Source organism: Myripristis murdjan, chromosome 8 (genome assembly GCF_902150065.1).
Source record: "Myripristis murdjan chromosome 8, fMyrMur1.1, whole genome shotgun sequence".
Lineage (NCBI taxonomy): Eukaryota > Metazoa > Chordata > Actinopteri > Holocentriformes > Holocentridae > Myripristis > Myripristis murdjan.
Window position 1 is genome coordinate 24,951,987 of NC_043987.1, and position 129,466 is coordinate 25,081,452.

Sequence of the window (129,466 nt, forward strand, 5' to 3'; positions counted from 1 at the left end):
CATGTCTTCATATAGAGTGTTTCCATGTTTGTGTTCTGAGGCGGGATGCTTTCATCTCTAAGACACTGGTATCACAGTAAAAGTGTGTTGAGGCAGGTGATTATGGAGCTGATCTGGCAGACAATTTGAGCGTTAGGGGATTTTCAACCCAATTACTCTTCACCTCTCCTCAGAGTCACTTCCAGCTCTGGGGGAATGAGACAGGGAGCATTTGGTTTCGGATGTCAGTACACACTGATTGTAGAGTGACAACATGAATTAAAAATAGCATCAGCACATCTATAAAAGTCTGGACAGACCAAAGCCCAGACACATACAGCAGAGAGCGAGACAGAAACAGAGGAGTCTGCTGAAGCATCTCTGTTTCCCTGGGCAAACTTCCCCGCCGCCACAGACACGACTGACAGGCCAGCCGAGCCGGGCATCAAGCCTGATCTCAGAGGAGACAAGATCGACCGACGAGTCGCAGAGACCCAGAGGAGGTGATAAATCTGACACATCGACACAGAGATCTGCCCACAGCAGCGGAAAAGATGCCCGTCTGTACCGTCCTGGAGAAGCATAACGGCGTTGTGGTGGCCGCTGAGCTGGCCTGCAGCGTACGGGAGGAGAACAAAGCTCAGAGGGAGAGCTACAGCGCCGACTGGCAGAGTGTCAACCTCAAGACTCAACCTCAGGACAGGTGAGAGCTTTCAGACCTGCAGCAAAACACCCCAAAGATCCTCAGTGTTGTATGACCCACCACTGAACGGTAGAAGAATCTCTTTTTTATCAGATAAAGTAATACTAGATACCAATGACACCTTGGCTTTGGTATAGGTGTAATTTATAACATCATAAAAAATATGGATTGAACTTGGTAGGAATTATTTAATTCTTGGTAGACGTCTTCTCACACTCAAAGGCAATTGCAGCCTCATTAAGCGAGTAAATCACCACGAGTGCTCCCACCGTTTCTAACCTCATTTTCTGTGCAATTCCTGCAGGCAGACAATGAACATGAATGACGACTCTCGCAGGGAGACTCTGTCCCGGCAGTGGCAGGCCCGCTCCCTGGTCCAGACCTGCCCCTCTGGCGTCTACAGAGTGGGCACCGTCGAGAGGGGGGTGAGGGAGCACCAGCTGCTGCCGAAAAGGAACACACTCCCCCTGCCCATCTTCACCCCCGCAGAGCTGGGTGTTCGGCTGGGACGGGGCGCCCCGCACACCGAGGAAGACCTGCGGCCCTTCCCCACCCCGGACGGAGCCTGTCCCGCCAAGAGGACCGTGGACGAGATCACGAAAGACCTCCCCCCCGTCAAACCGACTCGCATGGAGTTCGCCAAAGCGCCGAGAACCCTGGGCCGCTCCATGTCGCAGGAGGCCCAGAGAGGGTGAAACCCCAATCAGAGAAAAAGCGAGAGAGAGAGAGTGGGGATGTTAGGGAGAGACGAGAGAGGGTGAAAGCTGGTAAAGGATAGTCAAAAGCATGAAAAGATGTATATAGATTTATCCTGAATGACATTCATCATAAACACTACGTAGATCATTAGCACCGTCTGTGTATCTGTCCCATTTTGGCAGGTAAATGTCACGCTTTGTCACTGTCGGCATTCGGTGGTCAGTGGTATTAGGACGGGTGAAATGATGGAGAGGCAGACATGTTGCAGGGTGTGTGCGTTCAGCTGTGCCACGGGCTAATCTCTCTGCTGCCTGGAAAAGAGCAGCGGGGCCTTTGCCATGTCGGCTGCTCGCTCACTGGGCTCCCGTGACCCTTTTTCCAGTTACTGGTATGCAGGCCAAATGGCATTTACTGCGGAATGGCTGTCATAGCATGCAGTGGTGCACTTCCACCCAGTTGTATGCAATTTCTTTTTTTTTTTTTATGTTTCCATGGGGTAAATGAAAGTGTTCTTGAGATTTGTGCATAAGTATTTCATGGTTTATACCTGAAATATGTGGTATTGGAATCTAACGGTACAGCAAGTGACAAAAAGAAAACAAGGCAGAAAAGTGTAAAGAGGAATTTAAGGTGGTGGGGGGTGGAGGGGGGCTGAGGTAGGGGGTGACGAACATGACTTGGACTCAGTGCTCCGGTTTTATAACAACAGATAGACGCTGGTCAGCCTCCAGGCCTTGGAAAGCCCCCGACGATCTCTGATCCCTGTAAAGGGCACAGAATGCTCCAGCGTGATCACACCTGCAGCCAGCGCCAGGAAGCTGTATATATTTATGTTGGTGTGTGTGTGTGTGTGTGCGTATGTATGTGTGCATGTGTGTGTGTCTGTGCCTGTGCTGACACCTCTAATCAGGAGGACTTAGGAAAACAGGATATAATAATGTGTCCCATAAGACTCACTGCATTAACGGGTCCGCCCTGATAGTTGAGTGGCAGCTTATATATATTTATATAGATGCTAGCTGAGTTCCTTGAACTTTCCCTGGTGTAACAGAGTTTGAAAAATGTAGTGTGTTCTGTTGTAACGTTGAGATATTTTGCCTAGAGAATTATTTTTATTATTTTTACTAATAAAAATTGAATTGCTCTTCATTCCTCTGTTACTGTGTTTTCTTTCTGGAGTACAACATAATCACATCCTGCTTTGATTACATTTAATAATGGATGATGGGGGGTCAAGTACAGCGAAGGTAATGACTGATGAAAGGATGGTGGCACAGAGACAGAAGTGATGAGAGTTTAATATAAACGGACAAATTACCGCAATCAAGGCTTACTTGTAATCCGCTTGATCGCGGCTTCTGACCGGGCAGCAACAGCTGAGCCGTTTCTAAATGTTGTGAGGATGTCACACGCCTGCCGCCTCGGGGCAGCTTCTTAGAAATATAGACACTGTGGGAGAATAGATTTCATCACATTAGATGACACAGCAAAAAATAACAGGATAGACACCACCAAAAAACATAACCATGTGAAAAAAAAAAATTGAAGCTGCACTGACAGGCTTTATTACCGCTTCAAGGATTGTTCTCCGCCGCCACTGACAGAGCCAGACAAAACCAGGGCTTGCTGAATGGTTGAAACTGATGACAGACATCTTGATCTTTTGAAGCTCCAATCACAATTACCAAGGAATGTTTTACGACATTTGGTCAAAGTTTCTGGTGTATATACAGGAAAGGAATCAAACAGGAGGTTAGTATGCCTATTAAGGAAAATATGCCCGCCCAGTTATCATGAAAAAAAAAAATGATAATGCAGGAATAAAATCGAGTAAACACACTCTTTCTCCCTAATTTCTCTGAGGAGGAATGTACCAGACAGGCTGAGGTGAATAGGTGGGTGTGTGTCCTGGATCCCTGTCTCTGATTATTTGGGTACATGGTGTCACACTGTCCTCCCTCTGAACAAACCCCGCTTCACCACTTCATGTCCCTCGTTTATCTCTCATGTTCCACCTCCATGTCTGTCATTCTGCCCAGAACACACTGTTCCCCGCCGCCTGATAGCGTGTAGGGATCTGATGGAGGCATCGTGTCCCTCCGCTGATCCATTCATTCTACATCATTTACCTTATCTAAACTTTAAATTAAAAGTCCGTCTTTAGCTTGCCTTCTCTGACAAATTCCCACTCCGTTTCTTTGTTCATACATTTCTCTCTTAAACTCTTTTCCCAGTCACTTTGTCTCTCTCTCCGTCGTCATTCTCGCCCCCTGTGACAGGCCGAGTTTAGTGGTTTGATGGTATTAATAGCTGGGTAAACATTGGCATTGCCCTGGAGACAGTGGAGACAGCCGTATCAGCACGTTCCTCTCATTTGAGCTCTTAATCCTGCTGTTTTATCAGAGCTTTTGGTGTGCTGCCTTCACTCCCTATCTTTAAAATTACCCTCCTGCACAAGCCCTCAAATGCTGTGCGCCCCACCCCACATAGTCACGGCGACAATCTGCAGCAATTGTTTCCAAACTCCAGATCGACCCTCGGCGCTGGAACTATTTTCAGGAGGAGAACGGAGGAATTCAGACGGGAAATGAGATCGGTAAATTTTTACATCAGGCCTGGACCAAAGAGAGGTTTTTAAAATTTTAGTATCTTTGTTTACGTGCTTTCAGTGGGTATGCTTCAATACCAAGACAGTAAAGACGATGCATGGTATGTTCACAGAAAAGCACTTTCCTACGGTCAGCTGCATTCATGGGCACTGCCAGGAATTTTGGGCCCCATGAAAACAAAAATACATATATTTACTCAATGATGGTTTAATAATTTTATATTAGTTTTTACCTATCACTGCAAAAACTCAAAATCTTACCAAGATTATTTGTCTTATTTCAAGTCAAAAATGTCTTATTACCAGTCAAAATATCTCATTACACTTAAAATAAGACATGATCACCTCAGAAGTAACTTGTTTTTAGACAATTGTCTCTCGTTTCAAGTGAAAATTTGCTTGAAACAAGTGAAAATTTGCTTCTTGTTTCTAGCTAATTTTCACTTATTTCAAGTGAATTTTCACTTTTTCCACTGGCAAATTTTGCAAATGAAACAAGCAAATTTTCACTTGTTTCAAATGAATTTTTACTTGAAACAAGTGCAAATTGTCTAAAAACAATTTACTTCTGAGCTGATCATGTCTTATTTTAAGTGTAATGAGATATTTTGACTAGAAATAAGACATATTGACTTGAAATAAGACAAATAATCTTGGTAAGATCTTGCGTTTTTAACTTTTCCCCTATATACGGTGCCCCTGACTGCATTGTCCTCACTGTTTTATCCCATGTGACAGACCTGCAACCCAAAACCAGCAAGAACAATCCTTAAGGGTCACATCCACTGACTCATCAACTCTGTTAAGAGCAAAACACACGGCTCCTGTGTACTGTTTTACTCCAAGACCTCATCTTTCTGAGTCATTTCCACACACACACCTTTTGTGAGTACTTGGCACACTGTTCTGTCAGTATCGAACACTAATATGAAAATGCTTACTGCAAAGTAAAAGGACAGAGGTTTGAAATCCAGTCCTCATATCCGCCACAAAATCCACATATTGCCTTTAACTGTTCAGCTACTCAGCAAGACCTTGACTAACCGAATGAGATGTGAAAGCCAAAGAATTGAGCAGATGTGTGTAATCCATGACTAAACTGGCACGTTATGAGCTGCATTTGCAAAAGCAACAGTGAAGTTTTGTATCCTTCCCCACTTTCAGGAGTAGAGCAATAATAGCCATCTTGAGCTGTCACTGAGCTAAAATGTAAACTTAAAAAAAAAACAAGCCAAATATTGACATTGGATCAGATCTCTAAATGACTAAAAATATTCTAGGGGAGGACCGCAGGAGCCCCCACCCCCCATCCCACACAGTCATGCACCTCTTACATCATGGCTACACCCCTGACCTCGCTTCTTAGTGAAGTAAATCCTATATAATCCTTTTTATTTGTTGAATTACGCTGTATTTTCATGCGCTCTCCCTCTTTTTAGGGTAACCTTGGATTTCAGAGTTGCTCGTCATCACTCGCAGACTTCATTCTTCCTTCTTCCCCTAATCCCTCGGAGTACTCAACAAGATGTATTTAAAGAGTGTCACGCAGTGTGAGACGTGCGGTGTCACTCTCTTGTTACGTTGCCCACGGTGGTGTGTAATGGCATCAATCAGCGTGCAGAGGGAATGCTTGTCATTGCCGGGATATTAGTTTCTTGTGGTCTGTGTCACAGCAGGACGAAATCACAAAATGGAAATAAGACACACACACAAACACAGTAGAAATATACTCCTAAAGGCAAAGAGTTATTTGAAATGTATCTACATGTGTAAGCTGTGGATTCAGGCTACAGGGTACTGAAGGAAGACCAAAGCCGGTACTCGCCAAAGATAGACATTTAAGACTATCACTTTTAAATTCAATAATGACAGATTGTTGCTGCTCCCCACTGGATAAGTTGGGTAATGCATGCTGGAAAAAGTAAAAGTCTGAATTGCCATGAATATAGTATACATTATTGTAAGCCGTTTCCGTTTATTGTACATTAAGATGGAACAGAGTGTGAGATGAGGGGACAATTAACCTTAAGCAGAAGTGTCAAATCCTCCTGAAAAAGAGGAACAAATTCAGGATAGGCAGTCCCATCATCGTTGGAGGCCGGTGGACGCACAAAGGGGTAAAATAACGGCGAGGGAAGCAGGAGACCTAATCATGATCTCTTCTGTGCTGCTGCTGTCTTTCCTCTGCAGCGCCGAGCGGCTCTGCGAAGAAAGCGAGAGAGAAATAAAAAAGCATCTGATGAACGCCCTCCTGCAACCATTCACAATCATCAGAGGCATTATCACTAACAGCACCCCAATCAGCACCCGTCTCATCACTACTACTGTGAGGCTCGCTGTTGTCACCTCTATTATTATACCCAGCCTCAAAGGCCCCGTTTGACATCACAGGAGCAGAGTATGCTAATTGTGTTGCTGTGTAATGGTGTACCTGCTGCAGGAGGGATGTCGGCTCCTGCGGCTCTGGTGGCACCGGGTGGGGGAGGCGGAGGGACAGCGAGCCTGAATCACACATTGCATACACATCACACAAACACACACATGAACACACATGCATCAGTGTAATGTCCTGGCTATTTTTATCCACCTAGTTCTAATGATGTCAACTAATATGTCTATAGGCCCGCACCGTGCTTTATGTGTGTTGTAACCTCAGGATGTGATGTGGCGGGGTGTGTGTGGGGTTTGGGGTGTGTGTTGGGATGGGATGCCAGTTCACTGACCACTACCTTCAGGTACACACAGTCCCTGCATCTGAGATTATTTGCCAGCAAAACTTGCAAACCTGCTTTTATTGACTAAATTTCTAGGGGCAGGTGGAATAAGATGAGATACTCAAAGATGCAGAAATTATTAGAAGTAAATCACCGTGAGCATAGATATCGATTTCTCCCTTGTTGTGTTTTTTTTTTTTTTTTTTTTTTTTTAATAGAAATAGATTTCTGACACTTTGCTTGATTGTTTCCCATTATGATAATAAAAACAAATCTACAAGATCACATTTGCACTCACTTGGTGGTAAAGCATGATAAGTGCCACAACCAGCCATACCAAAGTGATCTCATCCATGATATTTAGCTCTGGTTTCTTAGTTTGGTTGACCCAGAGACAAAAGTTAGTGCTGCAGGAGGCAAGAGTTTTATGTACAGTAAGAATCCATAAAGTCAATGTCCCAATAAAACACATAAACCATTAGATTAAATGACTATTTCGCAGTTTGTGCTGGCTTCTCAGTGATTTCAATGAATGATTCTGAAATTTGTAATTTACTTCAGCACTTTAGTGGAAGCAGAACACATTTAGGGTATATGTTTCCACTTTTCACTTAGATTTTATGCCTTTTTTTGCCTAAGAAAGAAGAAATCCCTTTTTTTTTTATCATCTTCAAGCACAAAGTAACAGAGAAGAGCATCCCATTCCCAATGACTGAAATGCTGTAGATTTACTGGTTTTGTCCAGATGAAGTTCTGGTGTTTGTGCAGCTTTTTCTTCTGCCCACAAGAAGCCATGAATCAACACGCTGCAGTGAAATACAAACTTCTCAAATAACCTCTCTGTGTGACAACAAGAAGAGCAAACACAAACCACAGGAAACACAAGACACAGTTAACAACATCACAATACATTACAACACCAGATTGGGAGGATAAAGGGCTTGGGGTTAAAGGGTTAGTCCAGGTGATTTTGTATAATGTCACAGTAATACCCTCGGCTTATGTCAGAGTCCTTAAGGAAACTGGCTGCTCTCTGCTGTTCTCCATATTAAGTAGGTCTATAAAGTCCTTAACCCAGCGCTCCCTCAAGAGGCAGTCTGATGTATGCGACTAAGGAGAATGAGTCTCTTAACTGCTAGGCAACCAAATGTAGATAAATGGCTGATGGAGCTTTGATACTCTGCAGTTTTACCCTCAGGCATATGAGTCAGCCTAAGGTTAACCTGACCCGCGAAAATGTCTGAGATCACAGCAATTGCATGGCACCACACTGTCTTAATCACTGGACAGTCTCGGCGCATATTAAATCAAGTATTATTACTATTTTTTTAATCAGTCTTGGGGCACCCTGGTGGCTCACCGGATGAGAGCGCACACCACATGTCAAGGCTGAGTCTTGATCGTAGCGTCCTGGGTTCAGGTCCCACCTCGGGCCATTTGCTGCATGTGTAACGTATACCTTATCCTGAATGGACTAACACATGACATATTTAGATGTTTTGATGCATGCCCTCTAGATATCATCCCATACAGAATGTGAAAACTGAGTCATTACGTTCAGGCCATTTGTACCAGTAGTAGGGGATTGGGGCCATTATTCAGTAACACTGCAGTACATTTCTTACAAACTATATTCCTAAAAGTAACACCAAGTTGTGGATGAGTTCAGTGGCCTCACTTCACCTTTAGACTGCTAGTTAGTTTTGCATACATTAACAATGATGACTCACAACACCATATTCTTTAACAATTTGCCAGACGAGCCAAATGCCCTATTTGATTTAACGTTTTAATACCTTGATGTTGTCAATGCTTACTCCAAAGAGTGTTTTTACCAGTATTAAAGAGGAAGATGATCCCACACAGGACAAAATGGAAGGGATACATCTTCTATGACATTTCCCTTGTGTAGCATTACAAGAAAACCTAATGTTATTGTCTAAAAAATTTTTTTGAGGGGGGGCTTATGTATCCCAGGTTGAGGATGCATCTTTGTAACTTGATAATGTAGACTCCTCCAGTCAACGCCAGCTGCCCCATACAGGCTCTGGTTTATAAACCCACTCTGCAGGGAACTGTGAGCTAACAGCAGGGGCATAGTGAACACATTTATTTTTTTTAGGGCTGTGTTCTGATGCCTGTCACAAGCTATTTAACCTTTGAAAGCTGAGCAAATTGATTTGATTTCTATCAAAAGCATGGGGAGAAGGTGACAAGCAAATTAACAAGAAGTGACTCGAAATCAGCAAGAAATTTGTAAAAAAAAAAAAAAAAAAAAAAAAAAACAAGAAAATGACCTAAAAATTGCCAAAAAAAAGAGCAAAATATTACTGTAAAATTACAAGAAGACTATTTACAATTATTGTAAATATACAGCATATTTCAAATTACATTAGATAATTAATTACACAAAGATAAAGATAATTTTAATAAAACAAACAACAAAACCCAGACATGAAAAACAAAAAGAAAGTTATTTTTGTTAAGAGGGTGAACTAAAACCTTTCAAACAAAAAAAAAAAAAAGAAGCCTCCTGGGTTTCAAAGGGTTTGTATGCACACACAAAAAATGTGACACAAATCTGTTGATTTATTTTTATGTAACAAAAAAAAAAAAAAAAAAAAAAATCAGAACATTCACTCCCCTCATGTTTGAAGTGATGGCTCTGCCCCTGGTTGAGGCAGTAATGGTGGATGTCTGGGACACAAACACACACAAACATGTTCTGCATATTCCAGGAATTCATGATTTCCTACATTTTCCCAAAACAGCTTGAGCTTGTTCCATCCAGCTGGGCGTTTCTTGAGGTTACACAGAGTAACAGCAACAGTGACAGTGAAACAGCATATTAAGAACAAGAGAGAAAGTTTTTCACATTGAGAAAAGGCAAGATTTGCGCCCCTCAGTCAAAATGCAAGACGTCTTCTGGCCGCATGGCCGTCTGGTCCAAGAAGGCATCTAACTGTTAGTAGCGCTCTGCTTCTTCTATGACGGATTTCCCGCTGTGATCGCTGAATGTTAGTGCAAAACGGTGAGTCTAGAAAGAAGCCGTTTCTCTTTGATTCTGAGCAACTGACACCGAAACCTGGCAATTACAGCGGATGTTTCAGACAGACAAGCTCCATTGTAGCTGCAGTGAAAATGTCTCTACATGACAAGATATTGTACCTTTGGACAGTTATCTTGGAGATAAGAAAAGAAGAGTCTTAAGATCAATTCCACACTGAAACACTTTTTTGAGTGGTTGAGGTGTTATGAAATACAACCACACCGGTCATGTTGTCAGCATTTGAGCGCTAATGTTCCGGTTCTGTAGTTATCACACCAAACCTTAAAATGAGGTACAGCTGAAGCCGTCCCAGAGCCGTCCCACTTTTCAAACGTACTGTCCTGCATTTGTAAACAAGCATGCCCCCCCCCCCCGCCACAGGTGTCCCCACTGGATGGTACACGTTGAGGGAAGCAGTGGGAGAAGAGGGTTTGTACATGTTGGACTATGAGTCATGCTGGAGCCACGGACATGAGATCATGGGTTCATGGGACATGGGTAGCATGAATGTGCTTTACAACTTTCATGGCAATCTGCCCAGTTGCTTTTAAGATATCAAATTTGACATTATGGCATAAGGGTGGCTTGCACTGAAAGGGCGTAAGGTCACCAAATTGGACAGGGTGCATTCTCTGGGGAGCATGAATGTGCTCATCAAATGCTATGGCAGTTTGCTTAATAGCTTTGATCAGAGCTTCCCAAAGTCCAGACCTTGGTCCACATCCAGACTGAACAGCAAATCAAAGTGGACTTAACACATACCCTGTGTTATGAATACAATACACTCCTGATCAAAATTTTAAGACCAGTTGAAAAATTGCAAGAATTTACATTTTGCACTGTTGGATCTTAAGAAGGCCATGACAGTGTGGGTACCTGACAGAAAATGACACTGAATCCACATTTTTGCGAAGATTTGGGCTTTTAAAGGCAGTGGTCTTAAACTTTTGATCAGCTGATGAACAGCCTATTTCAGTTTAATGGTTGTTTGCAATAAATTGCTTACTCATTTTTTTTTTTTTTTTTTTTTTTTGGTCTCACTCCCATTTCTTCTTTTTGCATTTTGAAGCTATACTTAGAACCTTCTTAAGATCCAACAGTGCAAAATGTAAATTCTTGCAATTTTTCAACTGGTCTTAAAATTTTGATCAGGAGTGTATGTTACAAGGTGTAGCATTTCCTGTTTTATTGGTTGTTGCTGCCGAGTTCACACATGAACCAGATAATTTCCTTAGGGGTAGGTGCAAAGCTTTTATTGCACTTACAGTAATGTGAGGAGCGCAGTTGTCGTCAACCTGAGCAACATTATCTTTACTATCTTCACTTGGTTCACTGTCTGTTAAAGTTATAAGTGGGCTGATCAAATGTTAGTTTGGTTATCTCCAATCGTTCCAGTCCTCTGATCTTGAATAAAAATCAGATGTGGATCTCTGAGTAATAAGTTTGAGAAGCCCTGGTCCAGATGTTGAGATATTGGTATATGCCAAAGTTTTGCCTGATGGTGGTGATACAGAGAAGAGACATGAAGTCATCAAAACTAATGGGGTTCATTTTCTGGGGAGCATGAATGTGCTCGCCAAATGTTATGGCAACCCGCCCGGTATATTCTGATGTTGCCTCAAGGACGGGCAGACCACCAGCTCTCTTAATGCCCCAGCTGCCAGCGGGGCAAAAACATGAAGCTCCAACTGGGTGCAGAATTACTCTTTGAGTCATTTAGAGTTTTGCCTATTTGGATTTTGTTTTTCGATATATTTGTTGTAAATAACAGTGCTTTTATTTTTTTTTACTGGCTCATTCTTTGGAAGGTTGAGAGAATAAATACAGGACAAACACATAAAGACCGCCTCCGACTTCACTCCCTGAGGGCTGTTTGATTCCACTTTAGGTAGATACAGTATCAGCAGTGGGTCCAAATTTCATTACACATCTCATAATCTCATAATGATTATCGTGTCTTCTGATAAATTAAACCAAATACACTCCTCCAGGGCATTGGGATATCTAATATGTTCCTCCAGCTGTACTGGATTTTTACAGGCTGTGTAATTCCTCAAATGAAAGTGATACACTGACTTTTTTCTCTTTCAGCTATATTTTATCTCTTGTGTGAAGAAAGCAAACTAACTGTTAATTAATGGATTCTTGCAACTTTCCCCCCATTTCTTTGCTGTTGTAATAATGAGTTGATTAAATGTAGTGAATATATTGAGCATATGGTACTGTATATTTTCTCACAGACCTAGTATCTCATTAATTTACGGATCTGCAAGCATAACTATTTTAGACATCGAGTCTTATCTGTAAGCATTTCATTTTTTTTTCCCCATAAATGAGTGTGCATACAGTGGGCATGTTTGAGAGATAATAGTAACCTGCATCTTTTTTTTTTTTTTTTTTTTTTGTTATATAGCAGCTTGTCATGGAAAGATGCAGAGAACAGTTATAAAGATATTCTGTCTAAGGCTTTTTCTAAAATCTGCTTTGAAAACAATACAATGGAATGATCTTTATTGTCATTATACTCTGGTACAATGAATTTTCGCATGGCTTCTGTCACTGTAGCTGAAAAGAATCAATAAAAGATAGATTAACTAAGAGAACTAAGAGGTGGAACCAAAGAGAAAGGAGAGAGAGAGAGAGCTGAGTCGCTGCGTCTTCACACGCCACCATTTTAACACTCGGTTCAATCATCGCATGACTCATCCACTCATTTTTTTGGCATTTTTCTATATGAATTATTTGACTGTGATGTCTCGCATGACTCATTAAGGATTTTTATGTGATTTGATACAGAAATGGGCTAGATTTGATGATGGTGTGGGCGCTTGGACAGGGGCTGTGCATCACCTGTCTCTGTGTGACAGAAGGGAGGCTGGCTCCAAGGCTTCAGCAGGGTCTTGATAACCCAGTGTGGGTTGAGGCAGGGGTGGGGGGAACCACGCCGGGTAGGACAAGTATGTGGCAGCCTGGTAATAGTGATGGTACACTCCTGGGTCCTCTTCTTCCTCGTGAATTATTGCTACACTTTCGGTGGCCTGACAAAGCAAAGGAGAAAGACAGCCAGACAGAGATGAAAATCATTATAATATATCACTGCAAAACTCACCATTTTAACCAGCTGTTTTGTCTCACATTCCGTTTTACAATTTTGTTCACCTTGAAAGAAGGAATGAGAAAGTTTAACTTTTGTTTTTTTTCCCCCCAAAATAATTACACAAATTTTATGAATTTTCTAGTTGTAGGGCAGAAAAAGGTGGATCGTTCTATCAGCATCCAGATAATATTTCTTGGGTAAATTTTCAGGGAAATTTTGTTGTTTGGAATGGACAATCATTTTGCTCCAATGCCATGTTGGTCTACAAATTTTAGTTTAAGTGGTTGGATTTGAATTTGCAATGAAGCTAAGTGAAGAGAAGGGATTCAGTTCAAGTGAGAGACATGCAAGACAATGCACACAACCACGTTTTCCTGTGTCGATGTGGCACAATGATATCATCTGGAACCTACCACAGGGAGAGGTGGAGGGCCAGAGTCGCCGAATGAGCCGAGGGCTGACATGGTCATGTTGTTCAGGATGACCTGGTGCATCTGGGCATTCTGGATCATCATCATCTCTACAAGGTCTGCACACACACACACACACACACACATTTTAAATTTGATGATCATCAGATGGCCTATGTGTTTTATCAACCTGCTATTCTTTTCTCTTGCGTCTGGGTGACTATTAAACGACACTGTGTCAAACTGAGCGACTAAGTTTGATGTAACTCAATTTCAAACGTCGTCCTCACTCAATATTTGTTCGGCAGTGACTCAACCCACTAAATTATTTAATTTGTTCTCAGTGCTATGCAAAAGCCCTCTAGCCAAAGGTTCAGACAGGAAATTCAGGAACCTCTGTCGAGCCTGCTTTAATTCCACTGTTACTGATAAATGATTTTTAAATGCAGCTGACTATAATTTTGGTCTACACACAGCACCCCTCAGTTGTAAGTCACGTCTCATATGGCTTTTAATGGTGTTACTTTTATTGTGTACTGTGAACGCATTGTCTATTGTTTTGCTGTCTGTATGATTTGGTGGCAGATGAGTTTCGCCTTTGGCAATTAATAAAGCCATCTAATCTAATCTAATCTGATTTTAGTAATATTCTCCACCATGTTAAATTATTTAATGCCTCCCAAGCAATATGATTGAGGTCTCTGACCATCACTTGTTTGTTAGCATCTGCCAGTGATGGAGTGATGCAACATTCAGCAACATGACACTTACCTTAGTACGCTTCTCCATCTTGACGGGGTAAAGTCAATTCCATAAATAATGCAGCAAATTAATGTCAGCTAATGGGAGTCTCTGAGGAATATTCACATTGAGTGAAATGACAGAGGAGCAGAGAGCTCATCTAAGATGTGAGATTATGGTCTGGTCTTTACTTTGATGATGAAAAGTAAATATAAAATCCAGTTATTGCATTTCCTGTGATGAAATAATTTTGTTGCTCTTGTCATAATGTAGATTTGAAGTTCTAGTAACATCATCCAGCAGGTTTTGATCTGAAGTTTCTTTTTATCACTTGTCTTTTAGTTGATGGTCAGGTCTACAGTATCTAAACCAGTGTTTTGCCTGTACTATCAGTGCTTGCTTTGGAAAACCTTAATTAACTGTGCTGTTGACGTGCAACACACATCCAGAATCGATGATCCATAAAAACCCAGAATTATAACTGGAAAAAAATGAAGTAAATGCAGAAAAAAACATGCTGACACTTTTCAGAGAAGCTGCTGAATTGGTGTAACAATACAGTAAGATCATTAAATGTTAAAGCTGCACTAAGCAAGATTTTTATGCAAAACCACAAAGTGAGGCTGTAGTGTCCCATCTATTTATCCATCCATTCGTGTCGCATTCGTTCGATGCCAAGGAGGGCATGCCAAACTACTTTTCCTAGGCCACATCCACTAGCGTCTCCTGGGGCGTCCTGAGGCATATACATCGCCCTCAGCATGCCGCAGGGTCTCCCAGTCGGAAATTCCCAGAACACATGTCTAGAAGGCATCCTAATTAAATGTCCAAACCCCCTCAACTGGCTCTTTTCAACGTGGAGGAGCAGCAGCTCTAATCCAAGGTCCTCCCATTTCAGAGCTCTTCATCCTGTCCCCAAGGGTGAGCCCAGCGAAGGATGCTCACTTCAGTTTCCTGTGACTGCGGCCACTGCACCAGTCTGTCTGTAAATGACTTAACTGTCACCTGTGATCCAAAGATACGTGAACTCCTCCACTTGGGGAAGTAAGTCACTCCCATTTGGATGGGGCAACCCACCTTTTTCATATAGAATACCAGTGCCTCAAATTTGGAGGTGCAGATCCTCATCCCGGTAGCTTCACAATTGGCTGCAAACTCTACCAATGCATACCGGATACAGTCTACTGAAGCCAACAGGACCACATCATCTGCAAAAAGCAGAGATGCAACCCTGAGGTCACCACACTGGACAGTTTCCAAACCTCTCCTGTCGTTTAAAATCCTGTCCATGAAAGTCATGAATAGAACTGGTGACAAAGGACAAGATTGGCCACCACCTACTGGGATTGAGTGGACACAGCTCTCATTACACTTTTCCAGCAACCGGATGGTTTACAATGGCCTCAGCATCCCATACTCCCACATGCATGTCCTCTGTGCACTGACAGTCTGCCATACCTTGGTTGAGACAGTAAAAAGTCTTCTTGAGGTCTACAAAGCACATGTAGACAGAATGGGTAAACTCCCATGGCCCTCTAATATCCTTTCTAAGGTCAAATGTTTGGTCTGTTGTTCCATGGTCAAAATAAAACCTGCATGGTTCCTCCTGAATTCAGAGAAGAGTGTCTAGTGGCTTTGCCCAGGTTTATCTCAGGGGTCAGTATGATCAATGCCAGTAAAACATTTCAGTGGACATGAAGTGAAAAATCAAAAGAGCAAAATATACAAAACTCTGTCCCAAACAGCCACAAGCAAGGACTCTATTGAGGGACGCAAAGCTGGACTTGTGAATAACTTAAGTTCAAGGTGTGCTCCATTCACTGACATCACATTAAGTTAACAAAGTCCTTCAAACCTCTGAAAATTCAAAGTTACTTCTCACGCAGGAAAAGCTTTTCAAGTAAAAATTCCAACATTAACAAATACTCCTGAGCTATTTACTGTATCCTGGAGGCCATTCTTTTTATTGGATTATACCTTTAAAAGTACTTGACTACATGTAGATGATGGCTAAGCAAGGCCAGCTCGTACGTGCTGCTGCACTTAGACAAAAAGTGAACCCACACACACACACACCCACTTGATGGACTTGTCCACACAAGCTAAGAGTAGACCATAAATAATATATCTGAGTGCATGTATTCAAGACGGTGACAGACAGGCAAGAATAACTGTGAGTGTGAAATCCTGAGATTTAGAATATGTGTGTGTGTGTGCGCTGACAGTCTGCCATACCTTCCTTGACGTGACCACAAGGCCTAATGGAGGGAGCGGCGCCGGGAGGCATCATGGTTGCTGGGAGCAGCTGTAGGATAGTGGTGGGCTGCTGGGGTGCCTGGGGAGGAGAGATATAGGACAGTAATGAGGCTCTCTGCCTGGAAGCACAGTAGCACAGAATCAGCTGCCGCTTCTACCTATGCAGGTGGTGAACCTCCACTCCACAGGAGGGGAAGAAATGATTATCTTCCAAGCGCCAATCAGGATTAAAAACATCACCCCAACTGATATTATCTTCTGACATATTCTGACTTTTATCTTCATAATGTAAAATTAGAGTGCGATGTGGAGCTGTGTGTTAAAACAGCACAGGAAACATTAACTAAAATATTGCCTTTGAATATTGATTGATATGAGATCTTTGATATTGTCACCATAGCGGACAGTCTAACAACCTGCCATAACAGAGGCTGAACCAGGAGAGCGAACACTTACTGGAAAAATCTTCAAAGGGTGCGGATCATATGGCTGCACATGTTGATAAGTATCCTCTGTCCATGCCATTATATATTTATATCTGTATAAAAATAGCAATGAGGATAACCTGGTATTTATTACCAGATATTCAGTCACCTGTGTATTTCTAATTTGCTTGATGAAGTGTTGAGGCCAGCAGCAGCAGGTTGCCGAGGTGCCAAAGCACAACAGTTTTCTCTTTCTGCCTCTCTCTCTCTCTCTCTCTCTCTCTCTCTCTCTCTCTCTCTGTGTGTGTGTCTCACACATAAACACACTCTTTCTCTCTCTGTCTGTTGTTCTAGTCTGTTGTGATCACTGTGGGAAACACAGGATGATTGTGTGATTGTTCTCACACTGGACAAAAAAACAAAACAGAACTATAGGAAACCGTTAATGCACATTAGAGCCATGATGGAAAGCGCAGTAGGATGTCCTCCTCAAGTAGAAGCGTTCGTGGCTGATATTTAACTTAAGTAAGACTAGAAGTGCTGGCATGAAAATCTTAAGGAAAAGGATAAAACCAGCGTGTTAAAACTCCATTCTTTAAACTGGAGAATTTGGAAATTAGAAAATAAAGTGCATAAAGTAAAGATTACTGTTCTCTTCTTCCCTGACTGTGTCTGTCTCAGCTTACTGGCACATTTAATGTCCATCGATCATTATTACTAATGATTATTGACAGCTGCCAAAATCCTACTGTGATGAATGCAATTTTAAATTTATAGCTAAGTGCAATACTTAAAGTAAAAATGTACTCAATTAAAACACAACATACATACATCATACATTGGCCCCCGATTGTGGAACAGCCTGCCGGAGGACCTGAGGGCCGCAGAGAACGTTGAGATTTTTAAAAATAGGCTCAAGACCCACCTATTTAATTTGGCTTTTAACTCATGCCCTTAATATACTCTTTCTTTTAACCTGACTTTTATTTAATGCTATTTTTATACCCTATACCTTTTGTTTGACTTTTAACTAAATGTTCTTATATGTTTATACATGCTTATTTTAAGTTTTATTAATGTTCTTATATATTTTTATTATATATGTTTTTATTTCTCTATATACTTTTATACTCTTATCGTATATGTTTACATACTTTTATCCCATATATCCAGTGTTTCCTCAGTGGGGGCCCTCTGCGCTGGGGGCTGTTATCGGCTGCGGCTGGGATGTCTCTTCTCGTGGGGATCACCGGCTGGGGTGGGTGGGGGCTCTGTGTGTGTGTGTGTGTGTGTGTGTGTGTGTGTGTGTGTGTGTGTGTGCGTATTTGTGTGTGTGTGTGAGAGAGAATCGTGGGGTGGGGGTCTAGAGGTTGGGGTGGGGGTGGGGGTCAGGGGGTGTTTTTAACATGTAAAGCACTTTGTGCTACATCTCATGTATGAAAAGTGCTCTACAAATAAAGTTTTGATTTGATTTTGATACACAACTAAATTTACACCTCATCTTATTTTAATATTATTGATGCTATTATTTGAAAAGAAAATCAGCAGCTTTAGAGTAGATGCAGCTTTCAAATTGTTTGCTAAGTGTATTTACAGTTACAGATTTCAATTTACAGTAAAGTATTATGCTAATTTAACTCTACAGGCAGGCCATTTGCCCCCAGTTAACACAGTGAAAGAAATAAAGGCAGGAAAGATTTAATGATATTAAAACACTCGTTCCATGATGATAAAAGCTTAATGTTGACAGATGATTGTTTAAAGATACTTTGGCCTAATTAGGTGTCCTAAAGGCATTGTGGACGCACTATGTGGGACTTCATTCTCCAGCCACTTTCAGCACAGTTAATAATAACAACAAATTTTTATTCATCTGTACGGCTGCATACTGTATCTCTTGAACAGCTAAGAGACTGGTTGCTATGGAGTGGTTGCTCTTGGTTTTGAAATCTGTGCACATTCTCTGTACTCTCAAGTTAATAATTTGTGCACTCAAAAATGTAATCTATTCCTTTAATAAATCCATTGCTCATCCTCGACTTAGAAATTCCTGCCGAGTCAAACGTTTAATGCAGGGATGGAAATGAAGCGAGTTAAAAAATGTTCTTAATCAGGTCTGCTTTAACAATCTGTATATTTCCATGCCTGAATCAAATCGCTGACCTGGATGTGTTTGTAAAAGAAGGTCATGGATCAATTAAAGATACTGATGATCAATCAGAGGATAAGGAGTTAGTAATTTGACTAATTAATTCTAAGGCACAATTTCAGGGCACAAAATAATAAATATATATATGGATTAACTGTGCACAATGTACAAACCTGAAACTGCAAGATTCAATATGATTTTCTTCTACTACTACTACTACTACTACTTCTTCTTCTTCTTCTTCTTCTTCTTCTTCTTCTTCTTCTTCTAGTACCACTACTTCTTCCTCTTCTTCTTCTACCTCTACCAAGTGGCCACTGGCACAACAGGTTGCTAAGCGATGCATGGAGAGTTTGACTATTAATATTTAAAGTTACTGTGATGCGGTCACAGGTGTACATTTATGGGGATGTTACCACGGCTTTGGACGTGACTGAGCCAATCAGAACGGAGGAGCAGAAACTATAATAAATGGTTACATGCAGCTACCACCTCAGCATGGTGGGGTACACTAATTAGCACACAGTTTACATTTGCTGTAGTCCCCTGTCTTCCAACTCTCTTTCCCAACACGTTCCCCAACCCACTCCAGCACTGTCCCTGTCAGAGAAAAAGGCCTTTCCGCCCCCATCGCATCCCAACACTGTAATTAAAACGCTGTAATCTGGGAGGATCGTCTCTATTTTTAAAAGCCCCCTGTCATGAGTGGGAAATGTGACACAAAGGGAAGCATCAAGCAGGGAGGAGGAGGAGGAGGACGAAGGAGGGGATATAAGAACAACTGCAGCAGCAGGTGATGACCAACTCTATGAGAGAGGAGGAAATTAATAAACAATGTATTACTGGCAGAGTGGCCTAAAGATAGTGTTGGCATATGGTTATCTTATCCAGCCTTTGCACCTCGCATCAACACTTCTTGAATAATCACAGTTTTACTATAGCAGCAGAAAGAAAAGACGGAAATGCTTTATGAAAAGGAAATGAGAAAAAAACTCTTTTAGAAGGACATGGTACAACTTCATGAGAATATTATAATGACACTATAAAAACACCATAATATACTACAAACGTAATGCAAGTCTCCAAAGGAATATTATTAGAATATTACGTCAGGCATACATGATATGCGTATCCAAATGGATGAGAAATTTCCAAAGGGCCTCACAGGGAACTTCAAGACCTAAAGACCTCTCCATAGGGACTGGGCTTCTAAGATATGATTAAATTATTAGCACTTGTCAGTAATATTTAATTACAATCCTGCACACAGACACACACGCCACCAGCACGCCGTCGTCAGCATTGGTTTAAGGGTGAGCTCACTGCATTAGGGATCATTTATTCATACCCTAGGGGTCCTGTGGGAAGGCCATGCTTGGGGACACCCAGCAGTTCTCTTCATCAGAGCCAACATCATTAACCACATTAGGCGAATCTTGTGGTGGATGCACTAAAAAGCAAATCGCATGGCATTATTGTTGCCTGGAACGAACAGCATTACTTTGAATGTTGTCCTATTAAGAGCAATGGTGTTTTCTGGGATTGTCTCCACCGCCAGTCGGCTGCTTGGCTGGATGGTGACAGTAAGATGGCAGATTTGAACATAGCAGTCATCATTAGTCCATAAGTCTGACTCACTTTCGTCCCCCCCCCGACCACCCCCTTTTTTTTTTTGCCCCGCACCCCCTGCGGCATGAGCTCAAGAACATGGCCATTACCTTTCCCCGTTCCTATGGCAACACCACCCTGCAGCCCCTACATGGTGGTAGCAGTGGATCTGTGTGTGTGTGTGTGTGTGTGTGTGTGTGTGTGCATTCTCGTGCATGTGCATTGCACACTGAGTTCTGTTTGAATAATGACAGCAAAGAGCATCATCAATTTATTTAAGGTTTGCTTTAGTCGTTTCCCTCCCTCTCTCGCCGCTTGTGTCTGTCATTGACAAACCGGCATTGCCCAAGTATGAAGCGTGTGCCCGGGTGTGATTGGACTCTTCCTGAATGATCAGCAAGTCTCTGATTAGGATGACTGGACAACTGAGAAAGTTTAGCACTTTCACCACAAGGAGCGTCCAGTGTTAGCTCGGCCCCTCTGGGAAAACAGACGGCTTTTTGCTTGTTTGTTGGAATCTGTCCACCGGCCGTGTGTTTCATGAGAAAAAGAGACAAAGGGAGTTAATATCTCGAGATGGTGAGGGCACGAAAGAGGAGATATAGAGTGAAGGACAGGCCGGAGAAGCTGAGAGGGAACGTTATTCTCTCTTTGGCGGTCCACTGTCTGAAATGAGATGAAGGAGGGGAGGGGAGACGAGAAGAGAAGCAGTGCAAGATAAGGCTTTCAGTATAGCTCCTCTCACTTCTCCTCTTCTCCCTAAGGAGAAGGGCTGACTGGCAGACGCTCCCCACCACCACCCACCTCCCCTGGCTGTGGGCAAGCTGGGTGTAGCACCCACCGCCAGCTCATGCCAATTAACACATCTCTGCACACACGCTGAGTTCATTAATACAGAACTAACTAGTCAGCTGCAGACACCGGTTATGATGGTCATTTGAGGAGAGGGAACAGGTGGGTGGTGGCTGGGAGGAGGAGGAGGAGAGGATGGAGTGGAGTGGTTTTATCATAAGCATGTCACTGCGCATTGTTGCACCGGTGCATGCTCATTATAGGTGATTTTCTGAGGAAATTAATGGGATGAAACACCCACCATCCTCCTGAGATGCGGTCGTTAGAGAGAGGCATTTTAATGCCAGTCACCTAGCAAAGACCGAATGAGCTCCCATTCTGTTGCTGTTTGCGTTCTGTTTATCGTGGGCTTGATTAGTCCCATGATAATAGTCTCTATCTCAGGCAGCCAAGCCAGTGTCACTGTGTCTCTAATCTCGCTTTCCAACTCTCTTTTTGAACAGTGATTTAATCAGAGACAACCTGTGCCAAGTTGTCTCCTTCTGTTTTGAACTGACATCTCCTGTGCCAAGCTGTCTCCGCCCTCTGAGTGGATCTGTGCGCATCGAGAGGCACAATTGACCTGGACTTGATCCTTGGCTAAATACAGAAACAGAGATGAAAGATGGTTTAGCGCGACGTACGGCCTCCCATCCCTCAGGAGAATTTGATTTAACCTCACTGCCAAAAGCCTGCACAGACAATGAGCCTTAGCCGTATTATGCTCAATATTAAACTTTCCTTTGGCTGGAGACTCATTAGGTAATTTAATTTGGAATACATTATGATTTCCCCAAAGAGAGGTTGGACACAGGGGAAGGAAGATGTCAGCACCAGTGACAGTGAGTCACAAACTCATTCACCTGCTCTGTCTTCTCTCTCGGCCTAAAAGAATCAGACTGTTGGGTCACCTGTGCTGCACAGATCAGCCCGCCACTGCCGTCTTCCTGCTTGCTCCAGTTTACTGCAGACATCCATTCACTCTGAATAAATAATTAAGCTCATTACACAACAACAACACATGTGAGCGCTAAACCTGTGAATAGTAAGAGTTCATTTGCATGCATTTGTTTGTAATAATGTATTCAAAATGCGCCACGGTTTTGATTTACATGTCCCATCCCTCATGAATATGCTTGTATGTAACCACTAAATTATACTACTACTACAACAATAACAACTACTACTACAACTAGTAGTACTACTAATAATAATTACTACTGCTACTACAAATAAGAATAAGAATGAGAATAGAATTTTATTGATATGGAAATTTTCTAAAAAGGGCTTCAAAGTGCTTGAAAAATGAACGCATCAGTGAATTAATTGATAAATCAAGCAAAAACAAGAAACAAGCAATAAAAGGCAAAATGTGAGGTAGAGGTAGAAAAAAACGCAATTTAAAGGGGACAGACAGAGATGAGTAAATGAATAAATGAATAAACAAACAAACACTCAAAATAATTTTCCACAAGCTGCAAGAAATGAATAAATATTTTTTTTTCTTAAAAAAAAAAACAAACAAACGTCAGGAGTATTTATCTTGCAGGCTGTTTTATCACTCCTCAGCATCTCCCAATCTCAGCCATTATTTAACCTCATCTTTTGACGTGTTTGTGTGTATACTGTGAATTTAAGGGCGCTGGTGGCTACTGGTGTCTGGGAAAGAGGAATTATTGGGAGTGCAGACAGATGAAGGGATCAGGAGGGGGAGGGAAACACACTGCTGCAATAAGAACACACTGACACACTGACAGCTGAAGTTCAGGACCGGGCAGGTAAAAGCACAGTGACACATCCCATCACCCGAAAGCTGAAAAATGCCTTCGGGTTATCGCTGACAGCACAGTGGGCTATTATTATGAAATCAACAACAGTCACTCTGGCAAATGATCCTCACACTCACACTGAGAATATGCGCTGCACAAAAACACATTTGTGAGTGTGAAATAGGCTAGTGTAGGTGCATCATTTTGTGGACCGCTTGCAATGTGTTAATTGAGTTAAGTGTGTCTTTGTGTGTGTGTGTGTGTGTGTGTGTGTGTGTGTGTGTGCGCTTATGGGCACAGGCGTACGTGCGTCTGTGTAATCACCAACTTCTCAACTTCATGGTGTTGTGCATACAGGAAAGAATGAGGCAATTTTGCTGTTTGTTGTTCATTTGCCCGCACATAATAGATTTATTTAAAATTTCATGAGTTTGAGTGAAAGGACTATCTACTCCACGGCTCCCTGCTGAATTGGATGCGGCACAATTTGCCTGGGGAAATGTGGAGAAAAGGTGTGTGTGTGTGTGTGTGTGTGTGTGTGTGTGCCTGTGCATCCATTCTTGTGTGTGTACAGTGCCACATTAAGGGAAGGTCCAACAATTTCAAATGTAATAGGAACCATCCAGCAGAGGGCCCCATAATAACTACACACACACACACACACACACACACACAAAAGATTGTACTCATTGTCATTAAGGAAATAATTTATTTCTGCTAAAACAAAAATTATGATAGACACAGTTATGCATCAGTAGCAGTATAAAAACAACAGTTTTTATAGGTTTTGTTCAAATCACATCAGTAAAACTGAGTGTAAATGCCAAGTTGGGTGTCTGATGATACCTTTTGAAATGAAATGCCAAGTCATGGCACTTTCTTGTATGTGAGAGTGTGTGTGTTTGTGTGTGTGTGTGTGTGTGTACTGTATGTGTGTGCCAGAGACAGATGCATGTGTGCACTCACCTGTGTGGTACGATATGAGATCTTTTCTTTTTCCATTCCTCCACCCGTTGCATGTATTGTTATTGCTTTCTCCTTTGAAAACGACACATCCCATTTGAAGCAGACTGACTGAAAGGGCCTGAGAAAAGGCCACTTGATCCTGGTGGGACCTGCGTCGCCACAGAAAACAGATCTTTTGTGTATCTCGCCCTCTAATCAAAATAAGGAGAAAACTGAATAAATAGCTTTTGTCTATTGTGTCACCTGCACTAAAAAGAGAAGCACAGGAGACCTTCACAATGATATATTTACACTCAAAGCAAAGTTTCTTGGGAAGAGCTATCTTTGTTACAGTTAAGTGCTAAATGCCACTGCTGGTTTAATCACCATTATTTCTGTCATGTTTCCGTGGCTACTGCACAGTTCATTATTTTCTGTGTGGTCTCTGCTGTAAAAGGTCACTGGTGACGCTGCTTGACAAGCAAATATAGCTCTATGGAGTGAGCTCCCCAACACGGCACGGCTGCACAACTGGGCACGTGCTGACTGCGGTGAAGGGTTAGCGTGTTGGTGAGAAAAGCCAGCTAACACTCCTCCTCCTCATCATCATCATCGGCCACGCGCACTTATTCTATCATTCATAACCTTTGGTGGACCAATTTTCCTCTTCTCATTTGATGAATAATTTCCACAACACAGTCAATCAGCACTCACAGTTCAAGATGCATTCCCATGCATTTTGGGGAGGTTGACTCTGATAAGATACGATATGTTAAGATAAGATAAGATAATCCTTTATTAGCCCCCCAAAGGGGAAATTTAGTATATTAGTAAATTTAGTAATAAAAATAACAAGATATATTAAATCAATACGTAGAAAAAAAGAGTAAGTAAACGTTACAGTTTATTCAAAATCCCAGTAAAACAAACTACATATAAATGGGCTAACTGGTTAATTTGCACATTAAGGTAAAGGCATTAAAATCCTCCATATGTTAATGACAGCTTGTTTGCTGCGCGGCTCTATGCTAGCACTTAAGCACACCGTATATTAAGTGATAGAAGGTGACCAGTGTTGCCTCAAAAGTGAGAAACTGAGATCCTGTAGTAGCTCTAAAGCCAAAGCCAACTCTGGCAGTTTTGCGTAGGTGTTTGATAAACTGTACTCAAAATATAAAGTTGGCTGTGCTGATTTTTACAAACCTACCAGCCATATGGTTAAAAAAAAAAAAAAAAAAAAAAAAAACATTATTACACAACTCTGTTGAATACACAGTTCTGATTGGCTAGTGAACATACTCTGAGAGGGCTGTTGTTTCTGAGTGGTCGACTGCTGTTTCACATCTAATCAGATCACTCCACAGTCAACAAGTCTTTTTTTTTTTTTTTTAAGTTACACTGTATTAAAGCTAACAATAACAATAATGATGATGATAATAGTAATAATATAAAGATTACAAAATATACAGTCCAGCAGTCCTAATCATGATAATTACTAAAGATTTTAGGCAACAGTCAATAGCACAGTCATCAAGTCTGATCTGTTAATTGTTGTTGTTAATTGCTAATCAAATTAACCAGCCACAAATACATGTTTGCCTTGATTATTGTGGAAAATAATATTTCTAATATTATTTTTTATTCACTCAGAGAGCATGAAACTTTTGATTACTGGTTAGAAGTTCGGGTAGGTAGCCGGGTAATATGTAGGATCATTTACAGGGAGGCAGTCAATATGTTGTCAAAGTGCTTCTGCTAACAAAAATAAATCATTCTGTGGCCGTGCCGTCATATTTATCTTAAGTCATCGTCGCTCATGTAACCCCTCATGCCCTTTAATTGCAGAACACAGGTCACTGTACTATCCAAACTATTAAGAAAGCACGTTGGTGCCCTGCTGACTTAGTGCCCAGTGAGTTATGCGCATTTTGGCTTGAGGGTGGTGCTAGAGGAAGGAAAGGTCATGAGGTCGCCAAAGTTGAAAGGGTTCATCTTCAGGGTAGCATGAATGCTCTTTCCAAAATTCGTGGTAATTCGCCTGATAGTTTGTGAGGTATCAGATTTGACATTTTGGATTAAGGGTGGCTTTACAGAAAAACGTGATGGTGACATCACAATTGATAGGATTCATTCCCCTGGATGCATGAGTAAACATAAAGTATAGCATAGCATAACATGTAGTACAGAACAAGTATAACTGCTTGCCAATCGATCCATTACATTTAGAGATATGGTGTGTATTAGTCAAATGTCTGGCCTGAGGACGGCACCAGAGCAAAGGTTATAGGGTCGCTACAACCGAGAGGAATCATCCTTTGGGGAGTAATGGACGCTCTTACCAAATATTATGACAACCAGTATCACCAATTACATTTTGTGATGTCTTGCGTGCACGCTTGACTTTGTGTCCTGAGGGTGATGCTGGGAGAAAGGTCATGATTTGGAGGAAAGAGTTGATTGGACGCACAGACGGTCCAACACCGACCAGCTTCTGCTTGCGATTGAGAAAGCCCTTTGAAAATCTCTAAATTCAGACTCAAAATCTGTCTTTCCTCACTGTCACACACCCGACCCTTTCCCTGTCTCGTGTGGGACTGGCATAATCTTCGGTTTAGTCAGCGTTAATAGCCGGGCCGTTGGAAACTCCGACTGCTTCTTGCTCTGTCGGCATCATTACACTCACTCTCTTTCTGCTGTCTGTATTAATGTGTAAATGGATCAGTATCAGTCTGCTCCGAGTGTCTCTCCTTCACACACCTGTTGCATGCTGTCGTTTTACCTGACAGTGCATGTGAAGTCCCTATCTTTTCACCCCATCGTGCTCCTCAGATTGCATATGTTCCTTACTCGTTTTATTGTTTTGTCGTGGCACTTGTTGCACGCTCAGTCATCCTGGTGGTCGCCATTTGAATTTGCCTGCCCAAAGTCTCTGTCCTCTGTTTTCCTATTAAAGGTGCACTTTGCAAAATTGCCAAGAGTTGATTTAAGTGAGAACTTTTAGACTCAGCTGACAAAAATGCGAAATAATGATAAATAGTAGCATCTGTCAGTGAGTCAGGCCAATGATGAGAAATGTATAGATTTAACCATCAGATTATGTGCTTTCTCCACATTTTCTGTCAGTTGAGTCTAAAATGTCCTCACTTAAATTAGGAGATTTAAATGAGGATGTTGAGAGATCATCGTAAGGATTCTGCAGTTTTGCATAATGCATCTTTAATGTTTTTCTTGGGAGTTTTTCCTTGTATCCACTGAGGGTTTATTGTCTCTGCTACAGTGCACACAGAGTATAGTATATGCCAGGGATGATTTTGGTGTCTGGTGACTAAGGTGACCAACAGGTGAATCTCCAGAACAACTGATTGTATTCTTTTCATTTTCAATAGGACTTGAAAAATGGCAAATCTTATCAGTGCCTTTGTATTAAGCAACTGAGCTGTGTTAACCGCTCTAAAATATGTTTTTGTACTGACTGCTGTCAACTTAGTGAGATCCATCTAACATCACATTGGCTGGTATCTCCTTCTCTCTCCTCTCCTCTCTTCTCTTCCTTCCTCCCAATCAAACTGAGTTTTTGTGTAACCAGTTAAGAACTGAACAGCTTACAATTTCTCTCGTTCTAAAAATAGCATGTGCGCTTGCTTTCTCCTAACCAGCATTCACCTCAACGTGAGAACAATGCCAGAACAATTTTTCAGTCTAAGAGATTGGGTAAAGCTTCAGGAGGAAAAAGCAAGACTCACAAAGCATCGATGTCTGTTTTTTTTTTTTTTTTTTTTTTTTCTGTTCTCAGTCTCACTGCCAACCTTAACCTCTTGTCTCCTTTTTTTGCAACAGCTGGAGAAATGGCACGCAGTTTTTAAGTGTAACTTTCCAAAGAGGGCACTGCTCCAATTTTTTTTGTTTGTTTGTTTACATAGATATGTAGAAATGTTTTCTGTATGTTTTCTTCAGTGTCGAAGCAAATTCATTGTTCTATTCGTGTCAGATGTGAGCCCATATAGCATGTGAGAATTATACAACGAACGTCAAAAAACAAAGGCAATGTGTACAGGCTTTGCAAGGATTTTTGGTGGTTACCATATGGACACATTCAAATAACATCCTCCATAGCCATGTAATGTGCTCTCATAGCTGCTCTTGGCCATGTCAGAGATGCAATATGCCAGATTTATCAGATTTGTTAGAATGTAAAATAAAAAATGTGTCCATGAACTCATGGGCACATTTATTTTTTGGCTGATGAAGGAGGCTGGAAGGGTGTGCATTAGACTACATGTGCATAGTGAATGAGCACATGTGTGAATGCATGGGTGTGTTTGCATGGATGGATCCATATACCCCAGCTCTCCTAACAAGTACTGAAATAATAATGAGAACAGTAGTTGCTTCTGAGTGGGGCATATGAGAGAGAGAGAGAGAGAGAGAGAGAGAGAGAGAGAGACAGAGAGAAGGGGTGGGGCTGGAGAGGAGAGAGTTGAGAAGAAAAAGAAGAGAAATTGAACCAAACTGCTTAGCTAGATACACTGGAAACCTAATGTCTGACACCTAGATTGAACCTTGGTATGGGTTTTTTTTCTGTCTGAAATAAGAATTCTTTGGAGACGTTTTTGAGGAAGAAAAAGACACCAAGGTGTGGGTCTGAAAGCACAGTGACAATGCCGTTGGATGTCCACTTTGTGTGAAATCCAACAAAAGCCTGTTGCGCTGAGCTTCTTTCTTTCTCTGGCTGCTCTCATATCCATAATCACACACATACACACATACACTCTCTCTTTTCACTTTTGTATTCTTGCTCATTCTCTCTGGCTCACAGACTTTCTGATGGGACAAAGGTGGTACACCAACACGGCTCTTCAGGGCTGCTGGGACGTCAAGTGGGCAAGATGAGTCTGAAGGGTTCTTGATTGTAGTCGGCCAGTCGTCAGAGGGATCAGATTAAATGCTCTGAACCCAATATGAGCCCAGCCCGTTGCCATAAAGATGAATAACACAGCCTGGCCTCTCATCTGCTCTCAATATACAAAGCTAGAACAAATGGCACACTGCTTAAATTTCGGGAGTTTTACTGTTGAATGTGATTGTGAAGTCTGATATTACTGTTACATTCATATTAAACAGGAAATATATAGTATTATTATTTCCTCTATAAATCCATTAATGTTGATGCATCTCATTGTCCTGTAAGGTACAAAAGTGAATATCATCTTGATTGGATCCAAAAGAGGAGATGAGTTTGAATGAAGCAAAATTTGAATTAGAATGTAGTAAAAAACAAATAAAAACATCCTCTTAAAATCTGATCTGCTTTTAAACAGTAAACACTTCCGTGGAGACTACCATCGCTCTGATTCAATGGGAATTCAAGTTAAAAGATTCAAAAATGACACTGAGAGAAGCGGTTACATGTCTTACAGAAACGTGATATCCTGAAATCTCTGGAAAAAGATTCAAAGGCTGCAATTTTACTGTGATATGATACTGATGTGATTTCCATTATGTTAATTAATTGATGACAACAGGTTAATATGACCAGTTTAATGTTTCAATAGCATGCTGCACTTTTTTCAAGTTCTCTTGGTACAAAAAAAGTCATGCAGCATTAGTGGTTTCAAAAGTGCAAAGCAGGTCCAAAGATCACCTCACAGATAGCAAGCATGCTAAACAGGACCAGAGTCACTCCATGAAGCAGTGATGGAGTGAGTCGAAAAACGTGCAAGATCCCAACACTTTGCGTGTTATCTGCCCTACATGCCACCATGAACTAGATCAAGAAAAACACAGTTTGTATAGAGAATACCCACAAGTCCATCATGTCCATAGAGCACACTGGCAGATGTGGAACTGGAACAAATCATAATCATGCGTTTTGACGGTTTCAAACTTTAAAACATTCATTTACAACAATTTCAAATTTACAAAAAGGGAGGGGAAAAAACTACTACTCATAATAATTTGAGGTAACAGCTTGTAAACATTATCTTCACTTTGTTCAAGTTGGCAATAACAACTTCATTCAAAAGATTCAACAGATCGGCCCACGTGTAAACAATTGCTGGTCTTTTACGCACAAACATTGGTCGTCGGACTACTTTGTTGTAGTCATTTTTCGGAAGGAAATGTTAAGTTTTTGCATATTTTCTTTCCTCTCCGAGACACAAAGGGGCGTCTTTGACAGGTACATGCAGATAGAGATCTCGTCCTGCGGTTGGAAAGGTGTGCACCAGATCTCCACGCTGGATCTCCACTCCAGATCTCCATAGTCCAGTATCCCTCCACTGTCTAGCTGAGTCCGATCATGACTGCCTCCACGTCTTTGGAGGGTCTCCGGTCCTTCACCAGGAAGTTAATCATACTCTCCGACTTGATCATCAGGTTGCACCCGAGGAAAAATATGCCAAACATGACGGTAAGCGACAACACGCACAGCACCGCAATCTGCACAACTCGCATTATGAAGAGCTTGCGCTCATCCTGCATCACCAGAGAGCCACCGCCGTCGCCGGTCACCACGTCGTCGGTGCCGTTACCGGAGTACGTCGCCAGGGTACCGGCGAGGGTCTGACTCCCGTTAAAGAGCGCGCCCTGGGTCACGTCGAAGAAAGAGACGTTCATGCTTCCTTGCGGTTTATCGGCAACAAGACGAGCAATTCCAGCGGGCAGGCACGCACACCCACCACAAAACCTGAGTCCAGGCAAAACTTTGCGTCATGTGACTGTTGAGACCAAAAACAGTTGAAGAAAATGGAAACTGATACGCTTTTTAAAAAAAGATCAGATTAGACAGAATCGTGGTTTGCCACTGTGTTGCTGTGCGTAAAGCCTAAAACCACACCGCCTCCACCTCGGATTTGATGCAAGAAAAAAAGTAAGTTTGTTCCAGTCAAAGTCCACGTTGTTCTAGCTTTTAGCGAGTCTCCTTAGACAGTGCAGAAGGTGCAAAACGTTTCTCCATCCGGTGTAATAAGAGCCAGTCCCCGTGCGCCCGTGCTCGCCTATGTGCGCTTCTTTTGTGCCAAGTCTCTGGTGCGTTTTAAAGTGATGATGAGTTCCCAGCGGACCACACCACCGCTCCTTGCCACGGGAGGTAGTCAGGTGGCCTCAGATAATGCCTATTTGCTCTTAATAAACTCTGTCTTAGGCTTCCGACTCCTCATCTGGTGTCTCGTAATGTCAAAATCTTATTTTTCTTAAACTAAATGCCAGTGGTTGAGGTCACCGAAGTTGTTTCCAGCGCAAACAAAGAATTGACTTGATTCAAGATGTAACTTCTCCCCTTAAATTTTGATATCAGTCAAGGTATTTCATTCATTCTCACTTGTTGACATATTGACACAACATGTTGTGTCAATATGTTGTCAGAAAAAGTGATTCCTCAAACAAGTGAATCTGCACCAGGAGCATAGGTGGGATTTAACATTTGAGCAAAACAAAACAAAGCAAGCAAACAAAAAAACATGATACCATAGAAACCATCCCAGCTTTATGTCTCTGATGCCCCAACCCAGACTCACTGCAGTTTGTGCAATAATCACAAAATTCAATCTACAGATTCATGTCCATGGACACAAACTGTCCATTCTTTGCTGCATATGGATACAAATTGTAATCATGTCCATGAACACAAATTTTCATTTTTTTTTTTTTTTTTTTTTTTTTTTTTTTTTTTTTGGTGCATATTCCTTTAAATTCCAGTGGCTTTAGCCAACAAAACAACTTGGTTAAAGTTAGGAAGAGGTCATGGGTTAGATAAGCATTATGTTAGGAAAACAAAAGCTATTTTCACTCTGAACATGGACTTTGACATTTTTTTATACTACTCATGGTACATGGCAAAGGCACAAAACATACATGATTGAAACACATTACTTTTGAAATACACTGAATTTAAAGTGAACTGAATGCAATTACTGGTCATCCTGTGGACACATTCAAATAGCGTCTTCTGTAGCCATGAATTGATTTGAAATACATTAATTTGAAAGTCATGCTGACTGTCACAAATCAAAGACAGTTTGTGTCTATGTACATGACTCTACAGATTACATTTCATTACTATATCACAATCTGCCATGAGACCAGGCTGGGTTCCCAAACAGCTTGCTAGATTTACATTTAGATTTAGACCCACTTGATCGATATAGACTGCTGTTTATTTCCACAGAAATAGTATATTTTGGGTTTTGCTCAGATTTTGCTGAGCAAGCCTGCTTCATTAGGCTGGCAATATGCAAAAGAGTTGGTTGCCATGGCTTTTACTTGGAAAATTTGTTGAAATAAACAGCTGATGAAGTGGGTCTAAAGTTTTGTTGGTGTGTGGCAAAATCTTTTGACAGCTGCATTCAGTTTCAGTCAACTAACTGTTGAGAGTAATTGTGTGTTACTCCCAAAACGTTTCACCTGCAGACGGGATGCTTGAAAACATAATTTAGACTTACCTAAGGCAGATGGATCCAAAGCTTTTTCCGAATACTGTAATGCTAAATCTCCGTTATTAATGTCACTTACTTCCTAAATGTACACAGAGCAGGAGCGGGAAACTGCACCAGTGCGAGTCTGGTAGTCTAGCTAACAGGAAGCGCTTAGGCAAATAAGAAATATGCCAAAACTAAATAAATGAATGAATAAATAAGCTGGCCCATCTATTATTCAACAATATTTTTTAAATGTGTAAATAAAACAAATAATAAATGAATAAATTATTTTAGTAGTTTCCTACAAGGTCAAATGCAGTTTCAAGTCAGGCCTTTAGGCGGGGCTGTGCCCGTCTCTGCCCCCCCAGATTCTGCATATGAAGGGGAGAAAATGAAACTACTGTTATCCCAGGTATGAGTGCATCTTTCAAATGCTTCAGGAGGCTGAATTACAAGATTTTTGCCACCGTGTTAAGTTGAAATCCAATATCTCTTATTTCTACACATCAGTCATGCCTTAAAGCCTCATCAGCAGTGATTTGGCTTTATAGTTTTCACACACTCACAGAGAAAGTTCATAGATTGCCATGATATCTTTTTGTATTCTCAGGTGTATATTAGCCAGCTCAATGAAACCAACCAAAGCATATATTTAAACACATTCTCCCAGGGGAAAATCAGTTTGAAATCTGTTTAAAATCTAAACAGTAGAACAGAATCAGCACGGGTATAAACTGATATCTGAATACAAACTGAAAAAAAAAAAAAAACAATAAACAAAGTATGAGAAGGTATTTATAGTTAGGCTCGTTGCTCGGGAGACTGTCACAGTAATTTTGAAGTCTTGAGAGAGAGACAAATATCAGTGCAGAGAGCTATAACTTAGAAATGAAGACATGAATTAATAAACTGTGATTGAATCATGGCAAACATCAGACGTATTGGCTCCCCTGCTTTCGCTGCGGCAGGTGTTTCCTCACCTAGACGAGGGTTGAAATTAAGCCCCTGAACAGCAGCCTGGTCTCTGTTTTATTGGAATGCGTTATTCAAATACCTGTCTATCTCTCGAGTGTGGTCCATAGCTACTGGAGCTGCTTTTGACATCGTGCTGAGGTTGAGATGACATCACTGCAAAACGATCTATGAGGATGCAGACGCAGCTTTATTGCACGTTTTAATGGAAATGCATCAGCATGAACTTTAAAACAACTCAGGGCTGATGAGTTCACTATTGATTGATTGATTCATTTATTTAGATTTTTTTTTATTTATTTATTTGAGTTGGCTACACAAGCTCTTTCTCATACCTGTGACTCTGATTCCCATAGTGATCAACAGTATCCTTCTTTTTCCAGGCAGCTAATCCCTTACGAAAATGTCAAATGTGGAACACGCCTTTTCACATGTGAAAATTTATATTTCACATGTGAATTTACCGTTTGCACATGTGATCAGCAATATTCATATAACATTTTAACACGTGACAAGAAGTTAATGTCACATATGAACTTGAACTTTTTGCACATGATTTGTTTGTCACATGTGATTTAGTTTTCCACATGTGAAAAGAAAACAATGTTGCGCATGAACCGGATATTTTCAAATGCAATTTGTTGTTTTCACATGATTAAAATTCCCCACATGCGAAAAGGAAATTGTTCACTCAAAGTCATGCGGAAGTAGCATTTTCACATGTGACTGGCTTCTGAATTAGAATTTCCACATGTGAAAACAACATGAAGTCACATGTGAAATAAAGCACATGTGATTTTGGGACATGTGTTTTTCAGCCATCACAAGTGGCTGTAGATCACACGTGTTCCAAAACCACGTCTGATTTATATCACTTGTGATTTCACATGTGACTTTTTTTGTGGTATGAGATGTTAGATTAGATTTCACATCACGTCACATCACCCATCTCGCTCTTCATGCAAAATGTAAGGTTTCATTCCGATGTCTTATTAACAAATGGAAATGGAAAGCTTAATCGTGTATAAAGCTTCAACTGAGGCACGGTACCTTATTTGAAAAGTATATTATGTCGGCAGGAACGTGCTTATCACTTCAAATATAACCTCCATCACTACAGGACATAGGCATCCCCATGTGTACGTATCAACCAGTAGTTTTGTTAACATTAAATAAACAAAGATCAGCTGACCTGTCAAAAGTTGTAGTGAAATATGACAGTAATCTGCTGGTTATTTATTACTTTGGTCCCTGAGTTCTGGAGGGGAGTAAACATTTCACCTCAGCTCCAGCCACATGCCAAACATCCTTTTTGCAAATCCTGCTTTGTCATGTTTAGTTATGTTGGTTTGTCGGTTCTGTGGCGCACAACTGGCCAGTGGTGGTTGTTGACAGAAATTTCTAGCATTCAGGAGAAAGACATAATAGCTGCACCACTGTGCTCTTTTTTTAAGACTCCAGGAAGACGCCCAATAGGCTAAGAGATATCCAGGAGAAAGGATTTCCAAAGTATAGACCGATGCCCAGCGGAGAGATAACTGCTCAATGCTGGCTCGAAAGGCCACACTGTGCTGGAGGACAATTATCTGACGGGGCTTGCAGGTGTGCTTTTTCAAATCCATTTTTTTCCACATTCACGTTTTCTGAATACGTCTGAAAAAATATAGTCGTGTGAAGTTAAACGGAAATCCCTGAAAATATAATTCTTGGTACTATTCTTGGCTGGCAGGCAGTGATTTAATATTTATAATATAATTTCAACCAAGGATTAATAATTATACTATCACTTTCCAAAAGTGGTAATATAATTATTCTTTAATATACTATGAAATAATACACCATCATGTGTGCTTTTAAAAATAAACCATGCAAATTGTATCTACAGGGATACTGTGTGTGATTTTTGATAAAACAACCACATTACTAAATCATTAGTCATGATCAGCAAACAACCAAACAAAAAAGAGAACACTTGAATCATATCATATTATCATAGATGTTAAAATATCTAGTCTTACATCGCAGTCTGTTATATTTGTTGTATTTTTATAGATGAGAAAAGGGATCGCTGCAGTGATGAACGTCAACAGGTTTCTACAAAACTGCGTTAAATATTTTCAAAACATTCCCCAAGTCTTGTCAGCAAAGCCTGTCAGCTTAATCTGTTGTTTGTCTAAAAACAAAGGCCATGAAATTCAATTTGGGATGCTCCTGATGTGTGTGTAAGCGGCTTGCAGCCACCAGCTGACAAGCATGTGTGCAAACAATGATTAGCTCTATACACAAATACCTTTCATAAGCCCGGGAAGTGGTTTATTTCAGATCATTTATTAATGGCGGATAACAGAGGAGCAAGAAGTCTTTCATGTCCAATAAGACCAAATAATCCTATTTGCGTTTGGATTTTATATAGCAGCAAATTAATAGGCGGTATGTAAATCAATTCTGTGCAATTTTAGCCTGTTCTTCCATTTTTCAGTCCAGCGTGATTATGGAAAGTAGCATGTGCTTAAACCTCATCCTTTTGTCAATACATAAATCCTCCACATAGAAACAGTTAAAAAGATAACATGTTTTGGAGGCTTTAAACTACAGAAATTCAAAGACAACACAAACCAGGAGACATCTTTGTTCAAGCTATACGAGTCTTGTATGAACACAAAACTCCTTTGAAGTTGTGTCCAGAAAAAATCCTCTTTATTTAAATATTTCACATGCTAAATGTTTGTGGGGTCAAAACCTGTTGATTTATTACCTCTACTCTCTTTGGGAGCATCTCATGCACAGTCTCCATGTGCAATGAATGTGCCACATGTCACTGATGCCCGGTGAAATAGCACTGCGCTGGGGCAAAGAGAGGTTTCTAACCGTCGCCTCAGTCCAACTGTGTATGAAGATGTATTCATATGAGGATACAGACAGACATGAACGTGTGTCTCTGACTTGTTCCTAAGCAACAGTAGACCTGTGAGCCTAGTGGCAGATGGTTGGTGAAGTTATTTTGGTTTAGAGGAGAAGGAAGGAGGGAGGGAGTGATAAGGTGCCTGGACGGAGGAGAGGGGGGGAAACGTTTCCACTTAACATGAGGGAATTGGCAGCCTAGCAACACAAACTAAGTGAAGACATCCCTAGCAACAAGGAGGTGGTGTTTGGCCCGAGCCACCCCGGATCCACCATCCCTCATCCCTATATCCACTTTATTCAAGGGACTTCGACGGGGCCAGACATCACTTAGGACATAAAGTGGACACACCCTTTCAACCCGCTAAATCCCGGTGGGAAAAGACTTCCTCAGAACTTTCTCCTTTTCAATTAATCTAACAGATTGCTCCTAAGATGCGGCTTTATTAGTTGATCAAAGCGCATGAAAGAGTGCATGGAAAAGGGTGTGCTCTTGTGAGTGTGTGCACAAATTTCCTGGCCAAACAGAGGGGTGGGTGGGGAGGGGTGGATACCAGGGACACTAAGGAATAGTATCCAAAAACGGAGAGCGTGGGTGCTTAATGCAGACAAAGTCAGCATCCTGAGATGGAGAGAAACAGTTGGAGGCCATGTTTTGATCTTAAGGGGTTTGCCACCTATGGGACTCTTAATCACGCACAGGTAAATACAGTCATTAATTACACACTGATACAGATTGCAGGGACGCAGAGCAACAGCAGAGTGGTGCCCCACATCAACCCCACACTAAGCAACCATCAGTCACTAAAGTTATTTCAAGGAGATAATAACCTCATTGCCTTGATTTGCAGGGGGATATTGGACTCTGTGAGTGTTTTTTGTGTGTGTGTGTGTGTGTGAGAGTGCCCATACACACCCTCTGTAGCCTATCTGTTTGAATGACTGCAGAAACCCTGTTTGTCTGAGATGCACATCATGGATTTCATGCATCTAATCGAAGAAATCCCAGCGTCTCACACATCCCAGCGCTCGCTAAACTCCTTGACATTTACATTCATCCACACATCTCAATAATATAGATCTACCATGATCTCCTTTTCCTCTTCTCTCTTTGTTTATTTCCTACATCCAGCCTGTTTGTGGCATTAGCCTTCTTCCTCTCTTTTCCCATCCTTTTTTTTTTTTTTTGGTGTTCGTTTGTTTGTTTCACGGCAGGCTACATGAGCAAGCCGAAGTCTTCATGTACTTTATAACAAGAAGAAAACAGCGAGAACAAAAATGCCCTCTTGCACCCTTTCTATTCCTGCGCTCCTCTTGTCTCCCCAGCTGTAAGTTTTTCACTTTCAACACACAATATAAGCTGTCGTCCCCAGAGAGGGAAATGTAAGCTCAGATCTACAGCAGCAAGTGGAGGCAGGTCAAAGCGGCAAAGCGTCACAACACAAACACACATTGCCCCACGTCAACAACACCAGGGCACTTTTCATAAGGCAGGCAATATCCCCACTTGACCCTCTCTCCCACCAGTTAAACCCAGCAAAGCAGGAGAGGGTAAAGCCGCCTGTGGTTATCCAAACACCGATTTTGTCTGGCAGCGATTGCATTTTGATATTGGCTTTCTGTGATTGCTGTTTCAGACTCAGTGAAGGGCTTAAAGGCCCCCGGATAGATCTGTGACACGGGTCGGGACCCCTCCATCCCCCTTCCTTTCTCCAGCCCCCTTGTTCAGTCTTAATTGGCTGCCATCTGACCCAGTCTCTGCTCAACAACTCGCACCGCGCTCTTCCCAAAATGCCATTCGTTTGTGGGGGTGGAAGCCACAAAAGGCTACATGGAGCCAATAGATCCAATCATCGACAGAGGGGGGCGGGGGTCTGACGGCCCATGTAGCATTACCTGCACCGTGAACAGTCAGTGCTTAATGCCAACAGTTGACTATGATGGCTTCTCTACTTTTTTCTCCCTTTCTGTCATTTCTTCAAGCTGCAATCCTCGGACACGGGTGGCAGTAGCTTAGCAACCAGCAAGAGAATGAGAACAAGAGCAGGGCAGAGGGATAGAGATTCAATAAATGGACTAGCGCAGAGATCAGAGACATTGTCTGCTGCCATCCAGCTCCACACACACACACACACACACTGTTCCCCAAAGTTCATTTCTGTAGGGTGATATCCAGGCAGAGGTGGCAGAGAAGGACGGCCATTGATCTAATCTCACTTTTATCCCCTTTGCTGCTTCATTGTGTGTTCATGTCTTTTTCGTGTTTCAGGAGCCAGCAGTCTCTCCTTCCGTTGCTCTGTCACTCAGCAGAACAGGAAGAGGTCTGCAGCAGCAGCACCCGCATGAATGAGGATATATCCAAAATGTATTTGTTGACTACATCAACATTCAACATCTATTCTGCAGATACTCAACAAATATATATGTCACAATAAGCAAAGTAGCAAAGTCTTAGATGTAGAGAAAGCTTGATGAATCCTAGTGTATGTTCATTTTTCACCACTAGGGGTCCTTCTATTTCAACTTGTCTTAGCCCCCTCTTTCCTCCTCATTTAACTTGTAAGAGTTCACATCGGGATCCTACCTGCTCAGGTGTTTGTCGACTGGAACTGCAAATAAAAAAAATAAGTGTTTGTGAATTTTATTCAGTGGTTTGACTGTCTCACTATTCAAAAATAGGCTACTGCAAAAATAAGCTTATTTTGGTCGGCTGTGCATGGCATATGTTTTAGGATCAACCCCATGTTTTTTTTTTTGTTGTTTTTTTTTGTCTCTTAAATAACATTTCGTTCAGCAAATAATTAAAAAAAAAAAAAAAAAAAAAAATCAAAGTTGTGGCTGTGATGGAAACTAAGCTCTATCAATCATAAGTGCACTCCCTGACTTAATGAACCACTTGAATTATGAGGCAGGATGTATGAGCCAACGCATCGAGATGAGCCATGCGTTTTGTAAGAATGAGGAAAGGCGTCCTGCCTGTGGAGCTGAGCACAACGGAGCGCACAGCCGACGCCTGTCCAGCCGCACAGCCTCCCCGCAGCCATGGGAACTTTTTCACACCGATTACTGACACTTTTTCTGTTACTGTCATCGGCATCAGAGGTTTTCGGTAAGATGGATTTTATTCTATGGGCCCACTTCTAAAACTTTCACCTGCCAACACAACTTTGGCTGTTTTCACCCAAACGGTGAAAACGCGCGTCTTTTATTCATATTTCACGCACCTACAGTGTGTCGATTACCTTTATTCAGTGTCGTGATCCTAAAAGCAGCGTTAGAGGTGATTGGGATAGTGACTTGCTTGTATTTGCGCTGTTTTACATGAACTTTAAGGCCACCTTGCCTTATAAGGGAGTGAAAATACTCGAGATGTTTTAGGCCAGTGGTTTCCTAACTAGGGTCCCGGGAACACCAGGAGGGGCTTCCACTGGCGCTCCAGCCAAACAAGAGGCAGTTGAATTTAGTTTGAGACCGCAACCGGATGCCATCTGAAAGAGTTCTCTCTGGCTGATCTTAATTTCTTTAATTAATTTCTTTATATAGTTTTGAACAGCCGCCCCAGAGCCATATCAGATCCATAAGTGGACCAACACTCCAGCCAACACTGATCAACTCCAAAATAGGCTTATTTTTTATTCTTTGGCATTATCTCCTCATTTTCAGTTATATGATCCTATATTAAGTCATACACACACACACACACACACACACACACACACACACACAAACACACACACACACACACACACACACACAAAACAAAAACAAAGCTCTTCCCAGTTCCTTGACATCTTATCAAATCCATGGTGTAAAAGAGGTGTCTGACATGATGTTTGGGAATCCTTCAGGGCAATTTTCCATTTTTTAAAGGCTGGTCAGAACTGTATAAAAGTGTTAAATTAATTGTGATAGCTGTGTATTTATAGAAATAGTGGAACAGTGTTGATTCTTACACTCTGAGAGGTCATTTTCACAGACTATTTTGTTGTGGCGTAGACCGCTGCTGTGTTCATAGTAAAGGCTCTGGTAGACCACACCTTAAAGAGTGCATTAAGAAGGCAAAGAATGGGGTCTGTTGCAGAATATATATATTTTTTAAATTATTATTTTTAATTGTTGACTTATGTAGGATGCATGTAATGAGTTCCTGCAATTTGTAAAATACACAGTTTGTTTGCAACTGTCAGAGAGAGGAAAAGGAAGAGAACAGGAAGCAGATTGGCATCATCATCTTGTGTGTGTGTGTGTGTGTGTGTAGCCTACTCTGAGACTTCATCAGGCATTTACATGTTTGTATAACGCTGTTGCAAGACTCCTCTTGATGGCTGCGGTATCTGTGTGTGTATGGGAGTGGAGCAGAACCGCCAGATTTGGATAGTGATTGATTCAAATGTGGTCAACAGCGGATTCTGGAGCTTCTTTCTCTAAACCAGAGTTGCAAGGAAGTAAATGAAAACTGCAGTTGTAGTGTGACAGATTCCTGCATGGTGCATTCTTCACTGTGTTATGTTATGTTTGTGTCGGTGTGCTAATTTCAGGTTCCAACATCTGCACATCGCGAGGGGTGACCACTTGTCGACAGTGTCTGGCTATCAACCCTGACTGTGCATGGTGCTCTCAGGAGGTGTGAAACCAAACCACACACACCCACACCCATACCCACACACACACACACACACACACACACACACACAGACCGAGCTGCTTCTCTCATTCTTTTTTCACTGTTGCATGTCAGAACACAAGCCCCTTTACCCTAAAGCATTCCTCCTGCTGTAGCCGCTGTGTCATGACGTCGTTTTACCGTAATGCACACTGGGCCAGGCCGCCTTCTTCAGACTGTTGGTGCAGGATCATGTTGATTCTTCGGCATGCTGAACACTGAAACCTCTGCCTCTGTTTACTTTGAAAACCAGGGGTGATCAGGTCCTGGTCAATAATCGCTTTTAGATCAGTTGAGATCATACAGCGAGTTGGCTTGTTGATCAGTTAAATCAGTTGTGTCTGTTAACTCACGTCTGAAAGCTTGCTTTTATACGCCTTCTCTCCATGCTTAACCACACTTTCATTTTATGTCATTTTATTTTCACATTTGTTGCTTTTCTACAGTAGTTCTCGGCCCCACCCTTCCCATTCCCCTTAAAAAAAAAACTATCAAATTTCAGCCTATAAAAATAACCAGAATGCACAGTTTGTCACATTTGGGTAAATGTTGGCACAAAAGGACACCAAGGTGCACAACTTAAATGTCATCTCATAAAATTTGAGTAGTCTTGCCAATCTCATATGTTTTTGAGGTTTTTTTGTTTGTTTGTTTGTTTGGTAGACAGGGAGCTTATTAACCAGAAAATGTAAAGTTTACCGGCTTCATATCTTTGTTATTGAGATTTTCATTGTAAACTACAATAATAATAGGAGCCTTTTTTCGTTGACATGACATTATCTAATGATGATTAAAAAAGCCAAATTGTGGACGTTAAGGGTACAACACTCTTCTTCAGCTTAAGACATCATTTATAGTTGTGTGCTGCAAAACCTGAAAGTCATTAAGCCCCATACACAACCATTAAGGAAGAGGTGGACGGTGGAACTAGGCCAAAAATGTCTACTACATCAAGGTTAATTTCACACCCCCTGTAATTCCTCAGCATGCCCCAAGTTTGAAAAAAACAAAAAAATGCTTTACTGACATTGATTTTGACAGTCATGACATTTGCTGCTGTCTAATTGCTAAGCAATCGGAACAAAACTGACGTGCTTGTTTCATGGGATCAGGACTTTGGAAGGGGGGGCTCCAGCGTGTCCCGCTGTGATCTGAGGCAGAACCTGCTGGACGCGGGGTGTGATGGAGCGTCTCTGGAGTTTCCCACCAGCAGCCTGACTATCCAGGAGGACAAACCTCTCAGCAGCAAAGCCTTTGGGACGGCTGTCGACGTCACTCAGATAAAGCCTCAAAAACTCCATATGACACTCAGACCAGGTAAATATACACACACTAAATACCTTATGAGACCATGTGCTACCATGTACCAAAACATTATAAGACCAGGTACCATCTATTCACACATAAATGACTTTATGAGACACTAAGTAAATAACTAACTCACCCACTCACACAAGTTCTATGAGCACCACTGGGTTGAAATTGAAATTAAAGCAATAATCCACAGACATTTTCTGCACCTAAATGTCCATAACCAGTTCATGTAACCTTTCAAATGATCTATTCTGAACTCCTGTGAGGCTTTTTCCCTGGAAAAATCCAATGTAGGCGATGGGTTTTATGTTCATGGAAGCAACGACAGTGGTGGTGAGATAGTACAAGAAATTTTAGAGACTTTTAAAGAGTTTGCACTATGAGTCTTTATTATTGTGCAGAGCTAGAGCCTGAACTTCTCACCAAAAGTGATGCCAAAACCAAGAATAAAATGGATCTGGTGGTCACTTTAAATTTAATCCAGTACTCTAAGGTCCAGAAGAAAATAATCTGATGTTAAATTATGTTTTTGGAAGTCACTTTTTTGGCCAAAGTTAACTATTCCTGATTAAGGCCTTGTCCTGTTTTAATTTAATCCCTGTCTGGGAAACCGACCCATAGCTACCATCTATATACACCCTAATAACATTATGAGATAACACCTAAATACACACTTAATAACCTTAAGACCAGACATCCCCAATACACACACACACTAATAACCAGCCAGTAAGACCGTGCACCATCTAAATACACAAAGTAACAACCTTTTAAAGCAAAGGCCATGTAGCCATACAACCTGACACACCAGAGCGGTGACCCCAAAATGATTTTCAGTATCATCTTATTTTCCCTTTATCACTTTAAAAGACAGATGAAAGACGAATCAACCATCACTGACTTTCATTCAATTGTTCATCCACTTTTAATTGTGCATAGTGCCTCATGGCCCTCATCTTCTCCTCTGTCCCCTTTCCCTCAGACGATGCTAAGCGCTTTACTGTGACAGTGAAGCAGGTGGAGGACTATCCAGTGGATCTCTACTACCTGATGGACCTTTCTTTTTCAATGGGAGATGACCTGGCTCGCCTTTACCACTTGGGAAACGAGCTCGCCCAAACCATGGGCCGCACCACGAGCAACCTGCGCATGGGCTTCGGGGCCTTTGTGGACAAGGAAACGTCCCCCTACATGTTCACTGCTACTGAAGAGGACATCAAAAACCCTTGCAAAAGGTAGGTTGAGAGGTCATGGCTAGAGGAATTGTTGCATCTAAGGAGGGTGAGTTGATTTTCTGACGTGTTCGAAAAGGGAAAGTTCTCGCTCAAATGTCGTTCCCACTATGATGACGTCTGATATTTTCCTCTGTTGATCCCACCCCCTCCTGTTCGCTCTTTTCAATATTCTGTACACGCAGAATTGCTCGTACGTGCATACCCCAGTTTGGATACAAGCATGTGCTGACACTGACCGAGGAGGTTGAGCGCTTCACAAAGGAGGTGGGTAAGCAGGAGGTGTCCAGAAACAGAGACGCTCCAGAGGGAGGCTTTGATGCGATCATTCAGGCAGCAGTGTGCAAGGTACGAAACACAGCAACAGCAGCATACACATAACACACACACACACACACACAGACACACACACACACACGTTTTTCATCAGAAATGTGCAGTTCATTTAGGCTACCTGTAGGAAGTTGCAATTTTGTATTTTGACAAAGAAAAAGAAAAAAGAAAGCAAAAACAAAGACAGAGGAGCCAGAGGGGTTGCATAAAAAAAAGTAAGAAAATAAGAAAAAAATGTGAATGTGTTGTCCACATACAGGTCGCCGATCATTTAAATAACTTTTGTAGTCTAGTTTTGCAGTTTTTGGGGATACAGCTTTGTACGCAGAAGTGTATGGTATTCCTGCCAAGTGTCGAAAGTTTTTTTTTTTTTTTCCCTTACAATGGGATGATCAGCACTGTGTCTTGTCACTGTTAGGAAAAAATCGGCTGGCGTCAAGATGCCTCCCACTTGTTGGTGTTCACCACTGACGCCAAGACTCACATCGCCCTGGATGGACGGATAGCTGGCATCGTCCAGCCAAACGATGGCTTGTGTCATCTTGATGGTGAAAACAATTACGACAAATCATCGTCTCTGGTGAGGAGTGTTTGTGTCAGATTTTTAGTGGTGCTTTTGAGGAAAAATGTTATATAAGCTGCTCTTGGTCTCTTTCAGGACTATCCCTCTATTGCACTCATGAATGACAAACTGTCTGCCAATAACATCAATCTCATTTTTGCTGTAACCGAAGACGTGGAGCCTCTCTTCAAGGTAAAGACACTGTAATGTTTGCATCACAGTGTGTGTCTGTGAGTTATCGCTGCAAAAAAATAAAAAACTGGGTCATAACCCTGCTGTCCTTGGTTTCTCCAGAACTACAGTGAGCTCATGCCAGGCACAACTGTGGGAAAGCTGTCTCGCGACTCTGGGAATGTTATTCAGCTCATTAAGGATGCCTATGCGGTAAGGGATTTTACATAGGAAGCACACAGGCTTCTTTTAGTCTGGCCTAATCAACGTCACTTGTGCAAACTTGTGAAAATCTGATACCACTTCATTGTGTTGTGAATTTTCATTAACTTCACTGTGAGCAGAGGATCCGCTCTAAGGTGGAGCTGGAGCTGCAGGACGTCCCAGAGGAGCTGTCTCTGTCCTTCAATGCCACTTGCCTGAACGGAGAGATCATCCCTGGACTCAAGTCCTGCTCGGGTCTCAAGATCGGAGACACGGTAGCTGCCTGTTTAGATGCTCAAATCTTGCAGAGTAGGGTTGGGTCATATCGACAAAGTCAAATATCATGATATCGTTTATGAAACTGCTCAGTATTGATATTCGGATGATATTTTACGGATTGCTGTTGATGCTTTCATGAGGTATTCACACACAAGAGATTTTTTTATTGAACAATCATTAGCAACGTGGATATCCATAGCAATTAAAACAGTCTAATAAGATCAGAAAATGCATCCCTTTACTGTGATGCTGACTTTATCACAATATTGCTCTCATTCCCAGACTATCTTACCTCATATAACAGTATTGATATAACATTGATACATCACCCAGCCCTAACAGCTGGTATTTAAAGTGTAGGGCAACAGTGAAAACACAGAGACAGATCACAGTTTTCCTTCCCAGGTGTCGTTCAGCGTGGAGGCAAAGCTGCGTGGCTGCCCCAAGGACAAGAGCCGCACTTTTACCATCAAACCTCAGGGCTTTAAGGACGCCCTCAGTATCACGGTGGACTTTGCCTGCGAATGTGACTGCGAGGCTCGCGCCGTGCCCGACAGCCCCGTGTGCAATAACGGCAACGGGACCCACAAGTGCGGTGTGTGTGAGTGTCACCCGGGGCGACTGGGCCCCCACTGTGAGTGCGCAGAGGGCGACTACACTCCGTCCGATGACGTGAACTGCATTCAGAAGAATGGGAGTTCCATCTGCGGTGGAAGAGGGGACTGTGTGTGCGGACAGTGCTCCTGCCACAGGTCTGAGTACGGCCAGGTGTGGGGCAAATACTGCGAGTGTGACGATTTCAACTGCCTGCGCTTCAGAGGGAAGCTGTGCTCTGGTGAGTAACACTTTTTTCTGTTCTTAATCCTTTATCACTCCGCACAACAAGCTGACACGCTGCTGTATAATTGTTATCAAGAGCACCGGACACCAGCCTTTTCCTCATCTTGGCTCTTAGCAGGAACGATGACATTGCCTTTCCTGGCTCCAAGGCGTCAGCTGACCTCTGCTTTTCGCTGTCCCTCTCAGTCTCTAACCAGTTTAGACAGTTTACTTAGCTTGACAAAACAAAAATCCACAACAATTCTCAGCCATAATGATCTGAATCATGGCAGCCCTCATTTAATAATGACAAAAAAAAAACAGATGAAGGCTTGTAAATTGTGTGTGTGTGTGTACTAGATAGATGGCCAGTGGGGAAAACACAATTGCTACTGCCTGCTTTTGATTGGTGTTCAAGTTCTTACCAGCCACAGTATTGCAGCATGATGTGCCATCCACTCCCCATTGCAAGCCTGCACAGCACTCCCTGCAGTTACTCAATCGCAGTAATCAAACTTTAATATGTTTTGTCATTGGGTAATCTCATAGGAGCAATCCAGGCTCGTGTTTAGCGGGTTGGGCGGTGGAACAGAAGGAGCGAAAGGAGAACCAACTTTTATTTCTGCTCACTCACTCCCTAATCTGTGCTGAGCTGGAAGATACAGCTGACTGGGGAGTGTAGATAAAACAGGGCTGTCATGCCTCCCATAATCACTCAAAAATGCAACTGGAAATAGGAAAGCCTCATCTTAGAAAAAAAAAAAAAAAAAAATCCTGCTATGCGCCTCCAACATCATAGCTGCCCAATTTTTGAATGAAAAAGCGCCACTTCGGCATGGTGACAGTTTTTTTCTGTTTTTTCCGAAGACCTCTGCCCTCAGACGACACCTGCCATGGGTTTGCCCTGATGGTCTAAAATACTGTGTGTTTACCAATCACCGCCTCATAGCTCACAGGAAGTTAAAAGCGGCGGTTAAAGGGACTGTTAAAGGGGAAGTTAAGTTTCTGTTTTGGGGCAGTTCATACTTTTTTAAGTGAACCCAATGTGAACTGTGTGCTGTGGAAGTCCCTTGTCTCGGAGATCATCCGAAAGGGGGACACGGCAGGTCGTGTGTGAGATAGCAGGTTAAAATTGTCTAAGAGTATGATGAGCTTACATCCACAGGGACGCCTCGGAAATCTTTTTTTTTTTTTCAGCCGTAACCGTTTGGCTAACACACTGCTATTTAGGTACAGTTCTATTCTCAGTAATGACACCCACACTTTGGGTTCACACCCTCCCACCCATATTCTGACACACACACACACACACACACACGCACACACACTCACACTAAGCATTACGTTGGAGGACTGTTTCCAGAGCTCAGTTTGTGAATTTGAAGTGGCTGTGTGTCTGGATGCAGTTGTACAGTCATGACGTCATTATCTTTGAAGCGCGAGCCTCCCTTGGCCCCAGCTCAATTGGAGCTACCGTGAACCCCAGGGCCCGAAAGAGCTGCAGCTTTCCCGCAATGCCTGTGGGTGTGTATTTCTTTCTTTCTTTTTTTTTTTTTTTTCTGCTGAGGGGCTGCGAGACTGGCGCTGGGGCGAGGAGCAGGAGTCAACAAGCACCCCCTCAGGGCCCTGGAATATGAGGGAAGAGAGAACAGGAAAGTTTGCATTCCTCCGCTGGCACTTTGCCCCGTCTCTCCATCCCTCTGTCTCTCTCCAGCTTGTCTCCGTCCCCACTTCACTTGATCCCATTCAGTCTGTTGCTGCACTCTGTTTAATTTTACTGTTCAGTCTTTTTCCCTATTTCATGGGCCCCATGTTAACCCTCTTTGAAAGCCCCGGCATGTGATTAATGGGCAGGATTATAGCGCGGCCTCAGGGAGAGAGGGGGAGAGGGGGGATGATATAAGCCAAGAAACCGTCCTCTTACGTCTGTGACTCAATTTTACAACAAATAAGGCCATGAGAACAAGGTGGTTGCTCACGCTCGTCAAGCTAAGCGACTCGACACAGCAAAAAGTGTCCGTCTTAATAATACAAATAGTCTCATGTTCGGTCTTAAAATATCAATCATAAAACAAGTGAGAAGTATCACCAGGCTGACATAAATCCACTTGTTTCCAGTGGTTTTGTACAGCGTCTCGGAAACTTTCTACAGTGTCTGTGTCATCAAGAAAAAGACACTTCATTCAAGAAATGCCTTGAAATGAGTCGATTTGCACTGGAAACAAGTGAAGCTTGATAATTAATTGTAGTGTTGCCACAAAAAAAATCCAGCGTAACTATGGAAAGGAAAAATATTAACCCTTTCATGCATGAACTATGAAAGCCTGAGTCCAGATTTTTTTCTTATGTGTTTTTACTCTTCTTAGGGCATGAATATTTCTGTGAGTCTCCATACTTCTTTCAGGATGCAGGACTGGTATTACCATGTCATTCTACTAGTATTAACATGTTTTCAGCAACAAGAATTGACAGTCTCTGCATAAACCTCAATGCAGGGGAGCAGCAGAGAGCACTCTAACAGCTGATATGCAATCCTGCCATAGAAACCATTGCATTTAGGAGAAAATGACTTTTAAACTGTCTTTTAAGCTGTCCACTGTAGTGAGCGCTATGCGTGAAAGGGTTAAATGAACTTGTTCGCAAATTACAGGGCTTAGTTACAGGGCTGTCCAGAGGAATCACCTGTGTACTTTACCATGATGACAAGTCATTTGACATGACATTTTGTCTCATATTCAGTGTTAAAATCCTGTTTTTCTTCAAACGAGTGAAAAAAAATCTGCCTCTGTGATGAGATCATCCCACTTATTTCCATTGCTAATTAACTGTCTTGAATCAGTTGTCAATTTCTTGGTGCTAGTGGGTTGATCTGCCTCATTGTTCCTTGTTTCAACATGTTTATGCTTGGAGATTTTTTTTTTTTTTTTCTGTGCAGGTTTCCTAAGTCATGTCTTTGCATGGCTGACTCAGTAACAGCAGAACACGTGAGACTGTTAACTATTACAAAGTGACAACACCCTTGACCACCTCCGCTCCCGCACTCATAAATGTTGTCTTAGTTTTAAAACGCTGTAGCAACGGGGCTGTTACCGGACGACTGAACAGACCAGGCTGTTTCCCTGGAGCTTAACGGTGCCAGATGATCATTTTGAGTGGTGGAATTAGAGACCCTTAGACCCTCGGTGATATTTCACGCGCAGAGACTCCCCCTCTCTGATGCAGCTGGGCTCTGACTCACCCGTTCAGCTCTTAGTCATTCATTACCAAATCCTGGCTGTTTTCCTGTCTAGAGCCCTGTTGTCTCTTGGGTTGTGTCAGTGTTTGCAAGGTAGCTCAACATGCCAGTGTCGGCTGTCTCTCTGTAATCTCGGGTCAAAAGCACGCCCTCGCATTCTGTCATCAGAGATTACTGCCACTGAGCTGCTGGTGTGAACCGTCTACTCCGTCCCCATAAGAGACAGGGCAGACCACTTCCTGAGGGAGGCTTCTCTTGCAGGAAGTGGTCATCATACACAAGTCTGGGTGTGTGTGTGTGTAGGTGTGAGTGTGGGTGTGGATGTGTGGGTCAAGAGGGGAACAAACAGCAAACATCATGGCTTGTTTTCCTCTACAGAAAATTGCCTGTCTTTATCTAAAGACGGGGATAATTAAGTCTCCTCAGTGGCTGTACAATTTGTCATCTGTGGTTATGATATTCGCCCTGATGTCTTTTTATTAAATAAATAAATATCTAAAATCTATTAACTTTACAAACTTTACTTCACAGACTTAGTCTTTATTGAAAGTAGCTTGCACCCATTTCCTAGTTTGTTGATCATTGTTTTAAAATAAAATGCAACACCATTGATCTGCAAGGTCCGCTAGATCAAATAATTATTTTAGTTTAATTTTATATTTATTTCCACAATGTTGTCTGCATGGGAATTTCACTTTTATTTTTTAAACACATCAATACAAATAAAACTACATGAAACATACCCACTTTAAATTTAATAATCAGTCACAAGAATTGAAAAACGAACCTGCTAAGTGACTAGTTACCACAGAGGAGTACTCCATTTCCCCCAGCAGCAGTGAGGGTGACATGGTCTTTTAATTCCTACTCATATGAACTCATGCACAAACACCCTTGCCCAGACATGCAAAATACCAAAACACACACACACACACACACACACACACACATTCATGTTCACAGGAAACTAAGTCAAACTCACAACCCTCTGACTGAAACAATGAAGCAAGCCCTCTCCAACAATGACTCATGTTGCAGTTGTGTAAATACATTAGTTTGCCCAACCACACCTGTGTGATTATGCACACTGATAAAAAACATGCTGAGATATTCATTTTACTACTGCAGTGCATATGTTTAAAATGAAGAAAGAATGACCTGCCCGGCAAAATGTGAATGATCATCAACAAATGAACATCATTGGCTGGTTCTGTGGTGGGGGGTCAAACTGGAGCTGGTCCAGCAGGTGGCAGAGAAAAGAATACTGTCCAAGTTCAAGACTATACTGAGCAACCCTGCACACCCTTTCCATGCCCCGGGGGCAATTAATAACAGCATCAAAGACTGATTGCACCAGCATGCAAGTCGGAGCGCTTCAGGAAGTCTTTTATTCCAGCTGCCATAAGACTTTTTAATACACAAAAACCCTAGATTTTAATATCTGCTTCCTGTGTGATGTATATATCTATTTATTTATTTATTCACCCACTCAACAACCCTATGAGTGTGCAATTTTATGTGATGAAGCTGCCATGACAATGTAATTTTCTGCAAAGGATTAGTAAAGGATCATTCATTCATTCATTCATCATGAGACTCTTTGCCTGACCTTAACATCCTTTTCCCGTCCCTGTGCAGGAAATGGAAAGTGTGACTGCGGTTTCTGCAAGTGCAACTCCGGCTGGAAAGGAGACAACTGTAACTGCACGACCCGCACCGACACCTGCATGTCCAGCATCGGCCTGCTGTGCAGCGGCCGAGGCTACTGTCAGTGCGGGGCGTGTGTGTGCACCCAGCCCGGCGCCTACGGAGACACCTGTGAGAAATGCCCGACCTGCCCCGATGCCTGCACGATAAAGAAGTGAGTCAGATATTCTGTGTTTCAACAGATAAGCTGAATTATAGCAGGTGGACAAAATAATAGGAGCACCATGTGTAAAAGGACTGGGACTTTGAAGTGACTAAATCAAAGTTACAGGTGAGGCATATTAACCCCTAGTTGAAGGTGAAGTTGTCATATCTGTCGGATGGAAAGAGGTTTGACAAGAAACACATATTTGACTTTTCAAGGCAACATGAGGCATCTTAACAGTTTCAGAGAGGACAAAGTTATTGGTACTTAAATTGCAGGAGCACTACTTAGAAAGTCTGCAAATTCATTCAAGGCAAGAAATCACAAATATGCAGCCGAAAGAAATGATCACAAAATTGAATCAGAGCGTCATCAAAAGCTGTGCTTCTTGTGCAAGTCACCAGGTCTGACGATTGCTCTGCATGGTCATAGAAAAGCCAATTAAAATAAGGACGTTTTACTGGACTGGATGTGTGATAAGGGTACAAACACTGCTCTGTCATGATGATCCCATATTACGATGACAAACCGCTCCCATACAAGAGCCTTAACAGCTTGAGGAGTGGATTCATGAAGAACGGGGCGACGTCAAGCTCCCTCCATGGCCCCTGTCTTATCAAACCTTTATGGGAAGTAATTTCCATCTCTTTTGTCCCTCAAAGAACTGGTTTTCCTCTTGAAGAAAGTTTTAGCGTCCCAAGAAGCATTGAAGTCACCCCTTATTAGTGATTTAATATTTATAAATCGCTTTCCGTCATTTTGTCCGCACCCTGTATATCAACTTGAAGTGCTCAGTGTTACTGAAGAGTGTCAATAAACTATGTATTATGTGTAAATGTGGTGGTGTGGCATTATGTTTGCAGGGATTGTGTGGAGTGTAAACACTTTAAGAGAGGACAGCTTGCGGACGACAACAGTTGTAACAGAATCTGCAGAGATGAAATTAAGCCGGTGGATAAGCTAGGTCAGAACTTTTCCATGTCAATTCCCGAGTTTCTGCATGTTTGATTTGCTCTTCTTGTCAATTACAGCAGCCCAACGCTCTACAATGTTGTTGGAGCCATGAAATTCATACTGTGTCGTGCCCAAAGAGCAGTGTTGTCCAAGTCTTTGGAGCTGTATACATGTAAACAATATTTTTCTTACTGTTTTTTTGTTTCTTTTACCATCCATGACTCACAGTCTTCCATGATAAGAATGCCGTGAACTGCTCGTATAAGGATGAGAACGACTGCGTGGAGCACTTTCAGTATTATGAAGATGAAAGTGGCAAGTCCATACTGTTTGTGGTAAAAGAGCCAGGTAAGACTGTCTCTGCCTGTGTGTGTGTATGTATGTGTGTGTGTGTGTGTGTGCGTGCGTGAGCATGTGTGCTTGCATCCATGCGACATATAAACAAACTGACAGAAACCTGAAGATTAGCAGAGAGATGCAGGGAGAGGCTTCATCATTAGCTGAGAATAGCTTGTTCTGCTGCGAATGTCATCGTCATCTCAGTCTGTGTCTGGCAGGCGAGAGCAGCACGGGAACAGCATGTGCATACAATAATGGCTGCTTCTCTACAGTGAAAAAAAAAAAAACAAAAAACAGCTGGTTCACCTTAGCTGCAATCTGCCGCACCACAAAATGGTCAGACTCATCGTGACGATGCTGCGAATCATTGTGCAACAGGGCCTCTGCCTCTGCGTTTCAGCAGAGACCGTTGCCTGATTTAATGTGCTACAGTTGAAGTTTGTTTAGACGCCTTAATCACCGCTACAGTCTCCAAGGGCTTCACAAGCCCACATGCAGATTGTCTTCATATTCATTATGCATCACTGGAAACTAGCTCTGTCTGAAGCTGTCATGTCTCACTTTGTTCTCTTACTTTCTCCTTCTCTTAATGTTTCTTTCCTTCTTTCCTATCTTCCCTCTGCACTTTCTCAACCTCTCTCTCTCTCTCTCTCTCTCTCTCTCTTTCTCTCTCTGTCCCCCTTCCTGTGTCTCCTCCATCAGAGTGTCCTGAGGGTCCTGACATCCTGGTGGTGCTCTTGGCGGTGGCCGGAGCCATTCTCTTACTGGGCCTTGCTGGCCTGCTCATCTGGAAGCTGCTGGTCACCATCCACGACCGCAGAGAGTTCGCCAAGTTTGAGGAGGAGAGAGCCAAGGCCAAGTGGGATACGGTGAGAAACACTGACAGTCACAGAGAGACCGTGACAGACGTCTCCACTGATCCCGGAGTAGTAACAAAGCACAGAATAGGCTGCCATCTGCTGGAGGAAATCAAAATTGCCGCTTGAAAACCGGTGTATGCGCATGAATATGAGAATTCAACAAATCTTTTAATGATTTTTTTTCTTCCTGTATTTCCTCTTTCCAGGGTAACAATCCCCTGTACAGAGGAGCCACTTCCACTTTCACCAACGTCACATACCGAGGGAATTAAGGAGCACAAGCGGTGAGGGAAAAACTCAGGGGTGCACGACAGAGATGCAATGTAGCAACACAGAAACGGACGGGATGAAGAGCCCTGTGCACTGTCACGTGACCAGCTACTGTAACCGCTGTCAACAATGCTGTAATTGTACATATTGTAAAATAAAATTTAAAAAAAGAAATAAGAAATAAGAAAAAGGTATTAAAACTATTCAAATGTTTCACAAATATGGCTACAGGCCTAATCTGGTTTTATAGTATGTCATGTCCAAAGCATTGTACTGTACATGCAGTCAGGAGCCCAGTAATTTATGTAATTGCAGCAGACCAGATGTCTTGTAGATGCATATTAAGACAATTTTTCCGTCAAACTGTCTGTTTCAGTTTGAGCAGATGGTCGGTTCGAATCTGTCCGGTGTGTTCACTCCAAAAAGGGCTGACTAAGCCACTCTCTTAAAATATACAGAGCATATAGGGAAACTGCTGGTGCTTGAACATGCGTCACTTTTGTATTAATCTCGGGAAGCTTTTCTACCCTTTGCAATACTAACTCTATCTCAGTTAGGACAAAATGCCCACTTCTCGTGTTTTTATGCCACTGAAATGCTGCTGCTTTTTTTTTTTTTTTTTTATTCACTTGTTGAAATCCTCTCACATGCCAAACCAGGTGTGTGTTTTTATTGTTATTGTTATTTTTTGTTACACTCAAGCCTTGTTTTTGTAAAGATGTTGCTTTGTGTTTGAAATAAAACGATTAAAATTGGAATGACTAATCTTAATTCTTCCCTCCGCTCGATCAAAAACTGAAATGGAGGGACAGATGGCTATGATGGCTGCCATAAAATCTTTTAAAAAATGTTGCCATGGGCGTAAACCAACACTTCAAATGTCTCCAAGGTTGTTCCACTGGAATAAATCAACTTCCTTAGTTTTCTTGTAGAAGAATGTTTCATTGTTAAGCATAGTTAAGATCCATTCACAGGATATGGCCTTGTAAATGTTTTGCTTTCTATTGTATGCTCTTTGTTTTTAATGATGTCAACTCCTCACGGGGGTTTCACAAAATAGTCAAGACTGTGTGAGTGTTAACTAGTCGTCTGTGTGGAGCCTAATTTTAGCTCTGTGCAGTAATGAATTGGCTCAGTCGTCAGTGTTTTTTTCAATAAACTGATTAATTCTCAAACATTATGCAACCTCCAACCCTCACTCTGAACTTCCAGCTCAAAGCCAGGCCCACACCCAGCCAGCTGACCACTGATCAACTACTTTTGATGCTGAAATTCTCCAGAAAACAATGTCTCATACTTAAAACTCCAAGGGATTGCATGACTTTTTTTCCACAATTTTGCCAATTGTTGAATGACTCACATTAGGATTCCTCTGAATGAACGTCAAAGCCATTTTCATAAATCACTTCAAAATCAACTGTGTGTGTGTGTGTGTGTGTGTGTGTGTGTGTGTGTGTGTGTGTGTGTGTGTGTGTGTGGGCGCGAGCGCGCGAGCGCGCGCACTACCATCCCACCACATGGGCCTGACACTCTGTCAAACTTATGCAGGGATATGCCTCCCTCTACTGTATAAACACTGAACTGATAAGCAGCTGCATAATAGGAATTTTATTTTCGAATATGCCCTTGGCATGTTGTTTTACAGTCAAACAATACGCATAAACAGAGCTGGATGACATGGAAATTCATTAAAGGAAACACAATTATTTATTGCATCCACCATCTAAATAAGCATGTTCGATGATGCCTTCAAGTGTTCCAGGCAAACTAGGTTATTTGTGGTGTATTCTCGAAACAAATGTGTTTTTTAATTAATTAATTCAGTGGCTGGTGCCTCATTTCAGAAATCAGGTACTATGACACGGCTAATTTGCGTTACAGTGGCAGAATGAAACCATAGAGGTAAAGGAGAAAGGTAAATATTTTGCTGATTTCAATCACTTAATCAAAAAACAAAATGCTAAAAGATACAAGACTGCAGAAAAGCTCGACAAAGACTAAAAGCAGTAACAATTACCAGCTAATATCAGCTACAAATCAGGACTTTATTGAAACTAATGTCAACAATTATTTGCACTAATTAACAACGATAATATATTACAGTGAAAAAAAAAAATCCCACTGCACTGTCCCGCTGCTGAGTTTTTTTTTTTCCCCCCTTAGCGGTTGATATATTTCCGATAGTCCGTGAACTCAGCGCTGATGTGTGGGCAGCGTGCACTCCGTCGCGTCACTCCAACATGGCGGCGCCCCATGCTGCTGTCGGAGTGGAGGGGCAGAGCGGGGAAAGCCAACAAATTCTGCCAGATTCCTCTGCCGGAGAGGCGAAACGACCTCAGTTCGGGACGCGGTTCCTCACAGACCCGCGTCAGGTCTTCCAACACAACGCATGGTCGGTAAAACACAGCCACACGACAGGGCAGATGTTACTGATGTGCATCTCTGTCAGAGCCGGTGTCTCCTGCCTGGGACAGTTAATATTAACATTAGCTAACTACAATACGAGTTTATTCGTTTATTCAACATGTTGTTAACAGCAAGACTTGTTTACCAGAAGCCAATATTTGGGAGTGAGTAGGTTCAGAAAAAAACTGCAGTGTATGACTTTGGCTAGGTGCTGCGAAAGTAGCCTAAAACCTATATTTCCAAACAGCATTCACGATAAATGTATATATATGCATAACGTCACCTCTGAAAAAATAAAGGCTTAACCTTTTCTGACTTGTTTAGAGCCATTCTTCTATTTAACATACAGATAATCCTCTAAGCAACACTTAGTGGCTTATGTGAATATGGGAATATCAGGAGAATGTATTATAAAAGCTGATGTTTAAAAGCAGTACGAGGTGAAAGGTGGTTTATTTTTTATGCCGAATTGAGAAGCGGCTCCCAAGGTTTCAGAAAACGTTTGAGTTGTGTATTAAGTGTAAGGGAATATTTGTCAGTAGGCAAGGCAACATCTAAATTGCAATATTTTAAATGGAGTTTGGTGCGAGTGGCTCAGTGCAGTAGAGCGTGGCACGTATGGGAGCTAGTGGTGGCTAAACAGGAACAGCAGCTGCAAATTGTTTCATATTTTGGACATTTTAGGACACACTAAAAAGCTCAGCTCATTCATTTGTTGACTTCATGGCAGGGAAATCAGCTACAAACCAAGCCATGTGTTCCAGTTTCCAGCTCTTGGGCTAAAATGAATCCAAAAATTAATCTAAACATCGAACAGAAACAGAATGCTGCATGGTTGTCAAAGCTGTTATCTGGTGTTTGCCACCAAGTCACAAGTCACCTGCTGCAAATAATACGGTGGTGTTTCCAACAGGGACAATGTGGAGTGGACAGAGGAACAAGAGGCAGCTGCAAAGAAGAAGGTCCTAGAAAACAGTCAGCCACTGCCTCCAGAGAAACAAGGTTGCATCATTGTATTGGTTGCATGACCCATATGTATGAAAATATATCACCTCAGAGTGTGGTTGGCATCAAGGATAATAATAGGAATAATAGGACGGCTATCCCCAGTGTTTAACTTGCATTAGTTTTCGTTTCAGTTATGGTTGTTTTGGTTTAATTTTTATTTAATCAGTGCTTTAAAGCTAAGCACAAGCTTAGTCATAGCTGGAGAGTTTGGATATCCCTGCCTTGTGTCAGTATATGTATTGCAGATATGGCTCTTCATTTCTAAATGATTTTGTTTTAGTACACCTTTTGACCAGACAACCAAAATCGAAAATAATAGGCCACTGTGCCATTTTTTTCTCTACTTTGGTCAAAATTGGAGGTAGAAATTACAGTTCCCTGTGTTGTTTTTTAACATTTATTTTGCTTAGCTGTATTAACAGTGGTGCAATGTTCATATAAGCCATGATTTATTTGAATTGTTGGTCTCTTAAACGCTGGTTTACCCTCTTGCAGAAGAATACGACAGCCGGGCAAATGAGTACTGGAATGATTTCTACACAATCCACGAGAATCGTTTTTTCAAAGACCGTCACTGGCTCTTCACGGAGTTCCCAGAGCTGGCACCGCAGGGCTGCCTCAATCACAAATCCCATCCCGATGGCTGTGGCACAGACGACAGTCAGCGGGACAGTCTGGATCAGGGACAAAGCGAGGAGGTCACCTGTCTGCCTCACACCGACGGTGACTTCCCCGGCTCTTCTGCCACATACCGCATCCTGGAGGTCAGAAATGAGCCTGGGGACATTCTCCCAATCAGCTTAAAAGCAAAATCTACTAAAATACCAGCTGCTACAATTCTTATCAGGATTGATTTTCCTGAAACAACATCTACTCCATGCATTTGTGTTTGTCTCCAAGTTCAAAATGAAATGGAGTCGGCAGAATTAATGCTACATAAATGTATTTGTCTGGCAGGTTGGCTGTGGTGTGGGCAACACCGTTTTCCCTATTCTGAAGACCAACAAGTGAGTGCAGGCAGAGCATTTCCATGTATAAATGTCAGGCCGTGTCTGATAATGAAATATACATTAGCGCACCTCTGTTTCATCATGCACGCGTTAAGCTCTAACCGCCGCATTGGCTTTTGCAGTGACCCGAGACTCTTTGTTTACTGCTGCGATTTTTCCAGCACGGCCGTGGAGTTAGTCAAGGTGAGCTGAGGTGGGGGATGAAAGGATAACATGTCGATGGATGTATTCATCAGTAGAGTTGCGAGCTAACCGATGAATTAACATTGCCTCCTTGTCATCAGATTAATCCCGAGTATGACCCTGGGCGCTGCTTTGCCTTTGTTCATGACTTGAGTGATGTTGAAGCCAATTACCCCGTCCCCGATGGAACTCTTGATGTTATAGTGCTAATCTTCGTGCTATCAGCTTTGCATCCTGACAAGTAAGACCTCCTTTTCCCTTGCTTCTCTCTCTCTCTCTCTCTCTCTCTCTCTCTCTCTCTCTCTTTGTCTCAGTGTTTGTCATTGAATAGTGCTGGTAATTTCAAAGTTTCGCCCCCTCTCAGAATGCAGGCGTCCATCAGCAGATTAGCTCGGCTGCTGAAGCCTGGGGGAGTGATGCTGCTCAGGGACTATGGCCGCTATGACATGGCACAGCTCCGCTTCAAGAAAGGTTAGACATGGCCAGGCCTACACACACACACAGCTTTGCAATTCAAGTGCCTTAAATGACACATTACAAATTGAAACGCCATTATAAATATTGTGTCAAAAGTTGATTGAGATATCCTTCCTCTAGGACGGTGTCTGTCGGAAAACTTTTATGTCCGGGGTGATGGGACGCGGGTGTTTTTCTTTACTCAAGGTAAAAAAAAAAAAAAGGACTAGAATCCTTGTCTTTCTAAATATGTCTGTTATTTGTTTATACAGTCATTAGTTTATGTATATGTGTAATTTCTGGTCCTCAGATGAGCTCCATGAGATGTTCTCTGCAGCGGGGCTTGAGAAAGTGCAGAACCTTGTGGACAGGAGGCTGCAGGTTAACCGAGGCAAGCAGCTGACGATGTACCGGGTGTGGATCCAGTGCAAGTACAGCAAGGCTCCAACGCAGCCCGCTGAGACGCAGGGCTGAGCTAGAGGACTGAGCCCGGCCGGCTTGGGCTTCAAACGCCACTGAAAAACAGGAGCATCTCTCTTACGTGATGCTGTCTGTTTGTTTTTTTTTCACCTGAGTATATATGGCATTGTGATGGTGATAAAGGAGATAAGACTGTATGTTGTAAAGGCCTTGCAGTGTATCAGCTGCTCTGATGTCGATGGACTTGGCCAGCATCCTGACGGTGCGGTCTGAAACACACACCCCGAGTTCAAAAAGTGAAAATGGTCGTTTTCATCCAACGAGTTCACTGATGAGGAAAAGGGCTGATGACACTCTTGTATAAATGTTTCTATTAAGCCACTTGATATTTATAATGATGCAGCGTTTTTAAATAAAACAATGAATCGCATGATTTTCAAGAAGCCTTCATAAACCTTGCTTACCTTCAAAATGAATAAAACCAAAAACTGTAAACCTTTTACCTGTGAATTTTCCCTTGGTATTTAAAACATACATTCATTTTTTTTTTTTTTTTTTTTTTTTATCGTGTTTTCTCAATAAAATTACTCACCATCATGTGATGATACTGGTGTTCTTACTGCCCCGATGCAAAGTTCATGATATCCATAGTTAATTAAACCCCACATATACAGGAACTTGCTTTGCTTTCAGTGACTTCATCAACTCAGATTTATTGATAGGAAGGAAATGATGCTCTGAAATTGGCATAAAATATGTTGCCCCCAAAAATTACATTTTCAGCCTTTACTGGTAAAATTATGTATGATGCACATCAGTGGATGTGGTCATTGGTTTGGCAACTTTTTGACAAGTGGTCATTTCTTAGGTTGGGTAGGTGGGCGCTGTGTGATTGTATTCCGCATTAAAGGAATTGCCATTGGTCCAGACAAGAGATTTGGGGGCAGGCGTGGACTGAACGAAGGTGAGGAGCCAAATACTTGAACAATCTCACGAGAAAATATGAGATTTTACTGATTATTGTTTACATTGCAAAAACATGAGAACCGAACCGAATCGATCCGGATTAAACTGAAACGACTGCAACAACAGAACTTCCGTAACAGATTGTTTTTTCTTTTCACCCACGGCGAGGAAGGCGACTGGAGCCGAACTTTGTTTTGATCATCTGAAAAATAGGATCCGAATTCATCTGACCGGGTGGGGGGGAGAAAAGACAAGAGAGTCGCTTCAAGAAATCATTTATACCCGGTGGAAAAAACGGAGAAACTAGAGGGTCGCCATTGTGTGGAGCGAGATAACCCGACATAGGCACGGTATGGTCCTCGGAGAAAGGAATGTGAAGGTGGGGATCCCCGCCTAAGGAGCACAGAAGGCGGGTTTGGGACACCCGAGGTTCTCGAGGCCTCCAAAGGGAATCCTCCGTCGTCTGCCGCGAGCCACACAGCGGGCCCCGGGTTTTGATCGTTAACAATCAGCACGCGAGGGACGCGGCTGTGGATGCGGCCTAGCCTGGGAGGGTCTGCTCAGCACCGGGGAGACAACGGGGACTATTTCTGGGGCAACAACAGGGCCTCCGGAGGACCGCAGACATATTTATTACAGTAAGTAGCTCATTAGGCTGTCGAACAACACGCAGCCCCGGGCGGCCGTCCCGCTCCTGCCCGAAAGCAGGCGTCGTGGCACGACCACCGAGCATTGACACCCCGGGACCGAGAGGATGCTTCTTTTAACGGACGTTAGCCCCCTAGCTAACTAACGTTTACGCTGCCTAGCTTAGGTGTGTACCTGGTGACATTATTCAATGTGCTGATCAATAGCTGGTCAGTTTGTTCACTGTATTCAATAACCGAAACAGGCAACGGTTAATGGCCAGCCTTATTCAACATTTTGTCAGGTTTGGTGCCTGACAGGGTAAATCTGCTAGCTAGCTCTCCGTAGCCCCCCAGATTTCGATGCTAACCGTTAGCCAACAGTGGTAACAGTTAAGCTTGTTAGCTCGTTGCTCCAGCGTTAGCTAGCCTGCTGATCATTCACTGATGGTGGTTCAGATCGTCACGCTGGGAGGCAAAGCTGAGCCAGCAAGCCCAGATCTGAGCGTATAATCATTATTAGGAGTTACCATTTATCCCCACATGTTATACAAATACAGCAGAGGGTGCACTGTTCAGTTCAGTTAATGTATGCAAGACATAAGTAGACATAACAGTGGACGTTGGGCGTGTAACCTTTGCCCAAGCTAGCAAGCCAGGCACTTATTGTTTAATGTGGCCTTTTCCATTGCTGTGAGTATACTTGGCAGTTCCACCATTAGTGACCTTTCATAACTCCAGCGCCATTTAGGCCTATAACGTCAGGGCCTCACATGATGCCACAATTTTCCAGGCAGTAACTCTACACATCTGGCCTACATCTCTGATATAGCTTTAGTGTCCCACCTTGGGTATACATTTTGCCCAGATTTTCATTGTAGGGCTAGTGCGTGATATTGAACAAATGATACTGGAGAGCATGCTCCTTGTTGTCATGTGTATTGATGAGTCACAACAGGAATTTTCCACATCTATATAGCTAAAAACAGCCATGACTCATCAGTCTGTACCTTTTGAAACAGTGAGCCGTCACTCCCACTTAAATATACCAGACCCCACAACGTATTCCTTAAACTCTCTTCGCTTTTGTCTTTGCAGCCATGATGGAAGAACTGCATAGCCTAGACCCCCGACGGCAGGAGCTGCTGGAGGCTCGCTTCACTGGGGTCGGCGTGGCTAAGGTTTGTGTTACACTACATGTTGTGGAGGTGGAGCAAGGGAGCTTCCCCCTGTAAGAGAGCTCATAATCACAGATTTTCTTGATTACACATTTTCTTTGTGTCTCTCTCCCTCTCTTTGTCTCACCCTGCCTCAGTATCATTGTGCTGTTTGGCCTGGACAAGCTTGGCCTTGCTCCTTTTTTTGTCTGTGTCTCTGGAGAAGGTTGAGCTCTGTCTGTGTTTTTTGGCTGGTGCGATATGGCATCTCTCCCTGGCTCATGATGTAGTGGCTGTATATGCAAGTGGTGATGCCTGCCAAGAAGGCCACAGACAGGACAGGGGTGGTAGGGGGAGGAGGAGTGAAGGCAGGGGAGGAATGCAGAAATAGTTCTTGACCAGGTGTGAGTGGAGGCAGCATTTAGTCTTCCGCCTCTCGAGCTTGCTACATGGATGGAGCTGCCTTTGCGGAAGGTGATCTTGGAACAGTGAGGGAGCGAGAGTCAGCGCCAGGAGTGGGCCGCGTGCCAGCCATAGGCAGAGCTGAGCCCAGAGCATGGCATGGCTGCTGCCGCAGAGAAAATGGCGGCTCCCACCAAGGCATCATTCCACAGCCACCCTGTACGACAAGAGATGCAATGTGCAGAGGGAAAGCGAGAGACAAGTGTGTCAGCAAATGGCTGGAGAGAAATGTGGGTTGGTGGTCTAAAAGCCCCTCCATGTCACACAGCAGCTTATTTTTTATTTATTTTTTTTCTTGACCTTGAACAGCCCTGTGGCACTGCTGGTCCCGCTGTCATCACTGAGTTGGCATAAAAGTAGAGACGGGGGAGGGAAATTGATATCCTGTGAGGACAAAGAGCTAGCACACCTTTGGTGGTGGAACATAGAGAGCTCGCAAAAATTGTTGGAAAGTGCGTCTCCTTTTGAACAAGTCTGATCAAACAACCAAGATTTTGTTGGGTGAAAACAATCTGCCACTCTTGGATCAAGCATAGCATCTGGCATTGGCTTTCTCTGGAGACAAAAGAAAGGAGCACTAAAACGGTAGTATACGGGCAAAAAATGGATGACATTATCTAAAGGTGACAGACAGAGGGAGGAATACATTCCCAGCAGCATGCCTGATGTTCAGCCATTTTAGGAGGGTTCAGTGAGGGAGCTCTAGTGTGCTCTGAATGACTAAGTATCTCTCCCTGATTGGACAGTGCCTGCTGAATTCTGATGTGATTTATTTGACTGACAGGCTTCACCTAGGGAATCAGCATTAGGGCTGATACAGGCCGCGATGCAGTGTGAAAGCTGTGGTGACAGCATTAAGTAAGACGTCCTTATCTGTTCTTTAGCTTCTCAACCTTCTGTTTTCTTATTTCCAACTGTGCTCTCTTAGAAATGATGTATACCCAACAAATGTATGTTCCAGCACTCAGAGGATGCAGTTCGCTACTTACCCCTTGCATTTTTGTGTGTCTTTGTATTTAACTTTTTGTCATTACTTTTATTTATTTATTTATTTTTACTTAACAGGGTTCAGGTCAGAATGAGTCATCCAATCAGAGTCTATGCAGTGTGGGCTCTCTCAGCGACAAAGAGCTAGAGGTTAGTCGCCGTCTGCTGCTTACGGAACAGGATTTTTGATGCCAGTCATCTCGCCATGCTACTTTATTGTACATGCAGGCGAGTCACTTTTTCCTCATTACTATTTTGACAGACTCCAGAGAAAAAGGTGAACGACCAGAGAGCGAGAAAACGGAAAGCAGACCCCTTTGACAGCAGCCAAGGTGAGATTGTTGGTCTCTCTGCTTTGATCCTCTCATCTTGCGTCCCACATCTAAGCCTCTCTCTTACTCCTTACCTCTGCTTCTTCCAGGCAAAGCAGGAGCAAGGGACATAAAATTAGCGATTATTTTGAGGTGAGTGGCAGCAAATCTTTCTCTATACCTGTGTTGTGCAGAGCATGTGTCCAGCGAAGTTGATGTCTTCTCAAGTTTGCTCCTGTATAACTTTCCATACTTTCTTTCTAACAAAAAGGCCTGATGCACTTTTTTCTTCAGTCCAGTGGTTCTCAAAGCGGGGTTCAGTGACACCCAGGGATCCTTTAGGAGATTCCTTAGGGGCTCCATTAAAATGGGGAACATTTTAATTTCCCTTTCAATTTAGCAATCATTGCAAACAGTTATATAATTCAACACAAATGCTACAACGGTTAAAAAATCTAACCATATTCCAAGGTCAAAAACGTTTGAGAACCCCTGAATTATTATTTATTTTTTCTTAAATGTCTTTTTGGTCTTTCCATTGAATTACGTGTGTGTCAGTTTGCGGGAGGCAGCGGTCCTGGTACCAGTCCCGCCAGGGGGATTCCACCAGTGGTCCGCTCTTCCCCACAACACTCCCTCTCCAACCCGCCTGTCACGGTGAGCATGTTGGCTCTCTGGCCCTTCTCGCACACTTTTATCTCTCAGCACTCTGCCCCGCTGCTTTTCCTTCCACGCTTCTTATCAGCTTTAGCCAGTGAAGTTCCTTTTTTATATTTATTTTGTATTTGGTGGGGATTACGTGACGTGGTCTATGAACTTGGCCTTTACAGAATCAGAGTGTTAGTGGTTAAGTCAAGGTTATTTAGGTTATTTTTAAAGGCACATTTGAAACTGTGAGCATTGACCGAAGTGCTGTACAAAAGATAACCAGGCAAAACAATGAAGACAAGAGCAAAAAGAGTCATAACTTAAGAAAATGGACACATACTCACATATACACACACACAAGAGCAGCTCAAAGGCTAAATTGTGGATTTGAGATGAGCTCAGAATGAATCACTGGAGGGGACAGAACTGATATGATGAGGAAGGCTGTTCCATATTCCCTATCGCGTTTTATGTATGCTTACATCCTTGAAAGGTTTTGGCTACAGTTTTAAGTGTTAAACCGTGTTTTAGAGGTCTTAAAAAATTTGCAGTATCCTGATGCACTGTTGTTAAATAGAGAGATCAGCCTTATGTGCTGGCTGGTACTACAGCTGTTTTTCATTTCCATGGTTATTTCGTTTCCTAGACTGGCCTTTTATATTTTTTCCTAACTGGCATTAAAAGCTCTTTTTAAAGTCTTAAATTTAACATGATCAAATTTGCAGACAGCCCAAGGATGTAAATAGGTTTTTATTGGTTGAATGTTTCTGCCTCCCAGGTGCAGCAGGGAAGCCCCTCTTCTCTAAGCTCAGCCAACACAGAGCACTCGTCGTGTTCGCTGAAGCCTGCCACCCTTCACATGCTGCACAAAGCCACACAGGTACGTGATGTCTCCTCAGAACTAGCTGGCCATTTATGTGATTTAATACTGTATTAAAACCCGAGAGGGAATTCTTGAGGAGTTATGTCATAGAAACCATTAAATTACAGGAATCATCAGCACAAGCTTTTTGACCAGCGAGATTACAAAATAGAATTAACTGTTGTATTACTACTGTTACTGATACATAACCTGATTTTTTTTTTCCCTAAATGAATAAAAAATTTCCTCTGTAGTCTGACCTTACCATAGAGAAGCTAACCGCAATGGAGAACAACAAGAACTCTGACCTGGAGAAGAAAGAGGGCCGAATAGATGATTTGCTGCGGGTACTAATCTCATTACACCTCCATTCCTGCCATTTCATTTGCCATTATGTATTTTTTTGAGAATATCATGTTCTCAGTCATGCTTTTTATACTGAAGCCATGTTAGAATTGATACATTCCCCTAATCCCTGTCTGTATGTGCACCAACAAGCATTACCTATGTTCATATTGTTATTTTTTCTACCTAACCTTTGTTTTTCTTCTCTCCTGCTTGTTTGATTGATTTGCTCCAGGCAAACTGTGATCTACGGAGACAGATAGATGAGCAGCAGAGGATGTTGGAGCGATACAAGGAGCGCTTAAACAAGTGTGTGACCATGTCCAAGAAGCTGCTGATTGAGAAAGTATGTTCTTCTAATTGCATGATGAGTTTACATTATTTAAGCTATTAGCACTTACCCCACAGGGGTCCTTGAAGGCACGTTACCTAGGGTTGCAAGTAAAATGAGGATTGGAGGTGAAGCTTGTAATTTCACTGTTACTTCATTAACTAGAAGTTGACTGTAGGAGAGAATTCAGCTCGGTTTCAAAGTACCATCTGTTTTCTCAACCCACTCTACAGAGTAAAAACAAATACTTCTTGGATTTTGTTGAAAAGGTATAATTAAGTGTAAAGCGTCTGAACGTGTTGGGTTTTTTGTGCAAAAAAAATTGGGGACCCTTGATTTAAACAACTTGAGATCAACAGTTGTTGGTACCCAAGAGATTCAACTTGTTTGTCTGTGCTCTCCCTCCAGTCCAAGCAGGAGAAGATGGCGTGCCGGGACAAGAGCATGCAGGACAGACTTCGACTGGGCCACTTCACCACAGTAAGACATGGAGCCTCCTTCACTGAGCAGTGGACGGACGGATACGCCTTCCAGAATCTCATCAAGTGAGAATCACCGCACTACAACTTAAAACTTCTCGCTGGTTCCACACAGACTCTTGATTTCTCTGGCCTTTCTTTACTATGGTGCCATGGTCTTCAGGCGCTAAAATCAGACTACTCAGAAAGAAAGATCCGTCACATAAAAAGTTTATACAGGCTAAGCATGTTAATTCTAACTACTTAAACGTTGTAAATTTTATTTAACCTAAATTAAAGGTAAACATTAACATCTTGGCAAAGGTTTTTTCATAAACATCACTCTCTCTGGCATTTTCTAACAAATTGCAATTTTTGTACAAGCAGGGCTTTAAGTACGAATCTACTGAATTATATAATTTCTTGCAAACAATGATTGGCCAACATTAACCATCAAGCCAGAGGTGAAGGCAGCTGATCAGATTTTGAGTTTTAGGAGAAGATCACATTTAAACAAACTGATAAAGTACTTAGGTCTGTTTCTTTGCTTAAATGTGCTATGGGTCTGGAAAGAAGGCGTATGTATTTCCTTTAACATAATTGGTGCTAAAAGGACCGAAGAACCCGACTGAACAGGTGCTGACTTCCTCATCCCCTGTCCATCTGTGTGTTTCCAGACAACAGGAAAGGATCAACTCCCAGCGAGAGGACATCGAGAGACAGAGGAAGCTGCTGGCCAAGCGCAAGCCGCCCTCCATGGCCCAGACTCCCCCTCCGAGCCTGGAGCAGAACAAACGCAAGAGCAAGACCAATGGAACAGAGAGCGAGGCGTATGCTTTTTTTTTTTTTTTTTTTTTTTTAATTGTGTCTGGTCTGATGTCAGTGTTGTTCCTGCATCCATTTTCCATTCTTTACAATTTGTTTCTGTGTCTTTGCAGGTTATCGCAGGCAGAGTACCACGAGCAAGAGGAAATCTTCAAGCTAAGACTAGGTCATCTTAAAAAGGTAATGTTTTTGTTTGATCAGCCCATAGCGGGACTGGGAGGCATCATGTTTACTGCTGCCTTCATCCCAGTCTGTATGCAGTTGATTTTTTTTTTGTTGATTGCACATCTAGTGACATTGGTTTTTGCTTGCAGGAGGAGGCTGAGATCCAGGCAGAGCTAGAAAGGTTGGAACGAGTGCGGAACCTGCACATCCGTGAGCTCAAGAGGATCCACAATGAGGATAATTCCCAGTGTGTTTTCTGCTTTTTACCACTACTAAATTTCTATCATGTTGTCTGTGCTGATCTGTGCCTGTTTGCTGTCTAAATCAAAAAGGGAATTTATTTATATAACCTCTCTCCTTTCCCTCCCATGCAGATTCAAAGACCACCCTACGCTAAATGACCGCTACCTGCTACTCCATTTACTTGGACGGGGAGGTTTCAGTGAAGTTTACAAGGTGGGGCAACTTAATATTTCTCACTTACAGCCATATAAGCAAAAGCATGAATTTATTATGGGGTGATATAGGGCTGTGTGAAATCAGTTATTAGTTATTCCAAGTTTTTGTCATCCTATTTTGGAATTTCTTCCCCATCAATTTTTTCCTGCTATTTTAATATAGTTTATAAACTGTAATTCAGATTTTTTACTGCCATATTCAGAGAGTCTGATTATTTTTACCAGGTATCTGATATTATGTGGCTGATTTATGTGTGTTTAATATAATTTTTTGGAGAATGTAAACCAAGGCCAAAACTTGTCATAAATTGGAAAGTGAAGTGGCGGCATTAGACTTAAGTTAAACAGTGACATTCACTCATACACACAGAACACTTACAGGGACTGGTCAAAACTACATGCAGATTGTAGAAAAGTAGCTGGAATGGCTTAGCTGTACATACTTTGGAAAATATTTGCGGGTGCTTGTTACATTACGTTACACTACGTTAACGTCAACAGCGTTTTAAAGTAAATGACTGTGCCAGATTTTGAGCCTCATTCCAAGAAGCTGCTATCATCATTGTAAAAATGATGAATGAACACAGCCCCGTAATGTGCAGCAGAGGCTCTTGGATATCCCAGCTAGCACAAAGTTGTGCCAAATGTAATTCCTAACTAATAGGAGATGCTTCTTTTTCAGGCCTTTGACCTAACAGAGCAAAGGTACGTTGCAGTCAAAATCCACCAGTTAAACAAGAACTGGAGGGACGAAAAGAAGGAAAATTACCACAAGTGAGTATTGAGCTGTTTGTACGCAACATTGGCTGTTTACACCATGAATCATTTTTTGTTTCAATTAATGCACATCACATTATTCACTGCATTATTGTTTATCATTTTGCTGCACTGAATCCCTACATTTAGAATGAATAAGGGGGGTAAAAAAATGTGAAATGTTAAAATGGTCTTTCTGTTTCAGACATGCATGCAGAGAATATAGAATTCATAAAGAGCTGGACCACCCACGGATAGTCAAACTCTACGACTACTTTTCACTTGACACTGACTCGTAAGTCTTTTCAAACAAATACTTTCCTGTTAAAATTTAAAGCTCACATGAAGGGCAAATGTTTTAAATGAAAGACAGCACGCTCATTCTTGTGCCAGTAACTACTGACTGTGTTTTGGCTGGATGAGCCACATCTTGCTGAGGTGACTCCGTACCTCTCCCTTGTTTCGGATCAGGTTCTGCACAGTCCTGGAGTACTGCGAAGGAAACGACCTGGACTTCTACCTGAAGCAGCACAAGCTTATGTCAGAGAAGGAGGGCCGCTCCATCATCATGCAGATTGTCAACGCCCTCAAGTACCTCAATGAGATCAGACCGCCCATTATCCACTACGACCTCAAACCCGGTGGGTGTCCATGCCAAAATAGCCAGTGTGCTGTTTAGGGTCTGAGTTTTGCCAAAGTCATCATGATACACCATGTATCTTATACCTTGGTCACAATACAATTTGTGTCAGGATACATTGCAGTACTCTACAGAATTGACTGAAAATGTATAAATAGAGCTTAAAATAGAACATAACATAACAACATAACAAATAGACTCAAAACAATTTAATTCAGAATTTCCATTCCAGTGTATTAAAACACAGTTAACACAGTGTACTAAAATATAGATGTCATAACATATTAAAACAAATTCTATAAGCAGTACATATCACTATAAGGGACTAAATTATAAATGCAGTATTGCAAATACTCTTACCACTAGGGCTGAACGATTTGGGAAAATAATCTAATTGCGATTTTTTTTTTTCCCCCCAATATTGCGATTGCAATTTAATATGCGATTTTTTTATTTAAAAAAATTTTTTTAAGCTTCATTCAGCTGTGCAGCATACCTGCCAACATTTGAGTAGTAAAATCCGGGAGATTTTTGTGGTGGGGAGCAGCAGAAGATGTGCGGGGATATTAGTGCCTGCCGAGCGGGTTAAGATTTACAACACATCCAGGTTTTTAATAATTAGCCAGTAAACTTGGCATTGTCTGACACAGGCTGGAAAATGTGCACTTTTATTTACAGTTAAACATTTCGCCATGTGTTTCAGCTTCTGTTAAACTAACGGAGCTGCGGCGGCTTCCGGTCTCAGCTTTCAAAATAAAACCTTTGTTATTGTGCGTTTCTCATTGTTATTAACAAACAAAATTGGGGCTTGTAAATTAGGGGAGATTCCCGGGAGAAAAGACAAAACGGGAGGGCGGCAGGAGATAAGTCTAAAATACGGTAGAAACCTGGGAAAACGGGAGTGTTGGCAGCTATGCTGTGCAGCCAGCACCATATTTGATGCGTTGTCTGTTGTGATACATACATGTTTTTCCTCGTGGAGATCCCAGCTGTTGCGCAATGGCCTCTGGCTCAACGTAGCAGTCAGAAACTGACACAAGTGAGACTTTAGTCTCGAAGAGGAACAGCACGTCGGTGGTGTGGAATTATTTTGGTTTCAAACAAGATGTTGCGCAGCAGCAGGTGTTGTGCAGAACATGCTGTGCTACCGTTGCTACTTCACGGGGTAACACTACGAACTTGTTCCAGCATTTAAAAAAATACAACAAAACCATATATGACAGTTGTCTGGCCAAAATGCCGAGCACCAGTGTGCCTGGCAAGCCAAATACCTCAAGACAGGGATCACTGACCGAAATGTTTGAAAGTGTTACCCCGTGAAGTAGCAACGGTAGCACGGCATGATCTGCAGCACAACACCTGCCGCTGCGCAACATCTTGTTTGAAACCAAAATAATCCCACACCACCGACGTGCTGTTCCTCTTCGAGACTAAAGTCTCACTTGTGTCAGTTTCTGACTGCTCCGTTGAGCCAGAGGCCGTTGCGCAACAGGTGGGCAGGATGAAAAGTTGGTGCGGCTGAGAGCTCCACTCGCTGTAGCTCGCGTCTCGTGACCAACTTATAATCGCGCAAGATGTGGTTAGGAAATCGTGTTTTATCATATCGCGATATTATCGCAAATGCAATTAATCGTTCAGCCCTACTTACCACCACGCTCGGCTGTATTGATGTATTACATTTTTTTTTTTTTTTTTTTTTTTGCACAGCTGTAGTGCTGATATAGGCATGTCCCAGCAGGTTTTTATCGGCTGTCTTGGCACAGCATAATGACCTTTTACATTATTGGCAACATTTCTCAGTAATGGCGTTAATTAATTAATAATGCACTAGTGGTATGAAAGTGCTATGGTGCAGTGCTGGGAGTGTGCAGGTGTGTATGAGTGCACAACCAAAGAGCATTTAGGGGGAGGGAAGAGGTTTAACTCAGGTCAAAGTCGGTGTTGTGCTGTGTGTACAACCTCATGTACGAAGTTAATGCTAGCCATTCATACTGTGGGCATAATCCTGTTACTTTATATAAATTCAGTAATGTTATAGACATATCACACTTTGTTACTGGGGAAAAGCAAATACATCCCTCGCTTTCATATGTGACACAGATGAACTAACTCAGCGTTTAAAAGCCATAAACCTACATCAGATTGCGCTCAAGACAGGAACAATGGTTTTTAAGACAAAACGAGTTAAACTTATATGACATTGGGGAGCTCATTTGTATTTCAGATATGTTGCTCAAACGAATAAGCCTCCATATACTTCTCTTGCTAGAAGGAAAAAAAGTACATTCAACCCAATTACGTTTCAGTTCAGTGTCTGCTTATTTTTTCCAAAGATGATGACTAAAGCAGTCAGTGAGCAAACTGTCTCTGTTCCTTGCCAGCTCTGGCACAACCACCAAATAAACCACTTGGCTTAAATGTTTTATCATCATTATTATTATTTTTTATAACAGCTAAGATTGTTTCACTCCACGCCATACCCGATAGTTTTGTTTTTTTTTTTCTAGCTGTGAAAGCAGATATTTGAGTTGCTTAAGTCTTTTTGAAAAACTTGCATACATGCCAGTGTATTAAAAAGAGGAAAAAATGCTCAGTGGATCACTTACAAACGTTCCTTTTTTACCAAGCAGCATTCTTTGACTTTAGCTGAACAAGTTGGTTATGTATGCATCAAGTATGAGTGATAATTTTTGATTAGCGATTTTGGTTTAACTTAAGCAGTCACAGTGTGTGTTTACCAGTCTATTTACAGTGCCTTCAAGGGTTTCAGCCAACCAGAACTGGGGCTTAGACCTTCCCTTTTATTAGATATGTAAATTATAACATAATATATCTGAATATGAAACAGAGCTATGATGATTGACTGAATCATTTCCTCACCATTGTCAGGTAACATCCTCCTGGTGAACGGCACAGCCTGCGGGGAAATCAAGATCACAGACTTTGGCCTGTCGAAGATCATGGACGATGACAGCTACAACTCAGTGGACGGGATGGAGCTGACGTCACAGGGAGCAGGGACATACTGGTAAGCCTTACACTGGAATATGACACCCTCCCGCAGGGGTGCAGTCATCGCGGTTGTGATAAATTGGGCTGTGTAGTTGTACCATGGTGCCTTGGACTTAAAGGAGCAAATTCAGGTCAAGCACTTGGGGGGTGAGACACTCCTCTGCAGCTGGGTGCTATTAAACATCATTACAGCAAAAAAAATCCTCTTTTACATACTTAAGTTATGAATCTTCACAGCTGCAGGTAGGGCTGAACATGAGCAGTACAATAAATATTGCTACTATTTTGACAGGTATTGCGATTAGGATATGATTCATGAGTTTAGTGGAATGATCACTTTTGCATCACGTAATTTTTTGGGTCTGGAGAGTATTTTTGTAGGCTTCAACATCTTTAGCTCCACAGTACTTCATTTAAAATGGTATTTTGTCACACATTTTCCCTTCCTTATTTAAAGAAAAAATGCTGCTCCTGTTTTTTGAATATTTCACTTGGCCATATTGTGATTTTGATCATATTGTTGAGCCCTAGCTACAAAATATATATTTCCATCACTTCTTCTTCATATGTAGATGAAAGTCACATGGCATCCCCTCACAGGTGAACGTACTACCTGGTTCCTCCTTGCTATTTATGCACTGACTGCTGCAATTCAGTGAATGGCTGTATGTGTTATTTCTACAGATAAGTGTCTCGACAATAGTAAGACAACTCATACGTAACCATTTTACAAACAAGAAACATTTTGCTCCTGTGTGTGTATGTATGTATGTAATATGTTTGATGTACACTTACATATTGTAGGTGCACAGTTATAAGGTTGGGTATGGATGATTGAATAGAACTGTACTGATTTTAAAAACTGCCCGTTACCTTTTTGCAAAATGCACATTTTTACATAATATGGCCTGCTGTTTTTCATCCTGTGTGCAAATTGTTGACCTTGTTATTAATATTAACATCAGGAGTCTGACCAGCAGCTACATAAAGCCTTGTGTGAAGCCCAGCTGCAGTTAACCCCAACTCAGACCCAGGGTCTCTAATCCATTGATGACCGACATCATGTTTTTAGGATAACTGCTTGTCTAATGTCTAAATAGCTTGTTTGTGTATCCAGTTATTAGACCAAACAGGGCTTCAGAACCAGCTTCACACTTGGCTTTCTATATTTTCTGGATTGGCTCCTGATGTTTTTGAGTCCACTTCAGTACTAGTGGCATCAGAATCTGGCACCAGTGGCCGTTACCGTGACGTATCTGTGATCTGTCGCCTTTTCCTTCTTTATATGTTCCTTGGGATGTGCAACACTCCAGCCTCCATTTGGTTGGTGCTTGTTTGACCTCTACCATAACGCCTGGTGTGTGAGCGCACACTGCACGCTCATGGGGCTCTGCACCATCGAAGGAGTGTATACCAAGGGCTACGCATTGCAAAAATGTTAGATAAAAAACAAAATTAATAAACACACAGAGTCTGGCTCTCTCTGGAGATACCCCATACTTTTAGTAGGCTATACTTACTGTATTCTGCATAGACGTGTCCGTGGGCAAGCCTATGTGATAAAACGTGGTTTCAGTATTGTCCTATGCACAACATCACTCAAGGCCAGAACTGTGCTTACTTATTTGGTTAACCACCATGTGTCGTGTTTAATATTTGATGAAAGCAGTAGGAAAAACATTACATCAGGGTTCCCAAAAAGTAAACTAGAAAAAAATGGCATGGCAACCACTGTAATATGCAAAAAAACTGCTTTATTGTTGCCTTAAAACACATTTCACAGCATTTATGGGCTTATATGTTTAAGCCATTGTGAGTTTTTTTGAAAGGTGCACGGGCTACTTTAAGGTTGTAATAAAAACAACGTTGGTCACACCAAATCCTAGCAAAAGTAATCTCAAAGCACTTCACCGAGACCCAAGAACACTGCACACACCACACTGAAAAAAACTGAATCAGCGCAAAGTGTGCCCTGCAAGATGTCTTTTTACTCTAAATGTGTACTGGGGCCTTAAGGCAGCTGGTCGTCTAGAGACTGGAGGGCTGAGATCACTCTTGAATAACATGCTGATCGGTGGATATGTCATTGCTCTGAACACACATGTGGGACTGGACAGAATCTGTGAATGTGAGCTTTATTGTAAGTGATTTAATTTGGCTTTTCTCTGTTTTACTTTTTAGGTACCTGCCCCCAGAGTGCTTTGTGGTTGGGAAAGAGCCACCCAAAATCTCCAATAAGGTGGACGTGTGGTCAGTGGGAGTAATTTTCTACCAGTGTTTGTATGGCCGCAAGGTAAGAGACAAACAGCTAAGAAAAATATCTATTGTGTCGTGCTTTTTTTTTTTTTTTTTTTTAAATAGTGAAAAAAATCTCTCAAACAGATGAGAGATTTCCCTTGGTTCTAATGCCAAATAACTTTTTCAAAAACTTTCAAAAAAATATTGAATTAAGTGCCACTGACGTCTTACTAGTGAATCATCTTTTATTCTGATGTATCAGATATCAACACTTGTAGAAGTCTTCCTTCTATAAAATTCTTGTGATAAGTGAAATTCCTTTGGGATCAAGCTGAATTATCACAACTCCCAGAGGAACAATTTTCCACTTGTTTTATGACGCTGCTATGATGGCCTGAGTCCAACAGCTCAGCTATTAAACTGTGTATTTCAAAAAAATTCAGGCATTTTATTTATTTATTTATTTTACTGGATGAGTTTGCTTATTACATTTGCATTTATAGTTAAGTTTTTTTGAAGATGTGCAGATGTGTTGAGCTTTTTCTACTTGTTTGAAGAATTAAGATCTTCGGATTTAAAGAGACTAAAGACTTATCAAGACAGATGATGCTCATAGTTTTAACTGATCCTTTAACAGCTTAACAACTGTTTATTGGCTCACACTAAATATGCATTTCACACACAAATAATTAATCCAGTTAGCTAGTGCACCCTTGAGAGAATTGTGAGTTGTTTGAATAATATTTGACCTTTGTTTCTCTGTCTCTGCAGCCCTTTGGCCATAACCAGTCCCAGCAGGACATCCTGCAGGAGAACACCATACTGAAGGCAACGGATGTGCAGTTTCCCCCCAAACCAGTAGTCACACCTGAAGCTAAGGTACTTGAATCTCTCTCCTTACTGCATTAATTCTGTCTGGACCATCCATCTATGCACAGCGTTTTTGTTTTGTTTGGATTTTTTCCATGTACATATTTGTGGAACTGCATATTTTGTACCAAACAGTAGGATGTCTTTGCCATAGTTCATTGCCCTGGCATGGCATGGGTTGTAGCTGATGCTTGTACTTCTTTACAGCGTGTTTTGAAATCACTTATAGCCAGATAGCTGTGGCTTGCAAAACCACAAATATGCCATAAGACAGAGTGCGTACTTGTTTTTTTCCCCAGTCATTCCATTCTCTTCCCTTCTCTCTCTCCCTCCAGGCCTTTATAAGGCGCTGTCTGGTCTACCGTAAGGAGGACCGCATCGATGTGCACCAGCTGGCCAGTGACCCCTTCCTCATGCCCCACATTCGCAAATCGGTAGCCTCCTCGGGCACCTCAGGCATGGCCATGGCCTCCACCTCCAGCTCCTCCAACAGCAGCGCCTCAAACTGAGCCCACGCCCCTTAACAGACTGACCGAACCGATTGGAAGGATGGGGTGGGGGAAGCGACGCCCGATTGCGTCCCGCCCCACAGCATCCCACCTTGCCATGTAGAGCCCAAGAGAAACCGCTGGGACACCGGCAAGGGGTGGGTGGGGAGTCATGGACGGGGTGGGAAGGGGACCCCTGTCACCCTCCATCCCCCCCTCGTGTCCACCCACCCCAACCTCCCTGTCCTTCTCTCCCAATGGGGTGGCATTGTTCTGGGGGTCAAAGCCCTAGACAGCTCACGCTGCAGGAAGTGAGGTTTGGCACTGCGCTGATGAAAAGCTGGGGTTCAGTGTTTGGGATTTTTTTCTTTTCTGCTAAAATAAAAAGAGAAAATAAAAGAAGTATAAAACTGCTTCAGCCTGGACAGAGGGAAAGGACTGTTGAAGGCTCCATACACACACGCACACACACACACACACACACACACATAAACACACACATACACCTACACTTAAACATGCATGAACCATTCTGGTCCAAGGTAGTCTGAACTCGCTGAGTTCAAAGCTTTGGTTTGTACTCGTCCCCCAGAACCTGACTGAGAGTACCAGTCGAGCCTGTTATTGTACTGAACCTAAATATCTATGGCACTATGTGATCCAGCCCACTCATTCTGGGCCCCACCCCCCCTCAAATTCCAGACCCAGATAGTTTGTGACGAGGAGGGCAAGAAGCTACAACCCCCCCCCCCGTCCCCTCCACCCAGCATCACTACCACCTAACCCCTCCCTCACGTCTCCTCGTCGAACTCCTGTGACCAAAGCTTATAACTTCCAGTTGGTGGCAGTGTTCCACCTCAGTTTTTATAATGAATGGTTTTAGAGTTGTGTTACTTGATATGAAGTGGAAGCTGTTGACGAATGATCCCTTTTACATTTTTTTAAAACTTTACAATTTAACCAGTTTTATGGAGAAACTTTTGTTTGTGTTTTTCAAGTTGCCTTTAATTAGAACTGTTATTGTTTTGATTGGCCCCCTATCATAAACACACATATTTATTTAGGTATGTTTGAATTTATTTTTGGCCAATAAAATGCAAGGGACTGGTTTACCTAATAGTACTGTTGGGGGGAGATTGGGCCTTAGCAGTGAGTTGCATAAACCATTAAATACTATTGGTTAAAAATTTTGTGTCTGGTGGTCTGGGCTTTTATTAGACTTGGTTTGCCATCACTGCCTACTACTCAGCTGAGTACACTTGCCTGCACATCATCTTTGTATTCCAGTTTTTTGAATTATTCATAGTGGGCTAGTACTAAATTGACTCTCCTGGCTAGAAATGGAAGGTATGGTCAGGAGATGACCTCTATTCTGTCTCACCAAGACAATGCTGAAAATCCTTCAAATGGAATGCAGCTGCTTGTTGTCTTAATTCATGTTATTTTCAGATAAACTTTGCATCAACAACTCTTCAAATTAAGAATTAGAGACCTTACACTATAAATTGTGATGCCACAGTGACTATAGCCTGCAGCTGCTCTGTAAACAGCAGTTAAAATTTACAAAACCATCCTAGCTGCTGTCTCCTTCCTATTTTCCATCCATACACATTTATTCTCACAACAGATTATGTTTAACTACAAGCCTCTTTCTTTCAGGAGACAAAAGACAATGCCAAACACTGAGTAATGCCAACATACATGGCATTTGAAAGCTGACATCCAGTGGGTTTGCCTCTGTTCCACCCCTGCTCACTTGTGGTGACATGTTTCATAAGATAGACATCGTTTAATTGCTCTAGCACACAAACTTGTGTGCATGTGAAACTATGCATGAATGGCAATAAATTGAACATTTTAGAGATCAGCCATATAATGTGGCAAGAGACCTCAAACATTCATTTTTTGCATTCTTCATGTGTTTACATGCCAAGAAGCTCGCACCTGACACACATTTTGAAGAGGTGTTCAGAGTTTGGGCCCTTTTCAACATAATGAGAAAGCTTTTGCAGTGCTAAAAAGTATAAGGTCACTGTAAACTCACTAACAATCCCTCAATGGAATATTATAGTAATATTTGGGGGATTTTTTTGGTTAGGGTAATGGTGCCTCACAAAACTAGGACTCTTGATAAGTCAACCATACTGACCTCTGTGGGTTTCTAACACACTTGGCTCAGCTGTTGATTTAACCATATGGCTCAATATAGCAGATACTTGTAATAACATGGTTTCAGTGCAAGTTGAACCTACTCACTGAAATAATCTGGTAAATTTCATTAGGACAGGGTCTCTTCAGGGGAAAACACAAGTCCATCGCCACCTGGAGTCCTGAGCTTACCCACCTTTTCATTCACCTGACAATGATAATGGGGCAGTTTGGCTGAAATGTTATATTAAATGACAGAAAAATAATTACTGAACTCTGTCTCATGGTCAAAAAAGAACAGATTTTGGAAAGTCCACAAAACTCGATTAAATTCAGTGTAAAACCGCAACCATACACTTTGAAGATCAGTTTTGTTGTATCTTAACCTCTTAAAAAGCATGAATTTTTAAATTATTTTTAAATTATTTAGGTTTTGAATAAAATAATAATAATAATAATAATAGTTTTTAAACAATGAACTCATCCCTTTTGCCCAAAACCCTAATTTTATACAACTGCAAATGAACAACGTAGGCTATAATGGAGTTAAATACTGAAATAAGTTATTATGGTTATTATTATTATGACTATTATTAATGTAGTAGTAGTAGTAGTAGTAGTTTTCCGCTCAAGGAACCACAAATAGAGGCACTTTAAAACCCAGTTCAGATTTTTCATTTACTGAATTGCAATAATAAAGATGATTTTTCATAAAAATTATAAAGTAAGAGGATTTTGCTTGTTTGAGAGACGATGCCGGAGAGGAAAAATAATTACCTGTATGGATTTTCTCAACTTCTGGTGAGTGAATCTGGAGTGAAATCAAAGTCCTCCTCATTTTTGCAAGTGTGTGTAGCCTATGTGTGTATGTTTGGGGTGAAGGTGTGCTCAAGGTCCCCGGCGCGTCCCCGGACCCCAGTTTGGCCACCAGTGAAGTGGACTACAAACACTGACGCCACACACACACACACACATACACACAGAGAGAGACATGCAGAGTGTGTTGACGCCGCTCCATTCATTTCGGTCTCCTGTGACTCAGTGAGAGACAGACGGAGCTCTAGCGGTCAAACTCGCGGCCCAACTCTGCATTTATCCGTCCTGAAAATAAAACACCCGCTTGTCGAAGCTCCGGCTTACAGCTTCTTCTTCTCTTTTCTTTCTTTTTTTTTTTTTTTTTTAATGTGTGTGTGTATGTGTGTTATGCAGTTGTGAGCATGCAAGACAACGATCGTCACCGAAACGAGGATTCAAGGAGAACATGGACAAATCGACATCTCTTTTCCAAATGCACTTTATATTTATTCATCTTTAGTCTGGAACTGAAGAGGAGCGCTGCGGGTGAGGCAAAAAAAGAGAGAAAAAAATAACTTCGACTCATTTTCATTCACGTAAACTCGAAAACTAGGGGGGGATCCCGAGCCTATCTCGGATGCAAATGTTTTAGTAGCGTCTTTGAATCGGAGCAATGGCAAATGGGTGCCGAAAGGTGTTTTGTTTTAATGCATTTGTTGTCGATTTGATGCCTTGGTATGCCACGAACCAAAAAGTCCGAATAGTGAGTGGAACCAGATGTGGAGAGATGGGGAGGAGGGGGGAAGGGTCTGCACAGTTATAGTTTTCTACTTCTCATTTCTCTTTATGCCACAAAGTTGGCTTTGTTTGTTTGTTTGTTTGCACCCTGTAAACGCACCTCAGCACCGATTCTTGTCTTTGTTTTCTATTTTTTCCTCCGTTTTGTTGCTATTTTTAGTGCCGGATGTTGTTTTTAGCCTGCATTGTAAAAGTGGCGTGGACTGACGCTGCATTTGGCACCCTGCGGGCAGATGTGACCTTTACATCCTGTTATAGGCTGCAATTAGCTCATACAGTCCAGTTCAGGCCGTCTACACAGACTGAATAATATGGGGGGAAAAAACCCATCTAAAATTAAATTTCTGTATGTGGGGAGCAGTGTTTACCTTCCTTTTTAGCTTGAGTTTTATGTGGAGAAATCAAAGGATGTTTCGTGGCCAGTGAAGTAAATTATTAGGACCTCTTGCATCACTATTTTGAGTGAAATCACTAAATTGTTTTTTTGTTCCCTGTGCCACTGAAACTGGGTCAGGAGGAATATATCCTGTAATGGAGTGTTGAGTCAAACCTGGGTAATCTGTGACGTCTGCCCTGTTTGCAACATAAGGCAAACAACCACCCAACAGAGGCAAAAATCAGTCACCTTTTCAGGTTTTTGGGCCTTTTTACCCCGTTTTCACAAGGCCCAGAACTTGCATCATTTGGGCACTACCAAGCCTGCCTTGAGATTGTGTCAGGCTGAGAAAAAAAAGGAAGAGAAAGGTGGGTGACGTGGGTTAACTGTCAGTTTCATCACAATATCACAACATCCCGGAGACACAGCGAAAATGATTTGCGACTTTTTTTGACAAAGTCTCCGGGTTCTTTGATTTAAAAAGACTTCCACACCGCTGCCGACAGGTCTCTCATGCTGCTGAAGTTGAGGGATCCGCCGGTGATTTGAGAGGACACCTTTTGACAAACTGCGCCAGGTTTCAAAGAGGAAACACATTTTAACATTGCAGTAGAGTGTATTCTTTGATCCGGGACGGTCCAGTAAACATCTCCCCTGCTGTCTCACCTAATCGGGACTGCGGGACGTTTCCCTAACTCCCTAATGTGTAATGTCACACTGATGTCAGGACGGATGGAAAAAATGTAACAGTGATGGTACCCAGGGGGATTTTTTAGGGCTTAGCAGTGCTTTGTTTTCTGCTTCACGACCAGCTGCGAGCTTATTTGGACATTAATGCTGAGCAAAAGTAATTTCCCCATTGAATGTAAATGGTGCCAGCTTCAGCGTTGCAGTGAGTCTCTGGTGTAGTGCTGTGGGAAAGAGTTGTTTGTAATGTCATGCTCATTAGAATATAATCTACGTGAATTATAATCACCATTATGCCATGCAGAAGTGTGGGAGTCATGGAAACTATTGACAGGGTGCAGTTCTCTCTCCCTCTCTCTCTCTACCCCTCTTTCTCTCCCTCTCTCTCTCTCTCTCTCTCTTCTGTCACTGTCACTGTCTCTGTCTCTCACTCTCAGGTTTGTAAATGAGATATGCACTTTCACTGAGCTTTGAGCTAAGTGTGTTTCGCAATTGTGGCTGCAAAATGCAAATATGTACTTCTCTCCGATATCCCATCCATTCTGTCTTCTCCCATACATCAGGTTTGCTTGCTTCAGAGGCCAGACCACCATAAAACACCAAAGAAACAAACACAGCAGGCTGGAATTTCCTGCCTATTTGTTGGTTGCCGTTTTATAACAGTGACCAGTTATAGGCCCCCCTTTTTTTCTGTCTCAAACATCTGTCAAAATAAGAGAAAGATTCAAGGAGAAAAGCCCCTTGCTCATACCTCAGTTTAAATCTTTGGATTTACAGTGCATACAAACTGCAGACCGGCCTGTCTGTTGTCCAATTATTGTAAATACTTGCACAGGGAGTCTAAATATCTCAAGGCCAATAGTACCAGCTACTATCGATCAGCCAAGTTCCTAAATTTTGTCCTTGCTCCTGTTGTTGTCCACACCCAACACCCACTCTCAGGGAAACCTGGTCCAGAAGATGACCTGATTAAGGAGGAGGAGATTCTGGGAAGATCTGCCTCTCTTGGCCTGTGCTGCCGGTTGTTCTTGGCTTTAGGTTTAAGCCTCTCTCCTCGGCAGGAAAAAACGGCTCCAGTGCTGCAAAAGGGTGACAGGGCAAAGAAGAAGTTGGTAAGAGTGGATGAGATCACAGCGGGGGAGCTGTTGTGGCTTAGCTTTCACAGGGCTCAATGGCTTAAAGTTAATCTGGAATTCTGCACTCGCTCTGATTTCCCGGGAGTGTTCCCAGATCAAACATGGAGTCATATCCCCTCCAGACTGGAATTAAAACTTCTATCGGTGTTACTTTTTGGTCTTTGGAGCTTCACTCTCAGGTTGCCCGGTGGTTCAAAATCATTTTCCCCGAAGTTCCCCATATTGTGGTCACATTATTGCTTCACTTTACACACACACACACACACATACACATATATGACTGTAAATCACATATTTTAAATAGGTGAATTTACAAGATGTAATGAAAATGCTGTTACAGGCTTGACTCTGATTTGAAATTATTTCTGCAGTCCATTTTTTTTTAAATGAATTTAATTCTCATCATGACAGAAGACAGAGCGGCCATCAGATTGATTTGGTGACATTTGTGCTTTGTCACCAAACTGCTTTGTAATTCTTACGCCAAAACCAGCATTGTGTAGCCTAATACTTAGCAACTCAAGTGTGAGCACAGTGCTCATCCAAGGTGTGGTAATATATCGTTTCTATGGCAGCAACCATATTGTGATTGCATAGCATGGGTAGATTTCTTTACAGCACGTAAGCGAGGACAAGTCTGTCTTGAAGGGTTCGATATAAACTGCAAACTTTTGTTGAAAATTCTGAGAAGTCGAGTGCAGGAGGGAGCACACCGACTTGCTGATTGCTTTGATCCGCACTTGACTCAGCGGATGTGCCAGACAGCCAGTTTCCACAGAAAACAGGTCTTTGCACGCAGTTTTTAATTTCAGAATGCTCTGGATTATGTTGCATTAATCGGGGTGACTGGAATAAAGGCCTCATGGAAAGACTGGTTACAGAATTACAGAAGCCACTGAGATGCTTCCTGCTTGCTGGACACTTGTACTGTTCTTTTTTTTTTTTTTTTTTTTTTTTTTTTACTCCCATGATGGGATTTAAAGGTTTCTCCTCCTCAGCAGCCAGGGAAAAAAAAAAAAAAAAAAAAAAAAAAAAACTTCTGATTTGAATCTTTAGTGTGTCCCATTTGGAAACAAGACAAACAGCAGGGTGCTACAGTAAGATGGGTGGCTGCATCGCAGAGCAAGGTGGCAATTATATCTGATTACACCGTACAAAGCTCTTCCACCCGCCACTCTCAGAGATCTGCTGCTGCACTCAGCTCTGTAACTGCATTTGCAGACTCGGGAAGAAGAAGCTACCGACCCCACAGGCACTGACATCAGTTCTCAAGAACCCGCAGTGGCCGAGTGCAAGGCAAGAAGAGAGATGTGTTGATCAGCTCCTTCAGATTAGTAGGGATTTTATCGAGCTCTTAACGACGCTGTCTCGGCGTCCATAAAGACAGCGAGGGAGGTTTTGAGCGTCCTAGCTGATTGAAGAGGTAGAAAACGTGGGATTTTTGTTCCACCGGGCGGCTCTGGGAGTGGACTGAAGTACCCCCCGTATGAGAGTTGTGTTTTTCAAGCAAATACTCCGTAATCTTCCCCACCTACCCCACTTCCTGGCCCCTCGCAGCAGCCTGAGGAGTAAGAATGCTGAGGGTCTCACTTTTTCCCAAATCTGAAAGCAGGGATTTCTGTGTATTTTGAGGATTTCTTTCTTTCTTTTTTTTTTTTTTTGGTGTGTGTCTGTTAATACTTTTCAACAGGCCCACAATTTAGAGACCTGAAGCACTCCCTACTTTGTCTGTCTTTCTCTCTCTTTCTGTCTCTCTGCCTTCCTCCCACATACACACACACACACACAGTATATTCACAGTCCTGGATCGCCTGGCTTCTAATTTCCCAATCTCCAATCCCTTCGAGGACAAAAAAAGAGAGAAAAAAAACTGGAATGAGAGAAAACCACATTTTTTGACGGGGGGGAAAGGTTGCTGGGTTTTGTTCCCGAAATTCCAGTCACTATGGCTAGAGTTCAGCCACTATGCTGAATGTGTTCAGCTCAAATGTTTTTTTTTTTCCCCCCACTCACTCAACATTTTGTGAACGTTTTATTTATTTTGGACAACATAGCATGGTGGAAGTGTATATGAGTGTACTGCGAGGCTCTGCGGGTAACACCTTGGAGGCAGCTATAGCTCCACAGAGAATCGTCCCGCAGTGTATTGAACCGATGCCTCCCGAATGAATCAGTCAGTGAACAGTGGTGTGAAGTCTCCCTCCAGCTGCAGACTAAAACCAGCTATAGGGTCTCTAGATGTACCCAGTTTACCCCTGAGGATCATTAAAGTTTCATTTAAATAATCTGTTAAAATATGCAGCTGCAGCAGGCAACGCGCTTCTTTACCACAGAGTCAGATCCTTATCTGTCCCGTCAAAACCTCCGAAGCTCTCCGCACGCTCAAACGTAGACCACAAACCCCAGCGAAGGAGGCAAGAGGCCATTCGAGGTCAAATGTGGGGAATAGAGTGAATTCCTGAGAATTGATGCATGGGGGGGAATGATTCTGCCGTGCTTCAGTGCATTAATGGACAGAAGGACAGATGTGCAACCGCTTTTCGCTGTTGGTTGCACAATATTTCTGCAGTTACTTAATGCCGAGACCTCTGTGATATGAATGTTTGGGTATAGACTGAATATTCATTTTTGTCTTGAATGGTTTCGAATGCCAACGCCGGGACATCAGAAGCCCCGAAATCAGCCGATAAGCCAGCTGTAACCCAGCAGCAAATCCATTAGTGGTGATATTGATTGGGTCCCTGCTCTGTTCTCTCTCCACATTAGCTGGTAATATGGAATCCTGTTTTCATCAGCATTATCGACTGATGCCATTGTGTTCCTCTCTCCCTCCCTCTCTCTTTCTCTCTGCACAGCTCCGGCGGACTCTGACTTGTTTTCTTTCTTCCATGAGGGGGCTCAGGGGTGCCTGGGGGTGCGGGATCACTCCCTCTACCTGTCGGCCTCCTGCGAGGAAGATGCCCAGCGCTGGAAGTGGGTGACCCGGAGTCGCCTCTTCAACCTGGGCTCCTCGCTGTGCCTGGGCATATCCACAGGCAACTCCAGTGCAGGGAAGTCTCCGCTGGCAGTGTACACCTGCGACCGCGAGCCTCCCAAAGTGCGCTGGAGCTGGTACTGTGGCCAGGTGCTGGAGACCCTCAACACCTACCTGCGCTCGCCCTCGCCGCCGGCCTCTGCCAACGCCTCCTCACACTCCTCTGCTGTCAAGCCCCCAGCAGAGGGGCTCAAGTGGAGACTATATGGCGATGAGCAGGACCTGTGCTCTAAGACATACCGCGGTAAGTAGATTCAAGCAAGATTTTTTTTTTTTTGCACCAAGGAGTCACCAAGCATTTGGCAGGGGTCTGTATTTATATAAAGACGGGGAATCTCTCAATCCCACATTATATACATGGTGACATTGGGAAATTAAGAGATTTTCCATCAAGAGGCGTTGGTAAAGTACAGAAATTCCCATTAAATTTGTCAGCACTAGATATGTATAAAGGAGCTCTGAGACAATGTATAATGATTACTCAGGATTACTATTCAATGATTGAAAGAATTAAGGTTATAATAATTGGAAATAAACAGGAGTGTAATCTATCGGTGTAAAAAGGTCAAAAAGAGGTCAAAAAGAGGAAGTGACCCCTACCGGTCAATCAGCCGCACTCAGTCAGAGTTTCAGAGGGTGTGTGTGTTCAGGTCTAGAGAGTCTTTTGTGTGTACTAGGTGATGTGTGGGAAATTAAAAAAACAAACATGTTTTAGAACCATCGGGGTTCTTTCTTCGTGGTCGGACCTTTGTTGTTGGAGTTGCGGACTACTTTACCGTCAGAAAGATTTACAAAGAATCTTCATCTGGGAATAATTGACCGGGGCACGAAGGAATAACCACTTTTTCCAGCCAGTTGAGGATTAAATTGAACCTTGGATTTCTCTCTTGTTCGCGCTGCCTGGATGGGACTGAAACACTGGATGGACTTGGGGACTTTGTACTAAGTCCTGAGTTTTTACAGGATTTCAGACTCTGGCAGAAAAAAAAGCAACTGCTGCAGCAGAGCAGTGCCTCTCTCCTCTCCCCCTTCCTCACATTATCCATTTAGTCATTTAATCAGCATAACCTGAATTTTATTGATTGTTTTGGATTTTCCAAAGTTTTACTGGCCTTTGGATTTAGTTGTGCTGCTTTGCCCTGCTTATTTCTGCAATAAATTTTACTAAATTGGACTTGAAGGATAATTGTTGACATCTCTTTTCTGATTTTTGATGACGATAAAGCAATAGGTTATAGTGTATATAACACTTAAAACGTTTCGGTAAACGTTACTCTACCTATTAAAATGAACAGATCCTTGTGGCTATTTTTGCAAGCCGCTAAACTAAACCTAGCAAATAACAAGTGCTCAGATGTATAAGGGAAGAGCTGCCGTTAACGAGTGCGACTGTTGCTTGGATTCGCCTCAGGGGCTGTTCAGGTGGGATGCGGCCCCAGAGGAGGCAGGGGACACACTTGGACGTAGGTAGTTAGTCGCTAGGTGTGTCTTCTCGCCACCGGCTTAAACAGACTTCAGCAGGACTAGGATTACCGGTAAAGCCTTTGAGGTTTGGCTCTTGTAGACGGAGAGCCAGTCAAGACCACCTGTGCAATCATAACTGGGATCTAACAGAATGTATTAATGATAATGATCAGCTTTGCTCCTATACAGACAACAAGACGTGCATACACATATGTTGACTAATTAAAGGAAGAGGTCACCCAACACTGCAAAAATCTCCCTCTTAACATGTTATTTAGTCACATAAATCACATTTTTTCTCAAACCAGTGAAAAAAAAACTACTAATCAACTTGTTTACAAAATTTTCTTTACTCAACCAGTCAACCTGTGGACTAATCTGTCTTATACTGCCTTGTTTCAACATGTTAATACTTGTTCCCAGAAAAAATTCCTGAACATGAAAATAAATGGGATAATTTTCCATGCCACTGGAAGATTTTTTTCACTTGTTTTAAGGAAAAACACAATTTTAACATTCAATGTGAAACTAAATCACCCGTTAAGATAGAGGTTTTACGCAATGAAAACACAACACATTTTCCCACTTACCCCAATTGTAATCCATGTACTTAGATTATTTCTGTGTTATTTTGTGAGGTTTTGAGTCTGCACAAAGGGGTTTGGCTGGGTTATTGTGTTGTGGAGCCTAAACTGTAACAATATACATGTGAAAAACAATGACACAGATACTCAGCATACTCCATTGCCCTTGGGGTTAGAGAGTTTTGTTGGGAACTATTTCTTGCTGAAGAACACCAGCAAAGTGTATCTATCCACCCTGATGAATATGAGTTAGAGGTGGATAGATACAGAAAGAAACAGAAAGGGGAGATTGCATCAGAGTGGAAAGCTTGCAAAGTCACACAAACTATCTGGATGGATAGATTGCACTAGAAGATGGGGGAAAAAAACCTTTGTTTGTATTTTGGGTGAACTGTTCCTTTAAGTTTGAAATTCATGAGTCCATAATTAAATGTCCATTAAATGTCAGCTGGCATGCTCCTTGAGCTGAGCGATTAAGAAGTGACCCAAGCGGAAATGGCCTTACATGTACATGAAGGGTTTTTTTTTTTCCCAGCTATTGTAGCTTGCCAGTAGTCCAGTGATCCAATAATCCATTCATATTCCTGTATTTTATTTGGCTCAATGAGGCAGTTAGCCTTAATCTATTCATATGAATGCAGAAAATTGTTGCTCCCGGGGCATCTCTGAGTACAACCCGCTTCCTACTGGCCACAAAGCCATGGAAAAACATTGTTGGTGTTTGTAAATTGAAGTAAACAGGCATCATGTCCTTGCCCTCAAGTATATTTGTATTTATATACAGCTCTCAGTCCCAGATTAAGTGTAACCATGGTGGTTCACAGCTAAGCCTCATTCACTGGTAGTGCCATTCATACCAATATCAGATGTCAGGTTTGTTCATTGACAAACTGCACTGCAGGGTTCAGTCACCCGTAGGAGTCTCTAGTTAACAGGCTCTGCTCGACTGCAATTAAAACCAGATCCGCTATAAACTTAAATCCACAAAATCTCCCTTTACTTTCTTCTTTATCCTTTCTCCTCACAAGTCTCCTTTACTTTTTTGTGGCAAGGGGAGCGGGTGCATCGGCATTTTTTTTTTTTTTTAAACTTTCAAGCGTCGATCCTCGCAAGTTTCTTTGTGAAGTCAACACGCTGCTGGAGGAATGCCTCTGACATTAGTCAGCCATGGAGCCGCTCCACTGCAGCCAGCGGTGGAGCCGGGAGGGAGCTTTAGAAAACTTTCCTCTCTCGTTTAACATGTCTGCCCTACTTTCCATAGGGCTGTAGTGTTTTGGTAACATTACAGATCCAGCCTCTCTCTCTCTCTGTCTCTCTGTCTCTCTCTCGCTCTCTCTCGCTCTCGCTCTCTCTCGCTCTCTCACTGCCGCCCTTTTCTTCACACCCTACTGTGCTGGTGGAATGCAGAAAATATAGTGGCAACCTCTGGGCATTTTGTCAAACTGCAGCAATCAGATATAGTTCATTTGGCAGCTTGGTTAGTTTACTGTAATTGTAACGTTTGATTGTGATTTCTCACAGATTGTGTTAGGCATGGAAATCTAATAATTGAGGCAAAAGATTTTTTTTTTTTTAGTAGATGTATAGCTGTTGCGTGTGTTTTTTTCATCATGAGGAAGTTTCCCTCTCAGAGATTTTATAAAAGTCTTGTTTTCTGATAACTTGCTTATTTTCATTTGTTGTTTACTTCTCCTTGTCCTTTGTGAAAATACCTTCTTGTGACCAGAAAAGTCCACTGTTTGACCGGTTTACTATTTTAGCTGTAACCTCATCCTCTGTTCTCGCTATGTGTTTGATTATACAAGTCGCTGAGAAAACAGATTTGGTATTTCAGTTCAGTTCAGTTCAGAAAACATCAGCAAGGTCTGTCTTTGCTGCTGCATGCCAGGATTTAAAGTCTCTCCACTGTTTGCTCCTTAGAGATCTACACGATCCAGGGCAACTCTCACGGCTGGCCCTGCTACCTGCCCTTCTTGTACGACGGCCAGTGGTTCCACAGCTGCACCAGCATCGGGCGCGAGGATGGTCATCTGTGGTGTGCCACCACCTACGACTATGGCAAGGACGAGCGCTGGGGCTTCTGTCCTGTCAAGAGTGAGTCATCACTTTGCATGTTCAAGACTCCGTGTCCTCACGCCCACTCAGCATCACCTCTCAGCTCATATTGTCAAAGCTGAATAAACAGCCAGAGTCACAAAGCCACGCACAGCCATTCTCTCTCCCTCAACTATAACATCTCCTCTTTTCTCTCAGCTAAATGACTTTTTAAAATCTCTCTGCTCTAGGCAATGATTGTGAGACTTTCTGGGACACCGACCGGCTGACAGACAGCTGTTACCAGTTTAACTTCCAGGCTACGCTGTCATGGAGCGAGGCTCGCATCAGTTGCCAGCAGCAGGGGGCAGACCTGCTAAGTATCACCAAGCTGCATGAGCAGACCTACATCAATGGTGAGATCCATGCGCACACATGCACACCCACGTGCAGAGGCATTTATTGATTTGTTTGATATTTAAATAAATGTCCATGTTTCTACTCTCTCACCAGTACAATAGAATATATGATTCAACCCCATAGCCAGTGTATAAATGCTTTTATGAGCTGCCAGGCACCAGGTGTTTGGCAGCTCTTCTCTGGGAAAAATCATCTGGCTCACAGGAAGTGATTTTTTTACAACTCTGGAGGCAGCAAAAGCAATTGGGGTAAATGTTTAGAATGAATGAAAGAAGAACTGGGTAGGTGGTATGGACAGTTGTAGCCACCATGGCTGCACAGACAAAGAAAAGAGCACCACAAAAAAACAAAATCAAATGTCATCGACAATGCAAAGAAAAAGTCGCCACAGTGCTGGACACACGGCTTGATTCACAGATGATCTCTGGCAAGTGCAGTGCAAAAAAAAAAAAAAAAAAAAAAACCCACAGCAATGAGCACTTGGCACTAGAGATGTGACCAACAAACAAACAGATGCTCACAGATACCCATTTAAAGTTGCTCTTGCTTCTTTTATGTGAGGTTTTATAGAATGAGTTCAATTCCCCAATCGTTACAATGACCCATTTCCCCAGTAGCTTTGTCTGCAGACCCCTTAACATCGAGCATACTTGTTAAACTTCTCACCTCCTCTGGGTCGTGTGGTAACGGAAAAACAAACAAGTACCTAACTTTGTATCTCACTTCCCTTCGACATGCTGAAGTTTGTTAAAGGGAAGTCAGTAATATGATGTGTTGAAATCAGTGGACAGTAATAATAATGCTCCCAGATTTATTGATAGGTTTATCCTTTGCAGGATCTAGACATTATAATTTATCAAATCTGGGAGTAGGAGAGACTGAATTGCAAGCCCTAAGTCTTCCTTTTAATCCTACCTTTTTTTTTGACCCAACACCAACTAGGATTTACGTTCGGTCTAGATAGTGAATCAGTGAATTTTTATCTGAGACGAATGATTTCTTGCTTCCTCTTTCAGGTTTACTGACCGGCTACAGCGCTGCTCTGTGGATCGGCCTGAACGACCTGGGCATGGAAGGAGGCTGGCAGTGGGCCGACTCCTCGCCACTCAAGTATCTGAACTGGGAGCCAGGTGAGACCATAAAAACAACACAAGCTTACTTTTTTTTAGTAAGCCTGCATTTGTGGTCCTTTTTTTAAAACCTTTATTTACTCAGAGAAGGCTGACTGAGCATGCTTATTTTTAGCAACACCTCTGTTTCACTCTGTTGTAGTGCACACTTGACCACAGGAGAATTTAAGCGTCTTGGTCAAGGGCACTTTGGTATTGTTTAGTTTTTTTTGACCTCTGAACTCCAAAATGTCCATTTCCAGACCAGCCTAGTCATGCTGAGGAGGAGAACTGTGCTGTGATCAGAACTGAGTCATCAGGTCGCTGGCAAAACCGAGACTGTTCTGTAGCTCTGCCATACATCTGCAAAAAGAGGCCCAATGCCACCCTGGACCCCTTCACCACCGGTCAGTGTGCACACAGTCACGCAAGCCCATTAAAATACAGTGCACCAGCAGCAGTCCTGCAACGGGGGCCAGGTTTCATCCATTTTGACTTGTGCGTGTTGGTTTTGGCAGAAAAATTTCCTGTTCTAGTTTGATGTGTTTTTTTCTTTATCTCCGTGCCCCCACAGACTCATGGGCAGACGATGAGAAGTATGACTGTGACGTGGGTTGGCAGGCTTTCCAGGCGGGCTGCTACAAGCTGACGTCAGAGAAGACTGACTGGGATACGGCTCAGAAAACCTGCCAGAAGATGGAGGCCAACCTGGTCAGCATCCACACCCTGCCTGAGCTCGAGTTCATCACACGCAACCTGAAAAAAGGTGACTTGCTTACGCACTTTTACACATACCATTCACCCTGAATTTGATCATGTACAAGAGCCAGGGGATTCTTCTCAGACGACATTCGTGTTCATCTTTCTCTGGACTCTTATGTTTGCGTGTCTGTTCATTGTTAATGTGATTTCTCCATCTGGTCTCTTCCTTTGACTCATGTAAATGTATTGCTTTTAAAGGTACAATATGTAGGGTTAGGGTTAGGGTTAGTAGCACTATCTAGTGGCTGTCACTGTATGTAGATTCAAGTTGTTGATAATTATAAGCTAACTAGTATTTCATTTATACATGCGTCACAGCATAATGGTACAAGTAGTATCAAACAGCCTTAGAAAACAAGACAAACATATTTTCTGATACATCTAGGCTATAATAAGTCATAATTGAAGTCCAACTTTGAATGATAAATACCTTACGCTTAGACCCGCTTGTATACTTTCAGAACTGGAGATCTCAACAGCCATCATGGTAACAGTGGATTGAGTGGTGTTGATCAAAAACACCCTCACTGCTCTATGTGAGAATATGATTCTGTTTTCCAGAGCAAGCCTGACTGCAAAGGGAATCTGCTTTTCACTGCTTTAGAACTTTCTGGCCTCAAAATATGATATAAACAACATATAAGCCAGGAAGGAATAAATTTTTAGGCCATGGAAGCGTTCCAGTTTAGCGAGGGAGCCTCATGGAAAGTCGTGGAATTTCACGTCGAGGCCACCAATGAAATACTGATTCTGTTTTGACTCTCTAATTATCGGCCTGACTCTGCCGTCTCTGTTTACGATCTGCCAGACATCGAGGAGCTGTGGATAGGCCTCCATGACACTGATATGCAAATGGACTTCCAATGGACCGACCACACGCCCGTCATCTTCACCTACTGGCACCCGTTTGAACCCAACAACTTCCGCAACACGCAAGAGGACTGCGTCACCATCTGGGGACCCGTGAGTGACCCCTGAACTCTCACTCTGCCCCGCAGAAGTCCGGGGGTCTTAATCTTCTCACAGCAACGGACTCTCACTGTCAGCGAGTCCTCTGCGTTTGTTTATATTTAACAGCTGTGTTCTCTCTTTGTGTTTGTGCCTTGCTTACATGTGCAGGACGGCCGCTGGAATGACAGCCCTTGTAACCTGACTCTGCCCTCCATCTGCAAGAAACCAGGAACAAAGAGTGATGGGAAGCCACAGCACAAAGAGTGCAAACAAGTAGGAGCTCTTCCTCTCTTGTTGCATTTGGTCTTTGTTTTCTATTTAGAGTTCTTCTCCCTTTCATTTCCCCCTTTTTATACATGATATTGGAGGTTCAAGCACCAAAAAGGGCTGAAAATGATGCTAAAGTCAACCAGATGTAATGACAGAGCAACACTTTGAGTGTTAAGCCAATCACAACACAGTGTACCCTGTAATTTCCTTTTTTTCAGTGCATCAACTTTCCTTGAACCTAATATGTGCCTGAAGCACGTAGCTGTGGATTTTACTTATATTTGGAAATGCAGCAGCAGTAGCAACATCGCTGTGTTGCATTGTATTGCATCGTGCCAACAGCAGAGGCAAAAGCTTTAACAGCGGTCCCGTGTTTTAGGCTGAATTCTTCCTATAAAGCTATAAAGACATTGCAATCACAGAAGGTGTGCTGCAAAAAAATCTATTTTAATGAGACATTTAGTTAGTATTAAGTGTTAAAATCTTATTTTTCTTGGATTAAGTGGAAAAACTCGGCTAGTAGGATGAGAGAGTCCCACTTCTTCCCAATGCAGCTTCACTTATTTCAAGACTTTTTCTGGGAGCAAGTATGAATATGCTTAAACCAGACAGAATAAGGCAGAACAGGCCACCCAGTACCAATAAAATGACACTTGATTCAAGAAAATGCTGGAAATTGGAAGCAAGTGGGATTTTGTCATCCCGCTGGCAGATTCTTTCATTTGTTTAAAAAAAAAAAAAACATTTAAAACTGAAAATGACAGTAAACGACTAGGTCAGATGGATTTTTGCAAAGTATTTATTTATTTACTTGTTTTAACTTAGCATGCAGTGGGCAGCATGGTAGGTTAATAGCTTTTAACTTTGGCCATATTGGCTTGAACCCCAGAATCACTGCTGGCAGCTACAGTATCTTTGGTTTTCCCTCCATATATCTCTGTCTCTCGTCCCATAAAGACTCCATTCAGATCTCCTGCAGAGTCACAGCGCTCTGCTTCCAGCTGCCGACACTGAGAGAGTGACTCTGGGGGCTTAACCATTATTCTAACTATTTCAGCCATTCCCTCACCCCTGACCCCTTTTCCCCAAAGCTCCCCTCCATCTCTCACCCGTCCTCTGCTCTGCTGGTCCGTCCTCGGCCTGTAACTGTGGTATAAATCACTCCCTCGAGGTTACGAAGGTCACCAGACGCCCCGGCTTCAAACAACATGAACCCTCAAAACAGACGCACACACACCCTCACGCCTTCCCTGACTCAGCACAGACGTTTACACACTAGTGACAACACTGTACACATGATATCTCCTTTATTGCATTCAAATGTGGACATATTGTGTGTACACAGTAGAGTATATGCATGCACTTGGACACGCCATGCTTGTCATTTTTTACCCGCACGGTGAATTAAATCGCATCTGCAGGATCCATCTCTCCCTGTCTGTGATTTCACAGCCTATAATTCTCCTCATATTAGACTGTAAGCCTCTCGGGAAGCTTAAAGCATTGTCACATTGAGTGTTAAACTCTTTAATATGTTATTTTATTCTTGAAACTAGTAAAAGTGCATCCAGTGGGTTGTTTCCTGTGCAAAATTACATTTATTTAAAGAATTTCCTTGAAGCAGGGGTTGCTTTTCTTGCGCTATAGAGTGATCTGCTTCCCCCCTGTTTTCAAGACGCTGCACCGTTTCTGGAAAATTCCTTCGAATAAATGAAACTGCATTGGAAAGAAATGGAAATATCTCACCTCTTGGACAGAGTCTCTCGCTTGTTTAAACAAAAAAGCAGATTTCAAGACCGAATATGAGACTAATGACTTGTTAAGATGGACCTTTTTGCAGTGTCTTTGCCATGTGTGTTTTGTGTGTGTGTGTGTGTGTGTGTGTGTGTGTGTCACTGCTTTTAGCGACGTTAAAGTGTTTGCTTTGTGTAAGTGATCCAAGTGTTGATTTGTGTAAGTGATCCAAGGTTGAGGGGCTTGGTGCTTCTCAGCTGTTATATGTAACAAAGGGCCCAGTATGGATAGCTGGACCATGTGTTTAACATAATGTAACTTTGCCTCTCTCCCTGGGGAGCGAGGCATCCTGGGTGGTCACATGACAGGGGTCAGTTGGCATGGTGCAGGCTTTGGGGGCCATGCGGTGGTGCTGCGGTTTCTCTGGAGCAAATGAGCACACTTCTCTCAGCATTTGAAACAACAGTGACACAGAGAGCACTGCCCTATTCTGGATCATCCAAAGCATTTGCCTTATGCAGCGCAGGGCTCATTACAAAACATTTTTAATGTAATTCTCATTATTTGTCATGTATTTTAAAACCAGAACTGCCAGGGCTGTGCTCACCGGACCCCGTCCACAGCAATGTTTAGGTTTCACCTCTAGGATATAGGACTAATGATATGGTAAAAAAAATATCATATTGCAATTAATTTGACAGATATTGTGACTGTAATGTCATTCCCAATTTTATTTTGAATATTAATTTTTGCATTATAATTTTGATTTTGACTGAAAAAGTTATTTAAATGACTTTTGCCAGGTCTGTTTGTCTGTGCCAAACAAACATGTTTTTTTTTTTACGTCTGGTAAATAAATTTATGGGGTGGTCATGCTACACCAGCTCACCTGGTAGAGGACGTACCACATATCGAGTCCTTAGCGCAGCGGCCTGGGTTCGAATCCGAGGCCCAGGCTATTTACTGCATGTCATCCCCTCTCTCTCTCTCAAAAAAAGCAGAAATGCCAAAAAAAATTATCATAAAAAAGAAGAAGGAAAAAAATGAAATGAAAGCTGCAAGCAGCGTTGGACAGGCCCTCGCCCTCTTGTGCACGTCAGGGACAGTGCGCGTGTCGAAGTGCAGACAATTCGTCCATCTGATCCAGTTTTAAGGGTATTTTTCAATGCTTTTATTTTGAAAGAGTTGGGGGCTTTTATTTTGAAAGGCCGAGGATGTCCTAGTGTGTGACTGACATGAGCACTGGCAGCTGTGGCATGATCACACCAAAATGCAGGCAGACAGAGAAATCCTCATTCAATCCAATGGAGAAATCGATAAAAACCCACCCCTGTTTGAGGCGTCACAGCTCGGTCACCGTTTGAGTTACAGACTTGATTCAAAGTTTAAACGAGTCACAAGACTCGGATCTATAAATCTTGTATTTACATGATTTTGCTATCTTTTACCGTTTTTGAGTTATGGCAGTTTTAGTTTGAGAGTGTTTTCTGCTCCCTCTGAGCTCTTACAATGGGTGTGTATTGCGCATTCCTGAGGCAGCTAGAGTGAGTCACATGTCCAGGCAGAGTGCAGAGCAGAGCACACCAGAGTCAAAAATGTTTGAAAACTCTTCACAGCTCCCACAAACTTGGTCCAATCCACATCAAAACTACAGATTTTTGTAGGAATTTTCGTCCTCTTTCCATCTGCATAGTCAGACTTTTACTTTAGACTGCAGGGGCCTAATTAGTGCCAAGTGTCTGTCAGCCTCTTCACACCAAACGTGTGAATTGTAGGGCTTGATGAGATCTACGTTTCGGCGTTGGTTTGGTCTTTCTATCACATTCTTGCAGGGCCTGCCTTTGAGTCCCTAGGTGGCGCTCCCGGGCCCATTTTTGCACTTAGGGGGTTTGTTTGTCCATTTTATCAAATTTTTCACCAGACCTGATGTACATGCCGAATTTGGTGAGTTTTTGAGCATGTTTAGGGGGTCAAATTAAGGGTTATTTGGGCGGAAGAAGAAGAAGAAGAAGAAGAAGAAGAAGAAGAAGAAGAAGAAAGAATCGGTACAGATACAATAGGGCTTCATGCTGTTCCAGCGCTCGGGCCCTAAATACAGTTACCAGGCCAGGGTGTCTCTGTCGCACTGTAATACCTTATCTACAACACATTTTACCTTTATCAAAAAATCGCAGCTCCTGTGATTTGGATTTTGCACTTGGCCACATTATTTCGATTAACTGTTCAGCCCTACTTGGAGGCTCAACTATCTTATTTTAGGGGAAAAAAGACGGTAAGTCAGTAACTCACTAAGTCAGTGAGTGGCATACCAGTTTCCAGGCCTCCTCCTTTGTAGTAGGGGTCAGGCAACAATGCTGTTACTTTATTTTATTGTGCCACGGAGGCATAAATTCATCACAGAAGTCGTTACATTTTTTTCCTTTACACCTCCGAAATGAGTGTTGACGTTCTCTCTTACCGTTAAAATTGAGGATAATTCTTGTCTTCTGTGTGAACAACCAGAGAAACCAAACAGCACTGATGTTGCGCGTTGTTGTCATTCTTTTTGCTTGATAAAATCAAAGCGGCGGGAACACTTCTACCCGAAGAAAATGAAATTCACTGCCTAACGACAACTGTGACAGAGACAAGTGTGGAGATGGGGGTGGAATACAAGGTTTGTTTAATCCGTCTCATTTTGATATTTTGATGGACTGACAGCTTATCTTTCTGATCGGCACGAGCGATAATACGATTGTAATGTGTCGCTGAGAGAGACGTCTCCGCCCATCCTTGATCCTGTGATGTGAGACAGAGCAAGGCAGGATGGGAAAGAGGAGACAGAGGCTGCTGAGAAGATATGAGCTTGAGCAGAGCAACCCTCCCCAGCAGCTGGAAGTCTTTGAGGTTTCTGTCTGGCTGCCAAACGTGGTTGTGCAAAAGCCCGAGGTTGGGCTGATTCACACAAAGCTGTATACTAACTGTCTCTCACTTTCATACTCGTGCAAAAAACACTCTCACCCTTCGTGACCTTTTGAGTCTTGGCTGCGCTTTTCGTCTGTACACGTCCACAACAACATGAGCTGGCAGGAGGGATTGAGGCCAGGGAAAAGTTATTTCTGTATGCCTAGACTTGTTCTCTTTACTCTGCATTGTGATACCGTCGGCTGGTAGAAGTGGGCACATTTCTGTTTTGACTGCATAAATTGCAGACATCTTTTTTTTTTTTCTTTTTTTCCCTGCATGGCAGTGTTCATTCAATTTATTTAATCCGGCAAGTTAACTCAGTGTGGGGGAGCAGTAGCAGGGAAAATGATGAGGTTTGCACACAGCACACAGTGTGCACACACTCACACATACACACACACTCACACACACACGCAGACACACACGCACACATGCCAACCAAGTCAAACTTTACAGCAAGTTACTGTGTGAAAAGGATGATCAGGATATGGAAAATAAAGTCTGACAACATCTCAATGTAAAACCGCTCACTGCAAAGTTCACACTTTCCTTTCCTCTCCTCCTCTCTTCCTTTCCTCTCCTCTCTTCTCATCCTCTCCTCTCCTCCTCTCCTCGCCTCCTCAGGGCTGGAAGTGGCACAGTCCAGCTTGTTACTGGGTGGGAGAGGATGTGCTCACCTTTGATGAGGCCAAGAAAGCCTGCGAGGACAGTGGAGCTGCCCTTGTTACCATTACCAATAGGTGCATACACACACTTGGCACACACATGAACACACACACACAGATATATACCCAGTGGTGGACAGAATACTACTACTACTCAAGTAGAAGTACTGCAGTAGAAGTAGAAGATCTGCTGTTAAAATCTTCTCAAGTAAAAGTAAAAAGTGGCTCATTTAAAATGTACTGAGAATAAAAGTTACTAAGTTACTTTTTCAAAACAGTGACTTGGTGACTCAGCAAAAAAGTACTTGAGTAAAAGTAAAATTAGTGACATACACAGTACAATAGCACAAAACAGCTTCTCAAGTACAGTAACATGAGTAAATGTAATTAGTTACCTTCACTTTGAGTATGACAATGCCATCTAATGCTATAGCTCATACTCATTTAACACAAAGCAATCCCTCTTAATGCTTTTATTTATGTTTAATTCATGTTAGTAAATGCATTAGTTAACGTTAGTTCACAGAGTGTCACCTTTAAATGTTTACAGGTTTGAACAGGCCTTTGCCAACAGCCTGGTGTTCGGGCGATCAGGAGATTCCTTCTGGATCGGCCTCCGTGACAAAGGCAGCTCCGGCACTTTCCACTGGCTCAGCGGGGACGAGGTATCCTACACCAACTGGAACCGAGATCAGCCAGGTCGGTATTACTTTGCATTTTTTCTTAAAGTGAGCATGTGCAGGATGCATGAACTACAAATCGAATCTCTTAATGTAAATGTGATTTGGACGTCTTTATGTAGACTGGAACTGAGTAGAGTGAAAGTGCAGTAGGGTAAAAGTTAGTTTTATTTTTTAATAAACTAATTTGTCTAGATCCACTCAAACAAGTTGTAACAAGAACAGAAAAATATACACATGATTACTGAATGGGCTGGATTACATTTTTGCTCAGATTTGTTTATGATTCTGCTGTGGCTATGTCTGAGTGTACCATGCTGGCTCAGATAAATGGAAAATAAGACTTATGGTTTGGATGTTCAGTGCACAAAAAATAAAATTTTAAACGCAGAAATTAATGTTTATTTAATAGTCAACTCCAATAAAGTGAAGATTTTCATACATTTGAACTTTTATTATGATGAAAATATATGTATTCTGCATTGTGTAAAATACGCAGTCTTTGCAATTAAAATAATGGAACATATTATGACATTTTCCATCATTATGACATCAAACATTAGTCTAATCTGAGTCCTCACCTACTGGATTACCTATATATGTAAGTTCTGGCAATAATATGAACATTTTATAATGCATATCGGCACATGTGCACACACTTCTTGCATTTGTTTCTATTTATATCTAAATCTTTCTGCTGCTGCAACAACTTCATTTCCCTACGGGCATCATTAAAGTTTCATCTCATCTGTAACTAGAGAGCTTCGAACGCCCAAAACACACAGCTGAATGAGAGCCACGTCTGCAGACCCGAAGATCTAATCCAACCAGGGGACCCAATCAAAATCGCATTCCTGTGTTTGCTCGTTGTGAATTCAGGGCTATCGTTGATTTTCTGGATATGGCATCCATAATGTTCAAACCAGACCTGAATATATAGTCCTGAGTCGGTCTTGGGTGAGTCCTCGGGCATTAGGGAGCACTGGTCGACCTGTGCTGTAGTAGTTTTGGTGTTAAAGCAGACTTAGTAGTTAGTAGGTGAAGTTTAAAAAGGCTGAAAAACAAATTTTCACTGCTGAAAACCAGTCGTCATAGAAGGGAAAGGATGCTGTGTGGAGCATTTTAACATTAATAAATCACGACTCCGTTCACTCTGCAACATCTGTGTCACTGGTGTAAACAAGTGAGTCCATCATTGTGTGCTGCAGAATAAAGCAATGGATCAGACTTCCTCTAAAATCTGATCCATTGCTTTATGGCACAACAGGGGGATTGATGTGTGGCACAAAGCATTGCAAGTTTTGGACAGTTGTATCCCGGTTGCACTCCTCTAACTGCATATTTTTCCACGATACATTTTTCTGCCTGTGAGTGCGTGTTGGCTTTTATCAAAGGCTCTCGTCATCTCATATCCTCCCGGCTCGGCAAAACAAACAGAGCAACGCCAGACAGGATGAAGGAGGACAAGAAACAGGGTTTACAAAAAATGCCTTAATTTTGAGAAAACAGACTTGGCTATACATAGCATCTTTTATAATGCACTGATTGTCAGAGTGGGAAATGGATTATCACATGGGCTGCGGGTTTCTTCTTCTGCATATTGCTGCTCCACATTACTCCACTATTTCCTCCAGTTTCATCAGTGCAGCTTCCCTCCATTCACCTGCGTTTCACCCTGTATCTATTTCAGTCAGCATCAATGGCAGCTGCGTCTCCATGGCGACGGGCTTTGCAACAGGTCTGTGGGAGGTGAAAGAGTGTGCGTCAGCGCGGGCCAAATTCATATGCCGCCAGACCCAGGACACGTCTCTGAGTCCGGAGCCCCCCGTCCCGCAGCCCACGCCCAGCCTGTCCGGCTCCTGTCCCAGCGGCTGGAAGAGCAACAACGAGCTGCGCTACTGTTACAAGGTACCGCGCGTCCCAGCCGGCGGCCAGCCAAACCATCAGCACACTCACTCATAGTCCTAGCTCCATAGTCCGAGTGTCTTTCAATCATAATTAGGGTGTTAGTCTTCAATTTAATGTAATTCAGCCAGTTTTTCATGGATTAAATGGCCACAAAAATAATAAGCATTGTCGTGGTATAGTTTCACTTCATGAAACTCAAATAGTATTTTAACTAGTTTTTTTTTTTTTTTTTTTTTTTTTTTTTTTTTAGTAGCTTGACGGTGGCTAATGTTTTTTTTTCTCTCTCTCTTTCTCTCGCTTCTCTCATTTTGGTATGTAATTACAGCAACTGCCAACTATTTTTGGCTTTTGAAGAAAGGAAGTGTACTTTTTTTTTTGGTCTGGCAGACAGGTGTGTAAATGAAAATGCAGAGGTGATGGCCATAACTTCCAAAAGAAAGTAAAAAAAAAAAAAAAAAAAAACTTTTGCCGCTTCCTGTAATGAACCCAAACAGGAATATTTGGTTTTGTTTACATCATACTTTAGTTTCTGCAAGGCGGCTTTCGGTGTGTGGCCGTTGGAAACACGGTGAACTTTCCTTGCTCTTCAGTTCAAGTAAAACACAATTCCAGTGGCGTCTTTGTAGTTGTGTTTTTTGTATTGTATATAAAATGTGATTTTTTTTTTTAACAAAGTAGTTTGAACGACTTTTTCTCAGTAACATTAAAGGACTGCATTGTTTTGTTTCATCATGTTTTCATCAGTAATGGAAAGAAATTACAATGGCCATGGTGCAAGATTTCTATTAGTCACACTTACTTGTCTAAAAACTGATGCATTTTTGTTGGTATTCATCATCAGTTTTGTTCAGTAATTCACAACGTATGTGACCTCAGTGTGCTTCCGCTCTGCACTGTGTAATATCACATACACATTGTTTATACGTAGCTCTCAGAAGATCTGTTTCTGAAACCCTGACGACCAGCATAATGCATTTCTATGTCAAAATTCCAGATTAAAATCAATAAGCGATCAGGATAATTGACATCATGCTTCAACCTCCTGGGTGAATTCTGCTGAGGACCTTTGTCACATGTCACCCACCCATCTCTCTTCATTATACAGGCTATATAATCAATGCATAATGCCTAAAAATGCATAATGATCTTTAAAAAACAATTAAACACTTAAATGGATCAACTAAATATGTATGTGCTTTCCTGAGCATATCTGAAAACACACATAATAATGTTCTTATTATGCTATCAAAGCATTGCCCGTGTGTTTGATGAAGCCTTACGTCGTTTCAGAGTATTACTGAGAGAGCCTTGACGCACCAGCGGCTTCACTTGTCTTTTTAACGTGAGGATAATGGTGTGCTTAGCATTCACTGAACACATGAGTGGACTTTCAGATGTATAATACTATTATTTTTATGTAAATGTGTGTTGTTAAGGCTAAATTACTGTTAGATGGTCTTGTTCTTTTTCTGCTCGGGTGAACAAGCCTGAAGTCGGCGGTGTGGATTTTCTCTCATTAGACCTGGTGGCCTAATTAATATGATTTTTGAGAGATAATAATAAGACTATACGAGTGATAATACCATTATTAGCAGTAATTATAGTTGTGATAGTCATTGTTCTTGTTATTTATTTTATTTGTAGAATATTTGTAATTGGACCGTGGTGAAAGCTTTACCTCCTGTGTGCAGGTGTTTCACTGGTCCCAGCTGGACCAGAAGCTGAGCTGGCTGCAGGCGCACCTGTTCTGCCAAAGACATGGAGCCAACCTGCTGAGCATCGGCGGCCCGGAGGAGGAGCAGTTCGTCCTGCAGATCCTCCACGAGACCTTTGGGTGGGTCTGCACCGTTGACGCCTGGACGAGCAAGAGGAAAAAACTCTCCTCTGTCTGCTTAACTACTTTTATTCCATTTCTTTTCCTTGTGCTTTTCTCTTATGGGACCCTTCTGTGGTCACAGGATTATTGTACAGGCACTGTGGTTCTTAAATGTTGGGGGTCAAGGAATTTAAGCTTAACATACTCTACTGCTGCACAGGTTGTCAAGTTAACTTATATTATCTAAAATCCAAAAGCATCCAAATGTTCTGTATTTCAGTAAGATGTATTATTTTTCCACACTGTTTAATGCAGGTTTACCTTCAAGATTCAAGATTGTAATATTGATGCAGCCATAGAATCATGTAATATTAATGACAGATTCTTTAACTTTTAATCTTGTCGATGTTTAGTCTAGGTACATTTGGAACCTAAGGCAAATAACTATTAACTGCATAGTTTCATCAAAAGTTTCACCAGTTAATCTCATTCAGTTTGACCTCTTGTACTTGTTTATCCATTCTTAGGACAGGACAGGCTTAATGCAGTACACCAAACATGTCAGACATCAGATTCCTAACCAAGCTCCTGGTGCTGTTTTTCTAATCCTGCTCATTTTAGAAGAGTAGTGTTAATTTGGTCTCAGATTTTGAACGCCCTGTCATCGTGAGTCACTCTGACCAGGGTGGTCCGCTGTAAGGCTAAGGTGGAAACGTAAACGTGATGCTTGACGTGACGATGGTGATATGACCTGCAGGGAATCAGAGGACCACGAGCAGCACTGGTTTTGGATTGGGCTGAACCGCAGGAACCCCATGGACAACGGCAGCTGGAAGTGGAGCGATGGACTGGCTGTGAGTGATGAAAGAGAAACGATGTCTGTTCAGAAAGCTACAACCTGTAAAACAGTTCACATGTTACTTGTACATGTACTTGTGAAATGATCTATCACTTAAATAGAGCAGGATTTTGTTGAGTCTAACACACTGCCATTTTACTGTGCTCTCTCTCTCTGTCAGTACACGTACCAGAACTTCGGCCGTTACTACTACAACATCCGGCAGTGTGCTGCAGCAGATCTGGGCACTATGACCTGGCTGGCCATGCACTGTGACTCTGAGTTAGACTGGATCTGCAAAATCCCCAGAGGTAAACCAGCATGTGGACGATGTATGTATGACACACATTCCCAAAGGGCGCAACCTCTCACTGCAACGGCTGCACTGGCATCAGCTGTGATGTTGAATGAAGACTGTACACTGTGCTGTGTTGTGAACCTTTTTTTGCGTTTTATATGTCGTGAACACAGTTTTCTCCGGTGTTTGTGTGTTTTCAGGCAGTGTTGAGAAAGAGCCAGAGACCACGGAAGGTCAGTCTACCAACCGCACCTTTCTCATCGCCTTATTCTTCCAACACAACCACTGAGCGTACTTCCATTATTTATTTCACAACCATCCCGTTATACCTCATCGCTCTCATTTCTTTCCCCTCGCTCTCTCCTCGCCTGTCAGGTAACAGCGCTCCGGAGTGGGTCGCCTTCCAGGAGGCGGAGTATAAGTTCTTCGACCACCGCACCACGTGGGACCAGGCCCAGAGGATCTGCTCCTGGTTTGACGGCGCTCTGGCCTCCGTCCACTCTGCTGAGGAGGAGGCCTTCATCGCCAACACTTTACGCAAGGCACTGTACACTTTCAAAACGAAGTCATCATCCCTTTGTAGCAGGCTTTTATAAATCGTTCTGATTGGTTCACATCCAAAGTTAATTTAAAATACCTGAGGTGCACAAACCAGTTAACAATCTATATATTAATGAACTGACTAAAAAAACACTGCTCATTATGTTTCTCTTCCATAGCAATGATCAGTGGTAGCAATTTGATAATCTGGTGGTATTTTCAGGAGAAGTACGACAGTAAAAATCTAATCAAGTGAAAGTAAAAAGCTGCTTATTTAAAATGTACTCAAACTAAAAGTTACAAAATTACTTTTTCAGAATAATAACCTTGTTAGATGGGATGTGTTTTCCTATGCAAATGTAAAAGGATGAGATTATAAAGTGAAAACTAGATATATTTAGTTGGAAATGTAAAAATGACAGTTGCCAGTTCATGTTGGGTCAGTTTCTGATGTTCATCGAGAGCTGACGACATTTGTACTTTGTGGTAGATGGGATTTAAAATGTAGCTAAGTGCAATACTTCAGCAAAAATACACAAAAGTAAAAGTCAAATTACTGACTTTAAAAAAATACTCGAAAATACAAGTGCACTCCTCAGTTACAGTAACAGGAATTAAAATAATTAGTTACTTCAACCCCAGCAGTAGTAGATCTAGAAAAAGAATATTTTACTAGGCAGAGAAAATAACCTGCACTTGGTACTGATTAAAAAGATTTCTAAAAAGAGCACCTCTGTTCTTATTATTACGGTGGTGGATGTTATTATATTAGATGTAATTATAAAAAGGTTTTGTCATGCGTAACACCATCTCTTAGCCATTCTAAAACCACTAAGCCACGATAAACTGTTAACAGTGTGGTTTAATAATCTTCCATAAACTATAAAACACCTCACTGCCTGCATTGTCTACCTCTCCATATGCATACACACCGTCCCACACCCACACACACACACACGTAGAAGTGCATCATTACTGTCCTTGTTTGTTGAGTCCTGCGAATATTATAAGATAGCTTGTTTGAAACTTTCTCCAAACGGTTACATGTATCCCTGCACCTGCTCATAGTCTCTCTCTCTCTCACCTGTAGATGAACAAGGTGGAGGGTGACAACTGGTGGCTGGGGCTTCACACCTACGAAAGCAACGGGCGTTTCCGGTGGTCGGATCACTCTGTGCTCAACTACATATCCTGGGCTCTGGGGAGGCCGCACCCGCTGAGCCGGGACCGCAGATGTATCTACATGTCTGCCAGCAAAGGTGGGACCAGGCCGTCCGTCTCCGTGGCTCAAAACTCAGACCACAGATGGAAATATTAAACACACATTCACACGTCTTGTGTTTCGTTCCCAAACAGCTGAGTGGTCGGATCAGAAGTGCCACTCGGACCTGCCGTACATCTGTAAGAGAGTGAACGTCACAGGCACCATTCCCCCGACTCCATCATCCCCTGTCCCCCCATCAGGCTGCCCTGACGGCTGGTCCTCTTACCAGCATAAGGTGGGCATCACACAGCTTCTCCTCCGTCTGCAGCTCCTCCACTGCAGTGGCTCCAGATTAATGCTGGACGTGTTTATCACCTCAACAGCACTTGAGATGCAGTTAAGCATGCTGAGTTTTGTTTGGTGCAGGATATCTAGATCATGATAGATAACAGGAAAATGAATATATAGAGCCAGTGTTGGGGAAGCTACTGTGAAAAGCATGGCTTTTGCAAGCGGTCAAGGCAAAGCTACCCTCGGGACAATATAGTTTGATTAACCAAAGGCAAACAAAAAAACAATAGTTTAAGCTACTTTGACAAATGTAATACAAAATTCTAACAAAATGTCAGAAAATTAAGTGGCCTGCCACCAAGAATGACAGTCATGAGTTGATTTCAAAAAGCACCCGCTTGTTTACTTAAAACACTGCACCTGCAGGTCACACATAAAATGAAATAAATGAATGAATAAATGCATAAATAGTCACGGGAGGGTGGACGGACTGGCAGCTTTGGTTTTGTATTCAGTGACGCCTGCTTTCCTGAAATGAGAGTCTTTACTGCTGCCAGCGGGATTACTCGATAAGACAGGTAGTTTCAGAAATAGCTTGCAACAATTTCTCTACAATGTTTACTAATCGATAGAAATTAACATTGTTTATGACTAATTGGCAAAACGTTAAAAAGTAAAGCCAAATTGTTTTTTACAGAAATCCATCCATCTTTCAACTTTTTTGTCGTTTCAGCGGTTAACAATATCAAAAATGGCAAAAAAAAGTGATTTAAGTTCTTGACACGCTATGCAAATATGATTTCATGGAGCCCCTCCCCAACACAGTCTGAGCAAGTCATGCACCTCCTCCTCTGCTAATTTCTCCTAAACCGAGCATTCTCCTGTTGGTTTATCTGTTAAAGTTTTAAATGATGTTCTTCTCTGCTGTCTGTGCAGTGTTTCAAAGTTTTTGGAGAGGAGGAGTCAAACCGGGCCACGTGGTCGGCAGCCAAGCTGATATGCGAGGCAAAGGGAGGCGTCCTGGCTGTGGTGCCCAACTATTTGGAGCAAGGTAATTACAGTAGAATACAGCCTGCAAAAGTCAGAGCTGTGGAGGCTGCAGAGGGTAAACTCAAATGTAAATTTAACCCACTTTAGAACTTGCAGAGTAGAGTTTGTCCATTTAAAAAAAAAAAAAAACAAGATACAACATTTATGAGGTAAATTTCTGGTATGCATCACAGTGAGTTGTATCAAATGGATGTGAGTTATTTGAGAATGCATTAACAAACACTCGATTTTTAGCCTTTAATGGAGGTTGTTTGCCCCATGATGATCATCCACTTGAGTTAATACACTCATCTTTGTATTTACCACCATATCACTGGTACTGTGCCTCTCACTGCACACACACAACCATATCGTACTAACATCTGTGCTGTTGCTCCCCACAGCCTTTGTCACAACCCTGCTGTACAATGTCAGTGTTGACCTCTGGGTGGGTCTGACCTCAGACTCTAAAGGTCATTTCCAGTGGGCGCAGCCCGGCCTGCTCAGCTACACCAACTGGGCTCCTGGAGAACCACTGGACAACAGTGGGCCGCTCCACAACAAGAACCCGGTACTCACAGCTCCTCCCCGTCTCTCTCACTGGTCAATATTCAAGATTTTACCTTTACCTGTGTTTGTGTCCCGTCCTGTTCTGATGACATCACTGCTTCTTCCCAGGGAAACTGTGTGGTGCTGATTCATGGGAACCCGCAGAAGAACACGGGCATGTGGGCGTCCCGAGCCTGTGAGATGGAGAAGCATGGCTTTCTCTGTCAGAGGAAACAAGGTGTAATATTCAGGCGTATCACTGACACCGCGTCCAAGCTGTAAGAGCATACACCTGATATGAGGACTCACTCAGTTTGTCTGGTTTTTCTCTTTTTTTCAGACCCACGTCTCCCTCCAGCCCCTGCACTCATTCCCTCCTCCCTCTCAAAGCCTGTGGATTTGGGTACAGCGACATACCGGGTGGTGGAGAAGCGTCTGGACTGGACAGGTGCTCTGCACATGTGTGAGTCTCTGAACGGGACTCTGGCCACGGTGAAGGATCCCTACCAGCAGGCCTACCTCACCCTGCTGATCAGCAGCCTCCGGCGGCCGGCCTGGATCGCTCTCTACAACTATGGAGTGAGCTGCTTCTCTGTATTTCATATTAAAAAAATAGGTTGAAAGATAATCTGCAGTGGGTTTAAGCCTAATCTCCATAATTTTGTTCTTGTGTTCTGTCTTCAGGGACGGAGCTTCACCTGGTTGGGTGAGGAGGACGTGGCGTATTCTGACTGGAAAGACGGGGAGCCCAATCAGATGGCGGGATGTGGCCACATGACCACCACTGGACAGTGGACTATGACTCCCTGTGATGCTAAACTGGATGCTGCTATCTGTCAAATTAGTAGTACGTGTGTGTTTGTGTGTGTGTATGTGTGTGTCTGTCTGTGTGTATACAAGATAACAAAAGATAAGATCAGATCAGATGAAACTTTATTAACCCTGTTCCCATGGGAAAATTAAGTCTTTGCTGCAATGAAGGCAATGAGTCTCAGTAGGGAAAAAGGAAATAGAGTATAAGTACACAGCCAGAATATGAAAATAAACAACAACAATTGTTCAAATAATAAAATAACTGAGCAAATAAAGCAATAACTTAGAATACAAACAACAGAATATAAACAGTTGCGGGGTCATGTAAACATACGCTGTTGACGATTTAAACATGTTGACTATTTAAGAATGGGAGAGAGATGGATTACAAACATTAATAGATTTATTGTTAAACTTTACAGTATGGAGATATTTTTAAAGTCTGTTTAAGTGCATTTGCGATAATTAGCGTACGTATAAATCTAGTGTTATGAAGCAAATATGTGCTACAACATAAAAATATCAATATGCACATGTTGAACTAATGGAACTGCTATGTACATAATAGAAGGTCTTTTGGCATGTAGATGCTAAAACAGAAATCATACTTTAACTTAAACAAAGTGGACCAAAACGTCTTAAATCTTGTGCTTGTCGTGCTCTCCAGCCGAGCCTGTGGTTCACCAGTGGAGCTATCCCGGGCAGTGCCCCCACACGCTGGGACAGTGGGCATGGGTGCCTTTCAGAAACCACTGCTACACCTTCAACCTGCAAAGTCTTAAGCTGCAGCAGGATGCACACGCGTCCTGCAAGAAAGGTAAGTAACAAAAACTGTCGCGCATCGACCTGTCAGCCTCTCTCCAGCTTTCGCACAATGCATCACGCTCTGACCTGCGCCCTTAGAGACGCAATCGACAAAATACTTCAGTACCTCTAAATCTAGATTTGTTTCATTGAGCTTGTTTTGAAATGCATTGCACCGCTATTGAAACTCCCTATACAGTATGATCAATTTCCTTTCCTCTTTCACTCTCTGTCTCGATCTCTCACTCTCTTTATGCTTTTTTCTCGGTTTCTGTTTTTCCCTTCTCTAGTGGGAGCTGAGCTTCTCTCTGTCTTGGATGAGACAGAGAATGGATTTGTATGGGAGCACATCCAGAGCTATGCAGAGCAGGCACATGGTGCTTGGCTTGGCATCACCTTGAAAGGTACAGTGACTTTGGATTAAAAAAAAAAAAAAAAAAACACCCACAAGTCCTTTTTTTATCACTCTCTGTGGTGGAAAATTAGCAGCAGCAATTAAAACTTTCCTTTTTATCAGGATTTATTCTTTATCCAGGCTTATCCATTTCATGTTTTTGTTTTTTTGTTTTTTTTTTTTGTCAAATTGTCCTACTCCACTGGCAGATAATTTTGCTGATTTAAATATTTTTTTTTTACCCTATTCATGGACATACATCCTCTTTGATGAAATAATGAAACATAAAACAGTCAATTAAATGTTGAAACAGAAAACTTACTTAAGAACATGTTGAAACAAGTTGCATTATCCTGCAAAAAAAGAAGAAAAAAAAAAAAAAACATTCTTCTTTTCGGGTACCAGCAAAATTATCTGCCTGTGCAATGAGATTATTTGGCTGAAATATCCCGAAGTGACCTTGGTAAGTCATGACTAAGTGCTAAGTTCAGTTTTAGGATTGCATCAACCACTTGTGAAACTTCTGTAATCCATGAGAGATCTGAGAAATTTCAGAACAGGACCTGCATCAGATGAAACTCCGAAAACCGTGACTTTTTCAGCCTGAGTGCCTGTGTCCGTGTGCCGCAGGCAGCAGTCTAATGTGGAGCGAGGACACGGAGATGTCGTACACCAACTGGGAGGCGCAGGACACCGTCCTCAGCATGCTGTCAGCCAACACCTGCTTCTGGATCCAGAGCAACACTGGCCTGTGGAAGCCGGGCTCCTGCAGAAACCGAACACACGGAGTCATCTGCAAGCGGCCGCGCAGTAAGCACACACAGGGAGCAGGGCTGCGGTCAGCATAGATGTCTTGTGAGAACCCTTTAGACAAAAAAAACGGGCAATTTATCAGTGTGTCAGGTCAACGATGAGACCCGTGTAGACTCGACCATCAAATTATGTGCTTGAGTTCTCACTTAAAGTCGAGCTGAAATTAAAACTGCCTTTTCAACCCTTTTAGATCATATCCCTGGTCATACCTGAACCAATCAGTTTTAACCAATAATCCAGACTGTCAATCACTCCCCTACTTTTAGTGGCGCAGAGCTAAGCTGCACGCCTACTTTTCAACGTTCAAATAAAATCCCCCCCAACGTTATGTCCCACCAGTCTATATCCCCTTTTCACTCAGAAATACATCACCAAAGGGAAGTTTAGATACCCCTGGCGATACTGCATAGTGCGCCTTCGCCTTGCTCGTGCTGCCGAGGAAAAAAATAAACAGAACGGGCCGGGCAGGTGGAGAAGAAAAATAGCGGTAGAAAACAGTTGAGTCAATATGCGGCAGAAGGCGGAGACCAAGACAAATCTGAGTCAGAACAAACACGAGTCCCAGACAAGACGTCAGAAAAGACGTCTGGACATTTAACTCAATTACCGCAGCCCTGACAATGAGTCACTGTGCATCCATGCATACTGATGTGGACATTAGACTACTTATAGTGTGTTTAGAGCTGTTTGCGAGTAATATAGGGGGTCCATTTCTAAATACCTGTCTCTTTCTCTGTTCATAGGTACTGAGAACCCAGTAGTAACTTGTAAGTATGACTGTCAGCTGCCATGTTATAATGAAAGACGTTTAGGTCGGTGTACGGATCCTGACACACTCTTTACTGTCACCTCCCAGTGGATGCAGACCACCTCCCCACGCTGATCGTTGTCATGGTGACGGGCCTGGTTCTGGTGGTGCTGATCGTCGGGGTGATCTACCTGTACCGCCGGCGAGGAATCGGGTCCCGGGGGTCCTACGAGGGGGCCCGCTACAGCCGCACCAACTCCAACCCCGCCGAGCAGGCCGAGAAGAACATCCTGGTGTCCGACATGGAGCTGAACGAGCAGCCAGAGTAGCGGAGCCGCCACGGACGGACCGGCCCGGGAGAGGCCGCCTCCAGTGTGCTGACTCAGATTCTGATACACATTGTGTGGCATTTATAATTTTTTTTTTTTTTTTTGTTGTCCCGTTTTTATAAAAAGAAAAAAAAAAAAAAGATTTTTAAAATGCTGAAGGGCTGTGTAGAGCACAGCAGATGTCAATCTAATTTTTAAAAATGAAGCCCCTCCCCTCTCGATCCCCTCAAGGCTCGACAGTTCCAGCACACTCTATCAAGACCAATGAGATCGCACCATTTAGACAGCCGTTCCTCAAAACCCTTTCCCTCACGGATCTAATGGGAATTTTGCTGGTTGCAGCTGGACAAGTGTGTTATGAAATCAGTGTTATGAAATGGATTGCGCCCAGCTGGCTGCCATCGTGCCAAAGTGAATTTTTGTGTGCGGTGTTTACTCTCTTGTTCCCTTTTGATCGACAGGTCTAATAGTATTGGTATAGATATCAAAAAGCACCGATCACAACATTTGTCATTGTCTGTTTCATCTGAACATCCACACAAATTCCTTAAGGATCAAATTCTACTCTTGTTTTTTTTTTCTTTTCTTTCTTTTTTTTTTTTTTTTTCTTTTGTGCCATGACAGTATTTACATGAACTTGAGGTGTGTTCACTCATTCGCTCATTCACTCCTATTGATAATAATTCATTTTTCGGTATCCATGCAGCTGTAGAGAACTCTGTCTTTAATGATGATGCATGTGTAGGTTTTTTTTTTTTTTTTTTTTTTTTTTTTTGCAAGTCTGCCTCTCTCCTCCTTTCTGATCTGACACGTCAGCACCAGCTGTCTGAGAGGCAGAAGAAGAGGAAGAAGTCCAAATGTGAATGTGTGCAAAGGCGACAGGGACCATTTTTAGTGGTGACCTCAAAACCTCCAAGGACTACAATGGCAAAGTAGTGGCATACATAAGTAGGACTTGGGATTGAAAGCTGTTCTTTAAATAGACTATTGCCATTGTCTTTTTGGTACAGCTGGACTGGAGATTGTCACCAAATGATCAGACATTCAGCTTCCACGGCTCTGTGTATGTTTCAGCACTTTCTACTATTTACCTTGAGCTAACTCAACTTTTATCTGGCGAAAATTACTCACTTGTTTTTAGTCATTATCCATAAGGTACAAGTATTGCTTTCTATTATTCCTAAGTCTGTTTGTTTTGGCTCTCTGTGCCACTGTCGGGACCTGAATCAGCATTTTTTTAAGAACAGTCATTCGCCCGATTGCCTGATGCATCATGAAAAGGGTCAGCAATTCAATATTAGTCTGAATCATCATTTTTATGGACAAGTATTCACTTGTCTGTATGCATTATTACTAGGTACTTTTGTCTTTTGTCTTTTGAAATGATGCAGGTTTCATTTTGTGTTTGGCTGGTAAAGATATGTGGAAATTGTCCTTTTTTTCTACGGGATATTCACCAACAGTTGAACCTCGTTGTCCCACAGAGAGACATCTCATCTCATATATATATATATATATATATATATATATATATATATATATATGAGATGCAAAGAATGCTTTAAAAGTGACTTCACACCATCTTTACACGAAAACCCCCGTACGTCCTTGTTTCATTTCAGATTTCACATTTTATTTGAGGGGGAGAGGAGCACGGGCAGCGTAGTGACCTGATTCCAGACGGAGAAAAAAGTTGATTTTCCTCCTCCTCCTCTTCAAACATTCCTTGTCCCTCCATTCCTGCCTGTGAGTGGATTTCTGTATTCCTGCTCAGAGGAATGCTTTGGAGCCGTTTCAGTCTGAGGCTTTTGGTGTTTCACTGAGCTCCTGTGAAAGAAAGAAAAAAAAAACACAGTTTTTTGTGCTCTGCGAGTTGGACTGAGATAGAGGAGGGGGGGAGGGAGGAGGAGAAGGAGTAGGAGCATGTGTGTGTGTGTGTGTGTGTGTGTGTGTGTGTTCGTGAGTGTGTGTGTGTGTCCGTGTGTGTGTGCAGTCTCCAGCTGTGGAATGTTGAGTCGGCAAGAAGAGCTCAGTGGCACGTCTGGAACCAATCAGAGAGAAGGAGGGCTTAGGGCCATGAGGGGTTAGGAAGAAAATTGGAGAAAAAAAAAGAAAAAAAACTCGATGGAGAAAAAGGGAAAAAAGAGATTGAGGAGGGGTCAGGGAGGTAGGAAGAGTTTGTGGGGGGGTGGTTTTTAGGAAGAGCGAGGGAGGGAGGAGTGTTAGGGGAGCGGTGTCCCGTCCTATGGGCTCACCCCGTCCTCTGCTGGTGGTTCACTGCACCTGCCTCCCTCTGCACCCGGTGGATGCAAGCTGAATGTGAGCTGGTGTGTGACGGTGTGACGGCCCTGGTGTTTGTCCCCATGAGGTCATGTCTGTGATGTGGGGCTGGCTCTTGTCCCCCTGTGAAGATTAGCTGAAGCACCTGTTCAACCTTTGAAAGTGTTTGTGTCGTTTTTATATGAAATAAATAAGTCTATGTTCTTGAGGCCTCGGCTTTCACAGTTTTTTTTTCTCCCCCTCATTTCTGGCTACACACTCTCGTAAGGAGATTAATAACTGTCACAAGCTGAGGGAAAACTAACTAAAGTACCCATTTCTTTGTGACTTGCCCATAAGTTCCGTTGTTGTGACTTATACAGGTCAATGAACTGAGAAATTAACAGATAAAGTGGCGGTGTAAATATGAATTGTGATGTTGAGCATCCTCCACAAGAGGGCACACCTCATCTGCTGCATCTGGACATTTCCCCCGTCTCACCTCATAGCCCCTGCCGTGTGGCGACTCCTGCATTGTTTTGTGCTGTTACGGGCTTTGCATATTCTCTGTTATGAGTGTCAACAGAAGCAGACAGCTAATCAGCGTCTGCCTTTTTAATGCTGGGATCCGAAATTGCAGAATAAAAGCAATTTCCAGTTTCTGCTGCTGCATGGCACATACTGGTACAAATCCCACATTCATATCATTTGAGGTTGCACTCATGTCTTGAACCATTAAACTGTTTATGGTGAATTATTCTCTGTTTATAAAATGGTTTGGGCAAGGACACTGAGGTCACTAATCACATTTGGCAAGGATATGTACACAAATATGATGCAAATCCCTATCTTAACAGGCCATTTAATCGCATATTTAGTGTTTAAGTGTTGTTTTTCTTCAAACAAAATAAAAATAAATAAATAAATAAAAAAAATAAATCTGACAATGGGATGAGATAATCCCGCTTCTTTCCAGGTCAATTTCACTTTTTACAGGAATTTTTCTGGGAACAAGCATATGGAGAAACAAGGCCGATCAGCTCACTATTAGCTCACAAGAAAATGACACGATTCAACAGAGTTCATGGAATTAAGCAGGATTATCTCATCCCACGGGCAGATTTTTCACTTGCTTTGAGAAAAACAAGATTTACACTTAATATTAACATATTAACGCACAATATGAGAGCAAATGACTTGTTCAGATGGACATTTTTTGCAGACGGTAATGTGAAAACTGCAAGTGCTGACATATTTCTGATTAGAGGAACTGTCATAGAGTTGCATCCTTTTTGAGTACACTTATATTAACTTGTCCTTCAGAAATGACCACAGTTGTATGGGGAAATATGAATTACATATTGTAAGAAACATCAGTCCCATGCCTACACACATGCTTCTCATTTAATAACCAGTTAAGAGCTTTATGATCCAGTTTGAGCTCCATAGGGCTCTGCGTAATGTGGCAGCGCTGTGTCTAACTGCTCCAAACCACATATATATTATGCAATCATTCGGATGACTGGGATCTCAAAGGGGTGTCAGTGTGTGTCAGTCCGCACACACACACCGAACAAGAGCGGCACTCCATCGCCTCTATCCACCAGCTGCGTTTCAACAGGTAAAGAGGACTTAATGTGGAGAGAAGCGGACAGACCCCACCACTCTGCAGGTGCTGGGCAGCTTGTACCCTCATCATGCCAGAGACCTCTATCTCTGCGACGGCTGTTCCAATCACATCACGGCCAGCAAATTGCTTGTTATTCAAATTAAACTCCTGCAATCCATCTCACTTAGGATGAATGTCACAATCCATCCAGCTTCATGACTCAGGCCCTTCAGTGCAGCCGGTGCTTCCAGGGGTTATGGACTCCCGAAGTTGTGTGTAAGTTTAATCAAGCTGTGTCTCAATGTGTCTCTTGTGTATGCAAAGCGTCTTCGCGGAGTGCCACTCTTCCCTCCTCGCCGTGTTTCGCTCACTCTCTAAACGTTATATTTCATTGCCTTTTGAATCCTGCGTTAGGCCTATCTGTCCTGACTTAAGCCGTGCAGCAGATCTGCCTCCGCCTGATTTGCATTGCCATGGCTGGATGAAGAGTTTTAATGAGCAATCCACTGGTGGGATAGTCTATACACTCTGTCGTTTGTATTTATCTTGGTCCACATGCCGCTTTAATGTTGTAGCACTTTGTTGTCCTCTGTATTTATTATAAAGGGTTTGTTGGGTTTCTTGAATATTTCAGGTCCTCTGCAAAGTATCACACTGGCAAAGCTATTTAAGCAAAGGAAAACCCATTTAATTGAACTGTTTCCCCGGCAACGGCTGTAGAACATTTTAAGTGCATTGTCATACAGTTTGCAGCTGGTGTGTGCGTGCATGTGTGTGTGTGTGTGTGTGTGTGTGTGTGTGTGTGTGTGTGTGTGTGTGTGTGTGTGCATACCTTCGTGCCCATGTCAATCCCTTATTAACTCTGGCATTTACATCTTCAGAAATGTCCGTCCACTTGAGATGTTTCTTTGCAGCGCTTTCACCATTTGCTTTCCATGTGACTCCTTTAACATCTTAATGACTTCAATTTATTAGCTGTTTTACCCGCAAGTCCTCGGTGCACCGTCTATTTCCATGCACTGCTCATTTGGTACTGCGGTAATGGCTGCAATACATCAACAAGGGGGTATGCGGGTAACAATAAAGTGTCAATGTGAGGTGAGAGGGGTGGGACTGTGAGAGGGATATCATGGTGGCCTGTGGGCTTTTCGTCGCACACGTAGAGCAGCCATCGCTATGGCAGCAGAGGTCTAGCCTGAGGCATCTTGAATGCACCTGTCTGGGGTGTTTGACTTTAAAGGCAGGCGGCGGTGGAGGAGGCCTCAGCTCTGGGAGTAACAGAACAATATCACGGTTTGATTTCCCTGCGCCTCCTCTGAGGCCCTCAAATGAAACCCTTCATGATTAATTAAGCCAACAAATAGAAGGGAAACGAGAGAAGTGTCTGTAAACTCTGCGAAACAGCTCAGTTCACTCCTAATCAACATCCTCTTAAGGTGGATGTTTTGATATTCAGATCCCACTCTTATGTTGATCTCTAACTTCTATTTATTTCCCCTCCACCCACTCCAGTTTTTTTTTTTTTTTCTTTTTTTCCCCTATCTGGGTGGGTTGGCGCTGTTGGGTTGCGGGAGAGGAACCAGGAGGAAAGAGCCGTTAACAAGTGAAATTAAAAACCCATTCAGTCTCCTCAGTCATCCATTTGGAGGCTGGCCAAAGGAGAAGCAGCTGTTAGGTTGGCAGAGGAGAAAAGAAAGAGAGGGAGAGAGAGAGAGAGAGAGAGAGAGAGAGAGAAGGAGAAGGAAAAAGTAAAGTCAGACAGAAAGAAAGAGTTTTCGAAAAGGAACAGGATCTTGCACTCTTCCCCCTCTCTCCTCTTCTCTGAACACCAGCAGTGTAATGGGCTCCTTTGAAGAGAAGTTGCCTAATCAAAACTTGCTCTGCACCCAGCTCTGCTGTCGGCTTATATAATCAATTGCTTATTATGCCTTTTGTCCGAATCCATACCTATGAGACTCGATATATGCGGCTTATCAGCAAGTGCCCCGTGTTGAGAACCACACGAGCACACGGTAATTTCATTGGATTCCCTTTCATAAAACAATATGCGCTGATTGAGGTCCGGGGCACGACAAAAACACCACTCAAGCAGACAAAAAAAAAAACAGAGGTGGACAGAGTTTTGTTACGACCATCCTTCGCACCAGGTGCTGCTTTTCATGCCCTTGCGACTTCGCGTGACGTGTCTCGGTTGCAAATGTGTCAAGGACTCTTGGAGTGTCAATCAGCATCATTGTGCTAATAAATATAGAGGGGAGTGTTAATGAGAAGGGTCCATCTGCTGGGAAATGGCGGCCCTCGCTGGCTTGTCTTAGTCATTCTGTCTTGTGTGTGTGTGAGGAAACAATCTAGTTAGCTATTCCTTTTAACGCCCAGACTGGCTCCTTTTAATCTATTAGTGAAAATGTTCCAGAAGTATCAGATAGATGGCTCTGCAAGGGGGGGGGGGACAATGCAAATGTTATGCTTGTAAGTCGTCAGCGTATTTTGCGCCGCACCTGGTTCACTTCGTCCCGAGACGCCGCCGCGATACAGCGCCGCGCCTGCTTGTGTTATCTGCGCCTCTGAGATCTCTCGGCTCCGATTGCTGTTGATGTGTCATCATCTTGTATGACAGGTCTCTATCCACCTGTTGTCACTGCTAGGGTGTTTGTCGTCGCTGAGCCCCCTTCTGAGCTGAGAGAGTGGAGTCAATATATTAATCTCCTACACCAGTGGGTCGCTTGATACACACTCTGCAGACACAAAGACATACCCAGAGATGATGCACTACAACCCCCCCTTGTCCTCAGCCGAGAGGACCCCATCTGGAATCAGCCATTGATTTTCAGTCAAAATGATTTTTATGCCCATGAAAACAACCCCTGCGTGCCCGCTTTTTTAGAATGGGGGATCGAATTCCCTAATCTTGGGCCAAATCAAAGCCTACACACTTCAAAGTGACTGGATCAGCAGAGATACACACAGAGCAACGCCAGAGCATAAGGAGGGGGAAAAAAAATTGCTTTGCTCTCACTTTGCTGTCCAAACTCATTTTAACTCCCATCTCTCTTCTCCCTGCTCGTCTCTGCGGTGAGTTTGCAGTGGCATTGTGTGTGTGTGTGTGTGTGTGTGCCATGATGGACAGTGGTAAGAGAAGACTTGGAGGGCTACACAGAGGGAGGGTGTACACACAGGCAGGTTGTAAGGAGGAAGGAGGGAGGAGGGAGGAGGGAGGGAGGGGGGGCATGGAGGGCTGGAGGCAGGGTGTGGTGCAGTTATCTCCTCTGTGCAGATGAGAACATGTCTTTGCCTGCGGGATGCTGCTCTTTCTCAGGCCAAGGACAGCATTCGTGTGGTGAAAGGGATTATGGGTACACTGTTCCCAGTCCCTGCCTAGGGGAGAGCGGGATCTGCACTCGGTCGTCTTGCATGTTGGCCATTTTTCAGGTGAAATTAGCATTCTTAATGGGTGTAATTAGGCCTTGATGCTTTTCGGTAATTTAAAAAAAAAAAAAAAACTTGATGTATAGGTGATAAATTGATTGAGAAAAAAATGCCCACTGCATGCAGACAGCCGTGAGTAGAGTAAGACTAACAGCCGTGTTTTGTACCGCACACATTAAGATTATTTCTTTTTCTTCATGTATCCATGTTCTTTCTCCGGAGACTTTCTGTGTGTCCCCCACTATATTTGTGTCTTTTGCCGCAGCGGTGCTTTTTCCTATTTCTCTCAAAAGTGCCGACAGCTAGCCCAAGCTGCAAAGTGAAGTAAAATGGAAAAACCATGGCATATGAAGACTCCAGTGGCAAGATCGCTTTTCAAGGTGCCCACTCTTCCACCTGCCTGACGATAATTCCTTACTGTAAACAACAAAAGACACCATTATCACCCCTAACCAGGGACAGGATTAGACACGTCCTCATTTGCATGGATTTCCACCCTAAAATAATAATAAAGAAGCACCAAAAAGAAGAAATAGAGACAAAAGGTGAAGCTAATTTATGGAAAGCCCGGCTGCTCCACTGCTCACCGCTTTGATGCCTAATCCCTTATTAACCCCCACAACATTAGGCGTACACACGTGGAAAAGCGCATGCACACACATTCAATCACACACACACACACACACACGCATCCTTCAGGTGTGTGGATTCCTGAGTCAGGGGAACAAGGAACTGAAGGCGATATTGCCCCTCTGGGAAATAAAGATAGGGAGAAGGTGTTCGAAGTGCAAGATGAGGCTACTGTGAAGACACAGCACAGAGCAACAACCCAATCCCACTTGTGTTTACTCTCACCGGTTTCCAGGGCGATGGCAGGGGGCTCTGCTTTTCCTGCGGAGGTGAATCCTCTCCACTCAGAAAAGACAATTTTGGCCATGAAAATGTTGTTGTGAGGAAAAATGTTTCATTACTGTGGAGTATTTGTGCAACAGATTTCTCAGTTTGTCCTCAAGTGTGTGTGTGTGTGTGTGTGTGTGTGTATTTTCAAGTGAGCACAATTAGACTGAACTAACCCACCCTAACTAACTGAGCACATAGACAAACCACACTGTCTCATCACCTGGAAGTTGTTGTTGCTATGAATTTCTGCACCAGCTGGAAAGATTTGGGTTTGGGAGGAATGAAACAAATATCCCCCTGTCACGAAGTCTTGCCAACATGCCTTTGAGCAAGACATTCAAGCAATACTTCACCCATAATGCATCATTTTTGTATCAAGCACTCACAGGATGCCGCCTTCAGTCCCAGACAAACAAAGCTTCGCACACAAGCCTTTATGGTAAACTCAGATTCCTAAAAACACTAGCCATCTCTGATCCAAAGGGGGGCCTGCAATTTTATAATGTTACAGCAGCAAAAAAAAAAAAAAACATCAAAAGTACCATTTATAAAACTCACGCTCATTATGCTGGGTCATCCAACTCTCTGGTATCCATTTGTATGCTCAAAACTTCTCCAACCCATGTATTTTCCCTCAGCTCCTGCTGCGAACGCCGCTTCTGAAAACTCCTCTCTCATGCGGTGCTTGTACTCATACACTTCATGAGAGGATTTTGTAAAGGATACGAGCAGCAACATTGGAGGGAAAATATGTGTGTTCGGAGAATACTGAGCGCATGACTGGATCACTGAGATTGAGATTACACCGCACTACGACCATGAGCTTCCCAAACAGAAATTTCTGTTGTGTTTTGCTGTTGTAAAATCGTAAAAAAAAAAAATGATGGCTCTAATTTTTCCACTGGCTAGTGTTTTTGAAGTGTGAGTTTACCATGAAGGTTTGCGAATATTAAGCTTTCTGTGTCGGCGACTGGAGGTGGCACACGGTGAGTACTTGATACAAAAATGGATGCATTATGGATGAGGTATCCCTTTAATGCACTACAACTCAGTGACCATGAGTCAACCACCGGGCTTGTACCCTGAAATCAGGTTGTTCCTGCAAACAAAAGTACACTCCCAGTAATCTTCCTTTGCAGAAAGAGGGTTAAACATTATGTGCGTTTGTAACCTATCATTGTGTCATTCTGTATTTACATGTGTGTGTGTGCGAGTGTGTGTGTGTTTTCACCCTGTGAGTCACTGCAGAGTTTTTTCCGCCGTGAAGCGGTAGGCCTAGGCAGAGATGAGCTCTATTGTTGGCATAAATTGCTTGGCCCAGCCAGGCTGCCACTCCACTGGGCATCTCCCTCCTCATATTGATCGATCTAATCCTCAGCTATAATGAGTTTCTCTGTCTGAGACCGAGGGGTGGGTGGGCTGGTCCGTGAAGTGGAGAGCAGAGTGAGTGGGCGGATGTAGAGAGAGGAGGGGGTATTAATGGTGTTAGTGATTAGGGAAGGGGGGACTTGGCCGGTGAGAGGTGGTTGAGATATTTTTCCGAGAGTTGAGTGTTATTAAGCACGGAGTTGGGGCTGATGAACTTATGATCTGACGGCAGAGTTGCAGAATTACAGGAGTCGCGCACAAGATGGACCGTCACGAGGCAAACGGTTCACCTCCGCATTGTCTGAGAGAAGTGTGTAACTGCGAGGCATGATGGGATAAGTGCTAATGCGAAACATCGTGTGACAAGAAAAGTTGAGAAAAAAATTACTATTATGCTAATGAGTGCAATAGTCACAGAAAACCAATCACATTTGGGCAAAGCTCAAGCTCTCAAATTCTCTTCTCCCCTCGTTCTTCTGATCTTCATCTTTCATTGAAAGACGAAGAGGAATTCCCAACAGGTCAAGATGTCCCAAGTTATATACATGAATTATATAGGCAGGCTAAACAAATAACATCAGCCTTTATGGCCAAATGTTTTGTCATGTTGGAAAAAAAAAAACTAGCATTAAGTTGTGATTAAAGACCTAAAGGGTGACATTGAAAGTTTTTATTTTTCATCCTAAATGTCAACAAAAGATGCCTAAGTGGGTGAAAAGCATGATTCATTCATTCAATCTGTACATTTTTATTAAAAAATATGTGTAACTCTAGTTTTTCCAATTATTTTTTTATTTATATTTTTAGCAATTTGAGTGTGATTTGCCTCCGTAGCTTGATATTTTACCAGTTTTTGCAAACTAAAGTAAAGCTCCAGCAAAGTTGCTATGCAGTGTCCAAACACTTAATTATTAATTACATTTGGATGTAATGAAAATAAGAAAATGCTGAAATATCAAAATATGTCTGAATGAAATCGTTTTAAATAATTACGCAATGCGGTGAAATGCTTACAGGTGCTGACTTTTGATAGAGCAGGGTGACGCAAAGTAAAATGGCCTTACAGAGCGGCCGTACTGTTGGAAACAAAGCTACAAAAAGATGAAGCCAGAGAGGTAAAACGCGAAGGTCACGTCGGTGCCTTCCTGCAGAGACCTGAGAGCTGAAGAGAGGGATGACAAAGCGGAGGGGTCGAGACAGAGCGGAGCGGAGCGGAGAGGAGAGAGGATCTGCCTGGAGCTCACAGACAGACTGTCCATCATCTCCCGGAGAGCCGGCGCTTTGCACTTCAAGGTACATGAAGATTTTTCACTACACAAGAAGGGCTTGGTGGAGAAATGACTCACAGGGTTCGAACTTCTCCCCGGCTGTGCATCGCCCGGCCCTCGTCATCCACACTGCGTCTGACAACCCTTGATGTTGGTCTTTCCTCCCCCCCTCATCTTTACAGAACTTAGAGACAAGAGAAACTCTAACCGTGAAAATACTCCGTGTCTTAAGTTTCAGATGTGATGTTCGGGAACTTTCACCTTTCAGAGGCGAGGTGACTATCCTCATCTTTTGTCTTGGTGGCTCTCCTCCAGAGGTGGAAGAAACTAAATCATAAATCGGATCCACCGCAGCGAACAAATGATCAACGACAGATTGTGGAAGGTTTCACAATAAAAGCTCCGTCAGCAAAGCTGGGAGCAGGAATCTGGTTCTGCTTCGTTGGCTCTACTTTTTGTCACTTCCAAATTTCCAGTAAAAGGTGCACAATGAGAAACTGCAGATGGCCGATGGAAGCAAGGAGCATTTGGACTCGACTAGCAAAAATGATAAGATAAGATGAGATAAGATTAGATAAGATAAGCCTTTATTGGTCCCACCATGGGGAAGTTCATGGTGCTGCAGCAGCAACAATAATTAAAGATAGGAAAAAAATATAGACAAAAGGAAATATACACTGCAAAAACTCAAAATCTTACCAAGAATATTTGTTTTATTTCAAGTCAAAATGTCTTATTTCTAGTCAAAATATCTCATTACACTTAAAATAAGACAGAAATAACTTGTTTTTAGACAATTTTCACTTGTTTCAAGCTAATTTTCACTTGAAACAAGTGAAAATTGTCTAAAAACAAGTTACTTCTGAGGTGATCATGTCTTATTTTAAGTGTGATGAGATATTTTGACTAGAAATAAGACATTTTGACTTGAAATAAGACAAATATTCTTAGTAAGATTTTGAGTTTTTGCAGTAAGTAAGACAGTGCACACAAAATTAAAAAAAAAAAAAAAAAAATTAACAGTGAATTGTCCTGCTGATGAGAACCATGTTGAGTCAGCAATCATGTGCTCAATCATATTATGTTCTCACTTTGTCAGCTGAGCCTTCAGGGTCCTCACTTCAATCAACCCCGGCAATTTTGCGCAATGCACCTTTAAAAGAACGTAGTTTGACCCCTGTACTCTCCTCCTTTTCTAACTGCATGGAAAAGATCACACCTACCACAGCTACTGTTTTGATAAAAGTATTTAACTGTTACTTTAGTAGATTTTTGCAGCAGTACTTCTTCTTCTACTTAAGCAAAATATCTGCAAAGTAACAGTACTTCTACTTGAGTGGTAATCTGTAGTACTCCTTCGACCACTGCGCTGTGTGTCGGCCAGTCAATGGGACATTATCTGAAACAGAACTGCATCGTCTTTTCGGGTCTATAATACATCTTTCCGTGGCGCAAAATCTTTTTGTGGCGACAGAGGTCCAAGTCCAAGTGCGGTGATGTATTATCTGACCGCCGCGTCCCCTCAAGGCTTTGGCCTGGCCTGACAGAGGAGCCGCTGTGAAAGGCTTCTTTGTCGAGCCGTGTCATCATTTGTATTCAGCAGGATCAAAGTCGCTTCGACCACTTTAAAATTTGTCCTGTGGCTGGCATCGCTGGAGCTGGTGAATGACAATGTGAAGGGATGCCGAAGAGGCGCACATTTACATAGAAATGGCCCTCGATATGACTGTGTAAGGAAATCAAATCAAATTCTGCAATTTGGGGTCGTGTGGGCATGTTTCTGTTCTGTCGCCTGCCTTCATGCAAAGGTGCAAGGGTGCGCCGTGTGTCCTTGTGCACGTGTGTTATGAATTAAACATTTTGAAATCCGTCTAGGGAAAAGGTGGATGCCCATGTGTCATGCTTTTTGTTGATGTTATTATATTACTCGTCATATTTATGATGCAAAGTACTTTTCTGGAAATGCACGTTTTATAGATTGATGATGTTTCCATCCGTCCATCCACATGAGAAACCCACTTGTTTCACTGAGTGGTAAAATCAGTTTGTAGTCCCTCAAGTCCTGTCAAGCGGCTACATGTCACAGCTCGGGATTTATCCTCTTCATCACTCGGCGGAAGGGTGTTAGAACATGAAATGATTACACTGTGGTCGTATTGACACGCGCCGTCTTCATCACTGCGGCGGACACACAACAGGAAATCAATAGGATCGTTGTAAACTTAATAAAGGTAATTTCTCCACGGTCCTGCCCCACGCTGCGCCAAAGTACCGGGCTTAATTCCCGGCTTATTTCATCCCTCTCCAATGTTCCAATTTGTTAGAAAAATGCGAGCGGATCGATTCACGAGTCCATTAAAACTTTCAGAGGGGCTCGGAAAGTGGAAGGGTTAGGGCTCTGTTTCAGGAAGCAGAGATGTTGGGTTGAAGGGTATATTTGGTAAATAGTCCAGTAATTTTAGGCCAAAACTGGGGTCAACCTAGGACAAATTGCAAGAGAAGCAAACTCAACTGATTTTGTATCCTCAATATGTCCTGAGTGAGTTTTGAAAGTTTTGAAAATCACCTATATATGACCATATAATACCAAAAAACACTGTTTTTAACACACAGGGGAAAGGGGTTCAAAATTTTACTTTCAGATATCACTATAAAAATTCACAAGGTGATTACACACACAAAGACAAGAAAAAAAGTCAATTACAAGTTCTTTGAATTATTCTGTTTACACATGCATATCACACATTATCTGATTTGATATGCGCTAATAAGGAATATAAGGAATAAATGCCAGAACAGATATTTAAACAGTGAATTTAAAGGTTACTATATATATAGTAACCTTTTAATTCAAGGTTACTATATACAGTGGTGGAAAAAAGTTTTCGGACACCCCATGCATTTGTGAAATATTGCATTAAGAATCACTCTTAGGTCTTGCAATTTCTTTTAGTACAGTCACAGCCAAAATAGTAAACAAATCCTAAAAAAGCCATTAAAAACTTAAAATTGATTGGTTCCATAAAAATACATAAGAAATTTTGAGTATTGGGTCATTTTGGTACCAGTGATGAAGGTCGCTCTTTTTATTAAAAGACACGTTTTTTGTTGCCAAGCTTCGTATCTATATAAAGCCAGCACATTTGAAAGTTCTTCAGACACAAAAATGGCTAAAACAAGGAACCTAACGCAGGAAACACGCCTGAAGATAAAGATTTTCAGCCAGGAAGTGCAGATGCAGTCCTTCAGCAGTTGGATACACTCTGCAGAAATACAGACGAACCAACAGCTTGGAAGACAAACCAAGATCTGGGCGTCCAAGGGTTTCTTCAGCAAGAAATGACCGCATCCTGATCCGCATGTGCAGCAAAACCTCCGAATGACATCACAGGAGCTTCAGCAGCAGTGGTCAAACCAAACTGGTGTCCAGTGTTCCACCCGCACTGTACGTGGCCGACTTTAAGATCATGGCTTAAGGTCCTACAAGGCTATCAAGAAGCCCCTGATCAATGAGAGACAGAGGTTAGCCCGGCGTCGTTGGGCCCAGGCACACAAGAACTGGACAGCCAGGAACTGGAAGAAGATTTTCCACAAATATTTCATGATAATATTTGAGATTGTGTAAAATTTTAAGGGTGTCCTACTTTTTTCCACCACTGTATATAGTAACCTTTTAATTCACTGTTTAAATATCTGTTCTGGCATTTTGGTATTATATGGTCATATATAGGTGATTTTCTAAACTTCCCACCAATGGGATTCCTTGGGACTTTTTTTCCCCCTCACTCAGGATATATTGAGGATACAAAATCAGCTGAGTTTGCTTCTCTTGCAATTTGTCCTAGGTTTTTTCGTAAAATGACTGGACTAAAAGTAGATCAGGATATTCTGTGACCTGTATGTGCGGTGTTTTGCCATTTTTGCAGCGTCATGGCTTTAGCTCAACTTGAATGTTCACATCCAATCTACTTTTTGCGAAGGATCCTATCCAAGTGTCTCAGTACTTTTCAGTTTCACTCAATATATGTTGCATTATCTGCCCACAAATCTTACTCCTGCACATTTTTTCTATACATATCTATATATACATATGCAGCCTCCATACACAAGTACACTTTGATTGATGATTTGGACAATGAGATGTGACACCAGTGCAGACATTGTCACTTTTAATGTAAATTTGGCACCTCCATCTCCATTTGAAGTCACTCATAAGGTGGGCAGCCAGTAATACACGTATTCAAATCTGCGTGTTCTGTAGATGCGATCTGCAGCCAATAATTTCAATATATCTGATAATGCACGTGTACATGCCTACACATACATATGGCCCTCTGTAGCCCCAAGAATGTGAATATGAACACAAGTTTGCACATCATGAGTATATTCTGTAATTTGCCTGTTGTTCCGTATTGTTTTGTTATTCCTATTACAAATATTGGTAGTATATGATTCCCCAAATCCAAATAAAGGTTGAATTGGATATAGATTATACTGACATTTTCATTTTATATCACATGACACTGATCTCATTTTCTTTCTCCCCTGTAATGTTCTACTGCTGCTTTTTTGCACACACCCTTAATGTGGTAATTCATACGTTTGGAACACTTTGAACTATACACTTACAACTGATATATAAAGTGTTTGGAGCACTGAACTTGTCAGTAGTGTATGTTATCAAACCCCCTAGTTGTGATCTTCCTCTTCACTGTATCCTTTTCCTACTTGCTGCTGCAATGTCCCATTTTCCACGCAGAGATCATTAAAGTTTCATCTTAATCCATTTATCTGTCCAGAAGCAGGTTTTTGCAGGCTTAGTGTACAGCGCCCCTCTCTGTCTCTTTAAGGGGGAGGTAATATTGTCCCCACCAAAAACAAATCAACCCAAGAAAAAATAAAAAAAATTCTGCTAAGAGGAGTAAAGAGACAGCATTTAAATGACTGTCACGGGGTGGACAAGAGGCTGGATAAGAAGCTGGTTAAAAAGGATTGTCTAGGCTGGCGCTGCCTGTGGCAAGAGATTATATTATAAATAGAAAACTGTGGTGGAGCTTGCCTCGCAGCCATGCATCAGATCAGGGACAGTTTCAGTCGGTACACTATTAAGATAGTTTGCGGATTAAAATTCTTTTAAAGTAGGATTTCAGTCTGTTCAAAGTTTGCCTTCCTTTCCACATGGACAAGCAGGTTAATCTGTTGTAGCTGGAGCGCAACAACCATGGTGCGTCATCGGGAGCCGCTCCCAGCCTTTAGTTGGGTTGATGCAGCTGTCTTGGCTCGGCTGGCGGAGTCGCACTGAACTGCCAAAGCAGCCGATCCCAGCTCGGCCTTTGTCACCGCCATTCTGAATACCCAGGAAGGGTTTATCCTCATGGGGGGGTGATGTCTTGTTCGAGACTGACTGCAGGGCAGGTGTACCAGTCTGTGTGGACACCGAAGTCCCCGTCTGGCCCGGGTGCTACCACTGAGATGACACAGGCCTCGCTTTGGCCCGGGGCGTGTTGTCAGTGCCTGCCCTCGGTCTGTGCATGTCAACCTGATATCCTTGCGTGTTTATCATCTCGTCTCCTGCCTTCCCTGCCGACATGCCTCTGATTTAAAACGCTGCTTTATGAATTTTAATGTCCACTCCTGGATGCTGACCCACCGGCTGGACTGGAAATATCTCACTAAGGCACTAAAACACCGACATGCTCTGCCAGCGTAGGCATGGTGTCCCAACAAAGCAGACGCAGGGGAGCAACACTGTTTGCTAAGAGCAATACTATGTTGAATAATTTAGTGGACATTGAGAGGGAGAGCGGGGTGTCAAAGGATGGAGGTCAAAATTCAAAGAAAATTGAAGACAATGTAGACATGTGTGCTGGGAGAGTTTGCTAGCTGATGTAAAATGGATAATATAGAATGCATGATTACCAAAGGTGACCAGGCTCTTGCTATCAGAGCCTCTCAGCTGTGTAATTCCCTGCCTGAGATCCTAAGGCTCGCAAAATCACATCAATCTTTTATGTAACTTGTTAAAACCCACTTTTATGTGAAGGCATTCTCCTCTCATTTTATTTTACTGCACTCATCGTACTATTCCTCTCTTCTTCTTCTTTTTTAAGGCTTCTTTTATTACATGTTCAGCTCTTGTTGCTCCTACATTTCCCCCATCATCCTATATGACCATCATGGTGTTTTTACCTTGTCTTGTGTACTGTTTTATCTTGTTTTGCTGAGCATTTTGTAATGCATTTTTGAAAAGTACCATACAAATAAAGGATATTACTGAAAAAAGGGGAGATAGGAATGCTGCGTGGGTGCTCTTTGGAGAGGATTAGATCAATGGAAAATATACTTCAGTGGAAAATATTACTTAAATAGACATCCGCTGTCGAAAATGACCAGCAAACACGATGAAGGCTCTCGGACCCCGGGATGTTCTTTACACAGGAGGCTTATTTAAGAAGGAGACAATTTTACATTTATTTTCTAAAAGTTATTGCTATTATTTCTAACTGTATCAGCACTATCAGGGAGTTTTTTGTAACACTTACGTCTGTTTATCTTCCAATAACTTGATGTGAAATGATACATCGTGCATGAATTTAAATGAGGGACACAGCTGTTGATAGTCTCTGCTGTCTTTATATGTGTGTGTGTGTGTGTGTGTGTGTGTGTGTACAAGCACAGAGCTATCAGTGGGATGTAAATGGGCAACCTGCCGTCACAGAGGGGCAGAGTGACACGATTGTTTGCATCAACATACCCACCTCAGCAGGCACGCTGTCCTCCATCCATGCCATCCTTCACACACCCAGCAACACATTCATAAGTCCCAACACTTCATTTTCCCTCTTCCCCCCACTCTCTCTCTCTCTCTCTCCCTCTCTTGTACACACACACACACAGACACACGCAAAATTAGCATGGAACGCCGTGTCCAGCAGGCCAGCGAGAATCCGTAATGCGATGCAAATCTGCCTCCTTTGTCTCTTTAATGAGTGACGCTGAGCCACTGGCCAGCTCAGCCAACACATCACTGCCCCCTGACGTCAGCCTTTGAATCGGAAAGCCGCATTTACTCACCTTTAGTTTCTGCTCGCTGGCAAAAGTTTAATCCCAGATTGACACCCACATGCCAGAAGGCGAGGTGTGAATACTGAGGTGTCACTTGTCTCTGTCTGTGCGGTGCGTGCCGCACTTGAACTTCACTTTGGGGTGAATAAAGTTGTCTGTCTTTCTATCTCTCCAGCATTCACTTGGTTTTGTTGTGTCTGTGTGTGGAGGCGGGTAGGCGTTACATGCCTGGATGCAGTGAACATGCTGAGCGCGTGCGGATGTTCACACACGTCTGCATTTTTGTCTAAAGTCATATGTGTGTGTGTGTGTGTATGTGTGTGTATTAGTGTGAGCCTGAGTGTTTCATGAGCGATCCTTTCGACACACTGGCTTATAATGAGATCCCTGGGGCTGAATGCAGGCTGTCTGTAAAACAACAGATGTGACTGGACTGAGTCGGTCTCCTTTCTCTCCAGTAGCTGACAGAGCTGTCACTCCGCGGGAGGGAGGATGACTGACAGGTGAGGGGGCCGCCGGTCGAGGGCAGGAGCCGGGTGAACACGGGTCAGGTAGGGAGGAAGGGCGGCGCGTTCACCTGGGCCGACACTTGATCCAGTGGCTCGGTGCTCTCCAAACAAAATAGTCTGGCTGCCGGAGCATCCCAAATGTCAACAGCTCTATCGCGCCAGAGATGTGATGATGATGAGACCTTCTACTTCTGTTACTGATGCCGTAGTTCAAAAGCAAGCAGAATAATCTGACATTTAGAAGGCATTTGGGGAATTTCAGATAAGGTTTCACCTCTAATCACACAGAAAAATGACCACTTATCAATGCCTGAAAATCCAGAAAGGTTGTCATAGCAGCTGCAAGTGAAAAAAAAAAATTCCTTGCGCATTTGGGATAAAACAGAAAACTAAATACCTTTATGTTCTATAGTAAAAGTGAGTCTTTTGGTGTTGTCTTTCCATTACTCTAACTTTTTCCCCCTCCACAAGGCAGCACTCTGACACACACGTAAACAGCAAAATGCATTCAGGGTGCGATTTTTCACCTGTCTTTCTTCCTGAGGCTCAAGTAAAACCAGCCTGGGGAATTGGCAAAGGCCCCCAGTCAAATGTTACTGCAAAGTGCCAGCAACATCACAATAGTGGTTCTGTGTGAGAGAAAGAGCAAA

The 129,466-nt window shown here is 42.5% G+C and overlaps 7 protein-coding genes across 8 annotated transcripts; 5 read left to right on the forward strand and 2 right to left on the reverse strand.

Annotated features, from left to right (window-relative positions):
* Positions 1–287: 287 nt before the first annotated feature.
* Positions 288–2,530, forward strand: tcap (titin-cap (telethonin)). The gene is made up of 2 exons (XM_030057045.1): positions 288–682; positions 987–2,530. Exons 1-2 carry the CDS (start codon positions 534–536, stop codon positions 1,375–1,377), a joined length of 540 nt encoding a protein of 179 aa, XP_029912905.1. The 5' UTR covers positions 288–533; the 3' UTR covers positions 1,378–2,530.
* Positions 2,531–6,014: 3,484 nt separating this feature from the next.
* On the reverse strand, positions 6,015–17,386 carry LOC115363182 (proline-rich protein 29-like). The gene is made up of 6 exons (XM_030057285.1): positions 17,330–17,386; positions 16,236–16,335; positions 13,263–13,378; positions 12,603–12,790; positions 6,421–6,491; positions 6,015–6,037 (listed from the first exon to the last, which is right to left on the reverse strand). The coding sequence occupies exons 1-6, from the start codon at positions 17,384–17,386 to the stop codon at positions 6,015–6,017; spliced, it is 555 nt and encodes a 184-aa protein (XP_029913145.1).
* Positions 17,387–30,265: 12,879 nt separating this feature from the next.
* On the reverse strand, positions 30,266–30,598 carry rprml (reprimo-like). Its single transcript, XM_030057046.1, has one exon. It carries the CDS (start codon positions 30,596–30,598, stop codon positions 30,266–30,268), a length of 333 nt encoding a protein of 110 aa, XP_029912906.1.
* An 8,657-nt stretch (positions 30,599–39,255) lies between these two features.
* On the forward strand, positions 39,256–54,115 carry itgb3a (integrin beta 3a). The gene is made up of 15 exons (XM_030056974.1): positions 39,256–39,379; positions 40,809–40,894; positions 42,046–42,250; positions 43,230–43,482; positions 43,665–43,827; positions 44,231–44,392; positions 44,471–44,566; positions 44,669–44,758; positions 44,890–45,024; positions 45,434–45,863; positions 50,721–50,943; positions 51,798–51,898; positions 52,117–52,236; positions 52,930–53,096; positions 53,294–54,115. Exons 1-15 carry the CDS (start codon positions 39,313–39,315, stop codon positions 53,357–53,359), a joined length of 2,364 nt encoding a protein of 787 aa, XP_029912834.1. The 5' UTR covers positions 39,256–39,312; the 3' UTR covers positions 53,360–54,115.
* Positions 54,116–55,557: 1,442 nt separating this feature from the next.
* On the forward strand, positions 55,558–59,340 carry mettl2a (methyltransferase 2A, methylcytidine). The gene is made up of 9 exons (XM_030057018.1): positions 55,558–55,749; positions 56,677–56,765; positions 57,267–57,535; positions 57,729–57,778; positions 57,904–57,964; positions 58,066–58,205; positions 58,329–58,435; positions 58,562–58,627; positions 58,731–59,340. The coding sequence occupies exons 1-9, from the start codon at positions 55,598–55,600 to the stop codon at positions 58,892–58,894; spliced, it is 1,098 nt and encodes a 365-aa protein (XP_029912878.1). The 5' UTR covers positions 55,558–55,597; the 3' UTR covers positions 58,895–59,340.
* Positions 59,341–60,386: 1,046 nt separating this feature from the next.
* Positions 60,387–76,634, forward strand: tlk2 (tousled-like kinase 2). Of its 2 annotated transcripts, XM_030056991.1 has the most exons (21): positions 60,387–60,444; positions 61,531–61,613; positions 63,117–63,188; positions 63,301–63,379; positions 63,468–63,502; positions 63,908–64,006; positions 64,776–64,877; positions 65,114–65,206; positions 65,440–65,550; positions 65,944–66,080; positions 66,671–66,823; positions 66,932–66,998; positions 67,133–67,230; positions 67,358–67,439; positions 68,124–68,215; positions 68,403–68,492; positions 68,669–68,838; positions 71,727–71,865; positions 74,031–74,142; positions 74,859–74,966; positions 75,293–76,634. In XM_030056991.1, exons 2-21 carry the CDS (start codon positions 61,533–61,535, stop codon positions 75,464–75,466), a joined length of 2,094 nt encoding a protein of 697 aa, XP_029912851.1. In that variant the 5' UTR covers positions 60,387–60,444; positions 61,531–61,532; the 3' UTR covers positions 75,467–76,634. The 2 variants fall into 2 exon arrangements, with proteins under 2 accessions (XP_029912851.1, XP_029912850.1); XM_030056990.1 differs by lacking the exons at positions 60,387–60,444; positions 61,531–61,613; positions 63,908–64,006 and having other exon boundaries at positions 63,168–63,188; positions 63,301–63,370; positions 63,460–63,502; positions 66,671–66,998.
* A 2,150-nt stretch (positions 76,635–78,784) lies between these two features.
* mrc2 (mannose receptor, C-type 2) lies at positions 78,785–112,887 on the forward strand. Its single transcript, XM_030056962.1, has 29 exons — positions 78,785–78,934; positions 84,241–84,663; positions 88,388–88,561; positions 88,753–88,917; positions 89,938–90,051; positions 90,294–90,437; positions 90,605–90,796; positions 91,601–91,755; positions 91,912–92,016; positions 97,318–97,433; positions 97,909–98,057; positions 99,729–99,946; positions 101,638–101,780; positions 102,520–102,616; positions 102,782–102,911; positions 103,099–103,131; positions 103,274–103,440; positions 104,529–104,697; positions 104,795–104,937; positions 105,870–105,984; positions 106,367–106,533; positions 106,641–106,749; positions 106,852–107,090; positions 107,196–107,358; positions 107,992–108,141; positions 108,419–108,532; positions 109,153–109,332; positions 110,079–110,102; positions 110,192–112,887. Exons 1-29 carry the CDS (start codon positions 78,811–78,813, stop codon positions 110,410–110,412), a joined length of 4,443 nt encoding a protein of 1,480 aa, XP_029912822.1. The 5' UTR covers positions 78,785–78,810; the 3' UTR covers positions 110,413–112,887.
* The last annotated feature ends 16,579 nt before the right edge of the window (positions 112,888–129,466 follow it).

What these genes read in the sequence shown, in the direction of transcription:
- tcap (XM_030057045.1), top strand. Translation starts at nt 534, where the DNA reads ATGCCCGTCTGTACCGTCCTGGAGAAGCATAACGGCGTTGTGGTGGCC. An exon ending in AAGACTCAACCTCAGGACAG is followed by an intron (nt 683 to 986) that starts GTGAGAGCTTTC and finishes CAATTCCTGCAG; the next exon opens with GCAGACAATGAACATGAATG.
- LOC115363182 (XM_030057285.1), bottom strand. Translation starts at nt 17,386, where the DNA reads ATGGACATTAAATGTGCCAGTAAGCTGAGACAGACACAGTCAGGGAAG. An exon ending in AGTCAGGGAAGAAGAGAACA is followed by an intron (nt 16,336 to 17,329) that starts GTAATCTTTACT and finishes TCTCCTCCCCAG; the next exon opens with GCACCCCAGCAGCCCACCAC. An exon ending in TTGTGGTCACGTCAAGGAAG is followed by an intron (nt 13,379 to 16,235) that starts GTATGGCAGACT and finishes GTGTGTGTGCAG; the next exon opens with ACCTTGTAGAGATGATGATG.
- rprml (XM_030057046.1), bottom strand. Translation starts at nt 30,598, where the DNA reads ATGAACGTCTCTTTCTTCGACGTGACCCAGGGCGCGCTCTTTAACGGG.
- itgb3a (XM_030056974.1), top strand. Translation starts at nt 39,313, where the DNA reads ATGGGAACTTTTTCACACCGATTACTGACACTTTTTCTGTTACTGTCA. An exon ending in ATCAAAAACCCTTGCAAAAG is followed by an intron (nt 43,483 to 43,664) that starts GTAGGTTGAGAG and finishes CTGTACACGCAG; the next exon opens with AATTGCTCGTACGTGCATAC. An exon ending in CAGAGGGAAGCTGTGCTCTG is followed by an intron (nt 45,864 to 50,720) that starts GTGAGTAACACT and finishes GTCCCTGTGCAG; the next exon opens with GAAATGGAAAGTGTGACTGC.
- mettl2a (XM_030057018.1), top strand. Translation starts at nt 55,598, where the DNA reads ATGGCGGCGCCCCATGCTGCTGTCGGAGTGGAGGGGCAGAGCGGGGAA. An exon ending in CCACATACCGCATCCTGGAG is followed by an intron (nt 57,536 to 57,728) that starts GTCAGAAATGAG and finishes TTTGTCTGGCAG; the next exon opens with GTTGGCTGTGGTGTGGGCAA. An exon ending in CGGCCGTGGAGTTAGTCAAG is followed by an intron (nt 57,965 to 58,065) that starts GTGAGCTGAGGT and finishes CCTTGTCATCAG; the next exon opens with ATTAATCCCGAGTATGACCC.
- tlk2 (XM_030056991.1), top strand. Translation starts at nt 61,533, where the DNA reads ATGATGGAAGAACTGCATAGCCTAGACCCCCGACGGCAGGAGCTGCTG. An exon ending in CAGGGAGCAGGGACATACTG is followed by an intron (nt 71,866 to 74,030) that starts GTAAGCCTTACA and finishes TTTACTTTTTAG; the next exon opens with GTACCTGCCCCCAGAGTGCT. An exon ending in AGTGTTTGTATGGCCGCAAG is followed by an intron (nt 74,143 to 74,858) that starts GTAAGAGACAAA and finishes CTGTCTCTGCAG; the next exon opens with CCCTTTGGCCATAACCAGTC.
- mrc2 (XM_030056962.1), top strand. Translation starts at nt 78,811, where the DNA reads ATGCAAGACAACGATCGTCACCGAAACGAGGATTCAAGGAGAACATGG. An exon ending in ATCCTCCACGAGACCTTTGG is followed by an intron (nt 101,781 to 102,519) that starts GTGGGTCTGCAC and finishes TATGACCTGCAG; the next exon opens with GGAATCAGAGGACCACGAGC. An exon ending in GATCTGCAAAATCCCCAGAG is followed by an intron (nt 102,912 to 103,098) that starts GTAAACCAGCAT and finishes GTGTGTTTTCAG; the next exon opens with GCAGTGTTGAGAAAGAGCCA.